The sequence below is a fragment of the Lepus europaeus genome, chromosome 11 (assembly GCF_033115175.1).
Source record: "Lepus europaeus isolate LE1 chromosome 11, mLepTim1.pri, whole genome shotgun sequence".
NCBI classification, from domain to species: Eukaryota; Metazoa; Chordata; class Mammalia; order Lagomorpha; family Leporidae; genus Lepus; species Lepus europaeus.
The window spans coordinates 105,598,376-105,732,501 of record NC_084837.1 but is presented as its reverse complement, the minus strand read 5'-3'; the positions used below and the strand labels follow the sequence as shown (position 1 = coordinate 105,732,501).

Below are 134,126 nucleotides of genomic sequence, written 5' to 3'. Positions count from 1 at the left end.
AGCTCCCTGCACACACACACACACAGCTGCACAGCCAGCGGCGGGACCCAGTTCCTACTCACATTTCCGCCGTGAACCGCTGTCTCGGGGAAGACAGAAGTGCAGGTTCCTCTGTTATAAGCTGAGTCCCACCTGCTGCCACCCAGCCTTATCTCCCCATTTCAGCAGAAGTTCCTGGGGCAGAGTCCACGGCTGGTGGCTGGCGTAGGCTGGGCCTCCCACCCGCTCTGTCCAGCTGTGTCAGGGCCACGGCCGGCTGGCACAGGGACCCCAACCCTGTCTCAGGAGTGGTGGGGTGTGGAGGAGCAGGCCTGCACTCTGCCTTACCCCCTGTCCCCAAACGGACCCCTTCCAGGCCTTGCTCCGGGTCGCCTCCTCCAGGAAGCCACCTTTGTTTCTCTCCCCTTTCCACGTGCCATCTTTGCGTTTCCTCTTTCACTTTGCATCGTGCGTTGATTGTAAGAGCAGCCTCCTTCCCCAAGCCCGGGGAGAAGGCCGGTGGCCTAGCAGTGATGCAGTCACAAAAACAAAACCAGATCACACCGCTCATCCACACCCCCTGTCCTTTGCAGCGTTGTGGGGTATTTTTTAGCTAATGCCTAAGCCACAGTGAGCAAAGTCAAGTGACAAATGCTGTCATTGTTCAGTCCTCAAAGTAAACATTAAACCTCCCTGCTTGATGGACAGTAGCCCTTTAATCATTAACGACTCACACTCAGGACAAAACCCTTCAAGCCCCCTGAGGACTTCCTGGTGGAAGAAATCAGCGAACCCTGATTTCTAAAGCCAGGCTGTGATGGGCTGGGTGTCATGGGGGTGGGGAACCCGGAGGTTGCCTTTGACTCTCAGCGTTAGGCTGGGCCGCACCTCTCCCGGGGCGGTGGGGAGGGTTAGGGAAGCAGGGGTCCCTGCTGCCCCAGGCCCCAGTGCTGGGCTGTTCTCCCACACTGCTCCCCTCCTCCGAGCCAGGCGACCCCTACCCCGTCCTAGCAAGGAGTGGGGAGGCCAGCAGGGACCCCAGCCCCGAGCAGCCAAACTTTCTCTCTTTCCAGATGGGCTGGGTGGAGGGGAGGCTGGCTCCTTGGAAAACAGGTCTTGTCCCAATCTTGTCCCCTCCCTAGGGGCCTCCCCTCTGGGGCTGGTCCACCCCAGGGTCAGCTGAGCAAGGCTTGGGATGGGCCAGGACTGCGTGAAGACAGGACCAAACAGAATTTCCCTATCGACCCAGAGAGCGAAGAAACAGCTTTGCTTTGAGGCCCTCCGCGTTGAAACACCTATAAGCTTTCCTGTGGGGACAGATCAGCCTGGGTCTTGGGGTGCAGCTGGGTGGCGAAGCCAGGGGCTCCCACCAGCCCAAGGCTGAAAGCTCCCGGACCGCGAGCAAGGCATGACCACTATGGGTCCCTGCTCCAGTCGGCCCCCAGAACCTTCCGCGCACTGGGCACACCCCAGTGAGAGGAGGAGCCCAGGGCCCAGCCCCTCGCAGCAGCAACACAGGCACAGCCCTGAGGGTTCAAGGCCACTGTGCCCCTGGGGGATTTTACCGAGCGGTTCAGACAGACCGGATTCCAGATACGCGACTGGTCGGAGCTTTGCCAAGCGGGGCTCCCTTGGCCCGTCCTGCTCTCCGTCGTGGCCTCAGTTTTTCCGTGAGACACCCAGGCGCTTCCTTTGCAGCCTGACCCTGGTGGAGACGGCTGCAAACCAAGGCAGGACTGAATTTCCCAGCATCCCGATGGGCTCCAGCATGGGGTCCTGGCTTGTGTGGATTTTGTCCCAAAAGCTGTATCCCCCTTCTTTTTCAAAAATAAAGGTTTTTTTGTTTTTGTTTTTCATTTTATTTGAAAGGCAGCAAGCAGGCAGAGAGAAAAGTCTCCCATCTGCTGGGGCACTCCCAAACGCCATGGAACAGCCAGGGCTGGGCCAGGCCGAAGTCAGGAGCTCCATCCGGGTCTCCCACGTGGGTGGCAGGGGCCCAAGCACTTGAGCCATCCTTTGCTGCCTCCCAAGAGCGCCCATTAACACGGAGCTGGATTGGAAGTTGAGAGGCTGAGATTGAACCGGGGGTGCTGATTCAGGATGTGGGCATCCGAAGGGGCTGTACTAAACAGCCAGCACTCTGAGGGGCGCCGCTGGCAGGGGCTGTGGGGCTCTTAGTGTGGTTATGTTATCGGAGTTATCAGAGACCTACTCCTTAATGAGCCCGAAGGCAATGCGCCTGAAGGTGCGGGGGGTGGGGGGCAGCAGGGGGAGCAGCAAGCGGGTCCAGGACAAAAGGAAAAAAGGAGCTGGGCCCACCGTGTCCGGGCCTTTAATCCAATTCCAAAGGGAAGTGTTTAATTAGCCTGATTGGCAGGTGGGCGCACAGGCATGGCCAGGTAGGGCATGAGGTCACACAGGGGGCGTGGTGAAGGCGTGGCCTTCCAGCTCACAAACCTGATCAATTTTATCAGTTTATCCTACATGCCTACCTACAACAGTTCCCCATCACCTCGAGTCCCAGTGGGGTGCTGATCAATCCTGCGGGCATTCCGTCTCCCCTCCCCACCATCCCCCATCAGAGGCGTGGTCTGCTGGGGCCACAGAGCAAAGCCAGACTTCTGTGTGGAAGCTGCCGTGGGAGCAGCAGGTGAAGTGAGTCTGCCAAAGCCCAGCGGGGTCCCTGGGGAGGCGCTGAGACGCGGGCATCACAGGCGAAAGCACAAAGGCGGACACCTGTGGGCGTCACCTCGGGCACTCGGACACCGAAGCTTCCTGGGCTTGTCGCGTCTCCCTGTGTGCAGGTGGGAGCTGGGCCTGCAGCTCAGAGGCCCAGCTGCACCTCGTTCCGTGGCGCTGTCACTAGTACCAGTGGTTCCACCTGCACGGACCTGCCCCTTGCACACCACGGCTCACCGTGAGTCACTCCGCCATGTCTGCACCCCCAACGTTGTCTCTGACTCCCTCAGGTCCAAGTCCACGCGCGTTTGTAGAATGCAGCCCTACCCTGGGAGCTAACCGCAGGCCAGCGTTGTGGGGTTCAGGAGCCTTGGACATGGCCTTGGCTGTTGGTTCCTGCCAGCGCTCCATTCCCAGGGCAGGGCCGACCGGCCAGAGCCCACAGGACTGAGAGGGGCAGGTGGCCAGGCAGGGGCTTAGTGCAGAGACCGTGGTCAGACGCCCCACTTTTAGGGACTGGAAGAACCTCAGGGCCCCACTAGGAGTGATTAGGAGGGGGGATGTCTCCCAGTGAGGTGGTATTCAGTGGGCTCAGGGCTGTGGGGCACTCCACGCAGGGCAGCAGCAGCGGCACCTCCAGGTGGGAACTGGTCACTTCTGTGGGCACCCAGGCTCCCGAGCTGCCAGCAGCAGGGTGTGAGCACCCAGGGGTGGGCCCGTGACAAGGCAGAGTCTGCCCTGCAGACCCCTCGGGGAGGACCCTGCTCTGCCCACTGACTGGAGCCAATAAGAATCTTCCATCAGGGTATTTTGCCAGAGCTGTCAGCTGGCTGAAGCCATGGGGATGTGTGCCATCCTGGGCTTGGACGCACCACCACTCTAACCATAGGAAAGCCAGTGGCCAGGGGCACAGACAATGAGCCTGATGCTTAAGACACTCGCTGGTTAAGGTGCCCATGTCCTACTTCGGGGTGCCTAGGTTTGGCACCCAACTGCTCCTGACCCCAGCTTCCTGCTAAAGCGGAGCCTGGGAGGCAGCAGATGGCTCAAGTCCTCGGTCCCTGCCACCCACAGGGGAGACCTGGATTGAGTTCTAGGCTCCAGATTTTGGCTTAGTCCAGCACTGGCTATTGTGGGCCCTTGGGGAGTGAACCAGAGGGGCTCTCTCTCTCTCTCTCTCTCTCTCTCTCTCTTCTCTCTCTGCCTCTTCAATACATTTCAGATTTAAAAAAATTAAAAGGCCAGAGGCATTGCCTGCGCCCAGAAGTCAATGGAATTGTGTCCTCGTGTAACAGGAGCCTGCCGGTATCAGCCTGAGAGACCCAGGGTGAGGCGCCTTCATCCTGGGGCACGGTGTGTCCCCTGAGGCTGCTCCTTGGACACAACCCTGTCCATTCAGCCCTGGAGGGTGGATCTGCACCAGGACCTCTGGCTGCCAGCAGGGGGCGCCCCTGCTCAGAGGTAGCTCCGGCAGTCATGCAGGGCCTCCTGGTGACAGACACGCGTCCGCCCCTGACAAGGAAGCCCACATTTGCTCTGGCGGAGTGGGCTATGATCTTTTCAGATGGCTTGGGAACAGAGGGAGATGGCAGGGGCTGGCACTGTGGCACAGCAGGTTAAGCCGCCACCTGTGACATGGGCATCCCGTATCAGAGCGCTGGTTCCAATCCCGTCCAGCTCCCTGCTGAGGCACCTGGGAAAGCAGCAGAGGACGGCCCGAGAACTTGGGTCCCTGACACCCATGCGGGAGACCCAGACTGTTGCAGCCATTTGGGGAGTGAGTCAGGGAAGAGATCTCCTTCTCTCTCTGTCTCACTGCCTTTCAAATAAATATAGGTCTTCTGTTTCAAGCAAGGTCCAAAGGAGTGACCAGTAAAGACCTGTAAGGGAGCTCACCGGTGGGCCGCCTCGGGAGAGCAGACCCGGAAGAGCCGAGACCAGCCCCATCGCCCCCATCCCCACCCCAAGCAACGGGGGCAGAGCCGGCTTCACGTCTGTTAGTAAGCTCTGTAAGTAAAATGGATGTCAGAGAGAAGCTGATGGCCGAAGATCTTGAAGTGACACCTCGACCCAAGTTGGGGCTCCATTTTAGAGCACCCGAGACTCCATCTTGAGAAAGTACCCCCTGCCGTGAGACGCTGGTCGGAAACTGTGATCTAAAACTCAGACTGTAACAGTCCACTGCGTGCTACCTGGCAGGGCACCGGAACTCCACAGCATGATCGCTCAAGCTTAAAACATGGGCTGCACCTGCCTTCGCGTTCTGACTGTAATTTGTCTACAGCCCACATGTGAGTTGGGTCAACACCTGGATTTAGGGCAATACCCGAGCTAATGTCAAGACTGTAATTGGTATTGTCAAGATTGTACTTAATATTAGTTCCCCATAGGTCTTAGGTCAGCTTGACCCTAGTAAGCTTGGATTCCCCCCTCCCCCTCCTTGTGGTTTTTTTGGTTTTGTTTTGTTTCGTTTTGTTTTTTTGCCTTTATAAACCCTGCTGCTTTGAGCTTCGGGGTCAAGAGTTCTTTAGGGCATGAGCCCGCTCTCCACCGCGGGCAATAAAGGACCTCTGTTTGCACTTGCTCAGGTATAACCATTTATTTTTGATTTTAGACATTGACTCTGCACTGTATACAATGAAGATGTAGCTCTTGGATTAAAATAAAATCTTAATTTTTTTCAGAGGTACAGAGCAGTTCGGAATGATCCCATCTGCTGGCCCAGGTTCCCAGCTGGAGCTGTGCTGGGCTGAAGCCAAGAGCCAGGAACTCCACCCAGGTCTCTCATGTAGGTGGCAGGGACCCAAAAGCCAGAGCCATCCCTGCTGCCTCCCGGGAGCTGCCTAGCAGGAAGCTGGAGCCAGGAGCCGGAGCCAGGAACTGAACTCTGGCACTCCGCTATGGGACATGGACATCCTAACAGCTAAGCCCAAAGCCTACCCCGTACTGTGTCTTTATCGCTATTTCAGACTGCCCTCCTACTCATAAAGACAGAAACCGACTAGACCGCGGTGTGCAGTCACGCCCCAGTGAATGACAGCCCCACCTGCTCCAAGTTCAAGTGTGCTCTGATGTTCAGACTGCAGCAACACAGCCCGGGGCCGTGTTTCTCAGCTCAGGACCTGCAGCGAATCCAGTGCAGAGCTGTGTCCAGGCCTGGGGCTCTGGCACCGTGCTGCCCTGCCTGCCATGCTCACCCCCCGCGCTGCCTCTGACCAACACCTTTCTGATCTCTGCTCAAACACCAAGCCTCAGAGGAGCCCCTGAGTCTGGACGAGCCCCACCCCACCCAGACCAGGTCTTCTCCCTGCCTCCTGCTTCCCACAATTTCACACTTAGGTGTTGGCCATGGGTGTGTGTATGTGTGTGTGTGTGGGGGGGGTGGTTATCAGCAACGGTTATCAATGGTTATCAATGTGCCTGAGTTAGTGTCTGTCTACTCCACTGACCGTGGGGGGAGAGGAGAGGATGAGCCTGTGTCCTGGTCACTATTAGAATTGTCAACATCAGAGGCAACCTAGAAATATGAGCGAAAGGGTGAAAAACACTAGATGAGGCATCTCTGTAGGAGCGGAGAGGCGACACATGCTCACGTCCACCGGCTGGGGAGGCGGGGCTTGAATGGAGGCTCAGCAAACTTTCTGAGAATGAGAATGGGTGGAAGGGGGGGGGAGCATGGGGGTCCCGGCAGCTGGACTCGAAAATCAGCACCACCGTTTGTTGTGTACACATTGTTTTTTTTTTTTTTTTTTAAGATTTATTTATTTTGAAAAGAGAGAGAGAAAAACTTCCAGCCGCTGGTTCACTCCGGACTGGCTACAACAACCAGGGCTGGGCCAGGCCAAAGCCAGGGGCCAAGAGCTCCCTCTGGGACCCCCAACGTGGGTGCAGGGGCCCAAGCACTTGGGCCATCTTCTGCGGCTTTTGCAGGCCACTAGCAAGGAGCTGGATCGGAAGTGGAGCACCCGGGACTCGAACTGGCGCCCATAAGGGATGCCGGCATCACAAGTGGTGGCTTTACCCGCTGTGCCACAGCGCCGGCCTGTGTGTGCAGACTCTTTCACTGATTCATTTATTTGGCCCATTATTGTAAGCTGCACCTCTCCCCCAGCGGCCCCACCCCAAGTCTGACCAGCTCGACTCAGGACATGGTGGCCCTGCTCCTGCCCTGGGATGGCGTCACCAAGTTAGCACCACTCATCCAGGCCACGTGGGGTCTGGCCGCAAGGCCTCCCCTGGGAGGACACTTGTGGTAAGAACCACCTTTCCCGTTTCCAGGCCCCCCCCCCCCCCCCCCCGTCTCAACTCTTTTTCTAGTAGGCTCCACCCTCTTTGGTGACAGTGGGCAGAAATCGCAGCTCCTCCTCCCCCCATCCCTCTGCTGCCCCTGGCCACACCCCTCGGGTCCCCTGTTTTTTTTTTTTTTTTTTTTTTTTTGACAGGCAGAGTGGATAGTGAGAGAGAGAGACAGAGAGAAAGGTATTCCTTTGCCGTTGGTTCACCCTCCAATGGCCGCTGCGGCCGGCGCACCACACTGATCCGAAGCCAGGAGCCAGGTGCTTCTCCCGGTCTCCCATGCAGGTGCAGGGACCCAAGGACTTGGGCCATCCTCCACTGCCTTCCCCGGGCCATAGCAGAGAGCTGGCCTGGAAGAGGGGCAACCGGGATAGAATCCGGCGCCCCAACCGGGACTAGAACCCGGTGTGCTGGCGCCGCAAGGCGGAGGATTAACCTGTTAAGCCACGGCGCCGGCCGGGCCCCTGTCTTGAGGGGAGACTCCCAGATGTGCTCAGGGCAGCGGGCAGTGAGCTCTGGAGGCCGTGGCCCTGGTTACCCCTTGCCCCAGGCTTGTGTCTCCCTCACAACGCCTTTGTCCCTGCTCACATCAGAGCCCTGGCCAGCGTGGGAATCTCACCACAGGATCACGCCAGTCTTCCTCCCACTGTGGGTGCGCTGGGATGGTACGAGTCGGGACCCAATATCGGCTCATGCTAAATTCCAGCCAAAGACCAAAACCCCAAGAAGGCAGGAGTGCAAAGGTTTCAGGGGAGAGATGCTTTATTGGGTCCCAGCATGCGTCCTGTGCCAAGGGGGTCCCCAGGCGGGCTCCCCCCTGGCTGTGCGGAGCACGTGGGGAGGCTCAGCCTGGAAGGGGTGCTGTGAGAACGAGCCCCGCTCTGATGCCAGCAGCCGAGGTGGAGCGAAGCGGACTCCGGGATGGGTGTCTGCCCTCCTGGACACAGCATGGACCAGACTGAGCTGTGGTCAACCGCTCACGGGGGCCCGGCAATGCGAAAGGCCAGATGGCTCCCCGGGGAGCACCTGGGAGTGACCGCAACTGGAGAATCCTGATTGACCCTCAGATGCCTATGGGGAACCTTCTGTGCAGCTTTCCGGGGAGGGCCCCGACCCGTATCTGTTTCTCTGGGGACAACAGAGGGATGGGAGACCTGCCGCTCCCCCACGTGCCCCGAGGAAGTTGTGCAAGATGGGGGGCGGGGGGGGGGCGCGGAGAAGTCACGTGAACAAGCAAAGGCCTACTCCTCCAGGCATATTTCCTTCAAAATGTGGGACAAACGGCTGCGTGGGAACCCTCACCACCAAGGCCTGGTTCCAGCCAACCCATTTGCGCACTGACAAAAGGCTGCCAGCTTCAGGTTGGGCCCAGAGCGTGTGAAGTCTCTCCGGCTTTACTGTAACCAGTCGGCCGCTGGCTGCAGGACACGGAGGTCCCTGCCTTCCCAGGGTGCACCGGGGAGGGGGCCCACGTGGATCCTGCAGGAAAAACACGGTGGGGGCACCAGGCTTTGGAGCCAGGGGAGGCTCTGGCCAACGAGCAGCCGCGATCCTCTGGGAAATGCCCCCTGCTTGTCACTGGGTTGGGGGAGCCGAAGGATCTGACCGCAGCACACCCAGTGGCCGCGCCGCACTCACGGCTGGTGTGGCCAGAGGCACGCTCTCATCAAGGGCACGGGGTCGCTGCCCCCCGCCCTGGTGCCTCCTCCTGCCGTCCGGTCCACGCCCTTGGCTCTGGGAGCAGCCAGACATTTCCCTTGTGCATCTTGTCAGACATTCGTCTCCGTTGACCTTGGCCGCCTCGCCTCTCCTGCCATCAGGCCCCGCGGGCTCATCAGATGCCTGGGGCAGCACGGTGCTGTCCCGCCGTATCCACGGACTCAACCAACTGGAATAACTATTCAGAAAAAGCTGGCATGTGCACCGAACGTGTGCAGACTTGCCTTGTGCCCTAACAAGACAGAGCAGCCATCCCTATGGTACTTAGGCTGTGCCGGGAACCGTTAGCCAGAGACGGCTGAACATCTACAGGGGGCTGTGTGCGGTTCCTATGCAGACCGGAGCATCTGTGGGTTTGACATCCTCGGGGGTGGAGGGTCCTGGGACCAAGCCCCTGCAGACAGCGAGGGAGGGCGCCAGTGGACCGATGTGTAGGGTATGCCCTCACCTGGTGGGGAGTCCCAGAGATGGCCCTGAAACACCATTAAGAGGCTGGCAGAAGGCGGAGCCAGCTCAGAACTGGCAGCCGATCCATGGCACCCTTCGTCCTGCAGGGCTGGGAGGCAGTGGGGAGACCGATGTCGCATCACCATACCTCACTGCCTTTCTCACACTGGAGGTCTGGGGCCAGGGGGGTGGTGAGATTTTAGGCGCCAAGGAAGACAAGAGTCCTCATGAAGACACAGAGACGGTTCACCTGACTTGGCAGCCCAGGCGGCCACCTCGTACCCCTGAGTGACGGAGAACTGGATGGGGAGCAGCTGGGCTGAAGAATCTGCCCAGAGGAATGGCTGTTGCTGTGTGAAGGGGGCGGGACCAGAGACGGGCAGCCGGGCATTCCGGGAGTGGCTCCTGGAATGTCCACGTCCGGGACTGAGTGCCTGGCACCCGGGCCCACTCCGAGGCTGGACCCCTCCCACAAGCCCCAAATCTCTGGTCACACATGAGGGCCTGGGACCAGTCCTAGCAGCTGAGCGGCTGCCTCCTCTCCTGCTGACTTCATCGTTTTGGTTGACTACGGCCCACTTTCCCCAGGTTATCATCAGGGATGGTGGACTTTGGAGAAGAGTGGCCGTCATCACCATTGCACTTCATTGAACAAGACGCTGAGCTGCCTGGGAGAGGAGTGTGTTCTGGGCTACGTGTGGGAGTCCTAACACCTGAGACGTGGGGAACAGGGTGCGTGTGTGTTTGCTGGTAGGTGAGGCAGTGGCTTCGGCATTCGCCCACCAAACCCTTTCTGCCCCTCCACTGGCCACCACTTCTCTGGCCAGGATCTCTAGCCTTTGGAAAATGGCTTCTGGCCATTGGTCCAGGTACATTTCTACTGCTTAAGACTCAAGCTCAGCCCAGCGGGCAGGTAACTCCCTCCCAAGACCGCCTCACATACTGTGGCTTCTCAGTGGCCGCCGGCCAGGGCGTCCAGTGTCGGTCTGCGGGGCTGACGGGAGGATGAATGAGTGGCACTCAGCTCAGCTCAGGGTCTGGATGTGTGGGCTGGGGAAGTTGGGGGCATGCTGGGGCGGGGTGGGGGAGTCACCGGAGCACAGGAGGAGGTAGAGAAGGGAGCGTCAGGCCAGGGAAGGCCCTGGGGCATGGGGCTGGGGAGAAGCAGGGGAGGCCGGTGTGGAGGCAGCCAGAGCCACGGGGAGTCCGCACAGAGCCCCTGGCTCTGCTCTTCCGGCCTGGGCTCCTTCCTTAGTGTCCGTCTCTTAGGGAAAGAGCAATGCCAAAGGCGTGAGGCCCAGAGACCTAACACCTGCCCAGTGTGTGCACAGCATGGAGTGTAGCTGTGGACGGAGAAGGCTGAGACTGAACTGCAGCCCAGGAGCCAAGGGACTTCCCGAGGGGCCCAGGGACTGTAGGACACCCACTGGGAGCCTGCCTGGGCAGGGGGAGGGCACCTCGACTCCACACACCTAAACCACACCGGAGGAGGAAGCAGATGCGCAGTCGCTGCTTTATTGCAGGATCGACCCCGCCCCAGGACTCCAGGGGTGTGCTTGGGACCCAGAGCAGAACTCCTTGGGAGCCCCTATCCGTGAAGGTTCAGAGCTGGGCCCCCAAGATCGAGAGCTGACAGCTGGGGGGGCACAGAGGGGGCCCGGCACCCTAGTGCACGGACAGGCTGCTCCCTCCAAGCACCCATACGCCCTGCCCATGGGGAGAGCCCCAGGCCTTCAGGCCCGGTTGAGAGGCATATGAATGTCCTGGGACCCCACCACCTCCAGTATGGGCACAGCCACCTCCCGGCTACAGCTGCCGATGTGAGCTTCAGGCCAGCTCTCAGCTGCCAAGCAGAGGGCCCAGAAGCGGGGCAAGAGTACGCTCAGATACGAGGAGAGGCCGGGGCTCTGTTCCTCACCTGGGTGGTGGTGGGTGGGGTCAGGGTCAGGGTCAGGGGAGGCCTTGGGCAAAAAGACAAGCAAAGAGCTGGTGAGGGCAGGTGGCAGGCTGCAGCTGGGGTCCGAGCTGTGTATGTGTGTGTGTGTGTGTGTGTTGGGGGGAGCGTGGGAAGCAGGCGAGCACGTGCCGCAGTGACGGGGAAGGAGGGGCAGGAACACACATCATCCAAGATCACGCGCCAGGGTCCTGAGGCCCACCTGGGCTGAGGGGCAGGTTAGTGCAGAAGCCAGAATGAATTAGACCAAGTAGCCATGAGGAGACACCCTGAGAGTCAGCGGGCCAGGCCCAGCAGCGGAGGCCTGGGCCCTGAGGACAGGGAGCGATCAGGGCAGCGCGGGGCCCGAGGGGCCGCGCCGGCTGCAGGGCTGGGCTGGGGGAGGGTGGGCTGAGCACTCATGCAGAGGACTCGGGAGCCTCCAGCAGTGGTGACTGTAAACTTAAACTTCAAGGAGGGCCCCGGCCACCAGGCACTTGGGGGTGGGGGGTGGGTGGCGCTTGAGGCCTGGGAGCCCTGAGTGACGATGGCACTGGCAGAGGCCAGGGGGCTGTGTGCCATGCACCGAAGTCGTCTGACGAGGAGCTGAGTGAGGAGCGGCTGCCCAGGGAGGCCCAGAGCGGGGCCTCCGCGGTGCTCCTGCTCTGGTTAGTTCCGTACTGAGAAAGTTTCCATCCGGTTCAAGCTGCTTCCTGGTTGGTCTGCTGCTGGGTGGAGGCCCCCAGCCTCCTGGTGGGGCTACCGCATGCCCTGGGCCTTGGAGCCCCCCTCTTGAGCGGGAGGCTCTCCCAATAACTGGACGGCAGCTGCCTCTGAGGCCTGCAGGGTGGCCTTGGAGCTTGGGGCACCCTTGCGGGCGCCCTGGGGACTAGGGGGGCCTTTCCTCTGGGGCTGAGGACTCAGCTGGGGGCCCTTCCTGCCAGCAGATGGACTCTTGGAGCCTTTGGCCTTGGCTTGAGGGTGGGCCTCGGGGCCCTTGAGGGCTTTGAGGCCGAGCGTCTCGCAGTAGGTGTTGCACTGGTGGGAGGAGGCAAACTGGTCCAGCAGGGCCGGGCAGCAGCTCTCCTTGAGGCCTTGGTATCTGCAGCCAAACACGAAGAGCGCAGTGGGGTCCCACCCTTGGGGGGCCGACTGGGCTGTCATGCCCAGGGTACCTCCCACCCCACCGGAGGGGGATGGAGTCTCTCCCAGATGCTACTGCAGGTGGCAGCATCCCCAACCTCAGTTTTAAAACGGAGTCTCGCTACACCCTGACACGTGGGGCTCCTCCTGAGGACACCTGCCGGTGTGAGCGTGGCTATCAAACGGCCACCGGAAGAGGCTCGGTCAGCAGCCCAGGCACAGGGCCTTGCTCGTCTGCACCTTGACAGCATTCCCCAGTGAGGAGGATGCTCAGAGCACTCGGAGGCGCCAGATCTCAGAGCACCCTGTGTGCGGGCATCAGCTGCAGCTTCCAGTCCCGACCTGGGGTCAAGGGTACGGCGGGGGCAATCACGGGCCTCCAGCATGTGAGCCCAGGACCATGGGTGTGACCAGGTGCCAGGCTAGCCCCTCCGGGCTGCAGAACCACGAGTCAGGACGTCTGACACCCAGAGACCCTTCAAGGACAGAAGACGCGCTCACTCACCCTCGCAGCTTCGTGGCGATCTGCACGTCAGTCATCTTCCAGTCCACGCCTGGAAAGACAGAGGGGTGGGGGCGACGTCAGCCTGGGCTGGTTCTAGGCCCCGCTGTCTCCGAAAGGAGCTTGGACCAGAACTCCCCAGGACCCAGGGAAGGCACATCTCACACCACCGCCGGTCTCACAGGCAGTGCACATCTCTGTCCTCTTAGTAGCAAGAATACTCCCAGCTTTACAGGCAAGGAGGAGGTTCAGAGCCAGGTGCCTGGCAGAGTCGCTGACTCCCTGCAACAACCACTGTGGATCCGAGTCAAAGTCGAGTTTTTCTGACTCCTGGAGCCAATCTCTCCCAGTCGTGCAAGGCTGCCTCCACTGGGGCAGACCAGGTCACACTGGATGGCCGCAGGCTTTGAGTTAAAAATCTCCCCTTCTTCTTAGCAGATTAACCGTCTGTCTGGGCAAGAGACAGGAGGAAGACAGGCGTGCGAGGATAAACCAGGCTGACTGCAGAAACGTGACGCTGATGAGACTGGCTTCCACGCTGACCGCACAGGCAGCGCGCAAGCACACCAAGGAGCCAGGACGGCCTTTAGCCTTGGAAGAAGAGCCAGGCTAAACAGTGAGGGAGCGGGAGGGAGGCTGCCCAGGTACCGGGCCGGCCCACCCAGGTACCTCAGCATCGGCGGGTCGGGGTGTGTGGTCGGAAGTGGAATCCTCTGCCCCCAAAGGCCCCCTGCCACCCGCCTGGCCAGCCGCCTGAGCTCGACTTCTAAGTCACCTTTTCTCTTGCCAACATTTGGCACAGGTTAGACTGCAGAAGATGAATTCATAAGTTCATACATGAATGACAGTGGCTTAGTGTGTCACTAGCTTCCCTGCCTCCCAAAATATGTGGCCGTAGACACAATAATTACTGCAGAACCTAGCTCCGATAAAAGGCCTACTACAGTCAGTTTTGCATCTCTAAGCCCTTGGTTTTCCCAATTCTTTAGCACAGGAACAAGATGGAATAACATAAAATATCCCAGTAACCTCTCCTCCCACTGTAGACATCATTTTATGTTTCCATTCCTGAGCGATGGTTAAACAAAGTAGGCCTGGGGCTGGCGCTGTGGCATAGCAGGTGAAGCCGACGCCTGCAGTGCCAGCATCCCATATGGGCTCCGGTTCAAGTCCTAGCAGCTCCACTTCTGATCCAGATCTCTGTTGTAGCCTGGGAAAGCAGTAGAAGATGGCCCAAGCGCTTGGGCCCATGCACCTGCGTGGGAAGACCTGAAGAAACTCCTGGCTCCTAGTTTCGGATTGGCCCAGCTCTGGCCGGGACCAGTGGATGGAAGATTCTCTCTCTCTCTCTTTCTCTCTCTCTCTCTCTGCCTCTGTTTCTCTATAACTCTGCCTTTCAAATAAATAAATAGATATTAAATAGAGAAAGCCTGGGGAGGACTAGTTCAGGGAGGAGGACTCAGGCTTGCTGGCTCCCTTTGCAGGACTTTCTGGGTGACAGGAACATTTCGGTAAAATAAAGAGAAATCAGATGAAGTTGTTAACCTAAAAAAGCTAGCCCAGGTGGAGGGGGAGGGGCGACCACAGAGCTCCCCAGCCAGGAGGGAGGAGAGGGCTGGAAGGCTGCCAGTGTGAGAAAGTCCAGGGCAGACTGAAAGGGGGGCGTGTGCGTTACGGAGTGGATGCCATGTAACATGTGAAATGAACGCCTTCTGAATTTTCAGCCGCCTGCAGCAGGCTCTTCTAAATGCGCTGCAGCAGACTGGGCTGCCCAGACCCTGGGCCGTGTCAGGACCACAGGCGAGACGGTCCCTGTCCAATACACCCTACGGGGCGACTGCACAAGGTAAAGGGGAGTCAGTGCAGAAGCCTTGCAGACTACAGACACGTCTCGTCGCCGTGCCCCTCCCGCCCTCGGCCCTCGTACCTGCCAGGTCTGTGACCAGGAAGCTGCCATTCGTCCACTGATACAGCCAGTGCTGGAAGGTCTGGCACTTCTGCACGGCCTCGGAGACGCTGGAGGCCGCGGGAGGCCCTGCGCAGCCCCATTCCCGGGAGCAGTAGGACTCCAGGGGCTTGCCCAAGTCCTCCTCCAGGGTGGCGTACGGGATGCTGTTTGCAGGCCGGTAGATCAGATACAGGGGGATGATCCTAAACACAGTTTCACCCTGCATGAGCACCAAGTGCGGCCGAGAGGGTGCTTCCCTCCAGCCCAAGTCTGTATTCTTGCATCTAAAACAAGTGCCCTTCCAAGAAGGGCTTCTCAGCCTGAACCCAAAAGACAGCAAGGAAGGCAGCTCCACGCTCCCCACCCCCGAGTTCAGGGTGGGAAATGGAGGCCGTCAGCTTCAGAGTCCTGTCTGTTCTCTGCGGTCAGTGGGCTGGGGAGCAAACACCGGGGTGGCCCAGGCACACTCCGAGTTTGGGTGAGGGCGGAGGCCAGTGGGTGTCACAGGAGCGATGCCTCTACAGAACCCGACCACAGCTCAGGGCCAGGCAGACTGGGGAATGGCAGAGGGAAAGGAGCACACGGCGCAGAGCCCACTCCTGCAGACCCACGCTGACCCTGCCTGTGCACAGAAACACCCTGAGCGGTCCGCCTGGCTCAGCCCCGGCCCCTGCCTCCACGGAGCCCGGAGACTGCGGCAGTCAGCAAAGGCTGAGCTGACGGGTGCGGGGTGTGGGGTGGGTGTGAGACCAAACCCACCAGGGACTTCTCTGAAGTGAGGAGTGAATCGTGCGGCCTCTGTCCCTCGATTGTGTGGGGCTGCCGAGCCTCCTTGCACACGGCCTCCTTACAGGAGGCCCTGGGAGCTGTGGGGTCACTGCCTCTACACCGCGTGTCCCCTCCCTGTGTACTTACTCGGGCACCTCTCCGAAGCCAGGCGCGGCCCGGGCTTCAGCTGCAAAGATCTTGCAGTACTCCCGGCTCATGTTCTGGATCTTGCACCCCTGTGGGTTAGAGGCCATCAAATCTGATTGGCGCAGGAGCTCTAAGGGGGAGGTCACCTGCTAGGGGACTGATGGCGGCTGCCAGCGGAGGATGCAGGGCTGACTCCCCCATGCCCTGCTCTGCCTCGCTTCTCTCTCTTGTACAAGAGAGCTATGAGCTTCTTTTCAGGCAGAAGCTCTCAGAGCGGCTTCGGAACTGCATTTTCTAGAGCTCTATTATCTATTAGTAGGGGCAGCGCCTCGGATGGCTCTGGGGAGAGCAGGGAAGACGACACTTCCATGAGAAAGCAGGTTGGAGATGGGGGAAGGTTGGAAAACCACGGCCCAGTGGCTTAGAAACGCTCAAGCTCTCGGAGGCCAAGTGCCTGGACTCTGGGCACGTGCCTGGCTCCCGCTAGGACCGTCCTGGGAGCCCGACAGGCCTGAGACCGACGTGGCTTCTGCCTCTGTAGTGGGTCTCCCAAAGGGATCCAGGCTGAGAAAGGAGAGGACTCGAGAGAGGACAGGGACAGAATACCTGGATGGTGACGTCGTAGTTTCTCCCCAGGAGAGAAGTCTCACTGCTGGGCCCAAACACAAGCAGACTGGACACCTTGATGATGCACGTGCGGCCCGACTCGAAGAGGGGGTCCAGCCCGTAGATGACCTTGGCCTGGGAGGCCTTCCGAAGGCCACCCCCACGTCCATGCCCTCGGAGCTCCTCGCTCACCAGTCTCCCAAAGAGCTTGTCCCCCCAGCAGCCGGAGTCAGCCAGACCCTTAGCAAACACCATGGGCGTCATCTCAATCTCCTCGCCAACTGAGGGGGAACAGGGGAAAGGTGGGAAACCAGAAACTCCTGCCTGGCCGCCCTGGGGTCCACAGAGAAGGAAGGTCGTGGCGGCCCCCTGCCCTGCCGACCGGCGGCTGCTCACCGGGTATGCACTCCGAGCACCCTGTCTCCTGGGGCCCCTTGGAGCAGAAACTGCCTCTGCTCCTGCCACAGCACTGCGTGGGACCCACCACACCGTCAGTGCTCGGCGAGCTTTTGGGAAGACAAGGGTTTTCTCTGGCAGTGGCAATCAATACAGGACGCCAGGATGATTCTGTTTTAGATTTGGGTGTTTTGACAAAGTGAATAGCTGATTCCATCCGAACCAACACATTGGACAGAAACACAGTTTGCAGGACAAATCCAGCAGCAGGGAGCACCCTCCTGATCGCTAAGTACCCTTTCCCACTAAAAGGATCCCTAAAGAAATGGCTGACTCCAGATCTCGGCAGGAGGTGCACAGGATGGGGCTGTGACATCTTGTGAGACCAGAAAGCATGGAAGTACGGCAAACATTCCTGGAGACAAAAGACACAGGAGCCAACAGGAGGGGCTCCTGTTGGCCAAACATGAGACAATCTTAGCAACAAAGAGGAAGTACTACAATGGAGTGCACGCATCAGATCCATGTGTTCAGACAGGCATCTGTAGAAAACCCAACCCCCCTCAAGCAAACCTCAAATCCAACTGGTCACCTCTGGACAGCGCTAGGGCCTCCAGTCCCTACTCTGAACTCCAGAAAGTAAGGGAGAAAAAGCAAGTAAGGAAGTGTTCACCCTGCCTTCTCTGTCAGAACCATACACACCAGAGAACCAAATAAGCAGTCATTTACAGAAAGAGGATAGAATAAATTAATAATGATAGAATTTTAGCGAAAGAAAGGAAGGAATTAAAATGGATGTCACCCTCAGTGAAGTAGTGGATTACACCACGAGTTGATTTAGGGGTTTCTAACCTTGGGAAAGGGTGGGTCGCGCAGAACACCTGAAATAAACACAGAGCTCAATCTTACCATCAACCAGAGGAACAACAGGTGCCTCAGACAGGATGCAGATGACATCCCCATCACACCTGTGAACTATTCTGGCCAAAGAGGAAGGGCAGCTGAGTCCGACCAAACCTCTACATCCGGTTACCAATGGTAGATGGGGATATAGCCCAGAAAATCCACAACATAGACATTCTACACATCAAGCGACTGCAACAAATAAACAGCGAAGAGAAAACTGGCAAGGGAGGAGGAACTGTTAACACCTACGAGAGACTTCGGACACACAGCAGGCCAAAGCAGTGAGCGGCTGCTGACTCAAATAAGCCAACGCACCTGGGGCAACTGGGGAGGCTTTAGACTGGATGTTTGATGATATTACAGAATTGTTACTAAGTTTTTAGGGGTGAGGTTATATTGGATATAGATTTAAGTTTTTATTTGGTAACTGAACAAAAGGTGGATGAACGAATGAGTGAATGAATGAGGGAATTAATGCATTTTTTAGCAAATGAAACTAAGAATATGTGTACTGCTGGCTGCCTCCCCCGGCCATGCCTCAGTGTGAGCCTTGCAGGCCCATGACAGACTTCCACTAACGGTGGGCTGAGCCATGCCGGGGATGCCCACGCCCCAAGCCGGAGTGCCTGGTTGAAGTCCTGCTGCTCTGATTCCAATTCAGCCTCCTTCTCCTCCCTGGCAGGCAGCGGGTGATAGCTCAGGACTCGGGGCCCTGTAACCCACATGGGTTCCTGGCTCCTGGCTTTGACCTGGCCCAGTCCTGACGTTGTAGCTGGGGGAGGGGGGACCAGCAAATAAAAGCTCTCTCTCTCTCTCACTCTCTCTCTCTGGCACTTGACCTTTTAAGTGGAAGAAAATAAACAAACATTTTTTAAAAATCGCTCAAAGTTTAAAACAAAATGCCAGGCACCTCACCATCACCAGGGAGCCTGCTAAAAACGCAGCATTCCTAGGCCCGACCTGGACGTCGCAGCCGTCTGCAGCAGGTGTTAAGAAAGCGCACACTCAGCGGTTCCTGTGTGAGTGCAGGGACCGGGGGCCCTGGGCAGGCTCGGCAGGGACGAGGGAAGAAGCACCGCCCCACCTCCCCGAGGGCACCCCCGTACCTTCACCTTCTTCTCGGGAGATGAATCCGGACAGCACTGCGAGAGAAGAGGAAAGAGGGCAGCTGCCCCGGCTGCCCTGCCCTGGGAGGGACCCTCCCTGCACGTGGCTGCTGCCCGCCCCGGGGGCCAGGCGGCGGCTGTGCACACTCACCCTCGGGGCTGAGGCAGAAGTCGGTGGAGGCCGAGCCGTGCTCATTGTGGATGGTGCATCGGTACACACCGCAGTCCACAGCGGACGCCTGCACGATGGCCAAGGCCGCCGGCCCCTCATCCCCGGCACTGCAGAGTGAGATCCGTCTGTAAGCCTGCAGGCGGCACGGGGCCACCCCTCAGGCCCAACAGTCCTCCCACCCTACTCTGGGGCTGCTCTGAACCCAGGCGCTTGGGGGCTCTGGGAGCAGTAGGAGCTGGTCTGGGATTATGCTGATCTGGTTTGTGGCCCTGACACTTGTTGGCTGTGAGACTTCCGGAAAGTGACCTAAGAGCTCTGGGCTTCAGCGTCCTCATCTCTCCCATGGGCAGAAGGGAGTCTCCCTCCTAGGGCTATTGTGAGGATTAAAGGAGGTGTGGCCTCCAAGTGCTAGGGCAATAACCCACACCATCACCGTAATAGGGAGCCCGGTCGGCCAGCCATTGTACCCACTCGGCTTACCTCCTGCCCACCTCACCCACTGGGCGCTGGTCCTTGGCCCATGTCAAGACCGAGTCACTGAGGATGTTGAAAAACTGGCACCAGAGCTTCAGGCTCCCGGAGGCATCAGGAAACTGCTCCACCCGGATCTTCCGGATCACCTGGGGGGCTGGGAGGAGCCAGAGCGGAGGTAAGAGGGAGGAGCCACGGCCCCCTCCTTGGGTCCACCCTGCTATATCCCTGCTTCCCCAGGGGTCCTTGGTGGCCAGGCCAAGTCTCACCCCATCACGTCATGGCCCCTCCCATGTCAAGCACGTTTTAGTTGGTCCTCGCTCACAGCGAGGTGCGTGCTCCTGGCCCACAGAAGCAGGGTAGTGAACCAAGTGCTCCAGTTGCCCCACGGCCCTGTAGCCGTGGGAGGAGTCCAATGAGAGGGCTGTGGCCACGACCCGGATGCTACTGAAGCCAGGCTTGCCCCAAGTTGTTGGCACCTTCCCTCCCATGCAACCCAACTCATTTTACAAAGTTGATGCATCACTGTCCCCCTTTCACAGGGTGGCAGAGCCAAGGCGAGACCCAGGCCCAGGCCCTTCTGATCCAGAGCTCATAGATGACAGCGAAGAATGTCTTCACCAGGTAGGCGTCCAGGCCCGCAGGGTGCCGATGGCCTGCTTCTTGGCAGCCCCCACCCCGAAGCGTGCCCTGCCCTCCCTGCGGCTCACCTTTGAGCTGGTCTTGGGCCTTCCTGGGCTTGGCCAGAGATTCCTGCCGGCCTTCATCCGGGCCCAGCTCTGTGTCCGCACCACTGGCCTTGGGGCCGGAGCCCAGAGCCGGATCCTCCTCTGCCCGTGGCACCTCCAGCATGGCCGCCCTTCTGCCCTGGGTAGGGGAGCGCCTCTCCCGCCCCGGAGTCCCCGGGGACCCGGGTGCCAGGCTCTTCCGGGATCCCCGTGGGGAAACTGTGGGGCTCTCTCTCTCTTCAGGCTTGGCTGCCTCCCCGTCTCCTGCTGCCCTGACCTTCGGGAGAAACCTCTTCCTCCGGGCCCCCAGCGCCAGCTCCTCAGGGGTAGCTGCAGGCAGGTCTGTCAGAGGCTCCCCTGGGACCTCGTCCTCTTGGAAGGGCTCCTGGGCCCCGCCCCCTGCTGAGAGCAGTCCCTGCCCAGAGGCTGCCTGCCCCAGGGGCCCACCAGGCCCCTCAGGGGAAAGCTCTCCCTCCCCCTCGCTGGGTCCTTCAGAGGCCAGCTGGGTGCCCTCCTCACCTACCACGATGGCGGGGACAGTGAGCGGGCTGGGGCCTGGGCCGCGGGAGCCCTGGGCCGCGGCCAGAGCCCGCTGGCCAGCCTGCACCTCGCGGTCCAGGAGGCCGGTGAGGCGGCGGGAGGTGCAGGGGCTCAGCAGCAGGGTCTGTGCGCTCTGCACCAGGTGGTTGTTCTCCACGCGCTCCAGGATGCGCCTTGATGTCCGCGGACTCAGCCCAGCCACCTCCACGGTGGGGGCCAGAGTGGATGGGGCGGCCAGACCGCCCACCGCAGTGCCCTCCTGAGCCTCTGCCCCGGCCCCGCTCGCCTCGGCGCTGGACAGCTTCAGCAGCAGAAGCAAGTAGTTCTTCAGGGAGTCGATGAGGCCAGGATCACAGCTGCGGGGCCCTGAGGTCCCCCCTTCCTCGGGTGGTGTCTTGGCACAGGCCCCCTCACTGCTGGCGGCCAGGGTTTCTGATGGGTGACCCTGGGAAGGGGGCCCCGGCCCCAGGTGCAGAGTGGGGGCAGAACTCAGCAAGGCCTGGTCTGCAGAGGGCTGGATGGCAGCTGTGCCACTGTGCTGAGCCGTAAGGGTGCTGGGCAGCCCCTCCCGTGGGCTGCTGGTGGGGCCCATCCCTGGAGGAGAAGGCACACTGGGCCTCTCCTGGCTCGGGCCAGCTGCAGGGCAGCCCCCCAGGTCCACACACAGCATGCCGCCTGGCTGCGCCTCCGTGGGGCACGGGAACAGCGGGTCCTCCTGCAGGGCCCTGACGGGGCCTGGCCACTCTGGCCCTGGCCCTCGTTCTCCTCCCTTCTGCTCCAAGCTCCCCCCGGGAGGCGGCTGGGCAGGGCGAGTAAGTGTTTCTCCATGGGTCTCTGGGGCTGCTACTGCTGCCTCCTCGGGTCTGAGCAGGAAACCAGGTTCCTCTGGGACACAAGACCCTTCTGGGGTCTGTGCAAAGCCTCCGGTGATCTGAGCAGGCCTCGGACCCTCCGGAGACGGGAGCTGAGAGGCTGCGGTCGGTGGGCTGAGGCTGGTCACGGACTGCGGCTCCAGCTGCCCCGTTGTGGCTGTGGCTGCACTCCCCCCTGACTGTGTCCCCTTTGCTTCCCACATCCATGTGCCTTCCTGAGTCTTCTTATCAGCCTGTGTCCTTTCTGCCTGTGTCACCACACCCCTCTGGGAGCTCTCGTCTGACTGCGGCCTCTCACTTTCTTGGGCTACAACTTCTACCTGCATCTCCCCCTCTGCCTGTGTCCTCCGGCTTCTCCGTGCCCCGTCGCCCCAAGGCCTCCCCTCCACCTGCGTCTCTCCCCTCAACTGCCGATCCTGCTCGCCTCCGGCTCTCTGGTCAGCAGATGACGGCCCTCCAGCCTGGGAGTCTGTGTCCATGGGCTCGATGACGTCATGGCTTCTGGAGGTGCCACCACCACCAACGGAGGCGACACCAGAGCTGCCGCCGGCCAGGGTGGCTGCACTTGTGGTGGCCTGGGACTCCGGGACCTGCAGACACAGGGACAAAAGCAAGAGCTGAACAACTCGCACGCTAGGATCTCGCCCAGCATGGCACCAGAACCATCCTGCTAGAGGCCTCGCGGGCCTACTGGGGTTAGGGCACAGGCACATGATGAAACCTCGGTTCCTCGCCCAAGTCTAGACTAGGGAACAGCCAGCACCCAGGCCCCACTCTGGCCCTTCCAGCCTTGCCCCAAAGACTCCTGCCTTTCCCGAAAGGCCCCACTCTTGGGCTCTCCCAGCTCCCAGCCCTCAGGAGCCTCTCCCCAGGGCTCCCAGAGCAGTCACTTTGTCCTTGTCCTTTTCCTGTGGCACCAACAGCCACAGAACTGGACAGAACTGCGGGCAACGTGGGGGAGTGCCAGAGCCCAGCCTCAGGGAGCACCTACTGGTTACGTGGGGGAGGGGCAGTAACAGGCTGCCTGCAAACAGAGGGTGAAGTAACCAGAACAGAAGCGCGAGAGCATCCCCCCGGCACCCTGGCGAAGACCTCCTACAGGCCAAGCCCAGGCTGGACCCCTAGCTATCACACGGCATACCTCACTGCTCACACACGTGACACATTCATGAGAGGTCAAAGAAGGGGAGGGATCTGTCTTATCAGGCAGTATGTGGCAGAGTTCAGAACAGAAGCTGGGGGGCACTGTGGCGCAGTGGGTTAAAGGCTCCGGCCTGCAACACCGGCATCCCACATGGGCACTGTTCGAGTCCCGGCTGCTCCTCTTCTGATCCGGCTCTCTGCTATGGCCTGGGAAGGCAGAAGAAGATGGTCCAACTCCTTGGGACCCTGCACCTGCATGGGAGACCCAGAGGAAGCTCCTGGTTCCTGGCTTCGGATCAGCTCAGCTCTGGCTGTGGCCGTCATCTGGGGAGTGGACCAGCAGAATGAAAGACCTCTCTCTGTCTCTGCCTCTCTCTGTAGCTCTGTCTTTCAAATAAATAAAATAATTCTTAAAAAAAAAAAAAAAAGAACAGAAGCTGGGTGCACCCGCTTCAAAGCCCATATTCTTTGCTATTACACTGTCATGTCACCAAGTCAAAGGACTTTCTGTCTAATCAAGACACTACTTTCTTTGCCTCTTCTATTCAATAGCATCAGAACAAGCAAACAACAAAGCAAACTTCATTGTTCGTGAAACTAGAGGTAAATAAGACAATCTCAAAAACCAAGCCACAGAGGACAAATGCTACCAAAAACAGACAGACGCAGACCCTGTGGGGCAGAGGAACCAAGCTGTTGTGGGGCTGGGCTGGAGGCAGGTGCCCGAGTATGCCAGCAGAAACAGTCAGTGTGGGGAAAGGCCTCCCCTGGAGGACCGGGTAGAAGCAGAAGACACAGGCATGGACCCAGCAGAGACAGGGAGAGGAGAACAGAACACCAACAAACCCTCCATGAGAAACCTCCCCAGCATCACTGCACTAAGAAGACTGGTGCTGAACATACAAGGACTCAACAAACACTGTTCCCACGAGCCCAGAGAACAAACTTCAGTCCAACAAAAGATGATTAAGGAAACCATAGCAAAAGAACAAATGGCAAGACTAACTATAAGTACATTCAGTTTCTATGGACACATTACACACACATTACATATGCATCATATATTAATACATATTACACACATTACATATTAATACATATGACCGTATATGACACATTAACACATATTAACATACACCTGTGGAGCCACGGCTGAACGCAAAAGGAGCTTGGAGTGGAGGTCAGGGTGCCAATCCCACGTGCCTTTATGACACAAACACAAGACAACTAGCACCAACGTGGAAGGAAAGACGTCAAGCAGAGAACATTCCTTGATTGTGTCATGTGTAAGACCCAGGAACCAAAGATGCTACCCAAAGCTGAACAATCAAGGGACAGAGACACAGGACATCCAATTACACAAATATAATCCCTCAGAAGTGAGACTTGGCTAATGGGAGGTGGAGGACAGCAGGGGACACGCAGGGAGGAAGTAGAAACACTACCCTTTCTCACTGTAAAGAACTGACAGGTAATGACAAAACAGATGAACATATGGAGAAAATTCAAATGATAAAATATAATAAAAATGATAAAGTATAAGAAAATTAAAACGATAAGATAATTTGCTATCTATAGATAATTCTAAACATAAGAACCACATACAGGGGCCGGTGTTGTGGCACAGCAAGTTAAGCCACCACCAGTGGCGCCAACATCCCGTACGGGTGCTGGTTCAAGTCCTGGCTGCTCCACTTCTGATCTAGCTCTCTGCTAATGCACCTGGGAAAGCAGTGGAAGATGGCCCAAGTGCTTGGGCCCCTGTACCCATGTGGGAGAGAGACCTGGAAGAAGCTCCTGGCTCCCTGGCTTCAGATTGGCCCAGCTCCTGTCACTGTGGCCATTTGGATTCCCATTGATGGAAGACCATTCTTTCTGTCTCTCCCTCTGTCTGTAACTCCACCTCTCAAATAAATAAAAAAATATTTTAAAAATGTTTCCTAATTGCCCTTACGATTTCCTTTGTGACCCATAAAACTATGTTTTTAAATCTAGAAGTGTTTAGAGAGTTTCCTATTGTATTTCTGTCATCAATTTTTAGCTTAATTCCATTTTAGCCAGAGCACATATCTTATATGATTTAAGTTTATTTTAGTTTTGTTCATTTTTGTCCCATGACCAGAATAGAATACAATCTATTTTTTTAAAAGATTTATTTATTTATTTGAAAGTCAGAGTTACACAGAAAGAGGAGAGTCAGAGAGAGAGAGAGAGAAAGGTCTTTCATCCACTGGTTCACTCCCCAGATGGCCACAACAGCTGGAGATGGGCTGATCCGAAGCCAGGAGCTTCTTCCAGTTCTCCCATGCAGTGCAGGGACCCAAGGACTTGGGCCATCCTTCACTGCTTTCCCAGGCCACAACAGAGAGTTGGATCGGAAGTGAAGCAGCCAGGACTAAAACTGGCACCCATATAGGATGCCGGCACAGCAGGCGGCCGCTTTACCTGCTACATCACAATACCAGCCCCTTTTAAGAGTCTTTTTATTGTCTTGACTTTTTTATTTTTTTAAAAGATTTATTTTATTTATTTGAAAGACAGAGTTACAGAAAGAGGTAGAGACAGAGAGAGTCTTCCATCCACTGGTTCACTCCCCAGATGACCACAACAGCCAGAGCTGTGCCAATCCGAAGCCAGGGGCCAGGAGTTTCTTCTGGGTCTCCCACATGGGTGTAGGGGCCCAAGGACTTGGGCCATCTTCTACTGCTTTCCCAGGCCATAGAGAGAGCTGTATCAGAAGAGGAGCAGCCGGGACTAAAACAGGTACCCATATGGGACGCCAGCACTTCAGGCCAGGGCTTTAACCCACTGCGTCACAGCGCTGGCCCCTGTCTTGACTTTTCAGCAGTTTGATTATGATTTTTTTGCAATGTGGAACTCTGTAGGATTCCTCTGCTTGGATTGAAGAACTTTTTGATCTGCAGGCTTACATCTTTTGCCAAATTGCAGATGTTTTCAGCCATTATTTCTTCAGATATTTCTTCCTGTACCACACTATTTCTCTTCTCCCAGTTACCCACTAACAAGAACATTAAATCTTTTGATATTGTACTCCAGGTGCTTGAAGCTCTGTTAATTTCATTTTTAAAAATATTTTATTTATTTATATGAGAGGCAGAGTTACAGATAGTGAGAGGGAGAGACACAGAGAGAAAGGTGTTCCATCTGCTGGTTCACTCCCCAAATGGCTACATCGGCAAGAGCTGTGCCAATCCAAAGCCAGGAGCCAGGAGCTTCTTCTGGGTCTCCCACATGAGTGCAGGGGCCCAGGGACTTGGGCCATCTTCCACTGCTTTTTCCAGGCCAAACCCTGGAAAGAGAGCTAGATTGGAAGAGGAGCTGCTGGGACTCAAATTGGTGCCCATATGGGATGCCAGCACTGCAGGCAGAGGATTAACCTACTGTGCCACAGCACCAGCCCCCATCTGTTAATTTCTTTTTTCTTTATTTTTTCGCCCTCTCTTGTTTAGACTGAATAATTTCTATTGATCTAACTTTAAGCTCACTGATGTCTTTCTGTTATCTATCATTCTGCTGTTGTGCTCAATCAGTGTTTCCATTTCAGTCACTGTATTTTTCAGTTCTAAGCTTAACATTTGGTCTTCTTTGAATCCTTTATTTCTTGACTGAGATTTCCTAAGTTTGCATTCATTTTTCAGAATTTGTCAACTTTTACAGTAGCTGCTTTAATTCAGATAATTCCAACATCTACATCATCTTGGCATTGTAATTCTTTGTCTTCCCTTCCAAGTTGAGATTTTTCCGACTTTTCATGTGTCATGTTTTTTTAAAAAAAATCTTTTTCCTTTTTTTTTTTTTTTTTTTTTTTTTGCTATATCCTGGACATTTTTAGCATTATGGGACTGTGGTTCTTATTTAAGTCCTATGGAGAATAACATTTTGTCTTAGCAGGCAATCTACTTGGTTGGGTTCAAATTACATTCCCTTTAGCTCTCTGAGGGTCATTTCAATACCAGTTCCTTTTTCTAAGGCTTTCCAGTATTACCTGCATCTGTACTCTGTATGTGCCATCCAGTGCCCAGTCCAGGACTTGGATGAGGTCTGAGAGCTCCGTTCTCAATTCTATTTAGAATTATACCCATGTATGAGCAGTATGGGGAAGAGCCCAGAAAGTTATAAGGAGTTTAAAAACTCAGAGATCACAAATAACTCTCAGAGGTCATTTTCCTTGAGAGGTCCTCCCTCTCCTAATCTCCCTAGTACTTTCTTAGTCCCCAGGGCTCCCTTTGTCACTCCTCTAGCCAGATAACTGGGAATTCATTTACCTCTCTTTGCCACTTACTTTCAGACACAAGCCTGTGCCCTGGACCAAGGAAGAGATCCAGGAGAGAAAAAAAGCAACAGGGGTTCATCCTACTCATGTAAGACCAGAGCGCCTATGAGTGAAAGGGAAGGTTCTCCTCCATCCAAATTTCAGGCACCTGTAGCATCTTTCCCACTCCTCAAGCCTGATCCAGAGGTCTTTCAGAGCTCTCTGTTCATGTGGATGCTTACTTCTGGGTTTCAGATTGCATTAAGACAAGGCCATGAAAAGACCAGAAGTGGTTTTTTGTTGTTTTTAAAAAGAGGTAGCACTGCTGTTTTGGTGGTACTTTGAATTCTAGTCTTCTTTCCCAAACTGTCTGCTATGATTTGCTCTTCAAGGTTGTCAAAAACACCATGCATTTTGTTTGTTTTCACTGCATTCAATAGGAGACACAGGTGGAGGTAGAAAAACTGGATTTGCCATAGTCATCACAACTAACTTAACATTAGTTGTTATATTTTTAAGTCCTGAAACTACATGGTTCATTTTGAAGTCTTTGGTACTTTTTATAGCTTCTAATTCTCTGCTGAAATCCCTAATCCTGTTTTTTTTAATTTCTTATTGATTTGAAAAGCAGAGAGACAGATAAACATAGGCAGAGCTGGTTCACTCCCCAAACACCCACAACAGCTGGGGCTGGGCCAGGCTGAAGCAAGGAGCCAGGAACTAAATCCAGGCCTCCCACACAGATAGCAGAGACCCAACTAATCAAGGAATCACCTGCTACCTCTCAGGATGCACACCAGCTGGAATCAGGAGCAGAGCTGGGGCTTAAACGTAGGCACCATGATATGGGATGTGGGTTTTTAACTGGTGTTTCAACCACTAGGCCAAACACTCACCCACTTTTTAACTTCTTAAATATGTAAGTATAAAGTTCCTATCTGATAATTCCAAAAGTTAGAAAACTGTGGGCCCATCTCTACTGTTTAATGCTCTTGCTGTTTCTTTTTTATGTTTTCTTGTCTTTTATGCCTACTTATCTTCACATTAGGTTTGAATATTAGGTTTGAACAGTTTTTCAAAAGTAATTTGAGGCTTAAGGTAATGCTGTCATCCTCTAGATGTGATTTTGTTGGCACCTACCAAGTGCTTGGGAGAAGTAGGTATCTGTCTTGAATTACCTTAATCTAATTTCAGCAACTGAAATCTCTCTTAGTCACCCTGGTTACCTCAGAGCTCATCAATATCTCAACACCCAAGAGGCAGTCTCAGAAGAGATCTTAGGTGAGGGCACAGGAAAGCAGCCCCTGAGGACACAGAGGCCAGTTTCCATCCACCAAGTGCCTTCACCAAGACTGCTTCTTCAGGGGGGACCGCGTGGCTGGACTGGACAGGAAGCTCTCACAGCATTCTGAAAACCCAAGAGGCCTCAGTCCTAGCGTCTGCTCCTCATTAATAACCGAGCAGGAAGTCTAATGCAAGCTCCCAGCACTGACCCTGACTCCCAGGGAAGGAATGCAAAGTGGGCAGAGGGAGGGAGCACTGGCACCAACGCCCAGGAACAGAGACGCTCGTAAGAATATGCTGGAGGGCTGGCACTGTGGCGTGGCGGGTAAAGCCGCTGCCTGCAGTGCCAGCATCCCATATGGGCACCAGTTCAAGTCCTGGCTGCTCCACTTCTGATCCCGCTCTCTGCTATGGCCTGGGGAAGCAGTGGAAGATAGCCCAAGTGCTTGGGCCTCTGTACCCATGTGGGAGACCCAGAAGAAGCTCCTGGCTCCTGGCTTCAGATCAATGCCACTGTGGCCATTGAGGCCATCTAGGGAGTGAACCAGCAGATGGAAGACCTCTCTCTCTGCCTCTGCCTCTCTGTAACTCTGCCTTTCAAATACGTAAATATTTAAAAAAAAAAAAAAAAGAGAGAGAGAGAGAGAGAGAGAGATATGCTGGGCCCACAGAAAGCAAATGACAGAACATAAAAAGAGATGAAAAAGTAAACTTGAAGTAATGGAAATAAATACCATGCCCCCAGGTGAGAAAGCTAAACATGAAGCTATTGGTTTTTCAAAACCAACTCTTCCACTTGAGGTAATTCTGATGTACACAGCAACAGTACAGAGACAGAAGGCAGACTAGCGGTTGCCTGGGCCGGGGACCAGGGCTGACCGCAGGGATCTTCTGTGGGAGACAGAAATGTCCTGAAGCTGGACTGGAATGGTGGCTGCTGGACTGTACACTTCAACTAGATTTTACAGAGTATACAGCATACCTCCACAAAGCTACTTACAGAGAGAGACGGGGGAGCGCGAGAGCAACTCTTACCAAAAGACTATTCAAAATGCAAACCTGCCTATAGTTATCCAGGAAAGGATTTAATAGGAATTATAATCTTACTGAAATTTATGACTTAAAAAATGGGTGGCCATAAAATACAAAGTTAAAAACACAATGGTATCTGGGAGTTTGAAGAATTTTAAGCAATGATTCTAAAAAGTTTTCCTAGAGAAATAAGCAAGAGATAATAGCAAAGAAAACATTTAAAAGGAGTTTAAGAGAAGAACTTTTACAGCCAGAAATTAAAGCTATAAAAAATAAAACAAGATTGTCTTATAAGAAGTAGATTAATGGATGATGATGGAGGTCCATGTAGGAAGTAAAATAGGTCCTCACGCACACAACAATTGGTACATAAAGACACAGGGAGGGCACTGGGGCATGCAGGTTAAGCTGCCACTTGTAATGACTGCATCTCATCACAGAGTACCTGGATTCAAGTTCTGTCTGCTCTGCTTCCAATCCAGCTTCTTCCTAATGCAGGCCCCAGGAAGCAGCAGGTGATGGCTCAAGTACCTGGGTTCCTGCCACCCATGGGAAAGACCCAGATGGAGTTCTGGGCTCCTGGCTTCAGCCCGGCCCAACCTTGGCTGTTGCAGGCATTTGGGGAGTGAACCAGCAGATATAAGATCTCTCTGCCTTTCAAGTAGATAAAAATAAATAACACACCTTTTAAAAAATAATAAATATTTACAAATAGATAAGGGCTGAATGTTCCTAAATGGTGTTGAGGAAGTCACCTATCAGTCAAAAGTCAAGCTAAGGGGCCAGCATTGTGGTGTAGCACGTAAAGCTGCTGCCTGTGACGCTGGCATCTTATATGGGTTCAAGTCTTAGCTGCTCTGTTTCCAGTCCAGCTCCCTGCTAATGACCCTGGAAGAGCAGTGGGAGACGGCTCAAGTGCTTGGGCCTCTGCACCCACGTGGGAGACCCAGAAGAGTCTCCAGCCCTTGGCTTCTGTCTGGCCCAGCCCTGGCATTTGGGGAGTGAACCAGCAGATGGAAGCGTGCTCTCTCTCTCTCTCTCTCTTGCTTTTTAAGATTTATTTATTTGAAATGCAGAGCTACAGAGAAAGAGAGACAGAGAGAGAGGTCTTCCTTCTGCTGGTTCACTCCCCAAGTGGCAGCAATGGCTGGAGCTGGGCTGATCTGAAGCCAGGATCTAGGAGCCTCTCCCAGGTCCTCCATGTGGGTGCAAGGACCCAAGGACTTGGGCCATCCTATACTGCTTTCCCAGACCATCAGCAGGGAATAGGATCAAAAGTGGAGAAGCCTTGAACTGGTACCCATATGGGATGCCCGCACTGCAGATGGCCAGTTTACTCGCTATGCCACAGCACTGGCCCCTCTCTGTCTCTCTCTCTTTCTGTGTCTCCCTTTCTCTCTCACTGTAACTCTGACTTTCAAATAACTGAAATAAATCTTTTTTTAAAAAATCAAGCTAAAAACTGATGCTATACTAAACACTTAAATTCCAGATTAACAGTCAAGTGAAAGAATCAAACAACAAAGATTAGAAAAAATATCGATGAATATTTAGTCTTCTAATAGGAAAGCATAAACCCTGTGGAAGAAATGGTTAAAATATTCATAATATTATGGCATCTTTCGTGGCCATTAAAATGAAGTTTTTCACAGGGCTTTTAGGAACCATGGGGAGACACTCTCACAATAATGAAAAGCAGGACATAAAACTGAATCAAAGCAACAGTGTAAATTAAATTTTAAAAATACTAAAATGATAAAACTACACACACCCATAAAAAAGAATGGTGGGTGCCCCAAGCCATCCCATCACCTCTCGGATGATAATTATCTCCGGATGGTGGGCTATAGAGAAATTTTTACTTTCTCCTTTGAATTTTACAGTCCCCTCCCCTTCATGTTTTCTAGTATGGCTACATGTTTCTTTTATAATAAGAAAAATAAGGCTGCTATTTAAAAAAAAAAAAAAAAGATTTGGCGGGATAAGAATACAAAAAGCAATCAAATTCATTGACTGCAAAAAAGCTTAAAATGTAGATAGGTGCTGAATTCACATTTCACGTGGAGACTGCTTCACAGATTCCTAGAGCTTAATAAAGTAGAAACCACACAAGATTTTGCAGGAGCCTGGGAACCAAGCACCATGCCGGGAGGCCGAAGGGGCGGGGCTGGCGCTTCCTCCCAGGCCAGCCAGCAGCCCAGCAGCCCGGCAGCCGTCCTGGTGTGGGGTTCCCACCCCGGCAGGCAGGCAGGCAGATGGAGAAGCCGCATTCCCAACAAACTTGGCTGCCAGCCCGGTCACTTCCTAGATGAGCTCCCTAGGGGCCTCCGAGGGCGTCTCCTGGGAGAGGCCCCGCTGCCCAGCCAGTGTGCTGTCGGGCACGCAGGGCAGCCCCACCGAGCTTCCCCTGGGCCACTGTGAACTCCCCACACCTGTGACCAAAGTCCAAGTGGGAGCAGCAAGGGCAGGCACAGATGACAGGGGCTGGTCTGAGTCCTTGGGGTATGCGCCACTCCAAAGCCCATTCAACTACCTGAGCACGCACTGATACAAACTGTCTCCGAGAGAGCCCCTCCAGTTCTCCACCAAGCTCCCTCTCCCCTGCCTCTCCAGTTTCTACCACTGTTCTAAGGGAACACTCATGAGAAACAGGGATTTCCAACCATCCCCCCCCCCCCACGGAGCCTCTACTTCCAGGACCAAGACTCCTGCACCCCCACCCCCCAGAAATAGTCTTAGTTCCCCATCAAACCAGAGGCCGTCTCCACGTAGTTCATAAAAAGAAACACAGGACACCCAAGTTAAGTTGGAATTGAAGTTAAGTTGGAATTGGAATTAACTGGGTGTTAAGTTGGAATTGAAGATATATAACCAATGATTTCTCAGTGTCAATATGCCCTATTTGATCCACCCCACCCCACCCCACACCACCCTTGAAACACTTTTAGCTTCTGTCACTCGTCAGAAACACTATCTGTTACAGGGGCTGGTGTTTGACCGGAGTGCTCCAGATTCCAGCTGCCTGCTAATATACACCCCGGGGGGCAGGGGATGGCTTAAGTGGTTGGGTCCCTGCCACCCACATGGGAGACGCAGGTGAAGGTCCAGGCACCTGGCTGCGGCTCTGGCCCAGAAGATCTCAGTCTGTCTCTATGTCCTTATATCTTTCAAATAGAAAATGAAGATTAATGTAGGCCGGCGCCGTGGCTTAACAGGCTAATCCTCCACCTTGCGGCACCGGCACACCGGGTTCTAGTCCCGGTTGGGGCGCCGGATTCTATCCCGCTTGCCCCTCTTCCAGGCCAGCTCTCTGCTGTGGCCAGGGAAGGCAGTGGAGGATGGCCCAAGTGCTTGGGCCCTGCACCCCATGGGAGACCAGGAGAAGCACCTGGCTCCTGGCTTCGGATCAGCGAGATGCGCCAGCCGCAGCGGCCATTGGAGGGTGAACCAACGGCAAAAAGGAAGACCTTTCTCTCTGTCTCTCTCTCTCACTATCCACTCTGCCTGTCAAATAAATAAATAAATAAATAAAAATTTTTAAAAATTATAAAAAAAATTAATGTAATAAATACTGTCCACTATAAAACACCATCCTCCTAAAACCTCCCATGAAGCACTGTCCTGCCTCAGCCCTGGCACAGGGGACGCGGCCACAGGACACATTATTTCCTCCTGTCGATTACTCTTACCCCTGGTTCACAATGCTGGCCTCCATCTCCTCTTTCCTGGATGAGTGGACACCCCGTGACCCGTCTCCACACGGAACATCATCTTCTCTGTGGACCCCCTGTCCCCAAGCGAAACGTGTGCCTCTCTCTCCTGCCAGTGAGATCTACACTGGCTTCCAGGCCTGGGCTAAGCACCCTGCGTCTCACAACAGCCCATGAAGACAGACCCTGGCAACTTTACTACCTGTCCAAGATCATACCACGTCAAGGGTCGTCAGACTTGCGCATAGACATAGCTGACTCCAAAACTTGGATAAACCCAGGGTAAACCAGCACCTGCCGCATACTTAGTGGTTTTCAAAATTCTTTTTTTCTAAAGTTAGAGTCACAGAGAGAGGGAGAAACAGATAGAGACAAAGACAGATGTCTTCCACCCACTGGTTCACGCCCCAGGTGGCTGCAACAGCCAGAACTGAGCCAGGCTGACGCCAGGAGCCAGGAGCTTCAGATCCCGGTCTCCCACGTGGGTGCAGGGGTCCCCACTCCTGGGCCATTTTCTGCTGCTTTTCCCAGGCCAGTGGCAGGGAGCTGGATTGGAAGTGGAGCGGCTGGGATACAAACAGCGCCCACACGAGACGCCGGCGTCACAGGCAGTTTTACCCGCTACACCATGGTGCTGGCCCCCAAAAGTCTTCTAACGAGTGTCCAGGCTGACTGCACGCTGCAGCCCACGCTGCCCCTCAGTGCCCCTGTCAAACGCTGTGGCCTCGGCACAGTTCCAGAACACTGGTCCCTTCCTCCACTCCCCTCCAGGACACAGTCCCCTCTGCCGTGGACCCGTAGGCTCTCAGAGACACGCTCAGTCAGGCCACGCTGCCCACACGCCTGGCATCTGGAGACTGGCTGGGTGAGGGCCATGCCTGTGGTCCCCTGCTCCTGGTGGGAACTGTGTGCCCTCCCCACCCCTTCTATAAATAGCCCACTGCTCCCTGGCTGCTGAGCAGTTGCAGCAAGAGTTTCCATGAGGTCAGCTTCCCAGGGCGGCCTCCAGGCACCCCACACCCTCACTCACCTCTCCCGGAGTCCTGTGGACAGCTCGCCCCTGCGAGGGGCTGTCGCGGGTGCTGTGTCTCCGCCGGGCAGGGGGTGTAGGCACCTGAGCAGAGCCCTGCGGGGGGGCCTTCCCTAAGCTCTGGGCCCCATGCTCTGGAGCTTGACTCAAGGGATCAACAGGCTTGCTGTCAGCAGTGGGCTCCACTCTGGGTTTCGGAGGGGCAAATCTCTTCCTGTTAACGGGTCTAGTTGGCTGTGGGGCCAAGGAGGGCAGGGACTGGCCAGGAGCAGCAGGCACCCTCTCCCCTCCAGCCTCAATGGACAGCTTCCCTGAGAGGTTCTCTCCAGGTACCCTGACACTTGGGGTCTGCGGCCCCTCCTCGCCCTGAGGCCTGGCTGCCCGGGTGCTTTCCATGTACATGTCCTTCAGGGAGAAATATACTTCCCGGGTAGGGCCTGGGGCAGAGGTATCCTGGGCCTTGTCGTTAGTCCCCATGGCAGAGGCTGGTTTTCCAGTGTTATCAACCCTGGAGGACCCAGGGCCCCGTGAGGCCCTGCCTCTGGGCTGCTCCACGTCCGTGGGCCCCTGTGTGCCCCGGGCATCAGGCTTGTTAGGACTCGGGGTGCTGCTCTCTGAAGAGCGGTGGCTTCGGACTGCCTTCTCTAACTCTGGCTTCCGCACACTTTGCTTAGATTCCTCCTCTTTCTTTTTCTTCTTGGCCCGAGACTCCTTCTTGGGGGCTCTGTGGGGCCCCAGCTCCATGGCCTCACAGATGTACGTCAGCAGGCCATGTTCTCCATCCTCCCCGTTCTCGGGGGCTGCCTCCCCGTTGGTGGGCATCTCTTCAGGAGCAAAGCTGGTGATCAGGCCCAAATCTGGGTGCTGAGCAGACTCTGTGTCTCCCTCCTGCCAAGTCCGGGACCCTTCTTCTGCCTCCCTGGTTGGAGCTGGGGGGACAGGTGCCTGCCCCCCGCTCAGCCGCCGCTTTCGCTGGAAGCGGTCAGGGCTGAGCTTGCGTAAGACGTCAGCTTCCCCTACGGCCTCCTTCCCATGCTTCCAGCTCTGCTCGATCTCGCGCATCTTTGCTGCAGCCTTGCGCTTCAGCTTGGCAAACCAGCGCTGGTGGATCTTGTACTCAGTCATGGTGCCCACCTCCAGGACCCCTGAGCAGGATACAATGCCCTTGGTGTTCCGGGCAGAGGCCTGGTAGATGGCCGCATCTTCTTCTCGACACCTAGAGGTAGGAGCGTGAGGTGCCACCTGGGCTCTCCCAGGAGGCCAGAGCCCTGCTCCCCACAGCCAGAGTCTTCCAGAGTTGAGCATGCTCCCCTCAACGCGGAAGTCCCGCCCCGAGTGCCACACCCACCTCAGACATCACCACGCACAGCACCTCGGGTACAGCTGAGGAAACTGAGGCCGAAAGGAGGGCGGCCACTGACCAAGGTCGTGCTGTCCCGGGGGGGATTAGCGTGGGGCCCAGGAGAGCTCCCTAGGAAGCAGGTGACCAGCACAGCCGTCCTGACGTAGTGGTGACACACTTGCTTTTCTCGGCAGCTGACCTCACGGAAAATAATTTCTGTGGATCAGGACCTCCTCTAGTTGCACTCAGCTCTGACTGTCCCCACCCTGGCCTCAGGGGATCCCAGACACCGGCAGGCAGACGTGGGGCCCTGGTGATTCAACTCAGCCACAGAACCCCGCCCTCTACCTCCAGATACTGCCCGGGTCGCTCCATCCAGCCAACACCGCTACTGAGGGTGGGCTGTGGGCCAGGCAGAGAGGGCGGGACAGGCCCCTGCTGCCCCTCACCTGTATAGCTGCAGTGTGTGGCGGTTGCCCTGGTGAGTGATCTCGTATTTTGGCAAGCCACAGTATCGGTCCAGCTCTGTGTCATCTTTGTACCAGGTCACCTCTGGCTCTGGGTATCCTGAGAAGGAAGCAAGAGATTAGGATGTAAGACGGTGAGTTCTGAAACAGTGGGAGGAGACAACAGGCAGCCACAGCTTCCCCAGACCGCCCAACAGGACCGGGCAGGGCCACCTGCCCCAGGCTTGCGGGAAGCACAGAGCCACTGACACTTGGCTCATTTTCAGACGCGAGGCCCTATCAAAGCTGAAAACATTTCCCTTTCAGCACCTGCAAGGGGAATGTGAAGGAGAAACTTCGTGGCTTCCCATCGAGAAGAGAAGCAAAGAGTTCCGGAAATCTTACCTGGCAGCAATGCTTCCTTTCCGCAGTGGCCCACTGTACACCTCCCTCTGTAGCAGGGACTCTGTCCTCGGATGCCACCTCTTCCCTGGCACCCCACCACCACCGTCAATGCTGACAGCCCCCTGCTTTCATTCCAGGTTCCTAAAGTGTTAGTGCTATCCATCTGTTCATCAGATGGACGGTCCATCTGTTCACCAATTCATTCACTCCTCCATCATCCATCTATCAATTCACCCACGCCTAACTACCCAGCCCATCGCTGTAGTGAGACCACCTGGAGTATCTGCCCAGTCCCGCTTCTCTGGGGACTTCCAGCCCACCCCCAAGGAAGAGCTTCCAATTGTCCAGCAGCAGGCACAAAATCGGTCAAGCCAGTCCAATTTGACCCAGGACTTGAGAATCAGGACCCGGAGACAGACTGGAAACAACACTTGGAGGGGCGGAGCTGCTGCTGCCACACAGACCAGGAAGCAGACAGGCCCAGTCTGCAGTGAGACCTGCAAAAGTGAAGCCGATGTCCACGCTGGAAGAAGAGACAGGAAGCACAGAGTCCCAACACGCTTCCAAGTACCAGGTGCACTCCTTTCTGAGCACAGCTGCCCTCCCATACCCAATTCTGTAACAAACCCCCAACTTACCAATGGATTCTGCCTCACTACTTAAGCTGACTCCAACAAGTGACATTACTAACTGTTGGGAATCAAAGACTCCTAACGTGCATTCATTCAAAGACATGCAAGCAAGCCAGACAGGCACTCTGTTCTCAGGAAACTCTGCGCAGTGGGAAAGAGAAGGCAGCCATGCAACAGCAAGCGCGCAGGCCTGGCCGTGCCCACGTCCACGGTTAAATGCACCCCTATGGAAAGCAGCCTTCACCGATCCGGTCTCCTCGTGTCCAGCCAAGGGCATCTTTCCCACAATTATTACTGTTCTCTGTACCACTGAGTTCTTCCTCTCTTCCCCTTGTTCCTGCCACCACCTGGGCCTGCTGTGTTGTCTCCCTTCTTTAGAAAGAACCTCTTTGGGGGCCAGCGTTGTGGCACAATGCTGCCTGCAATGCCAGCATCCCATATGAGCACTGATTCAAGTCCCAACTGCTCCATTTCCACTTCAACTCCCTGTTAATTCACCTGGGAAAGCAGCAGAAGATGGCCCAAAGGCCTGTGGGAGACCGGAATAGAGTCCCAAGCTCCTTGCTTTGGCCTGGCCCAGTCCCAGCCATTGTGGTCATTTTGGGAGTGAACCTGTAGATGGGAGATCTTTCCCTCTGTAGCTCTGCCTTTCAAATAAATGTCTTTAAAATACAATGGTTTTGTCAGCGCCATGGCTCAATAGGCTAATCCTCCGCCTGTGGCGCTGGCACACCGGCTTCTAGTCCCTGTCGGGGCACCGGATTCTGTCCCGGTTGCCCCTCTTCCAGGCCAGCTCTCTGCTGTGGCCCGGGAGTGCAGTGGAGGATGGCCCAAGTGCTTGGGCCCTGCACCCCATGGGAGACCAGGAGAAGCACCTGGCTCCTGCCTTCGGATCAGCGCGGTGCGCCGGCCACAGCGTGTCGGCCACAGTGGCCATTGGAGGGTGAACCAATGGTAAAGGAAGACCTTTCAGTCTGTCTGTCTCTCTCTCACTGTCCACTTTGCCTGTAAAAAAAAATAATAATAAAATAAAATAAAACGGTTAAAAAAAAAAACATACACACAAACTCTTTTGATTCTATATCCTCCTATATGTGTATCTCCTGCCCCAACTGCTCTGCTCTCTCCTTTTTTTTTTTTTTTTTAAGATTTATTTATTTATTTATTTGGAAGAGTTATACAGAGAGAGGAGAGGCAGAGAGAGAGAGAGCGAGGTCTTCCATCTGATGGTTCACTCCCTAAATGGCTGCAACAGCTGGAGCTGCACCAATCTGAAGCCAGGAGTCAGGAGTTTCTTCCTGGTCTCCCACGTGGGTGCAGGGGCCCAAGGACTTGGGCCATCTTCTACTGCTTTCCCAGGCCACAGCGGAGAGCTGGATAGGAAGTAGAGCAGCCAGGTCTCAAACCACCGCTCGTATGGGATGTGGCGCTTCAGGCTAGGGTGTTAACCTACTGTGCCACAGCATCGGCCCTGCTCTCTCCTTTATAGAAAAAGTCTTTTTTTAAAAAAATTATTTATTTATTTGAAAGGCAGAGTTACAGAGAGGCAGAGGGGGAGAGAGAGAGAGAGAGAGAGAGGGAGAATCTTCCACCCACTGGTTCATTCCCTAGATGGCCGTAATGGTTGGAGCTGGGCTGATCAAAAGCCAGGAGCCAGGAGCTTCTTCTGGATCTCCCAAGCAGGTGCACGGGCCCAAGCACTTGGGCCATCTTCTACTGCTTTCCCAGGCCATAGCAGGGAGCTAGATCAGCAGTGGAGCAGCTGGGATTCGAACTGGCGCCATATGGAATGCCAGCACCACAGGCAGCAGCTTTAGCCACTACGCCACAGCGCCGGCCCCAGAGGAGTCTCTGAAGATCTTTCTGCCCTGCCTGCACCTCCCTCCTGCAGTCAGACCTCTGCGCCCACCACTGCACCAGAACGCTCTTGCCAGGGTCACCCACGGTTCTGCCAAATCCAGCGGCCGACTCCCGCGGACATCTGGCCAGTGGATCAGTGGTGTGGACTCCACTTCCTGAAACCCCGTCCTCACCTGCTGCTGGGACCGCATTCACGCTGGCCATTCCTCCTGCTTCACAGGCACTTCCCCCAGGGCCCCCCCATACCTGCCCCAGGGCTCGGGGGCGGAGCATTCTCCCTTCTCTCCTCCACTCATAGCCCGCGGGAGCCAATCCTGCCACTGCACTCACAGCTCCAGATCTCCATCGGGGCTCAGACCTCTGCCCGAGCTACACCCCGACATCTGCACTTGCAGGTCTAAGAGTGACCGTACCCTAAGTCAACATCCTCTCTCTCCAAGCCAATACCCAAGTAGCTCAGGACAGGGCAACTCCAACCACCTAATCTGACCTGGAGGCAACCCCTGCACTCCTTTTGCCTCGAGCATCCACTCCCTCAGGCGCTCCTACGGGAAGGAATCTGCTGCCTTCTCATTCTCCACTGCCAGCGTGGCCCACACCACCACCACCTCACCTGAGCTCTCTAACAACGTCCTCGGGGGTCTCACTGCTCCTGTCCTGCCCTCTCTTCAGCCCACTCTTAGCCCAATGGCCAGAGCAAGCCTTTGAAAACAGGTCACGGTGCTCCACGGCCCCAAACGCCCAGAAAGCCCCCACGGCACACAGGCCCTCGTGATCCAGGCCCCTTACTGGGCTGGCCTCATCTCCCACCGCTGGCCCCTGACCGACTGCTCCCTAGCCACTTGGTGCTGCTGGCCTCACTGCGGGAGGGAGACATTTCAGCTCCGCCAGAGCTCTGGCCAGAGCTGCACCCTCCGAAAGGCCTCCCCTAAACCAGGGGGAGCACCACCTCCTCTCCCCAGCACCGCCCTCTCACTGGGCAGACCAGCAGACGCCCTCCTTCTCCAACAGCGGTAGAAGGACCAACTCTGGGACACAGGGACTCTCCTGGTGATCGCTGCTGTGAACCCAGTTCCTAAAACAGTGTCTGGTGTGGAATCAACACATATTTACAGAGGAACACAGACAGGGAAGGGGGCTATCACCTCTGGCTGCAGAGGCAGAAAAGGCTGCTGGGTGAGTGGCACCAGAGTTAGACCTGCAGGGCAGGCAGAATCCAGACGACGTGGGCTCAGTGCCCCCGCTCTCCTTCCCTCCCCTGAGCTCTAACTTCAGCGGTACCTCCTCCTCCTCGGCGCCAATCACAATGCTACCGTGGACTGTTTCCTGTCTCTCCTGCTACACTTGGGTCCCATGTGGCCAGGAATCCTCTCTTGTGCTGTTTTATCTCCACCACCTAACACAGTAACTGCACACAGCAGTTACTAAAAACAAATCCTCTGGCCGAGCCAGGAGACAAGGGCCAAACGCAGTGGGTGGAAGGGTGTGCCCGACAAAGGACCTGCATCAGCAGTGTGTGAGCAAAGGGCAGGGGGGAGCCGTGTGCAGGCCAGGAGCAAGGGAGGTGAAGCTGCAGCTGGCTCAGCCAGGGACCAACTCGGCAGCCACGGCTGTAAAGGGAGCCCCATGTTTCCACTGTGAGCTAAGGCTGCTGGTTACATCATTCTCTGTGTGGCCAGGGCCAGCACAGGTGGCCTCACCATCCTGTAGGATGATCTCACCCCAGCACAGCCTCCAGGGCACCCGAGTCCAGTCGGCCTAGGGTGAGGGGGAAGGAGTAGAGCAAGGGGATGTTTAACGGATCTCCAAGGCTGGGGTCTCATGCTGCCACGCCACCTACGGTGCCTCCCCACACAGTGGGGGCTGATGTAACACCTTAGGGCTTCCTGGCGACAAAGGGCCTTGGAGTAAAGTAATCTGGGTAATGCGAAGTGCATTCTAGAGCAGGGGCAGGTCCCTCAGAGCCTGCCCACCGTGCATGCCCACATACAGCCCCCACATAGGCTCGGGCCTGTGGCCTTCCCTCTGCCCCCTCACTCCCCGTGACCCCTGCTCCCAGCCAGCAGGCCCACCTCGGGATGCCAGCCCATTCCTTACCATTCCCCCAGTTCGAGACCCCAGCTCATCCCCGACTATTCCCTAATTGGAGAGGCTCAGGGACAGAAGAACGCACGGGGATTTCTTTCAAACAAAGTTCAGGTACAGACACCTGCTGCCTGAAGAGCCGCTGGGTGCAGACGCTGAGCCGGATACCCTTCCTCAGTAGCTCCTCTACTCCTCACAAAAGTCCTCTGTGCACTGTTCTGTTACTAATCCCACTTAAGGAAGAGGAAATCGAGGCTCATGAATTAAAGCTCTTCCCGAAGTCTCCTGGCCAGCAAGCAGAAGCAGCAGAACCCAGACCCCTCTCCTCTACCAAGCAGGCAGGTGCTCTCATTCCTACTCTGCACCAGGGGGAAATGAGGCTCAGAGGGGCTGAGTAGCTCACCCAGCGCCACACCGCTGGCTCGTGACAAAGCCCTGGTGTCCTTTCCCTTCCTCCAGTGCTCTTTCCACTGGGAGGTCTGGGATCAACATGCGGTTGCTCCTAGCAGTGACATTAGACTTAGTTCTTCAAGCAAATGTTTCTTCAGGTGCTTGGTTCTGTCCAGAGGCTCAGTCCCTTTGCACGACCTGCCTGCTGCTGCTGCTTCCTCCTCCCACCCCAACGTGCGTACATGCACCCAGAGTCCACACCAGAGCTCCAGGGAGTTGGGAGGGAGGTGCTGCACTGGACAGAGGCAGGCAGGCAGACTAAGGACAGCAGGAGCCAGAGGGCCCAGCTAAGGCCCACGATCTCCTGGGCCGGCTTCCAGCCGCCAGGAAAGCATCACCCGTGGCTGGGGGAGCCCCAGTGGCGCTGACTCGTCCCAGCCTGTTCAGGGGGGAGGTACGGGTGGTCACTGTCCCCAGCACAGCAGTCTCCCCAGGAGGCCAGGCATCGTCCAGTGTCCGCCTCTCCAGGCTGGAGAGATCCAGTTTCCAGCCCCGACTTCTTAGATCTGGGCACCTTCTGTATCACCCGCTCGCTGGTCTGACTGGAAAAGGCTTGCTGATGGTGAACTAAGTGATGAGAGACTTCTTTCCTAATTCGCTACAGAGAATTCAGGTAACCTGAGATTTTGGATGGATGTGGGGAGGTACAGGTACAGCAACGAACTACGGCATGACCATCAGAGCTAGCCGGAGCCCTGTGCACCTCACGGCCTCTGCTGGCAGCCCAGTGAGGGGTCCTGAGCAGGAGACCATGGCTCTGAGTGGCTGCAAGAGATGAGCATGGAAGTTTGCTCTTTTGAGTTGGGCACGAAACAGGGAAAAACCAGTTTCTACTCCAGTGATGCCAGGAGGAATGTCAGGAAGAGGCTCCAAGATCCCATAGGCCAGACTCGTGTGGGGCCTCCACACTGCACTCAGAGCCCACAGCTATAAAGGACAGACTGGAAGGAGAGAAGGGAGCCACCCACGAGCCACCTCTGACATCTGTACTTCTTGAGTGGACCCACGTCCCTCGGCAGCTGCTGTTTCCCGGGCACCAAAGGCGTTGTGCAAAGAGGAAAAGCCAGCGATTTCGTCATGAGCACAGCCAAGGTTCACTGTGGTCATCTGGTAAGTATGGACTGAGCGTCCCGTCTGCTCCAGCCCAGGGAGGCACGGCCTCGCGGGGGTGTGCCCTTTCCTCACAGATCTCATGATCTTACTGGACAGAGACGCGCACAGACACTGTGCCGAGGAGACTGGAGCCAGAGCTGTCCTGGAAGAGTGGGGTGACCTCCCAGAGAGGGGACACTTTGAGAGATGACAAGGAATTTTCCAGGCTAAGAAGGAGCCAGCTTCTAGGTGCAAAAGGAGAATGGTCGTGCCACCTTCTCTCCCATCCTCCCAACACCCACTCAAATCACACAGGAGAGAGTCCTTCATCGAAATATGAGGGGACTTGGAAAAGTCTGTGCAAAAATGGAATGAAAAGGTAAGTTTACTTTGGTGCAAAATTTTGAAATCCATGCACAGTGTTTTCATAACACACATCTTCCATGAGCCTTGTACACAGATTTCAACTTTTTTTTGCAACAAAATGAATTTACTTTTTAATTCCATTTTTCATGAACTTTTTGAAGTGCCCTGTGTGTAACACCACAAGGTTGAAGAGAAAGGCAAGGAGAGCAAGAGGAGCAGCAGGATTTCAAAGTTGGGAAGCACGTGGAAAAGCAGAAACCAACTCAGTCAAGCCCAGGCAGCTGAACTCCAAGCTGGCGGTAAGAGAAACAAAACTCCCCCTTTAAAAAAAATGTTTACTGGGGCCCACATTGTGACACAGTGGGTAAGGCTGCTGCCTGCGATGCTGGCATCCCACGTGGATGCTGGTTGGAGTCCTGGCTGTTCCACTTCCAATCCAGTTCCCTGCTGATTCACCTGAGAAGGCAGTAGAGGATGGCCCAAGTGCTTGGGCCCCGGCACCCACATGGGAGACCCTGAAGAAGCTCCTGGCTCCTGGCTTCAGATCAGCCCAGCTCTGGCTGTTGTGGCCATCTGGGGAGTGAAGCAGTGGATAGAAGAGCTCATTCTGTTTGTCTCTCTTTCTCTGTAACACTGCCTTTCAAATAAATCTTTAAAAATATATTTATGTGAGAGGCAGAGACGCAGAAAAAGGAAAAGGAAAGAGCTCCTAGCCACTGGTCTGCTTCCCACAATGTCCGGGACTGGTCTTGGGCCCAAGACAGGGGCTAGGAACTCAATCTGGATCTGCCCTATGGGTGCAGGATCCAGTTACTTAAGCCATCACCATTATCTTCCACAGCGCATGGTAGCAGGAAGCTGGAGTCAGAAGCCAGAGCTTGGCTATCAAGCCCAGGCACTCCAGTGTGGGATGTGGGTGTTTTAACTGCGAGGCTAAATGTCCACCCTGGAACTTTTCCTTTTATACCAAAGAAATCCCCAAACAGCAGAGGACCTGGCTAGCAGCACCTCTAGAACCGTGGAAACAAGGAAGGAGGAGGGGGAAGGCTCAGAGGTGCTTGAGAAGCAGGTGGATCTCGGGGCTCCTTCACCCACCTCCTACCACGGGAATGGCTCCGCCCCTCCACAGCCAGTGAGGTTTGGTCTCTGCAGGTGTAAGTCTGCCTTGAGGGGAAGCAGCATAGATGGGGGCGTGGCTGTTCTATGAAAAACAAGATAACAGCCATCTGTACAAAAATAAGTGCTCTATGCTGAGAGCCCACCAGCCCTCTAATCTGCAAAACTTCCAGAAAACTTTTCCCCAGGGAATCCAGCCAGTCCGAGAGGAAAAGAACTACAGAGACTTACTCGGAAGTCCCAACAGCGGTGACCAGGCCACCCCACAGGGAGACCCACGTCTCCAGGCTCTCCTACCTGCTCAGAACATCTGGTCAGCTCTTTAGTGCCTCACTCACGATCATTACGTGCCGGCCAGATTCTAACACAGCTGAGGAAAGCCTGTCATGCTAATTAAAGACCAAACAAAACAGAAAGCAAGTTGGGAGAAACACAGAACGATGCATGGAGGAGGAAACTTTAGAATAAAACTACCACTAACAGTCTCTGAGAGCAATGAGAAGCTGTACTCATGAGACGAGCAAAAGACGAGGAGAGAGGAACAGAAGCAGCTCCTGGGAAATTAAACCTCGATGGAAGGGCTGAACGACAAAACTGAGGAAGTCTCCCAGAGTGCAGAGCAAAAAGACAAATAGACGAAAGGGAAAGAAAATAAGGCAACAAGGCCAGAACGATCCAAACGAGTGCAGAAGGCAAGAGCAGAGAAAACAGGAGGAAGGAGTCAATGTCGGGGTATCAAGTTTCCCAGGACGAGACACTCAGTTTCCAGCTGAGGGCATCGGAGCGTGCGTGCTCTGGGAAGAGGAGACCCATATGAAAACACATCGCTATGAAACATTAGGACTCTCACATAAGCTGCCAGGGAGAAAGGCCAGTCACATGCAAAGAATGAGGATCCAAGTGTCTTACCGCTCCCGACAGCAGCATGGGAAGCATGAAGAAGGTGGTAGAGCAATGTCTTTTAAAATTCTGAATGGAGGAGCCGGTGTTGTGGCATAGCAGGTAAGGCACTGCCTGCGACATCGGCATCCCGTGTGGGCACCAGTCAAGTCCTGGCTGCTCCACTTCTGATCCCGTTCCCTGCTAAGGCACCTGGGAAAGCAGCAGAAGGTGGACCAAGTGCTTGGGCCCCTGCACACACGTGGGAGACCTGGAAGAAGTACCTGGCTCGTGGCTTTGGTCTGGCCCAGCCCTGGCCATTGCAGCTATTTGGGGAATGAACCAGTAGATGGAAGCTCGCTCTCTCACTCTCGCTCTCTCTCTCTCTCTCTGCTTCTCCCTCTCTCTCTCTCTGTAACTCTGCCTTTCAAATAAATAAATACATTTTAAAAAATAAAATTCTGAATGGAAATTATTTTCAACTTAGAATTCTATACCCAGCCAAACTCTCCATCAAAAGTTTAAAAAAAAAAAAAGGCATTTTCAGACACGTCATCCTATTTACTTCACGTGTAGTCTTCCTAGAAACCAGCAAAACAGGAGTGCAAGTCAAGAATGGGAAAACTGTGGAATAACAAAAGCGGGAAATCATCACCGGAGAGAGGTGAAGGGACAACTATAGGGCTCCAGGGTGACAACAGTGCATGGCGCAGACAACAGCTGAGTCAAACCGGAGCAGAGGGCCCAAAGGAAGACAGCTCCAGAACCTGCCGGCACAACACCCTTTGCTGCTGTGCCATCTTCAGGACCTGGCAAAGCACCTGGGGCAGGACTTCAACAAAGCCAGGGAATAAACCAAGAAAGGAAGACACAGATCCAGAAAGCCGAGGCAAACCCAGGAGAAAGGCAAAGTGGCAGGACCACCGCTGTGTCTCAGCCCTGAAAGGCCACCAGTTCAGACAAAAGAAAAATGCACATGTCCAAAGGGGAGGTCTCAAAGGAGGTAAGGGGATGGCCCTGACCTTGGGGAGCGTTATGTTAAGGGGCTATTAGAAGGTGTAAGAAACACAGGCAATAGACGCCCCAAAATAAAGAAAGAAGCAGTAAGGAAAGTACTAACCTTAGGGAAAACAGAAAAAAGAAATATAATCACATATTCAGATATATAAGCAGTAATACGGAGAAATAAGAAGGCAAACAGTAAATGCTGATTTAAGCAAAAATTATGACACAGCTACATGGAAAAGACATGTGGCAGGGAACAGAGAAAACGATGGTGCACAAGCACTAACAGCTCAGACACACGAACAGGAAGACAACCAAGCGCATCCGGGACTGGCTCGGGGCAGGCACCTGGCACAGTGACTACAAGGCTGCGTGCAGAGGGAGGCAAGGTAATATCACTTTATTCTTTTTTTTTTTTTTTTTTTTTGACAGGCAGAGTAGACAGTGAGAGAGAGAGAGAGAGAGAGAGAGAGAAAGGTCTTCCTTTGCCGTTGGTTCACCCTCTAATGGCCGCCATGGCCGGTGTGCTGTGGCTGGCGCACCGCGCTGATCCGAAGCCAGGAGCCAGGTGCTTCTCCTGGTCTCCCATGGGGTGCAGGGCCCAAGCACTTGGGCCATCCTCCACTGCCTTCCCGGGCTACAGCAGAGAGCTGGTCTGGAAGAGGGGCAACCGGGACAGAATCCGGCGCCCCAACCGGGACTAGAACCTGGTGTGCTGGCGCCGCAGGCAGAAGATTAGCCTATTGAGCTGCGGCGTCGGCCAACTTTATTCTTAAAACTGTATCTGTGGACTACATCGAATCTCTTCTCTTTAATATCACATTAACATGAGAATTGTGTTGTGGTAATTATTGTGCATTTGCAGTGACCCTGAGAATCTATTTACTAAATTCCTTAAAACACACACACACACACCCCCACACCCCCCGCCCCACATACACACAGTTTGGGACACCTGCATCCCATGTCAGGTGCCTGGTTCAAGGTCCATCTCCACCTCTGACTCCAGTTTCCTGTTACTGTGCATCGCGAGAGACCAGCAGTGATAGTTCAAGTAGTTGGGTCCTTGCCGCCCTCATGGGAGACCCTAGAATGAATCCCCAGACCCTGGCGTGGGTCTGGCCCAGTCCTGGCTGTTGAAGGCACTTAGGGAACAAACTAGTTGAGTGAAGATATCTCTCCCTTCTTCTTTTCAAATGAATAAATAAAATATGACAATAATATTAAATATCATAGGCTTAAAAGTTACAAGTATTCCTGTGCTCCTCAGCATTGTGGCAATGTACACCTGTCAGAAGAAGCAGCTGAAGCAAGGCACAAACACAGATAAGTAGGAGATACTGTGTTTTGATATGTGTCTTTCAGTAGAACTTGAATCTTAATAAACTATGTGCACTTATTAATTTTTCAAATAAAATTTAAATTTCCTTTAAAGTTAAGAATTAAGAACTTCCTAAATAGAGAAAACAGCATATGAGAAGCACGGTGTCAGGGCCAGCATTGTGACGCCGGAACACTGGCATCCTGTACTGAATGCTGGTCCGTGTGCTGGCTGCTCCCCTTCCTGCTAATGTCCCTCCAGAAAAGCAGAGAATGGCCCAAGCACTGGGTTCCTGCCACCCACGTGGGAGACCTGGATGGAGTCTCCCAGATCTGGCTGCTGCAGCCATCTGGGGAGTGACCCCGCAGACGGAAGACCTCCCTCTCTGTCTCTGTCTCTCTCGGTGTGTCCCTCCCTTTCTCTCTCCGTCCCTCTGCCTTTCCAGGAAGTAAATGAATGTAAGTAAATAAAAACAAAAAGCGTGGCACAGTGAAAAAAACCAGTCTGCTCTCAGAAATTGTCACAGAGGAGACCAGGGTGCAGACCCTGCGGACAGCGAAAGCCCATCACGCGCCCAGCCGGGTGGACGCTGGCAAGTCTCTACCCCCTCCCAGCTCTCTCCTCTGTAAATTCGACTAATAATAGCACTTACTTCACAGGGTTCTGTGAGGTTTCAACAACAATGGAAATGGAAAATTGCGAAATACATCACGCTGCTGTTCTAAGGTAGGGGACACAGGCAGGCACATCCTCAGCCTGGAGCTCACAGGGCCTTGGGTGAGAGTGAGATCCACCCAAGAGAACCCGGCCCCAGAGCAACTGCCTGTGGTGGACAAGTTCCCCGGGTCAGGACATGTCACAGCCGGAGACCATCGCTGCCCTTGCTTTTCCACAACAGTGGGTTCTGGACCTGGGACCCTTGAACTGCTGTGTAGTGGACGGTGGGTGCCCATCAGTGGGGGGCTCTGTGGGGCAGTCATTGCTTGAATCCCCCCAAGGAGCTCAGCAAAAGGCAAGAAGCCTTCGTTTCCAACCCTCATACAGTTCTTACTGTGTGCTACGTACTCTTCCAAATGTTTCGCAAGGATTAACTCGCTCAGCCTTACAACAGCCCTTGGAAGCTCATGCCATTATGATCCCATTCTACAGATGGGTGGCTGAGGGGCTACGCAGCCTGCTCAACACCATGGAACTGCAGGACGCCAAGCCAGGCTGTCCATCCCAGAGTCTGCAGTCGGAGTCCTTACACGTCCCTGACTCTCAGGCCTGAGACTCCCAAACCTCAAACTACCCAACTGGAAAAAGGGGATATTTGGAAAGATTGCCACAAAGATCTGTTTCAACTAGAGAACTTCTTGTCTTAGAACGAAGATTCATCCCTCGTGGATGTATGAAGAGCAGGGAGGAGAAGTGCAGGTATATTGTGGCTCCAGAACGGGAGGAGGCATGGACACCAGCCCACACAGGGAGCTTAAGCTAGAGAGGAAGCTTAAGAAAGCAAACATCAACCAGCACAGTGCTGCACACACAGCCCACCTTCCCCCCATGCTTGTCCCCATAGCCCCCTGGGACCCTGCTGTGGGCAAAGGTCCAGGTGTGGAGCACACAGACAGCCGCATTACCTGTGACAATGCAGGTGAACCTGACGTCGCTGTCCTCGGACACAGCCTTGGACTTGAGCGTGGTCTCGAATAGGGGCTGGGTCTCCTCTGTTAGCTGAGCAATGATGGAGCAGAAGGTGCTCCTAGGAGAGGCAAAGAGCTATTCAGAGCAGCCCTCCCTTGCAGGACAGAGCAGCCTGGCCTTGTCCCAGGCAGCTAAATCTTACCGTGTCTGCCCAGGGCCATCCTGGGGCCGTGGCTCCAGCATCTGGGCAAGTCTTTCTTCAAGGGAGGCCGGGCCTCTTGGCCAGACTGTGGGCAAGGATGCTACTAGGGGTCAGATATAATTCTGATCCAGTCCCATTACCACAGAGGTCTGTTGGCCCTGGGGCCAGCCTCTTGAGCATGCCCAACTACCAAATCAGGTATCCCTTCGGGTATGGGGTGGGGGCAGGTGGGGGCTGGCTTCTCCTTTTCCTCTCCAGGGAAGCAGGTACATGGGGGAGAGACAACATAGGTCAAGCTCGGAAATGGAGCCCCAGCAGAGAGAGCTTCCATTCATGCCAGAGAGGGAACAGCCAGCCAACCTGTTCAGAGCTGTGAGGCCCCAAAGAGGGGGAACTCATAGGGCCCAGGAGCCCAGAAGCTTGGGATCAGAAGGAAAGCTCCTGTGTGTGAGCTCAGACCCACAGTGGACCAAGAACGAGCTGGCGATGCCAGAGGTCCAGTTCCAAAAGTGGGCTCTCATTCCTAGGATTATCAGAAAAGAGAGACCTAAATGAATTCTGATCCCAAACAGAGCTAGGGAGCCGCAGTGCAAAACCAGCCACGGCTGCCCTGAGCCATCCCTGGAGACCACATGCTGAAGCGCACACAGCGCTGGCAGCTCAGGCCAACCAGCAGGACTGCCAAACCACAAACAGATCCACCCCCGCACAGCCGTAACCTTCAGTTCTCTCGGGGCAGTCCATCTCCCGGGACTCAGGGCTATCGTGGCTCACTGAGTCCAGCACAAACTCACCGTCCTCTCCCTCCTGGGTACAGGAAGCCGACCACTGCCCCAAGCCCTCCCCGGGGCCGGCAGACACGGTGCATCGTTCCCAGGCGTGAAGCACAACCACGCAGCCAGGCTGTGCGGTGCACAAGCCGTGCCCGCCCTCCTCCCCTGCCCTAGGCACGCACCCACCCTCTGTGAGCAGCAGGGATGTGGGGTAGAAGGGAACAGGAGGAGGAGGGGAGACAATCATCCGAAGGTGGGGTGGTCACCCAGGGCGGTGTTTGTGGGCAGCCTCTCCTCCAGGGCAGGGTGAGTGTGGTGCACAGGCAGACGGACCCGTAACCTTCCACGTCCGGGGGAGGAGCTCCATGGTCAGTGGAGGTTTTGTTTTGTAACTATCACTCTGGACTTGAATTTGAGGAGAAAGGCTGCACCCCAGGAGAATGTCTGGAATCAACTGAGACCTTTGGCCCAACAGGGCCACCTGTGGTTTCTCTGCAGGAAGCCAGATGCCTGGGTGGCTGGGGTTCACAGGAGCGAGCCCTCCACAAGAAGACTACTCAGAAAGAGGGTCCCAGCTCTCATGCTCCCAGACCCTATTCCCTTACCCTCCCTGCAAGGCTCTCTCTTTCACAATCTGCTGTGTGAGCTGCTTGTCCTGTCCCTCGTGAGCCACTCAGAAGGTCCCTGGGACCTCGGCCACCAGCTCCCTCGACACTCAAGAACTGGGACATCTGAAAACAGTTCTTGCTGTTCCCACACTGAGCAATGTCTGACTTTGGGAATTACCAAATCTCATCAACAGTTCCTAGAAACTGTCAGGCCAAATGCAATTCCAGTTCTACAGTTTAGTAATTCATCCCAACAGGCATAGTCCTCCTACATAACGGGAACACTACCTGGTCCATGAACTGAGCCTGGACCCAGGCTTCTGCATAGGCTTATGGGTGGGAAAGGTGCGTGTGCCAACCTAGGAAAATCACTTCAGATCCACAGGCATGAGACAAGGAAGCTATGACTCGAGCAAACTTGCAAAGGCAAGTGCTCAATGCGGGCCGTGATCGAATTTGCTACCCTTTTAGACAAGAGCACTTAACTCCTCCAACTTTCCACATTAGTCCCCAAGCTACATTATATTAAAAATGTCGACATGGGAAAACCCGAAGTGACTGCTGAAAGGTGTGGCGACACAACAGCCCTCCCTCCAGGGAAGTGGGTGTGGGTACATTTTGGGGAGGGAGAGTCCCTGTGGACGCTGTCTTCCTCCAATGAATGTCACACAGCTTTTCATTGCCATGAACTTTCTGGCCCCTAGAGCTTTCTGCCAAACTACTCAGACCTGGGATGGAACTGAGGGGGCGGCACCCAGCCCCGTGGAAAGCCAGGAAGTCGGGGCCGTCATCGTGGTGTAAAGCCGCCACCTGCTGCAATGCCAGCATCCCACAGGGGTGGTGGTTCAAGTCTCTGCTGCTCCACTTCTGGCTGCTCCCTGTACATCGTCTAGGAGAAGCAGAAGATGGCCCAATTACCTGGGTCCCTGCCACCCACATGGGAGACCCAGATGCGGCTCCTGGCTCCTGGTTTCAGCCTGGCCCAGCTCTGGCTGTCACAGCCATTTGAGAAGGGGACCAGCAGATGGAAGATCTCTCTGTTCCTCTTCTCAGTAATTCTTTCAAATAAATGAAAAAGAAAGCCTGGCAGTCCACCCACACATCTGGAGATGGTCTTGTCCAACCCTGACGCCACCAAGCCCTCCAGCTCCAGGACTTCAGGAGGACAGCACAGACCAACCAGGGGTCTGTAAAGAGCCCCGGAATCCCTGGGCTTCACAGCGTTAGAGGAACCTGACATCGGCCTTCCCTTGCTTTGACTGAACACACTACCCTCTACTTTGAATGAGTGATGGCCTCTCCTTCTCTCACCCGTGAGCCACTCAGAACAGGCTCCGCAATGTTCACCCCCATCCAGGTCACGGCCGTAGATAAGAGCAGCTCTTCAGACACCTGGCCACTCAGCCATCTTTGGGAACAGGAACTGCAGCCAATCTCCCCAAATCTACCAGAGTCCAGGATGAGGCCCAAGTGGTGGGGAGTAGCAAGGACGTGTTCCCACCCTGATCACAAAAGTCAGTTCAGCCAGGAGAGAGTGGTCCCCTGCTCAGGAGGCAAAAGGGCCGTCATTCAAGCAGCAAATCTCGACCACGGGCTCGCTCGGGCCTTGCCCTGGCTCTGCGGCACGTCATAAAATCCGCTCATGCAGGAACACGTGAACACGGGGTTCTCTGATCTCACACAGGACACTGTCTTTGGGGGCACAGAGCAGCTGGGGGAAGGCAATTTAAAGAACAAGGAGGTAAAAGGAGAACTGAAGGGACTCAGAATGAAATGGAAAGGCAGCAGCCAAAGTCGGGAGAGACACAGAAAGGTGTCAAACCTCCATACGGGGCTACGGAAACCACGAAATCCAGGAAGAGGACGGGTCACGTGACTGGCAGCTCCCTGTGCTAGTCCCAGGGCGTCTCTCCAGGGGGCAAAGAGATGTTATCGCAGGCCCCTAGGGACCACTGCCCACATTTCTATTCTTAAGTCCCTGTGCTCCTTTCAAATGACCCATGCAAGCTTCAGTCCTGGTCCCTGTGAGAGCCATGCTCACGTGAGACCTCCTCACCTCCCCACTCCTCCGCCCACCCCTCTCCCCATGCAGCCTCATTAGTGCACAAGCAGCCCCCCAGTGGCCCCTCAATGCCCAGACCCAAGAAAAGAGCAGTCCAAGGAGTGGAATGCAATGTGCGTTTACCTTCCAGAGCTTGGGTGAGGCAGCCGGTTGCTGGATAAGCTAAGCAAAAACAGCAAATGGAATCATTAGGCCCAAAAGCAAGGGGAGGAGGAGGCGAAATCAACAACAGTCGCAAAGTATTAATCGGCCACCATCTGGGGCCCGCAGGCCTTTCTATTAAAAGGGCCCAGCTGTCTTAGCTGGCCTGCTCCAGTTAGCAAGCGGCCTCACCACCGGACACCATCTGAAACCAAGAGCAGCAGAGTCCAAGAACGTGGTTAGCAGGAGGGGGCCCCCTCGGGGCTGTGCTCTGAGAAAGGTGTGTCCCAGCACGCGGGTCACTGCCCCCAGGACCGGAGCTTAGAGCTCCCTGGCACCTTGCCCAGCCCCGCAGCTCTCCAGGCCTTCTGGGAGAGAAGAGTCCAGTTCCTGGAAACCCCCTGACAGGCCGGGAAGGAGACAGGTGGCTTATACAACACCCACCATTAATATGTTAAAGTACAGTTAAAGAGGCCGCAAGGCAAACCAGCCGGGAGAGGGAAGAGGAGAGAAACAAAGCAGTTAATTCAGCAGGAGCCAGGCGTCCAGCTCCTCAGTCAGTCCAGCGCCAGGCCCATCCTGCCCGGAGGCTGGATCACCCCTCCCACCTGGGGCAGCTGGGAACAGACCGGGTGGGGACCCACACAGGGCTGCCCCGAGCACAGCTGGGCCCACTCGGTGTGAGTCAACTTCTACTCCCCCCCTCTTTCCCAGCACAAACATCTGCAGCTCTCGCCCTGGCTCCCTGGGGGATCTCTGGGCCCGCCCATCACACTCACTCCCTGCAGTGAAAATGCTTCCCCTGCTTCACCCGCACTCCTGGTCTGAAGCTCTCCGAAGATCCCATCTCTGTAATCTCAAAACCAAACTCAGTGTCTTCCCCTAAAGCTGGCTTCCCTCCAGGGCTCTTGGTTTGTGGGTTCCACTGGCGTTCTCCAAACTCCTGAGCTCAAAACCTGCCATGTCGGGGCTGGCACTGTGGCACAGCCGATTAAAGCTGCCGCCTGTGACGCGAGCCTCCCATAGGGATGCTGGTTTGAGTCTCACTGCTCCACTATTTTTTTGTTTGTTTGTTTTTTAGATTTATTTATTTTATTTGAAAGGTAGAGTTACAGAGAGGCAGAGGCAGAGAGAGAGAAAGAGAGCAGTCTTTCACCCACTGGTTTGCTCCCCAAATGGCCACGATGGCCGGAGCTGAGCAGATCCGAAGCCAGGAGCCAGGAGCCTCCTCCGGGTCTCTCATGCAGGTGCAGGGGCCCAATGATCCAGGCCATTCTCTACTGCTTTCCCAGGCCATAGCAGAGGGCTGGGTCAGAAGAGGAGCAGCCAGGACACAAACCGGCACCCATATGGGATGCCAGCACTGCAGGCGGCGGCTTTACCCGCTACCCTACAGCACTGCTCCTGCTCTACTTTTGAGCCAGCTCCCTGCTAATGTGCCTGGGAAAGCAGCATAAGATGGCCCAAGTGCTTGGGCCCCTGCCACCCATGGGGGAGACTGGATGAAGCTCCTGGCTCCTGGCTTTCCCCTGGCCCAGCCCTGGCCCTTGCGGCCATTTAGGGAGTGAACAGATGGAGGATCTGTCTGTCTCTCCTTCTCTCTGTAACTCTGCCTTTCAACTAAATCAATCAATCTTGAAACAGAAAACAAACCACCATATTGGACCCCCCGCCCCATTCCCCCAGATCCAGTAAGACAGTTCTGGGCCCTTCTTTCTCCCCTTCCCTCTACTCCTGTGTTCTGACTTAGACCCCCAACTCCAATTTCATGACCAGTTCTACCCGCTTCTCCTTAACCTCTCACATCAGCACCACTCGTCTGAACAAAACGCTGCAGTGCCGCCACTGGACGCTACATTGTGCCTCAACTCCTTGGCTGAGCTTTTAAGACCCCTGCTGATCTGCTCACACCCTCACCACCACCACGCCTCTCTTCTTCCCAGTACGCAGCGGGCATGGGTGCGGCCATGGCCTTCTGCTCGTAACGAAGTCCTGTGTTCTCAGCCTTCAAAGCTGGCCAGTTTTGTAGCTCTGTGGTTCTTCGCACAATGCTGGGCATACAATGGGTATTCAACCACTGTGGTGTGGAAGGAAGAGAGGAGGGACAGGGAAGGCAAAGGAGATGCGTTTTCAAACAAGAAGGCTTCTGCCCTGCACCCCACCCCCAACCGCCAAGGGAGCTGCTGCCCCAGGAAAGATGGACGAGCAGCAGGCAGCTGCCTTTGCTCCGAGCTTTAAAAAGCCTCTGGAGGCTGCGTGGGCAGAGCCTCCATGGTCCCAAGGCATCCTTTCCTGCCGGTACACTTCCTGTGCCCCTCTCCTCAGAGTGGAGACTTCTCCTTCGGGTCTGGGGAGGACAGGGGGCAGTTAGCTAACTCAGAAGGGTCAATGCCAGGGGCAACGACCGAGCTGGACTGTGCTCTCTCCCCGGCTCTCTCGGGGGCTGTCTGTGAGGCTCTGGTCCCTGGCCTCACTGTCCTGCTCCCTCTGGGCTTCACCCTTACAGCCTGGGCCTACGGGGGACTATAGGAGGCAGAAGTCCCACCAGCGTCCTGCTGGCTGGGCCAAAACCAGGTCAGGGCTCTCAGTGACACAGGGGAGCTTCCCCATCTATGGCCTCCGAGCAAGACAGGATCAGAAGTCTCACGTGCTGGGGCAGAAAGGCTTTAAAGAGATCTCCATGCGAAATGGGAACCCAGGGCCCTGGAAGGAAAAGGTTACTCCTTTAAGAGTAAAGTGGGCCCAGGGATTAGAGAGGGGAGCCAGGACTGGCTGTGGAAGCCAGGGCCACCCATCCTTCCTGGCTCTCATCTGCCCTGAGACATAAAAGGCCCTTGGAAAGTCCTGGCTGGCTTGATTGCTCCGCTTCTCTAAAAGCCTGACCTAAGCAGAACAGCAGAGGGTGTTTCGAAGCTGTCCGGAAAAACGTCGTAGGATACGCCGCTCCTCTAAGTCCCCTGGAACCAAGAAACAAGGGAGCCAGGGGTTTCTCAAGCTTCTCAGTGTCTGGCAAAAGCCAGTTAGTCACCCCTGCTTCCAACCGACTGCACAACCTTAACGTCCTCTAGCATCCCCACATGCCACCTTCCTGCAGGGGTGCAGGCCCTGGGGCTGGATGACCGAGGAGGCTGGGCCGAAAGGCTGGCTGGGCTATCTGTGTGCTGGGCCTCAGACCCCGGTGGGCACTGGAAATATCCTTCAGCTGGCCTTGGACTGGAAACAGTGTGCCTACGGGCCAGGGAGCGCTGATGTATGTGCAGAAGAGCAGTTCTGGATCCTAAACCAAGGCTCCTGGTGCCCCGGCCACCAGTCCAGCCAGCCAGCAGCTCCCAGGAGCAGCCCAGCCTCCTGACGGCTGTGACAATGCCTCCAGGGTTCCAGAGACACACAGGCAGGTAGACTCAGAAAACGCCAGAGACGAGAGCGAGGGGACAAACTCGAGTCTCACTCAGGGCTGGGCGGAGCTGGAGCCAGACACGGCAGGCAGAGCCCCGAAGGGGTCCTCCTTCTTTCTCCCTCTTGTGCTGGGCCCCCTCTGCACCCCCATGGTCAGCCAGGCTGTTCTGCGGGACAGCAGAATGCGTGGTTTTGCTAGAGAACTGGGACCCACCCCTCTTCCACTTCCCAATGCAGCCCCCGCTCACATTCTCCCCTCTTTGACCAAAGCCTTTCCCAGAAAATCTGGCTCCTTTATCCCTCAAAACCTGTGACCAACTGGCAGGAGCAGTGAAAAACTCCAAGGACAGAACAGAGCCTGGTCCACGGCTGGAAAACCCTCTCTTCCAACAGTCCAATCTACTCCCTCCACATTCTTAGAGAGACCTTTTCAGAGCACTCCCATGTAGGTCCAAGGGGACTTAAGCAGACAGCCCCTGGCTCTCGGGCTGGCACATGGCTTTGTACTCATCAGCTGTGCAGTAAGACATGGGCACCATACCACAGCAGCACCTGTTCACTCTCCAACCTTCTCCTCAAAGCCCAGGCCCTCTGTTCTGCCTGGTTCTCTGGTTCTCCATCCTTGTGCTCTCTCCAGGCTGCTGTCTCCAATAAGGACCCTACTTCCAGCCCATCCACTTGTCTCCTTGGTATTGATAAAGGCCACACCCAGGAGGCCAATCCCAGACAAGGCGCTGTATTGAATGTGAGGCTCCGACAGGAAGCCAGCTTCGCGAAGCACTGGAGTAAACGTTCCCATTTCCTTCTGGGTTTCCGTAGAGCCAGTACTCAGGAGGAGGGGGCATTCTTTCCTGGCAGCCAGGAAACCTACTGAATCTGACTCAGGCACTAAGACCAGTTCTGAGCCCTGCCCTAGACATGTGACACCATTTGACAAGTTTTATGCAGAAACCGGTTCCGGTTACAGTTGAACTTTTCCAACTCCAAGGTCAACAGGGCTCAGCCAATCCACGAGGAAGTGCCCAGGACTTTTCCTGAATGTCCTTGGCGCCTGTTTTTGTGTTCTTTTATGAACAGAAAACGGGAGGTCTGTGGACAGTGTCTGAGAGGAGTGGCTGTTCTCTGCAGGACTGACAACCAGCCAGATTCAGGGCACCAGGAACCCCTATCCCAACAGCCAAACCCTCACATTTCCCTTTAGAAAGGAGGCTCCGGGGTGAGGGAGCTGAGCGACAGGAAGTGTGTCTCCATGGCAATGCACCTGCCATGTCCTATCTGAGGGCCCCCCGCTTCTCAGTGTCCACCTGTCTTAACTGTCTACGCCAACCTCGCTCCTAAAACAACTCAACCTCCCCTCCTTAGCTCTTGGAAGTCCCCTGAAGGGCTCCTCACCGCCCCTCCCCCTGGCCGGGCAGGGCAAAGGGGGTACCCTCAGAGCTCCACACCCTCAATCGCCACATCCCCAGTCGGGCCAACCCATACCTCATGGCACCCCCCCCCCCATCTCACCAGCCCCCACGAAGATGCTGGAACCCCCCCCAAAGGCCTTCTCTCCCCACCTCCACTTCTTATCTCTCCCACCTCAGCAGAGCAGCCCCCACAGTCCCCTCCTGTCAGTCCGGAAGGAATGTCTGCCACTCGGGCCCTGCTTATCGCTGCCTGTGGAATCTGAGGCCAGGCAGCCAGGGCCCAGGCACGGGAGCGATAAGGAAGGCCTTCCGCCCTGGGAAATCAGTCCCAGAGGAGAGGGCCTCAATCCTGTCTTGACTCCCTGGGGCCTGGGGCCTGGGGCCCACGAGCCGCAAGGGGACAGAGGGAGCTCAAGGCCCGGGCCTTGGGCCTTCAGGCCCAGCGTTCGAGGGCGCGGCCGCCCGGGGCTGACCAGGCCTCCCGGAGGCCCCACCCGGCCCGCCCGGCCCCCGCGGCGCCACTCACCTGGTCTCGGGCCGCACGCTGAGCAGGTAGCTGCGGCTGGCAGGGCTGGGGGTCCACACGGGCCCATCGTCCTCGCCGTCGCCTCCCGCTCCCGACCGTCCCCCGGAGCCCCAGCCACGGCTGGGGAGCCTCCGCGACCCCATGGCGCCCGCCTCTCCGCCTGCCTTCCCTGAGGCCTTCCCCTCCGGCCCAGCCTCTAGGCCTCTGCCCGCTGGCCGCCGCTGTCGCCTGCGGCTGACGCGCGCCCCTATTTATAGCCCCGTGGCCCGGCCGTCACCTGCTGCTGTCCCTCCCCCGCGCGGCCCCGGGCGACGCAGCTCCAGGTCGCGGGGCCTCGCTGCCGGCCCTGGCCCGGCTCCCTGTGTCCGTCAGGCGCAGCCAGAGGCGGCTGGAGTCTCCCGGAGTGGGGTCTCTTGGGACAAGCTGCAGATGTGCCCCTCCCTGGAGTTCCTGGGACCCCGGCTTCCCGCTCCCTCAGGCTCTGCAGGCGAGGAAGCTTCTGGAAGCAGCCTGGGAGCCTGGGCCCGACCCAGTGGAGATGAGGATGCCTCCGGAGGACCGGCCTCCTCCTGGCCCGGTGCTTGGGGGTCCAGCACTTACATAGCCCCAGCCACCCCAGTTTGTGGCTCTACGGGGGGCTGGGGCTCGGCCCCTCCAGTCTTCGTGTTCTAGCGCCAGAGGGAGGTCGTGGGCTTAGTCCTGATACCCGGAAAAATGTAATTTAAATCATTCCACAGTTCCCCACAGCAAGGTGCTATGCATTGCCTGCACATGAACACATTGTGGATAGCCCCTGGAGCCACAGGGCGGAACTGTTGGAGAGTGGGACAACCACCCACATCCCTGCTCCTTGAAATGGCTTCCCGCACTCTACTGAGTAGCTCCAGTGGCAACTACCGGCTTCCTGCAGATCCTACTGTGGCAGGCGTTGACTGGCACCTGACTCAGCTCCAAGCTGTGCCAGTTCACATTCTTCACCAACGTTTTATGACTGGAATGGAGAAAGAAAACCAGTCCCCTTGTAGTGAGCACAAGCTCTCAGTAGCCACGGCTCCTGCTGGGTGGAGGTGGTTGGTCTACAGGGAGGAGGGGCCCAGAGTCCTGATGGCTGGTGTTATAGCTTGCGTAAGTGTAGGTGTCCCCCAAATGGCCATGTGTTGGAGGCTTGATCCTCAGAATTATGTTAAAGGATTAAGGGTAGCACTTAATCCAATAATAGTGTCTGAAGGTGCAGCCTTGGAAAATGACTGGATTAGGATTAAGTTGTTAGAGGGGAGCCCCTAAAAATCAAAGCATGGTGGCTTTTTAAGGACAGAAGATAATCGTCTCTCTCCCTGTGTCTCGACTTCCAGGCTCACCATGGGGTCCCTCCTCCACACATGCTCTGCCATTACGAGCCTCACCCTCATCAGACACTGGGACCATTGGGGCTGCTGGATCTTGGACTGTGAACCTCCAAAACTGTAAGCTGAAGTCAACCTTCTTCCTTCCTCAGTAGCTCCTCTTGGATATCTGAGTTGTAGTGCAGCCTTCCCGCAAGCTGGCCGCTCCCATTTGCCCTGGAATCTGCGTACCAGGGAAGTTCTGTCTATGCTCCTTGAGCTTAGGTTTCCAAGAGTCCTGAGCAGTCCTTGAGTGTGGTCCTCCAGTGAGCACCAGTCCATCTCCTGATCACACAACTCCATTTCTCTTTGTTCTTGGCTCTCTGGAGGTGCATGAATTTAAACATTTCTTCAGTCATCTACAGCGCAAATATTCTTCAGATATCTGCAAGCTCACTGAAGTTTTGGTTCCTTTGTTTAAATCATGTGAACACCCATATGGCAGGCTAGGGTGTATGAGCTAGAGGCCGGAATTCCATGATCTGGGCCTGCGTGATATTTATCGTATAACTGGGAGACAAACATAGAGGCAGAACACAATGTAGGCAGAAGCATACACTAATAAAACTATGTACAGAGGAGCATAAAAGTAGAGTACAGAGTGGTTCATTCTACCTGAGGATCTGGTTCGTACAGTTTTATTAGGAAGGAAGTAAAGCTCAAGGAGAATTTTGAAAATTACATGGTCAGTGACTGTGACACAGTGGGTTAAGCCACAGCCTGAGACAGTGGAATCTTGTGTTGGAGCACCAGTTCAAGTCCCAGCTGCCCTGCTTCTGACCCAGCTCCCTGAAAATGTGCCTGGGAAAGCAGTGGAAGGTGGCCCAAGTACCTGGGTCCTTGCCACCCACGTGGGAGACCCAGAGAGAGTTCCAGGACCCTGGCTTCAGCCTGGCCCAGCCCCAACTATAGTAGCCATTTGGGTAGTAAACCAATAAATGGAAGAGATCTCTCTCTCTCGCTCGCTCTGCCTTTTTTTTTTTTTTTTTTTAACAGGCAGAATGGATAGTGAGAGAGAGAGACAGAGAGAAAGGTCTTCCTTTGCCGTTGGTTCACCCTCCAATGGCCACTGCAGCTGGCACATCATGCTGATCCGAAGCCAGGAGCCAGGTGCTTCTCCTGGTCTCCCATGCGGGTGCAGGGCCCAAGGACTTGGGCCATCCTCCACTGCCTTCCCGGGCCACAGCAGAGAGCTGGCCTGGAAGATGGGCAACCGGGATAGAATCCGGTGCCCCAACCGGGACTAGAACCTGGTGTGCCGGCGCCGCAAGGCAGAGGATTAGCCTGTTAAGCCACGGCGCCGGCCTTTGCTCTGCCTTTCAAATAAATAAATAAATAAATACATAAATAAATGTTGGGAGAGGAGGCTAAAGTTCAGGGGCAAGTGGATACCACCCTGAACTTTAGCCTCCTCTTTTGTGAAGGGGAGTGTGCATGCCATTTATGTTCCTAAAGCTCACAGCCGTTCATTCCGCAAGTGTTTATTCAGTGACTACTAACCACTCCATGCCAGGCATTATGCCAGGTGCCGAGGGCACAGAGTGAATGAGTTATAATCTTTGCCCTAAGGAACCTCCCAAGCCTGAAGGCAAGCTGGAAACAGAGTCGCTATAAATCCTCTGCTGGGGGGTTTGTGCAGGGCGCTGAAAGGGCCCAGGGGAACACATGCTGTGGTTCTGCGCTGGGAAAGAACGTCGCACAAGGCACCAGTGTTTGCTGTGAAATACGAGGACCGATGAAGCTCTGTAGGAATTTGTTTTTGGTGCCAGGTTCCCATCTTCTGGTTGTTTTGAACTTCCCAGGACCCCAGAGTAAACAGAGTCCTTGCGGTAGGAAAATGTTGGGCTGCTGTGAAGGGACTCAGCGCAGCAGGGGAAGCTGCTCAGTGTTGGAGCACAGGGTCTCTCGGGACACCGCAGCCCAGCCACCCAGCCTCCTGTCACTGAACGTGACTTTGACTTGGTCCCACCTCTCCCCCTTCTGACTCGGCTCTCGCTCTTCCAATGCAAACAAAATTCAAAGGGGAAAACCCACCCTCCTTCACAGTGTACATTATCAACCTTTAACCCCAGCATTTATCAGCTATCGGGGCATCATCCACGTTTCTTGCCATCCGCCACCTGAATTTATTAAAAACAATGGCATGGCCGACTCACATCGAGTGTCACTGTGCCCCAGGTCATCCTGATGACTCAACCGGCATTCTGACGGCAGAGCTGTTGACCTCATCCTCCCCAAGACTTCCCTTAAGCAACCCACTCAAATGTCCACCACTTGAACCATGTCACCATGAATTCCTCCACCTTGCTATCCTTCCACCTCCCAAGCCTGCCCTCGACTTTAGGGCGACCCCCAAATCTCAGACCCTTCTCCACCCCCAACCTCTACACTCTCTCTCTCCACATTTCCCCCCCAAACTTTAGAGTATGTCTTTTGCTTTGAGGTACGAGAGACAGACACAGAGAGTGAACTCCCGTCTGTTGATTCACTCCCCCAGATGACTGCAACAGCCCTAGGCTGGGAACCCAATCCAAGTCTCCCTCACCAGTGGCAGGAACCCAACTACGTGAGCCGTTACTGCCGCCTCCCAGGATGCACAGCAGCAGGAAGCTGGGGTCAGGAGCATCAGGCACTCCGATGTTCGGTGCAGGCATCTCAATGGCAAAGCCAAACGCCCGCCCCCCCCCCCCCCATTCCTCCCTGGTTTCTCTTGTCTACCCTCCACTCCCCCATCTCCACATGCACACGGGCACAGTGTGGAATGGACAATAACATCAACTTCATTTTCCCCGGGGGATCTCATTTCACTTGCCCCCTGACCTTGTGCTCGGTCCCTTGCTGGTTCCCAGTCTGGCTGTGGGCTGCTTCTTGCTCCAGGGAGGGCCACCATTTCTGGTTTCTCACCCGAGTCCAGTCTCAGGCAACTCGGCAATCCTTTTACATTCTCCCAAGCTGACCCCTTCCTTCCACTATGGCAACGGCTCCAAACTGGATCCCAGCCTCTACCTCCATTGCCTCTTCACTTGCCATGGTCAACTGTTCTTTCACTATACAGGGAAAAGCAGGGGTGGGTATTTGGTCTAACAGTTAAAGCACGCATGTCGTGTACTGGAGTGCCTGGGTTTGAGTCCCAGCTCCAGCTCGTTTCCTGCTAATGCGCATCCTGGCAAGCAGCAGTGATGGCCAAAGTAATTGAGCCAGCGCCATGGCTCAACAGGCTAATCCTCCCCCTTGCGGCGCTGGCACACCGGGTTCTAGTCCCGGTCGGGGCACCGATCCTGTCCCGGTTGCCCCTCTTCCAGGCCAGCTCTCTGCTGTGGCCAGGGAGTGCAGTGGAGGATGGCCCATGTTCTTGGGCCCTGCACCCCATGGGAGACCAGAAGCACCTGGATCCTGGCTTCAGATCAGCGCGGTGCACCAGCCGCGGCGGCCATTGGAGGGTGAAACAACGGCAAAAGGAAGACCTTTCTCTCTGTCTCTCTCTCTCACTGTCCACTCTGCCTGTCAAAAAAAAAAAGTAATTGAGTCCCTGCTACCCAAGCGGGAGACATGGATTGAGCCCCTGGCTCCTGGCCTTGGCCCCAGTTCAGCACTGGCTACTGTGGGCATTTGGGGAATGAAGCAATGATGGGCGCTGTCTCTGTCTCTCTGATTTTCAATAATAAAACAGGTAAAGTGAGACCATCAGGCAAGACCATCACCTCTGAAAGACAGGCTGTCCATATAATCTCTGTTCTAACTTCTGCTTCCAAATGAATCACTGCTCTTTCTGGGACTCCCAAACTCAGGGCTTTCTCGCAGCCCTGCTCCGACAGCGCCCTGACCTCGCCTGCCGGCCTTCTTCCCCACAGCCCACAGATGTTTGCCCTTCCCTGAGACGTTTACCCTTCCCTTCACTACCAGACTTCTCAGAGGAACCCAAGGGGGACAGGGCAAATGATCAAGCAGTAACGGGTTACCAGCTTTGGGTTATAAAATGCGGACCCTGGCCTCCTGACCACAGCTCAACAGCTAGAGCTGAAGCCCAGGGCCCAAGCCAGCCCATCAACAAGCACAGCCAGATGCCACTTCCTGGGGGTTCACGTGGGGCTCGGGAGGCCAGAGTTGGCCCCCTGGCCTGGAGCAGGGCAAGGTGAGAAGTACGTATGGCTGTAACTGTGAAAAACAGGCAGAATGGGAACCCGGCCGTCACTAAGTACCCTGTCCACCTGTTTCTCCACCCTGCCATGGCAGGCCCTGCTGGGGCCCAGCCTGTACAGGGATGTCAGCCTCCTCCTCCAGGAAGCCCCTTTCACCTAGGTTTTCCTTCTGTCCTGAGTCAAATCCTGTGAGTCTGAACTCCTTTTCCATGGAGCAGCCTACACAGGTGCGGAGAGCGATCTCTTTTCTTGATGACACATCACAGTTCCCCAGTAGCCCCTTGTGTGACACGACCCCGAGAGCCTCATTCCGTGCAGGACGAGCCTCTCTGGAGGCCCTGGAGCTACTGGGCCGGTGACAGCCAGGCTCCGTGAGTGAGCTTTCTAGGGCAGAGTGGAGTCTAGCTCTGACCCTCCTTGTGGCCAGCAGACCTGCCTGATCCGGTTTTGCTTTTCTCAGCATCCGTGTGGACTCACGCTGAGGTGGCCTTTTCCACAAGCAGTGGCAGAGACCTGGGACAGGGGTCAGACGGAGGGGACTCATCAGCTCCCACAGCCAGTCCTCAGAGCTCTCCAGACCTGTGGCCCATCTCAGTGTGGGTTGTCACTGGCATGACAAATCAACCCAACACCTGTCCACTGTCTCCAGCTTCCTTTCTGTTTTCCTCTTGATTCTACTCATTCTAGTAAGGTCTTAGCTCTGAACCCAACAAAACCCAAAACTCTGCAGGCTCTGCCCTCCATGGAAACCTTCTGTCTCATGCTGCAAGCTGCCCCTGCCGGTGGCACCGCAGCCCCCTGGCGGCGTGTCTGCCCTCCCGTCCAGGAGGGTGGAGACTGGGCCCTGCTGTTCTGGCACCTCCCATCCAGGGACTGGAGATAGGGCCGCCGCTGTGCCTGAGTTAAGCGGACCCCAACTAAGGGGTTCCCGGTAACCAGAAGCCACACTGAGTCTGGTTAGACTGGAAGTGGAATTTGGAGCCCAAAGGTTGAGCTGCTTCAGGTGTTTGAGTCTACACCTGACCACCAGACATGGAGACACCATCCTTAGATGAGAGGGTGACTCTGTGGTCAGGCGGCAGCAAATCCCAGGACACAAATCCCATAGCAGCATTTGTCTGGGAAAGGCCCTAGCTGTCCGGGACTCTCCTGGTCTCCCTGCAGGTGAGCCGGTCTCTTCCCTCCCTTTCCAGACTTTTTCTCAGGAACTCTGTGTCTCAGCCTTCTCTTTCTTCAACATCTCTATCTTCTCATTATTTTATTTATTTATTTATTTATTTTTTAAAGTGATAGCTGCGCCATGACTGCTCACCCACGGGCTGACTGACAAACTGTGCTACTGCCTCCCCTCCTGAGCTCACTAGCGCCACCTCTGTCACTGTCCTGAGTCAGTTGTGTTGGTCTCAGGTTCCAATCCCTCCACTGGGTCATTCTCCTTTTCCCTGCCATCACCTCCCCTTCTTCTCTCCCCTCCCCATCGTCTCCTTTTCCCCATTTTCAAATCATAGCCAAGACCAGCCTGGGGAAGAAGGCAAAGAACTTCTCCGGAGGCAGCCCCCCACCCCAACCCAGATGCCCCAAGCCTGCAGCCTTCTGTGCACAGTGGATCTTGGTGGTGGGGTGGGAGCAGGGGCAGGGGCAGGGGCAGAGGCAGAGGGATTCCACTCAAATCAGTCTGTGGCCTAGAAAACCCCAAAGCTAAACAGGAATTGTGTGGACTAAGCTACAGTTGAAAAGGAAAGCCTGGAGACAGAGTGGGGCTTCCCATTTAAATGAATGCCATATTGAAGAGCCACCTACTTCCTCCGCCTTGCGGCGTCGGCACACCGGGTTCTAGTCCCGGTTGGGGCACCGGTCCTGTCCCGGTTGCCCCTCTTCCAGGCCAGCTCTCTGCTGTGGTCCGGGAGTGCAGTGGAGGATGGCCCAAGTGCTTGGGCCCTGCACCCCATGGGAGACCAGGATAAGTACCTGGCTCCTGCCATCGGATCAGCGCAGTGCGCCGGCCGCAGCGCGCCTACCATTGGAGGGTGAACCAACGGCAAAGGAAGACCTTTCTCTCTGTCTCTCTCTCACTGTCCACTCTGCCTGTCAAAAAGAAAAAAAAGAAAAAAAAAAAAAAAAAAAGAAGAGCCACCTACTCACTCTTCAAACACCAAAAGCATGTCAGCTGCCCCATTTTCATGGAGAATAGAGGCAGAGGCTATGGGATTCTGTGAGTCATGGTCTACACAACCGCATGTCTGCCCAGGAAGCAGGTGCCACAGACTGTCACTTGAGCACTCACTGTGGCATCGACTTACATGCCCGTATCACATCCTTTTGTGCCCCATTTTTCAAAGAATCAATTATATCTTTGTGGGTTTTTGATTTTTAATTGTCACGCATAAAAAACAATTTAAAACTGCAAACAGCAAAACAGGAGTTTTAATGAACTCACTTTACCCACTAAGTCCCAACTCTTCAACTCTGCAAATAGTGCATCGAAACTGACACAGATGCAAAGCGACCGTAAGCGGTCTCTTTATTGCTCCATTTAAGTTTTCATAGGTGTCCTCCATATGGGACGATGGGACATGATGGGTTAAGCATTCACTAGGACCTAGGTCCTTTATGAAAAAATGCCTGGGTGACAGAAGGATGTGAAGATGGCTGGGAACGATCATGTAGGCAGATAGTTCAAAACTTGGTAAGGCCTGCCTGCCCAAAGCCAAAATAGGTACTCCTACGAAAGCCAGAACTCTCTCTCTCTGCGAATGTAGAAATACATTTATATTTGTAAATTATATTTGTAAGTACAATGGAAGTTAAAACACAAGGCTGAGTGGGAGGGCGCTTTCCCATGTTCGTGTATGTCTAGGCTGAAAGGAAAAAAAGCAATTAAGCAAAAGAGGAAACACAGGAAGAGTTCTTGCCCTGGGAAGGTCTCCACTATTTTGACATGAACATACCCAGCAATGAGAAGATCAAATGTAGCCAGGTTCAGGATTCCCCCAAAAAACAAAGCTCCGCCCTCCCCCCCCCCCCCAACCCAGTTGACAGCTGAGAGAACCAAGACCAAGAGCAACCAGGATGCTTTGTTACAAACTGGAACTGAGGGCTTCCGTCTCTGGGGGCTAGCTTTCTCCACTGGAGCACACTGCCGGTGAGTCTACCAAGAAAAAAGAGGGGCAAATTCCTGAGGACATAATTCTGGCAGGATGAAAGTGATTACAGTTCCTCAGAAATTTTTGAGTCAGAGAGACAGAGGTCTCCCATATGCTGGTACACTCCCCAAATGCAGCCCCCCAACAGAAGGGGAGGACCAGGAACTCCCTCTGGGTCTCCCTTGTGCGTGGCAGGGACCCAGTACTCGAGCCACCACCTGCTGCCTCCCAGGGTGCACATTCGTAGGAAGCTGAAATCCCAGGCACTCTGATAAACTGCTGTGCCAAATGCCTGCCCCACGGTTATTGAAAATGATGACTTAAAGGCTGTGTAGCAACATGGCATACGCCCATTACATAATGTTAAGTTGGACCAAACAGGGTACAAAATCAGAGAGATTACCGTGGTGGTTATACCTGAGTGTAAATAGCAGTTCTGTGGCCTTAGGTTAGGTCACTCAACCACCCTGAACCCCAACTTTACTGTCTCCAAGGTTCCTATCTTGTAGAGGGCTGTTAGGAGGCTAAGAGAATGAGCGTGATGACGCCTGCATGTGGCCATGTGGTGAATTCTGAAGGTGCTACACGGGGACTGGAGAGCGACGTGCAGAAACCGCAGCAACTGCTGAGTGGAGATTGTCAACGTGTGCTTCAGTCTCCTCTGATGATGTTCAGTCATTTTCCAATAAGAAAAAGTCCCCGGCTCTTCACCTCCACGGTCTTCCCTCCAGGGGCTTCCTGTGGCCAGCTCCTAAGGCTGCCGTGGCATCTGTCAGTGGAGAGAGTGAACAGCAGCCTGGACTCCCAGAAAAGACGGGGGACGAAGAAGCACCCCAGAAGGGCCCATCTGGACCAGGTCAGACCCAGCGAGAACTCTGTAGCCACAGCTGCGATAGGGTCATTCATTCACGCACACATTCGCTCACTCATCTGTACATGTTTCCAAACCATTATTTTTACAAGGAACCTATGCTAAGAGCTTTTAAGGAACTACCCTGACCCAGGGCAACAGTATGAGATAATCTCCAAAATACTATGTAAGTGAAAAAAAAAGCAAGCTTCAGAACACTGTGTACAGAATGCTACCATTTGTATTAAAAATAGATATATAAATATACATATTTATAAACTTGTAAATGCATAGAATCGCTCTGGAAGGATACACAAGATAGGGATAACAGTGATGAACTCTGACGAGGGACTGGAGATGACTTTTGAACTGCTGAGTGTCTTACCAGGTATAGGCTGTGAGTTTTCCAAAAACAAACAAACAAAAAGTAAAGGAAACTGCCTGGTGCTGAAGACACCTGAACAGGGCACAAGTTCCCCAGGCTCGGGGAGGGCCAAGTGTGGAACTTGCTGAGCCGCAACTGTGAGGTTTTTTAAAAAAAATGAGACTGTTTACAGAAGGGGAAAGTTCTCCCTACAACAGTTAGCATTAGTAATTCAGCGTATCACTTTACAAAGATAAAGCAGTCAGAAAATAAATACTAGTCATTCGTGAAGCCTTCGAGCGTATTAAACTGTAGTTTTTACAAGGGCAGGGATCTTATCTGGTTAACTTCATCAGTGGAGCCTTCACGGCAGCATAACGTGCGGGCAAGTGCTTGTTCCAGCAAGCACCGTCTGAGGACGCCAAATAACACAACCGTTAAACAACACCTCGAAAAAGAAACCTGGACACACTGGGCTCTGAGGGAGCCGTGTGCTCCTGCGCAGGTTAGGCAGCCTTGGCCGGATGGTCTTCCCGTGTCAAGATGAACCCCAATGAGAAAGAAAGGGTGCAGAGATGCTGTCCTACGCTTCAGGGGCCTCCCCTGGGGTGATGAGGCACGGATGGACCCCAGGGAGGATCTGGCCCTTGTGCGGTACCCGGTGTGGGAAGAAGAGCAGCCAGGCCGGTGGCCAGCCTTGCTCACTAAGGCAGCATAGTGGGGGACGGGCTTGGCGCAGTGAGGTCCCTTGGTTTTCTTCTCTGTAAGACAGAGGGCAACTGTGAACTTTTGAGGACCAAATGAAAGAATCATTAAGGAAGCATTCAGCAAGATGCTGGGCACATGAGCAGGGTTTCAAATGCTGTAACCATCGCTAGTACAAAGTAATGGGCAGGGGTGCCAGGCCAACCCAGCAGGCATTGGGCACCACGCTCCATGCATGCCCTGTGGCCCAGTAAAGGACCCCCACGTCCCCCATGTCAGGCGGGTTGCAAAGACTAGTTCCATTTTGAAGGGAAGGGCTGGTGAGGTCAATGGGTTTGCTCAGAGCTGGCCCAGGGCAGACCCCAGGCCGTGAGCCAGGTTTCCCAGGAAGCAGCTCAGTCTCCTTCACCCCACACCACTCCGGGAAGGAGAGATGTGGTCAGACCTGCAGTGCTGCCCACCACAGCCCAGCTCCAGCTACCACTGGTTCTGAGCAGGAAGGAGTGCAGCTGTCTGTTTCAAACCCTCCCATCAGCTTCACTAGAGCCTGTTCTTGTGAAGAGACCCAGGGTCAGGGCTGACCCCCTGCAACTGGAATTGGGGCAGGGACAACAGCTAAGTCGGGGCTGGCTCCGGCTTTCCAGGCAGCTGCAAGTCGGCCTGGCATGCCCCGTCCATGTGGGGAGCAAGGCGGCGGCAGCCTTGCCAGGAAGAGCAATCCCTAAAACGATGCAGCCAGCCGGCCAGAATCGCTCTGAAACCAAGGCAAGCACTCACCTTTCCCCACTAGCATTTCCATTAGCATTTCTATTAAAAATCTGGCATTTGATAGAGGGAAAAATGTAATTTTTTTCCCAACTGTGAAAAGGTCATGCATATTTACCTGGCTTAATTTTTAATTGACATTCGGTGCTTCCCTTGAAAGAGCACCTCTAAGACCCCAGCCAGCACCCAGTCCTCTCCCCAGCGCTGGATCCTGCTGGGCCCAGCACCATGCACATGGGTCTGAGGTCAGAGGACAGGACAGCCCCAGCCTGCTCCTCGAGCCTGGGCAGGCCCTAACTCTGCCATCAGTGACAAGACACCCGGCTTCCCGACTCTAACCCCAGTTCTGAGGTCCCCATGGCAGTGGCAATACCAAAGCCTCATGAAAGTTGCGAGAAAATTACAGAATCCTTCCTCTCCCTCCCTCACCAGTAAAGGTTCTTCCAGTCGGAAAATCCATTTGTAAAGAAGATGCAGGTGCTGAGAACACTTCAATAGGCCCTAAAGCCGCTATCCCGGGGACCTCGCGGGTGGCTTAACTAGCACTGAGACACTCCCTAAGCCCTTCACCAGGCCTCTGGAGAACCAAGAAGCATGGGGCTCCTGCTCTGTTACCCACAAGCTCAGGAGGTGGAGAGGACCTTCCACGGACAGGAGGAGGCACTGTCCTCCTCCGAGGCGGTGCAAACAAGTCTGGGGAGGGCCAGGCTCACTGGGAGAGGAATACAAGAGCCTACCTGCACGGTAAGAAGATGTTTTTATTTGAAATATAGTCTGAGCAACATGAGTGTAGCCAAGAGGACGAGGGGCTGACCTGCCTGGGATGGCAGCCCCTCTAATGGCACAGGAGCAAGAATACAAATATCCCACGGTCTGTGTGCCCCAAACCCCACTTGTCAGGAAAAGGCCGAACAGCAGCAGAACGAGGCCCACCCACAGCTCCTGCTGGCGGTTCTGCCTCCCAGGGCCTGCCGTGGCCACACCTCCTGCTCTCCCCATTCCAGACAGGTGTGCTACACAAGCTTCTCCCCCGCCGAGACAGGATGCGCCAAGGTGACAATCCGTTCTCAGGACTACTTGTGGAGAGAAGAATTGGAGAGGACAAGAAGGAAGGACAGGGCGACCAAGGACCCTTGCCAAGCCAGGCTGGGCAGAGCTTTCCCAGAGAGACTGGAGCAGCAGCCCTCGTTCCCCTGCTCGGGGTAGGAGGAAGGAGGGCTGGTGTCTGCAGGCACAGAGCAGGGAACCTCCCAAGAGAGCACAGCGGCTGAGGGGTTTCCGAGCCAAGTTGACAGCACTGGGGTGGGGCCACGCAAGCGGCCTGGGGCTGGAAGGACACAGACAAGAGTCGGGATTCCAAGAAGCAGCACAAAGCCATAAATAACCGAAGCGAATTCAGAGCCGAGAGGGTCCCCAGCAACCCCACATTTTGTGGGGCTGGAGACACCCAGCACCTGCAGCTCAGGGCACAGCCGGCCACACTCACACTGGGGCCAGAGCCTTTTACTCCCCACGGTCTACACGGCAGGTGGAGGCGCACACACTGCAGGGCCTCTGGTCACACCTGAGGGGAGAGCGCAGGGCTGTCGCGGTCCTGAGAGGCCTGGGGTTGGCTCTGAGCATCTTGGGTAGCGTCCTCTTCTGGGGCCGGGCCCACGGGTCTCCTTGCCTCTGTGTCCACCAACAAAGGCTCACCAGCACCCTCCGCCAGTCCATTCTCTCGCGTCTCCACAGACACTTCCTCCCCGGAGCCCTCTTCTGGCTCTGCGGCCTCCACCTTCACCTCGGCCGCGGCCGCCTCCTCCTCCTCTTCTTCCTCCTGGTCTCTCACCTTGTGGACAATGAAGAGGTGGCGGCTGAGGGAGGTGGCGGAGGTGTAGCACAGGCCGCAGAGGAGACACTGGGCTGTGGAGCTGTCCACCTGGTGCTGAGGTATGTGGCTCTGGAACTCGAGCCCCGAGTCTGTGGCAAAGCTACATTTTGCACACTGGAAAAGGGACTTGTGCCTTTTGGTAGAAGAGACAGTAACGCCATTGCTGGTGCCTGGAGCGTCCCCGGCTCCACCGAGCGGTCTTTTCAGATGGTTCACCTGAAAGGAAAGACAGTGTAGGCAGAGGCCAGGCCACGCCCTGGACACAGCCAGGGTAGCTGAGGGATCAAGGCTGGTGTCACCCAGGCCAGATGCGCCCCAGCCCAGAACACTGGCTTCGGTTTCAGCCGCTTCGGTTCATTGCTCTCTAACGGAATACATGCATGTGGTGCAACATTCCAAAGGCATGGGAAGGTACAGAGAGGACTAGGTCCTTCCTCCCCACCCCGATCTCCAGAGGACATACTAGGCCGTGGCTCCTGAGAGATCCTATGTGCACACAAAACCGAATCCACTGTCTTCTGAGAACAGTGTCCCATGCACACTTTGAGCTGCTGTCTTCCGGCACATTTCCCGGAGCTCATCCCCACCAGCACCACAGGCAGCCAGCGGCGCACAAACCCACTGTGGGCGTGGCAGTGCCCACTGGCGGGCATTGCTAAGTTCTGTCCTTGTCCCTGCACACTGCACTGCGGCGAATGCCCTCAGGCACACTTCTTTGTGCCCCAGGCCAAAGCTGTCTGATATGTAACCCTAGGGGCAAGACTGCTGCTTCGTCGAAGGGTGTGCACGCTTCAGGCAGAGGGGAGGGTGCACACTTCACTGTGGACAGGGGTCACCAGAGGTCAGCTGATACCCCCACCCACATGTGAACGGGCCTTCACTGCCGGCCAGGCAAATCTCAGGGCTTCCCAGACCTGCTGGACTGCTCTGTGCAGCACACGCATGGGGAGCCACAGTGAGGGGAAACAAGGCTGCTCCAGTTCATCAGAATGGGAACGGGCACGGAACGCGGATGAGGACATGGGACTGGCTTGTCCCGTAACTAGCCTGGGGGACAGGGGGTGACTAGGCCATGATCCCCCCCAGCAACGCAATCCTGCCACCCCTGCCTCTCTCACTGTGGGGCAGAAAGAGGATGGTGGTGAGCACGTGCCCACATCTGCAGAGCACGCACACAGGTGCCGGGAACTAGTCACGAAGGCCGACGTGTTGTCTCTGTCCCGCCCTCTACGAGGCTGACCCACATGGCGGGACAGCATGGCTCTTGCTGCCCTGTGGCCACAGCTACTATGCGCTCCCTGGAGCCCCCACTGACACTCTTCCAGCTCCAGGCCACCCCCACTCACCTGAGGGGAATGTCCACCCGGGGGTCTGACTTGGGATGTCTGGCTCAAATCAGGGTTTCGGATACCGTGCATAAGGCTGATGTGGCTCTCCAGGAGCGAGGGTCGGGGAAAGCTGGGGCTATCCTCTGCGCAGTACCTGCAAAAGCACGGTCGCCCAGGTCAGCCAGGCCTGGACCCCAGGCTCCCACAGGGCTCTCCACATGCAGCGGTGGGAGTCTGGCGTGGGCAGAAAGTGGGCCCTCAGGCTGGCCAAGGCCAGCTGCTGTTCCACCGAGGCGGCTGCCAACCACCAATCAGGACACACATCTGCTAGGCACCTGGCCCACAGCATGATCTCGGCCCAGAAGCCCCAGTACGGGGCGAGTGGTCAGTGTGAAAAGGCCAGGGCACATCCTAGGCGCAGGCGGATGTCACCAGAGAGGTGCACGGCCACATCACTGCTGCCCCTCTTGAGCCTCAGGGCCTTCCCCACCACGCAGCCCAGGCCCAGAGGAGGCTCAGGCACTACCGGGTCCTGACCGAAGCCGCCCTGCTTGTCCAGTCAGAACTCATCTCGCAGCAGAGAGGGGCCCCAGGGCCACAGGCCGCCTGGCTCCGGGCTCAGCAGCGCCCGGGACTCACCCGCACGTGTAGACCTTCTTCACAGTGTCGTGGCTGTTGCGAATGTGCTTGCGCAGGCTGTTGGGGGTGTGGAAGGACTGCTCACATTGCCGACACGGGTACCGCTTCATCGTCTGCGGGGAGGAGGAGACGGCGCGTCAGCACCGGACGGAGTCCGGGGGCGTCTTTCTCAGCCGCAGTGTCCACCCCGTCCAGGTCGCCCGGAAGCCTGCTGTGTGTGACCAGGGGACTGCGCTTACCCGACCATGGCTCTTTTTCATGTGGGAAACGTAGCTCTCCCGATCGGGAACCCACTCCTGGCACTCCTGGCAGGTCCAGCCGGTGCTCCTTAGCCGGGGTCTGGCCTCAGCCCTGCGATAGGCGTCTGGCCTGCCCCAGCGGCCCGAGGGCAGGGAGCTGCCCCTGGCAGCCACGCTAGCAGCTGGGGACTCGGAGGTGGGGACGCGGGAGCTGGAGCGGCCCGAGGACGTGTCCGCTGAAGACTGGAGGCTCGACAGCTCGTCCACATTCCGGGGAACACCGTGGGTGCTCTGGGGATGGGGAGAGCGATTACTGACTGGGCAGGGAAAGACGCAGAGTCAGACCCTCGGCCTGAAGCGGGCGCCCGCCCCAGCCTCCTCGCCCGGCCTCCCACCTTGACGTGCTGCATTAACTCCGGCTTCTGCAGGAACAGAAGTGGGCACTCAGGGCACTTGAAGACGCTCGCCTGTGCCTCCCTGACGTCCTGGTAGAAATGCTGCTGAATGTGCCTCTTCTTGTTGAAGACCGTTTCACAGGAGCACTTATAAATGAGCCTGACGAGACAAGCCCAGGACACAAGGTGGCCTGGGCCCTGCCGGCAGAGCCACCCAGCCTCCACCCCACTCTGAACCCGGGCCGGTTCTGGGAAAGCTCTACTGCCCCCCGCCTCAGGATGTCCTTAGCAGGCTCCAGCACCTCTACTGCTAGCCCTGGCTCCCTGGTCCAGCCCGAGCCTACTGCTCCTGGAGGGCACTCACTGGGAGGGCTTGTGGGGCTGGCTGGGGTGCTGGGAGGCGGTGTGTTCCGCAGTGCTGCCGGCAGTCTTGAAGGCCATGGGGCAAAATGCACACTTGTGGAAGATCTGGCAGTGCCGCTCCTGGATGTGGCTTTTCAGCAAGGCCAAGGTCAGGTGGACGACACCACAGTGGATGCACCTGTACAACAGACAGGGTAGTATGGGGGGTCGGCAGGGCTGTGGTGGTGTGAAGACCCAGAGGGGGATGGAAGGCAGGGACAGAGCCAGCCCAGGGCTCCTCCCTGCTCCCAAGCATTCAGTCTCCCTTCTTCTGCGTATACATTGAGAGCCTCCTGGCTGCGACACGGCCCAACCTGGCCAGCAGAGCCTGCTAGAGAGGGGGAGACACACACACCCCCATCCACCCGGGTCCACTGGCCACAGGATATTTTCCTGCAAGATACAAGCTCAAAGCCCACGTAAGAGAAGTCGGCGGGAGCTGAGAGCGAGGAAAGTGGTTTAACAGCCTCCATTTAAGCCAAGCGGCTGCACAAGTCCAAAAGCCAGTTCAGAGGGAGGCTGCAAGAGCCTGTGCCTTCCCACAGACTGGCACTGAACAGGCAGGGACAGTCCCTAACAAAACATTCAGCCAGGAAGCGCTACGCTCCCTGTAACGAAATTCCCATGAAAACAAGCAGCCCTCAAGTCCAGGAAGAGACGCTCCAGGGCCGCGCCGTGCACCAGAACTCGGTGACGAGGGCTGCGCTCTACTGCTGCGCTGTCCGTGGGGCTACCTAAATGTGAACCAATCAGACCAACAGAAGAGGGTCAGCTCCTCAGCTGCACTGGCCACACCTCTAGTGCCCCAAACCCACACACAACTGGCACCGCTCTGGCTGTGCAACTCAGCGCCAGGTCTCCTGGGTGAATGAGGGATCATTTTTTTCTTTTTATCCCTACCAATCTGTATTTTCCAGGTTTGGCTTCATAGATATATATTTTTATCACGTATGAGTAAATGAAGTAAAAAATTGTCTTTGAAGAATTTTTTTGAAATTGAGGCTATTTGGGACTCTTCTTTTTTTTTTGACAGGCAGAGTGGACAGTGAGAGAGAGAGACAGAGAGAAAGGTCTTCCTTCCGTTGATTCACCCCACAAATGGCCGCTACGGCTGGCGCACTGCGCTGATCCGAAGCCAGGAGCCAGGTGCTTCCTCCTGGTCTCCCATGGGGTGCAGGGCCCAAACACTTGGGCCATCCTCCACTGCCTTCCCGGGCCAGAGCAGAGAGCTGGACTGGAAGAGGAGCAACCGGGACAGAACTGGCGCTCCAACCGGGACTAGAACCCGGGGTGCCGGCGCCGCAGGTGGAGGATTAGCCAAGTGAGCCGTGGCGCTGGCCTGGAACTCTTCTTTCAACTTCAAAATATCTCAGTAAATGCTGCCTTTCCTTTTTTCCAATGTCAGAGAAACATACGGCCGTCCTCCATGCCAGCCTAAATCCTTCAAGTCCCTAGCCCCTCCTGTTCAGTGTTTCTGCCTGCCCATAACCCTGTGCAAGACTCCCCTCCAGAAGGAGATACCTTCCCTGCTCCCTACTGGCCCCTTTTCCTTCCTTCTGCTGCAGTATTGCCAGTGCTTGTGACCTTGACATCCCAGTGGGCACTAGAAGCCTGCTGCTTTACCGAAAGGACGTGGTTTCCCTTAAGAATTCTTTGAGGTATGGGCACTGTGGCACAGTGCGATAAGCCACCACTTAAGACACCCATATCCCATAGAAGAGTGCAGGTTCAAATTTCAACTGTTTTGTGCTTTCAACCTAACTTTCTGCTAATGTACCTGGGAGGCAGCAGATGATAGAACAAGTGCTTGGGTTCCTGCCACCACACGGGAGACCAGGCTGGAGTTCCTGGCTCCCGGCTTCAGCCTGGCCCGGCCCTGGCTGTTGTGGGCATTGAGGGTGTCTACCCAGTATATGATATCTCAGTCTCTTTGCACACCTTTCATATAAATACATCTAAGAAAAAACGACTTGGTTTGGGGGCATGTATTGTGGTACAGCAAGTTAAGCTGCGGCTTGTCATGCCTGCATCCCATATTGAGTTCCAGATACTCTGTGCTTCCAAAGCAGCTTCCTGCTAACATGCCTGGAAGGCAGCAGATGGCCCATGGACTTGAATTCCCTGGGTATTGTGGCCATCTGGGGAGTGAACCAGAGGATGGAATATTTCTTTCTCCCCGCTCTGTTACTCTGCCTTTCATATAGATAAATAATGAAAGAAAAATCCCTTAAGTGGGTATCTGACAAAACTCCTGCCGAAACCACGTAAATACACTCTTCTCAATGTCACTGAAAAGCCATTCCATTTATCCAGCAGATGTTCTCTGAAAAGCTTAATTAAAAGTAAGAACATATGGGGCCGGCGCCGTGGCTCAACAGGCTAATCCTCTGCCTTGTGGCGCCGGCACACCGAGTTCTAGTCCCGGTCGGGGCACCGGATTCTGTCCCGGTTGCCCCTCTTCCAGGCCAGCTCTCTGCTATGGCCCAGGAGTGCAGTGGAGGATGGCCCAAGTCCTTGGGCCCTGCACCCCATGGGAGACCAGGAGAAGCACCTGGATCCTGCCTTCGGATCAGCGTGGTGCACTGGCCGCGGCAGCCATTGGAGGGTGAACCAACGGCAAAAGGAAAACCTTTCTCTCTGTCTCTCTCTCACCGTCCACTCTGCCTGTCAAAGAAAAAAAAAAAAAGTAAGAACATATGGAGCTAGCGCTGTGGCCTAGTGGGTAAAGCTGCAGCTGCCTCCTGGACTGCCGGCATCCCATACGGGCAGCAGTTCAAGTCCCGGCTGCTCCACTTCCAATCCAGCTCTCTGCTATGGCCTGGGAAAGCAGTAAAGGATGGCCCAAGTCCTTGGGCCCCTACACACACATGGGAGACCCGGAAGAAGCTTCACGCTCCTCCTAGCTTCAGATTGGCCCAGCTCTGGCTGTTGCAGCCATTTGAGGACATACAAAATAACCCCAGTGCAGGACTCAGTCCAGGAAACTAATGAAAAAGTGTGAAGAGATATAAAATATTTAATATTTGCCAATTAATCACAAATAACAAAACAACATGAACAGTCTTCCAAAAGTTAATGGAAATGCATATTATGAAAAAGCTATGCATGAAAATCTATGTACCAAAATGAACTCGTCTTTTAATTCCACTTTTCGTGAATTTTTGAAGTATCCTCATATTTATTAAAATAGTTTAAACTCATTTCCTTTTGATATCACTGGCTACTTTCCAAATCATCGACAAAGAGCAATAAATATATAAATATATATAAAAATATAAAAAGTATATACATACCTTTTACATAAGATACATATAAATTACGTACATATACATTGTACAGGCTGTTTATAACTGTCTTCAAGAAAAAGCAAAAACAATACAAAAACTAAAGTACTGATTGTAAAACTCTGCAGTCCAGCACAGTGAAATGGACAAGGGTATCTTTTGAGAATTTACTAAGAGACAGGGGTGTATACCTACAACATATAAAGAACTCTTACAACTCAAAAAATAAGACAACTAATACTCCAATTAGAGCAATGTACAGAGGATGTGAACAGATATTTCTCCAAAGAAGAGAGGCAACTGGGCAATAAGCACATGAAGACGCTCGACACCGTTACCTGCCAGGGAAATGGAAATCAAAGCCACAGTAGGACAGCGCTTGTCATCTCCAAGGCTGGCGACAATCTGAAAGCCGGACAACACACTGCTGGCAAAGATGTGGAGAAGACACCCAGGCCTTCACACACTGCCGTGGGGGCACAGAAACGGGAGAGCTGTGCTGCAGCCCAGTCTAGCAGTTCTTCAAAATGTCACACTCACAGTCACACCTGACACAGACTCCGCTCCCAGGTGTACAGCCCAAGAACCGGAAACCACACCCACAGGGAAACTTCAGCCGTGAAAGGGAATGAAATACCGAGAGAGGCGACAACACGGAGAAGCCCTGAGAACATCACGCTAGGGCCACAAACTGTTATCATTCCATTCAGGTGGGATGTACGGAAGAGGCAAATCTAGGGGACAGAAAGTAGTTAGTTGTCTAGGGCTGGGAGGATGAGAGTCGTGGTAGACACAAGATTTCTCTTACAGCAAGACAGAAACCTGGGTTGGTCAGGTTTTTTTTCTAAGCTCCCCCTATTCCTCACGCCCTCACTTCCTACACCCCTCTGACATCTACCTTTTCTCCATGCCCAAGGCCTCGCTCTGTGGAAGTCCTCCGCATCGCCCCTGCACCATCGCCTGCCTGTGGGGCAGCCCCCAGTCTCACCCTTCACTAATGCGCACGTCAGCCCCAGGACGATCCTGCTGAAGCTCCCAGTGCACACCTTTCTACAGCTCCTTACTGCTGGCTGGACAGAGTCAAGACGTCCGCCAAGTGTGCAAGGTCTCACGTGGCCTGCACTCCGCCAGCTAACACACCGCTCCCCTAACCCCTCGGTGCTTCCTGGGATCCCTGCCCGTGCCACTGCCAGATGCGCTCTCCCCTCTCTGCCCGGAAACCTCCGGCAGCTCCCTGATGACGCCCTAGGCCTTCACCTGAGTTGCCATGACCACCATACTGAGGTCCCCGCGAGGGCAAGCTCATCTAGGCACTCTGGATGTCCAGGGGGATGCGAAAGACAGTGGTGCACACAAAAGCCAGAGGAACTCAATCAAAAACATCTTGATGCCAATATTTGGTCAGAAATAATTGTCAGAAGTGAAAATGATAAAGCAGGAACTCCCAGGTGTAGTAAATCAGTTTCAGGAGCCCTAACTGGGTCAAGGTAGAAGTTACAGATCAATGAGCTTTGCAGGGAGTTTTCTCCGCCACTTTGATCTTTTTCCTGAAATCAACCACTTCTTGTGCATATCTGACGCAATGGAGAAGACACAGGGTCAAATCAGTTTGGTTGGGTTTGCTACGAGGCTGATCGCTTTTTCCATTCTCGGGTTTTTTACCGTTTCTCACAAACTGACAAAAAGAACCACAATGAAGACAGGAGAGCTCTTTTGAGTTGCACATTAGACAGCCCCATTTGCCAACAAAACTGAGAGCATGCAAAGGTACTTTAATTATTAAACTGATTGCTGAATAGTACTTTAATAAGCCAAACATGACTGTGAGCAATTCAAATTTATGCACCTCAAGAAATTAACACAGTGTTATAAATATGCTAATCTCCTCAAAACTTTTCCCTTAAAAGGTACTCTTTAAATATCTAATTCTTTCCTTCCTCTCCCCTCTGCTCTTCCTGTCCTCTGCAAAGTGAGCAGTGTCTGTCCCAACCTATCGGGCTGGCGCCCTGGCCTCTGAAGACCAAACCTCAGTCTGAGATGAGGTCTGGCCTAGGACAAGGACCAGCCCCTTGGGCAACACCAGGACAGTGAGCCAGACAGCACCCACCTGTAGCCCACCTTGCGGGCATAGTGCAGGCAATTCTCCTTTACGTGGGTCTGGAAGTAGGCAGAGCGACAGAGGACCCCACACTCCGGGCAGCAGTAGGGGGACTTGTGTGCATGAATCCGCTGATGGGCACAGAAACTGCACTGGTTGGGCAGCAGCATCTGGCACACCTGGCAAGTCTAGGAAAGAACACCGAGAAAGCAGATCACACAGGTGCTGCAGGCCCTGGCTCCTGTTAGGACACTGTCAGGACGGCCCCTCCCCAACCACTGTCTCCTCCAACTCTCCAGGGACCCCATGATCCCCCCCCACAACCCTCACTCAAGTGTGGCACTGGCTCGCAGGCAGGTGGTGCCTGCTCTGTTATTCTTCAGGGACGTACCTGACTCTACTTTCCCTCTTCACCCCCAGGGCTGCACACTTCCCCTTCCTCTGGCTTAAAAGAAGCCCAGTCCTGCCCCTCAAGGGCCACAGCACTTCCAACTCTAAGACCTCACTGCACTGCCAGACACCCCTGGGCCTGGGCCTGGGCCTGAGCTCAGCAATGGCCTAGTGAGGGGGACCTGCCCAGTGCCTCTCACAGGGGGACTCGAAACTTCCAGAATGGACTTGAGCCTCCCTGGGGGCACTCAGAAAGCCCTGGCTCAGACCAAGTGGCTTGCCAGTTTCCATTCCCCCAACGTGTTGGGCCCCCTCTGTGGGGCACAGTGAGCCATAGCTAAGTATACCCCCAGACCTCAGGCCAGGGCAGGTTAGGCAGCACTGATGCACAAACAGGCAGAGCCCAGACAGCCCACAGGGGGACAGCAAGAGACTACACCTACAGCCTGGACAGGCCCCTTCCAAGTTCTCAGTAAAGGGGGACACCTGCATAGCCCTCCCTGAGATGGGGTCATATGAGTTGCTCAGAGGGACAGACTGTTAGGGCAGGACGGAAAAAGATTTCTGCCTGAATCAGCAAATTCCAGAACGTGGGGACAAACAATCCAATTTTTTCAGTAAGTAGCAAGGGGGAAAAAAGGGCACAAAGAAAAAGGGAACTTACAGATGAAAAGAGATTTAAGAGATATTTTTAACCAGTTGCAATTTGCAGCCCATATTCAGATCCTGATTCAAACAAGCCACGAATAAAAAGAAATGAGATGACCCAGAGAAAACTGACCATTAAATTAATGACAATATTAGGACATTTGACATTTGATATCAAAATCTGATCATAAGAAATTATAATTAATGTTTAGATGTAATACAATGTTTACATGTTCTGAAGAAAACCCGTTCATCTTTTTTTTTTTTTTTTTTTTAGATTTTATTTATTTACGAGGCAGAGATACAGAGAGAGGGAGAGACAGAGAGAAAGGTCTTCCGTCACTCTCCAAATGGCTGTAACAGCCAGAGCTGGGCCGATCTAAAACCAGGAGCCAGGAGCTTCTTCCAGGTCCCCCATGTGGGTGCAGGGGCCCACGTACTTGGGCCATCTTCTACTGCTTTCCTGGGCCATAAGCAGAGAGCTGGATCAGAAGAGGGGCAGCCAGGACCCACTGGTGCCCATGTGGGATGCCGGCATGGCAGACAGAGGCTTAGCCCACTACACAGACCACAGCGCCGGCCCAACCCCTTCATTTTGTAGAGCAGGGGTGGGGAGCGTCTACCTGAGGGCCATACGAGGCCCGCTAAATCTGGCCCTGCCAAGGCAACTGCGGGCAGGACTTGAAATTCAATAAATCCAAAGCCAGTTAATTTTTACGTCAATAATTTGTATGACCTGTGAATGAGGTTATAAATATCCAAATAAATGGACCTCGACAGAAAAAAAGGCTCTGCACCCCTGCTTTAGAGACACAGACGGAAACACACATGGGGCTGCCGGGACTTGTTCAGAAATACTCCACCCACCAGAGAAGAGCAGAACAGAAACACCTGAAGCCAGACGGCCCACGGATGGCTCGCTAGCACAGGGGGTTCACTGTACTGACCTTTCCACTTTCACATACGCCTGGGACACTGCACAATAAAAAATTCTGGTTTTTCTTTTAAGTGTCTATTTTAGTTGCAGCATGTTATGTCTTGTGTAACAGACACACACGCGCGCACACACACACACACAGGGATAAATAAAAAATGAGTGTGGGCAGGAGGAACGGCCGGGTGGGAAGAATCACTGTGTTCCTAATTTTTTTTTTTTTTTTGACAGGCAGAGTGGACAGTGAGAAAGGTCTTCCTTGTCCGTTGGTTCACCCTCCAATGGCTGCCGCGGCCAGTGCACCGCACTGATCCGAAGGCAGGAGCCAGGTGCTTCTCCTGGTCTCCCATGGGGTGCAGGGCCCAAGCACTTGGGCCTTCCTCCACTGCACTCCCAGGCCACAGCAGAGAGCTGGACTGGAAGAGGGGCAACCGGGACAGAATCCGGCGCCCTGACTGGGACTAGAACCCGGGGTGCCGGCACCGCAAGACAGAGGATTAGCCTGTTGAGCCACGGCGCCGGCCTGTGTTCCTAAATTTGTATAATGTGAAAGTATGAAGTTTGTATACCTTAAATAAAAGGTTTCTAGGTTAAAAAAATGTTTTGAGAGCAACTCCATTCAATCATATCTCACATTATTTTGTAAAGCCATCCTTCTACTTGTAACTGAAGAAAGAAAAATTCACTCATGCATAACTAATTTGTAGTCATTTGTGGATTACTGACAGAGTGTGTGGAGTTACTTGTTATCTTATCACTGTTTTTTCTTTTGTTCCTTTGATTTCCTGCCACTGATTATTAGCATGATTCTAACCCACACCACTGCCTGATCTGGGGCAGTCACGGGTTCTGTAGCACAAGTCTGTCTTTACTATCTTCTAGCAGTTCTCCAAAGGGGGATGCTGGAGGTGGAGGGGTCAAAACAACGAACTCAAGTGGAATTTGCTTCTCTTTCACTTAAATAAATTATGTCATTTAAATGTGAAGAAAATTAAAAATGTGTAACAATGGCGACCTGCGGGGGAAGGAAGATTCACTGAATGCACCTGTCATACTTGTAACTATGAAAGTAAATACTACGGACAAAAGATTACCTAGAATTTGAAAACAGAGGGCCAGCACCATGGCTCAGTGGCTTAAGCCAGCACCCACAAAGCCAGTTTCCCCATGAGTGCCAGTTTGAGTCCCATTTGCTCCACTTCTGATCCAGCTCCCTGCTAATGCGCCTGGGAAAGCAGCTGAAGATGGCCCAAGTGCTTGGGCCCCTGTAACACAAGTGGGAGATTCAGATGGATCTTCTGGCTCCTGGCTTTGGCCTGACCCAGCCCTGGCCATTGTGGCCATCTGGAGAATGAACCAGCGGGTGGAAGGTATCTCTGTCTCTCCCTTTCTTTAACTGCCTTTCAAATAAATAAAAACAAATTTAAAAACAGGTCATCTAAATATATATCAAGTTGGTGACATAACTATATAGAAGAAAAAAAAATGATCCCCAGGGACTTACACACACACACACACACACATATCCTTAGTGGGCCAAGCTGAAACCAGGAGCCAGGAACTCCATCTGAGTCTCCCAGGTGGGTGGCAAGGACTCAGGTACTTGAGCCACCACCTGCTGCCTCCCAAGGTGTCCATTAGCAGAAAGTTAGAATCAGATATACACTGGAACTCAAACCCAAGCACCCTGATGTTTATCTGTGCACCAAAAATGCCCACCACTCAGTGTGATATATTGTAAGGGTAAAAAGAACTGGGAATACGCTAAACATTACACAGCTATCCTAATGTTAGGAATAATGTTGGTTTTGAAATGTATGTGTATATGTATGCTTGTGTGTGTGTAAATATAACTTTGAAATACATGTATGTAGTAGAAAAATCTTAGGAGCCAAGATTTTCAGTATAAAATCAGTTACATAACAATTCTACCATCTTAAACTTGAGCATCAGAATAACTCAAGCATTTCCTAGCTCTGACCACTGAAAAGACCCAGAAACAAAGATAAGCCCAAGAGCAAGGAGCACACTTAGTGTCCAGATTGTGGCCTCCAAACACTTCTCCTCAACAAAAGGAAGCTGGCTCCCTGGAAAAGTGACTGACTGTAGGCTTAGCAAAGAAACAGGCCGGCGCCGTGGCTCAACAGGCTAATCCTCCGCCTTGCGGCGCCGGCATACCGGGTTCTAGTCCCGGTCGGGGCACCGATCCTGTCCCGGTTGCCCCTCTTCCAGGCCAGCTCTCTGCTGTGGCCAGGGAGTGCAGTGGAGGATGGCCCAAGTGCTTGGGCCCTGCACCCCATGGGAGACCAGGATAAGCACCTGGCTCCTGCCATCGGAACAGCGCGGTGCGCCGGCTGCAGCGCGCTACCGCGGCGGCCATTGGAGGGTGAACCAACGGCAAAAGGAAGACATTTCTCTCTGTCTCTCTCTCACTGTCCACTCTGCCTGTCAAAAAAAAAAAAAAAAAAAAAAAAAGAAACAGGCCCAGTACATCTTGTTGGTCCTAAAAGATAAGCTTTCTTCCTGAGAATTACTGAGTTTTGTCAAAAAGACATGGGCACCAGCTTGAAGGGGCTCCCACTGAACAAAGATGGGATAAGCTGGGCGTCAAAAAGAATGACAAATAACAAAACACAGTGTATTCATGACATGGTATGCTCAGTGTGCTCATCACGATACCAACACTAAAAATAGCAGAGGGTCTCTTCATACCATTGGTCAGAATTACAGAGCAAGAAAGAGAGGCAGAGAGAGAGAGAGAGGTCTTCCATCCACTGGTTCACTCCCCAATTGGCCACAATGGATGGAGCTGCGCCAATCTGAAGCCAGGAGCCAGGAGCTTCCTCCGGGTCATCCCACGCAAGGGCAGAGCCATCTTCTACTGCTTTCCCAGGCCACAGCAGAGAGTTGGATCGGAAGTGGAGCAGCCGGGACTTGAACCGGTGCCCATGTGGGATACCGGCACTGCAGGTGGCAGCTTTACCTGCTGTGCCACAGTGCTGGCCCCTAGGATGGCTACTATTAAATAAATAAATAAATAAATAGTAAGTGCTAGTGAGGAGGTAAAGAAACGAATCCTTGTGCACTGCTGATGGAAAATAAAATGATGTAATTTCTATAAAAAACCATATGGCGTTGGCTCAGAAAATTAATGACAGAATTACCACGTGAGAGCAGGCATTCGGTGCAGCAGTTAAGTTGCTACTTGGGATGCCCACGTTCCGTATCAGAGCACGTGGGTTCAGTCTGAGCTCCACTCCTGATTCAAGATTCCTGATACTGCAGACTCTGGGAAATAGGTGATGGTTCAAGTGTCTGGGTCCCTGCCACCCCTGTGGGAGGCCTGGACTGAGTTCCCAGCTCTTTGCTTTGGCCTGACCCCCACCCTCTGGCTGTCATGGGCACTTGGGGAGTAAGTAGATGAGATACCTTACCCCCCCAATCTTGCTCTGCCTTTCAAATGAAGTTTAAAAAAAAAAGTGACTCAGCCACTTCTCAATATATACCCAAACAACTGAAAGCAAGATTCCAAAGATACCTGTACACCTGTGTTCTTAGCATTATCCACAATAGCTAAAAGAGAGAAGCAAGCCAAGTATCCATCCACAGATGAACCGAGGAACAAAATGTGCAAACGCTGTACATACACACTATGGAATCTTCTCTAGCCTGAACAAGGAAGGAAGTCCCGACACCTGCTACAACGTGGACGGGAGCATGTGGCATGAGATAAGCCAGTCACAACACCAGAGATGCTGTAGATGTTTGCATAAGGTACCTGCAGTGGTCAGATTCAGAGACAGAAGACAGAACGTGGCTGCCATGGGCTGCAGGGAGGAGAACGGGGCGGTCAGTGTTGCGCGGGCACAGGGTGCCAGCGGTACAAGATGAGAAGTGCTCTGCAGATGGCTGCACTGCGGTGTGAACGCCCGGGACACTGCTCAATTGTGTACTGAGAACGGGCTGCAAAGTAGGGAAACCTCAGGCCATGTGTATGTCACATCTGAGAACATCTTTGGAATTGTCAGAGCATCAGCTCACTTCTCTGAAAACTGTTAAGTAAAGGAAACAAATGACTATTTGCTCCATTTTCCAACATAAACTATATTTCAGAGTAAGGTATTTTATATACAATTCTACCTAATAAATGAGAAATAATGAAATTAGAAACACACCCTTTTGGGGCTGGTGCTGTGTCACAGCGGGTAAAGCCGTCACCTACAGTGCCAGCATCCCATGTGGGCGCCGGTTCCAGTCCCAGCTGCTCCACTTGCAATCCAGCTCCCTATTAATGTGCCTGGGAAAGCAGAGAAAGATGGCTCAGGTATTTGGGTCCCTGCACCCACAGAGGAGACCTGGAAGAAGCTTCTGGCTCCAAATCACCCAGCTCCAGCCACTGTGGCCATTTGGGAAGTGAACTAGCAGATGGAAGATCTCTCTTGCCTCTCTGTAACTCTGCCTTTCAAATAAATAAATAAATCTTAAAAAAAAAAAATTAAAGAAAACACACCCTTTTGCACTCTTAGTGAAATTGGAGCCAAGCAGTGACTACTGACTGATGACCAGAATCATGAGGTAAAGGTGGGGGAACTACAAGGAAGAGACAAGGCATCACCGCACATACTGGTCAAGTTCAGCACTCTGCAAGTGAGACAGCCAGGGACTCAGGCCTCCTGATATAACTGCAAAGGAGGACCACCACACCCTACACCCCCAGCAAAACTGAACCTGAGTCCAGCCAAATCCTTATCACTGTCTTCCAGCCCACAGAAAAACCAAAGGATGGAAGGGAAACGACTTGTGTGAGGAATCCATCAATGAAACCCAGAAGTGTCCCCAGCACTCCAGTGTATCCAGTTTCTTCAACAAGTCAACAGCACGTGGAAAAGGGGGTCTGGGAGCCAGCGTGGTGGGGCAGCGGTCAGGCTGCTGCTTGTGACATTGGTACCCCACACTGGAGCACCAGTTTGAGTCCCAGTTTTTCTACTTCTGATCCAGCTCCCTGCTAATGTGCCTGAGAAAGCAGCAGATGACCCAAGCGCAGGGGCCCCTGCTGCCCCAGGGGGAGACCTGGATGAAGCTCTTGGCTCCTGGCTTCAGTCTGGCCCAGCCCTGGCTGTTGTGGCCACTTAGGGAGGGAACCAGCAGATGGAGGATCTCTCTTCCACGCTCTCTAAGTCTGCCTTTCAAACAAATAAACATTTTAAAGGGATGTTCTGGTGGGGTCCAGTGGGAACAGGTACTGTTCTAGACAGCAACTTAAGAGACATAACAAATGGAATGTGTGGTGTAAGTGTGGATACAGACTCAAATTGAACTCCATTGTAAAAAGACATTTTTTACATAACTGGGATAATGTGAACATAGACTTGTATTAGGTGATATTAAGGAATTTCTCTTAACTTTAATCTTGTTTGCTGTGCTAATGACCATATAGTCAAATAAAAACTTTAACAACAAGAAAAATACAACCCATCTGTGTTGACATCCTGCCCCAGCAAAGTGGGGGAAATGCAGGGGAGAGGAAGAAAGGCTTCAGTTGCCACAGGAAGACCGCATTCACTTCAGGGCAAAGTCCTGGGACACAGAGTCCCGGGACACAGACAGAAGGCCCAAGCCCGCCGTCCCGCCGTCGCTGCTCCGGAGAGGAACCCAGCCCCTGCCATGGATGCGTGGCCTGAAGTCTGGGCACTGCCACGGCGAAACCCAGGCCAACTGCCATCCAGACTGGCTTCTGACGCACAGCTCGAGCCCCACCGTCCCCTGACACTCAGAGCTACACTCCGTGCAGGGTTCTGCGAGGGACTGAGCTCAGTGAGGAGCCCGGCGGCCTTCTCGGGCACTCTCCCTCCCTGTCTGGGGCGCGCTGGTCCCGCTCCACATGGGCGAGAACGAAGGATGGAAAGAAAGGGCGTCAGCCTGGGATCCCACACCCTGCCCTCTGCCGCTCAGATTTTAGAAGATGGAACACTGTGCCAAAGACACACGAGCCCCGGCCTCGGATTTCCACTGCCAAGGGTCCTGGTCACGTGACTGAGAAAAAGTGCTCCTGGCCCAAGCCAAGCATGCTGGTCAAGCAGGAACACGGAGGCCCCAGGGGAATGGGCTGGGCCACAATCACTCTGAGGCATCCAAAGGAAAACACACACTGAAAAGGAAAGAAGGTGGACTGAGTGGCCACAGAGGGGCTCTGCAGGCCTGCCAGGCTCTCCCTCCTGCTTCCACCACAACTCCCCCAAGGCCAGCCTCACAGCCAGCAACTCCCTGCTCCTCAAACCCCCTCTGCACCCCACAGGCCTCTGGCCCTCTGCCCTCCTCCTTGCAGGCCCAGCTTACGTGTCACCTGACTGCAGTCACTGTGAATCAGCTCCTCTGTGGCACTGCGACGAGGCTCACAGCCTTCTGGGCAGTGGCCCTGCACTTGCTAAGCCACCATGCACTCCTGGAGGAAGGCGAGACTCCCCGGTGTTAGCACCCCCACTCGGCAGAGCACAGAGCCCCATACACGCTGGGCACTGGGCAAATGTGTGCAAAGCCCAATGGCCACCAGCATGCGCCTGGGCCCCTGGCTGGACCAGAGTCAAAACTGCTGTCTTGCTTTCCCCACAGGGCTCTGTGGCCCTGGCCCAGGGAGGGGGTGGGCTTGGCTGCATGGTGAGGAAAACCAAAGATCCCTGCCCAGAAAACAGATCCTCCTCTTCCTCCGCTGGCGCTGTGACATAGCGGGTAGAGCCTCAACCTGCAGCGCCCACATCCCATACAGGCAACAGTTCGAGTCCCAGTTGCTCTACTTCAGATCCAGCTCCCTGCTAATGAGCTTGGGAAAGCAGTGGAAGATGGCCCAAGTGCTTGGGCCACCGCACCCATGTGGAAGACCCAGATGAATCTCCTGGCTCCTGGCTTTGGCCTGGCCCAGCTCTGGCTGTTGCAACCACTTGGAGAGTGAACCAGCAGACGGAAGATCACTCTCTCTCTCTGTCTCTCCTTCTCTCTGTGTAACTCTGTCTTTCAAATAAATAAAATGAACCTTTAATAATGAAAGAACAAAAGCCCCCCTCAAGCTTCACCAAGCGTCAGACAAGCAGCATGGGCCAACTGCTTGCCTGGGGCAGCGAGAACACAGAGGGAAGGAGGCCTGCAAGGCTTCCACTGGGACCCCCAGGTCCTGCTGCTGGCCTGCTGCACCTTCCCCAGAGGGACTCATCCACAGCAGGGAAGACAAGATCTCACCAAGGGCACGATTCCTGGAGAACAGACAGGCACAGGGGCAGGGACTCACCCATCTGGGCTGCCAGCTCTTGGTGCACACGCCAAGACCAGGCCCACACCTGCCAGAGACCCGAGGACTGTCCCCTAGAGGCCTACCCAAGCCCCATATTGCACCCTGACAGCCCCTGGAGGAGGAGCTGAGCGACTGTGGGTATGTCTGTAAACACGCTTGGCCCAGGCTCTGCCTCAGCTATGGGCAGGACACCCTCTCCAGCACACCAAGCATTGCCGATTCAGGCAGGTCACTAACCACGGAGCCAGACATCCTCTCCTCAGACTCTGGCGCTGCCCCCACGTCAATGAACACTTCTCTCTGTGCCCAAGCATGGCAGGGCCCCTTCCCATCACGGGGAGGGTCTGCTTACCAGCCCCTCGGCTTCTTCTGTCCTCTGGAAATGTGCAGCCAAGACCATGTAGTCTCGCATCTGCTTGTGACATTCAGGACACTTGATTCCGTACCGGATGAGCCTCACGGGGTCTGGGTAGAGTGGCAAGGCTGGAGGAGGGGGGCTGGCACTGCCAGCAGTGGGGCCAGGCTTAGGGGAGGGAGCGGGGGCCGGGGCTGCTGGTGCTGCGGAGTTTGCAGGGGGCGGCACGAACATTTGGTCCGCAGAGATGGGCTTCACAAGCAGCTGAGAGCACTGCATGACCAAACCCTTGCTCTTGTGGTCACGGGCGTGCCGGAGCAGGCTGCACTTGTTGAAGAAGAGCAGCGTCTTGGAGCACAGCGTGCACAGCACCTCGATGTGGACGCTCCGCCGGCCGTAGTGCTGGCTCAGGCTCTTCTCTAAGGCAAACGCATCCCCACACTCCAGGCAGCAGTACCCACTGGCCGGCACGTGGATCCTGCTGTCTGCAGGGGGGCTGAGATTTGGCGCGTAGAGGGGCACGGGGTTGGAGCTGTGGAGGACCCTGTTGAAGACCTCCACCACGAGCGGGGCAGCCTTTTTCACCTGGTGGACCAGGGGCACCGACATCTGCGTGAGCTGCGTCTGGTTCCGTCTCTGTGCCGAGGATTTGGCTGTCACGGATGCGGCAACGCTGTGGGGGACCAGGTTCAGGTTGGCCAGGTGCACGGCTTTGGGCAGGAGGTTGGCTGGGCCCAGGGCAGACGCCTGCAGCGCTGTGCTCTGTTGCTTCTTGCCCAGCTGTGAGCCCACGGCAGCCCCCTTAGGGACCCGGGGCCCAGAGCAGGGAGATGAAGAGTCACTGGCCTTTGTCATGCTTTCGTCCCCTTTCTTGTCACCCTGGGGGCTCCCTGAATTTGTGCCAGGCTCAGGAAAGTGCTCCTCCACAGGCAGGGCCGTGACTTCATCCCCTGGCACCTCGCTTGGGACCTCGGCAACAGTGCTCCCTAGAGGTGACCCAACAGGGGACTTACTTGGATCATCGGGGTCTGGCAGGATCCTCGTGACGGTCCGTTTGATTTCCCCCGAGGATGTCTTAATGGTTTTGATCCTGACTTTGGGAATTGCTGGTGGGGAGCTGGCAGCCACTGAGGGGGAGCCTTTGCTGCTGCTGTCACTGCAAATGCTCCGAGGGCTGTCTGATGGCTTGACGCTTTTCCTAGTGGCCTCCAGAGGGCTTCGGGGACTCTTTGGTGACTTGGGCATTTTGGGGCTGCCTTTGGGACCCTCTTTAGTAGGCCCTGAGGAATCCTTTGTGTGGCCAGGCGAATCCTCCTTGGTGACACTGGCCACTCTTTTGGCCTGCAGGGCCACCAAGGCTGCAACACAAGAGGACAGCTTGGAATGAGCCGGCTTGAGGCGCTGCCTGGGGGGGACTGAGGAGCATGTCCCAAGCTCTGGGGCAAGCTGCTTAGGCTCTGTAATGCTGTTGCTAGGGTGGCTGTTGAACTCCAAAGCTTCCCCAAAGAGTCGCCGGGCATCCAGCTCTTTGTGAGGATCCACTGCCTTCTGCTCACCTCTATCCTGCTCTTGCTGGGATCCCAAGGACAGGGGTTCTGGCTTGGGTTCTTTCTTACAAAAGTGATCGAACATATGCAACTCTGGGACTGGAAACTTGGCCAGAGCCTCCAGGACTGGGCCCCCCACAGCCCCGCACCCAGGAGGGGGTGAGAAGTAACTGTCAGAGTGCTTGGGCTTTGTCCCAAACCCGTTATCTTTGATGGGATCCTCAGGCTCTGGGCTGGAGATTGGACTAAACTGGTTGAAGGTGGGCAATGGCTCTGACTTGGAGGGCTCCAGCTTGCCAGGAAAACTCCTGGCACTGCCTCCATTCATGAAAGTGGACTCAAACTTCCCGCAGTTGTGGGAGTCAGGAGGCAGGTCTGAGCCCCGGAACCCATTGTGCAGGAGGCTGGGGGCAATGGGGTCTTTCTCCGCTTCAAACGACTCCTGGCGGCTGGTGTTCTTGACAATGACACTGACGGCCGGCACGTCTGGGGCTGACCCCGAGTGAGACAAGGACAGACTCTCATCCATACACATGCCTGGGGCTTTAAGAGGACTCTCATTCTCCTCGCTGGGTGTGTGGATGGCCTCCTTGGCATCAAGGCTGGTGGGGTCTGGGATGTCAAAGGCAGCCAGAAGATCATCAAAATCTGGGGTTTTCATATCCCCCATGGCTGGACAGTGGCAAGAGCTGTAACAGAAACAGAACAGACCTGTGACCACCAGGACCCACTCGGCTCCATCTTTAACCGTGCTCATCTCACACCATTAGAGCACCATATACATCAGACACCCCCATGCAGGGCCCCACACACTATGACAGGAAGTCCCATACCTGAGTCTTACCCCAGCAGATTTCTAAAACATAGATGGACACACCTGACGCAGCAGTTTAAGTCAGGAATTGGGATGCCCACATCCCATGTTGGAGTGCCCGGTTCAAGTCCTGGCTATCTGCACTTCCAATCATCTTCCTGCTAATGTGCCTGGGAGGCAGCGGAGGAGGCCCAAGTACTTGGGTTCTGCCACCCATGTGGGAGAACCAGATGGAGTTCCTGGCTCCTGGATTCACCCTGGCCCAGCTCTGGCTATTGCAGGCATTTAGAGAGTGAACTAGTAGGTGAAAAATACCTCTCTCTGACATAAAAAATGAAAATAAATTTTAAAACTTTAAATATACAGGGCCAGCACTGTGCCATAGTATGTTAAGCCTCCACCTGGAGCGCTGGCATCCCCTATGGGTGCCAGTTCAAGTCCTGGCTGCTCCTCTTCCGATTCAGCTCTCTAATGTACCTGGGAAAGCAGTGGAAGATGGCCCAGGTGCTTGGGTCCTTGCACCCACATGGGAGACCCAGAAGAAGTTCCTGCTCCTGGCTTTGAATTGGCCCAGCCCCCAGCCATTGTGGCCATCTAGGGAGTGAACCAGCGGATGGAAGACCTCTCTCTCTGTCTCTCTGCAACTCTGCCTCCCAAAGAAATAATTAAGTCTTTTTAAAAACATTTTTTAAATGCTCTATAGATAGGGGAAACATGGGAGGAAAATGCATATGTAGTGACAGGCATGAGTAGCAGGTCTTAAACCCCAATACCTGGAGACCCCAGGCTGCTGCACAGTCAGAAAGAGAGCGTACTCCCGGTATGCTCTCCTGATCTCTCAGGGAACATCACTCACCCGCGATCCTGTACACTGGAGAACAGCCCACCACTCCGTCTTTTTATTTATTTATTTTTTAAGAATTGTTCAGCTCTTCTTTCCTTTAGAAAACTTCTGATTCATACGTGAGACATGACTACAACATCCTTTGCCAATTTACTCCCAGTAAGTAATCACCAACTTTATATAACGTTGTTTTCTTTTTTTTTTTTTTTGGGGGGGGGGAGGGTGGGGGAGTGGGTGTTGGGAGTCACAGAAATTCAATCAAAACCAAAACAATTTGCTTCTGTCAGAATCTGTCCGCCTCATAAATAAACTCTAGAAAATCCTATCATCCCCTAGGTAGTTTTGCCCTCTATTCAACAGACGTACTTCATTCCCTTATTTCTCACCCTAAAATTGTTATTGACTGGTGAATTAAACCTAAGGAACAGGGTGATTCGCAAGGCACTGCACAGGTAACAAAGCAGTCAGGGGACGGTTCCAGGGAAGCCTAAGCTCTGTTTTAACTTAACATACAAAGAGAAGCCTACATTCTATTTTAACTTAATGCTCCGGTTCCCTTATGATCTGGGGAAGCAGAGTTACAGAGCTAGTGTGACAGAGGAAACCTAAGGCCAAAGGGAAAGGCTTCCCATCAGGAAATCATGACAATTCTCACACTTGGACGAAATACAAAAGTGACTGGAGGAAGGACGCAACTTCACCGTCCAGAAATCCCTCCTCTGCTCCAGCCCCAGGGCCTTACTGGCTGGCACAGTTCTTGCACCAGGTCCACGCAGAAGCCCTCTCTGGATGCAGACTGGCACCACTCTTCAGAAAGCAGTGTGGCAGCTGCACAAAGTCAGGTAAGTGGCAAACCCCTGGGTCCAGGCACCCATTTCACAAATTCATCCAAGAACAGAACTTCTCAAAAGTTACATGCAAAACTGTAATGCTACAGCATTATTAAAGCATCACTAAAGAGAAACATGGGCCAGCACTGTGGTGTAGCAGGTAGAGCCGCTGTCTGCAGCGCCAGAATCCCAGATGGCTGCCATTTGGGGTCCCAGCTGCTCCATTTCCAATCCAGCTCCCTGCTAACATGCCAGAGAGGGCAGCAGAGAATGGCCCAGGTCCTTGGGCCCCTGCACCCATGTGGGAGGCCCAGAAGAAGCTCCTAGCTCCTGGCTTCAGATCAGCCCAGCTCCAGCCATTGCAGCCACCTGGGGAGTGACCCAGCGGATGGAAGATCTCATGCTAGCTTGCTCTCTCTCTGTACCTCTTTCAAATAAATGGGGGGGGGGGGGGGCAAACACACAGAAACAATCTAAATGCCCAAGAACAGGGAATGGTTAAATACCTAATGAGCTATTATGCTGTCAATAAAAACTGTAATTGTGAAATATACTCATTGGACACATGGAACTCTTTCTTAAAAGTTGAATTTAAAAAATCTAATATATGCACTTGAGCCAAGAAAAAGGAAAAACAATTGTGCATGGTGGTGGGATTACTGGTAGGTTATCTTTATTCCAAAGTTTTTGGGCTGACAGATTGATGTCACAGTTTTTTTCAAAATGTTTATTTATCTATTTTCATCCATTTGAAAGGCAGAAAGAAAAAAAGGAAAGAGTCATCTTCTACCTGCTGGTTTACTCTCCAAATGTCTACAACAGCCAGGTCTGTGCCAGGCCAAAGCTAGGAGCCTGGAACCCCATCCTGGCCTCCCACATGGGTGGCAAGGGCCCAAGCATCTGGGCCATCCTCTACTGCCTCCCAGGATGCGTTAGAAGGGAGCTGGATCAGAAACAGAGTGGCTGGTACTCCAACTGAACAAATGATTGTCTCCTGCATTAAGAAGTGTTGAAACCCACAAACAAGAGGAGTCTCCTGGAGATCAGCAAAAGCACTGGGCAGCCCGATGCCAATGGATCACTATAAGGAAACACCTGCATGATGCTCACTTTGTAAACTTATCCCCTTCCCTCCCTCCCTTCTTTCCACCTAGAGAGAAGGACAGAGGAGAATGGTCCCCTGAGGAGGTAGGAAATCGTGTAAGAGAGGGGAGATGGAAGTAGTGTGTGCGAGGAGGAGCTGGGAGTCTGCTACTGCCTCACAGAAAGTGGTTGGAGCTTGCAGCAGAGATATGACGTTAGATGAAAGTAATGCTGTCCTCACAGAGAAATCTCCGCGATGGCTGAGCACAGTCACAGGTGAACTGAGTATACTGTGAATGGTGTGGCAGCTCAACAGCAGCAGCAGAAATAACCTTTCTTATGATTGTAAACACCAAAGCCAGCAGCAGGAATAACCTTTCTTAGCAACTGTAAACACCAAAGCTGAAGCTTTTGAAAGCCAAAGATCAGGACCTGTTTCTATTTAGTCCTGGTGAGGAAAATAAGACCACAGCCATCTGTAACAGTGGACAAGGCATGTACCAAGTATATTGTTGTATTCCTTTGTGTTTTTTTTTTTTTTTTTTTACTTTTTGACAGGCAGAGTGGACAGTGAGAGAGAGAGCAGAGAGAAAGGTCTTCCTTTGCCGTTGGTTCACCCTCCAATGGCCGCCGCGCTTTTCCGAAGGCAGGAGCCAGTTGCTTATCCTGGTCTCCCATGGGGTGCAGGACCCAAGCACTTGGGCCATCCTCCACTGCACTCCCGGGCCACAGCAGAGAGCTGGCCTGGAAGAAGGGCAACCGGGACAGAATCCGGCGCCCTGACCGGGACTAGAACCCGGTGTGCCGGCGCCGCTAGGCGGAGGATTAGCCTGTTGAGCCACGGCGCCAGCCTGCTGTATTCCTTTGAACCTTGCTCTAAAGTATCAGTTTACAAGGAGATGACAGGAATTAATGAAAATACCCTTTTATAAAAACAAAATATTCAAAAAAGAAAAAGAAGAAAGAAAAGATAAGCAATTAAAAGTTGTATTCATCAAAACCTTTGCCAGCATAAGGTTAAAAGGGAAACAAGAGAGAGTTTGGCACCACTTGGGACAACCACATCCCACACTGGGCTATCTGAGTCCTGGCTCTGTTTCAGAATCTGGCTTCCTACAAATGCACCCTGAGAGGTGGCAGGTGGTGGCCCGAGCACTGGGTCCCAGACTCCTGGCTTCAGCCTGGCCCAGTTCATGCTGCTGCAGGTATTTAGGGAATGTACCTGAACACTGATCTCAGTCTGTCTCTATCTCTCTACTTTTCAAATAAATAATTTTTTTTTTTTTAAGTTTAGAAACAAGGGTGAATAGAGGGAGGACGGCAAATAACAAACCAAAAGGAATAACTGGAACCCACAGTTACTGTCATTAACATGTTAATAGAAAGGTACTTCAAACGGGCAGGCTTCCACCGCACTGCTTGAGAAGCCCACATCCCGTATGGAATCTGATGGCTTGGGTTCAAGAGCTTGGGCTCCGCTCCCAATTCTAGCTTCTTGCTAATGCACACCCTTGAAGGCAAGTGGGTCCCTCCCACCCACATGGGAGACCTGGATGAAATCTCCAGCACCCACCCAGCCTCAGCTTTATCCAGCCTCAGCTGTTGCAGGATTTGGGAAGTGACCTAGTCTGTCTTTCTCACTCTCTGTCAAGTAAGTGTAACTTTGAAAAATCAATTAATTTTAAAAAATGAGGATCCAGTGTTGTGGCACAGCAGATGAAGCTATCACCTACAGTGCCAGCATCCCATATGTGTGCCTGTTCGAGTCCCAGCTGCTCTACTTCCAATCCAACTCGCTGCTACAGCCTGGAAAAGCAGCAGAAGATAGCCCAACTCCTTGGGCCCCTGCACCCACGTGGAAGTCCTGGAAGAAGCTCCAGGCTTCAGATTGGTACAGCTCCAGCCGCTGCAGCCGTCTCGGGAGTGAAGCAGCAGGTGAAAGATTTCCTCTCTCTCTCTCTTTGTAGCTCTGCCTTTCAAATACATAAATAAATCATGGGGGGAAAAAGCAAAACTGTGGCTCAACTGGATAAGCCACTGTCTGCAATGCCAGCATTCTATATGGACACTGGTTCAAGTCCAGGCTGCTCTGCTTCTAATCCTACTCCCTGCTAATCACTTGGGAAACCAGTGGAAGATGCCCTAAATCCCTGGAACCCCACATCCACGTGAGAGGCCCGGGTGGAGTTCTAGGCTTCTGGCTTCAGCCTGGTCCAACCCTGGCCATTGTGGACATCTGGGGAGTGAACCAGTGGGCGGAAGACCTCTCCTTCTCCCTCCCTCTCTCTCTCTGCCCTCCCCCATCCCCCACCCCCCGTAACTCTGCCATTCAAATAAACAAAGAAATCTTAAAAAAAAAATCTGACCAAGGTTTTCCAAAAGTACTAGTCGTGTCCGCCCAGCAGCACACTAACGGCAGTGTCGCTGATCTGACCTGTCGCAGGGGTGATGAGCAATGCCTGCCGAAAGCCTGACATTCACCCTGAGGAATGCAGAGGCACAGGACAAGAACAAGTGTGACAGGATCACTGGTAATGGGAAGAGGGGTACAATCTAGTCGCTCAACAATAAGAAACTGGTTCAAGATTGCTGAAAGACAGGGGCCGGGACTGGGGTAGTGGGTAAAGCCACCACCTGCAGTGCCAGCATCCCTTATGGGTGCCAGTTCAAGTCCAGGCTGCTCCACTTCCGATCTAGCTCTCTGCTATGGCCTGGGAAAACAGCAGAAGATGGCCCAAGTTAAGGCCGGGAAGAAGCTCCTGGCTTTGGATTGGCCCAGCTCTGGCCATTGCAACCATTTAGGGAGTGAACCAGCAGACAAAAGATCTCTCTCTCTCTCTCTCATTCACTCACTCACTCTCCCACTCTTTCTGTCTCTGCCTCTCTGTCACTCTGCCTTTCAAATAAATAAATAAATCTTTAAAAAATGTTGAAAGGCCAAAAATTTGACTAATATGGTTTTCTACCTCAATAACCTTTGATGTTTGACCTTTCCATCTCTATCAGAGAGACAGTGAAATTGGTATAGTAATCGAAGTGCCTGAAATACAATACTAATAAGTATATGTCCTTAGTCATAAAAGGCAAATAAATCTTTAAGATCAGCAGTACTGGGGCCAGCACTGTGGTGCAGCAGGTTAATGCCCTGGCCTGAAGTGCCGGCATCTTATATGGGCACCGGTTCTAGTCCCGGCTGCTCCACTTCCAATCCAGCTCTCTGCTATGGCCTGGGATAGTAGTAGAAGATGGCCCAAGTCCTTAGGCCCCTGCACCCACATGGGAGACCCAGAAGAAGCTCCTGGCTCCTGGTTTCAGATCGGCACAGCTCCAGCCGTTGTGGCCATCTGGGGAGTGAACCAGCGGATGGAAGACCTTTCTTTCTGTCTCTACCTTTCTCTGTAACTCTTTCAAATAAATAAAACAAATCTTAAAAAAAAAAAAAAAAAAAAAAAAAGATCAGCAGCAGTATTCTGTAATATAGCTAAAACATATTTACAAAAAAGTGTACATTGATATCCTTCTTTATGACTACATCCAACTCAGAAATCTAAGCTGTAAAATTATGTTTTGTTTGACAATTGTTTTACATGCATGTTTCATTTTTTCAACTGGCTAGCATGATACAAGGCAGGCAATGTGAACTTAAAAAACTGACATTTAACTGATACAAAAAAAAAGAAACTGGTACAGTAAGCTACAATATTACATACATTCAAATATGTAAGGGGCCAGCACTGTGGCACAGCAGGTTAACTCCCTAGCCTGAAGCACTGGCATCCCATATGGGCGCCAGTTCGAGTCCCGACTGCTCCACTTCCCATCCAGCCCTCTGCTATGGCCTGGGAAAGCAGCAGAAGATGGCCAAAATCCTTGGGTCCCTGAACCCACGTGGGAGACCTGGAAGAAGTTTCCTGGCTCCTGGCTTCAGTTTGGCGCAGCTCCAGCCGTTGCAGCCAACTGGGGAGTGAACCATCAGATGGAAGACCTCTCTCTCTCTCTCTCTGTGTAACTCTGACTTTCAAATAAATAAATCTTTAAAAAAATGTAAACAATTATCAGTACAACACTAGTCATCAACATAAATCATACACTAGGTTAATACTTAAGGCAATTAGCAGTGCTCCTGATATTGGAAGAGAGGAGCCTGAAGTGTATACACAGAACAAACTCTATTTCAAGTAGACTTAAAAACTTTTTAAATACATATTGTTAATGAAAAAGGCTAGAATACACCAAAATATTAAAAGTATCCACAGATGATAAAATGATCTTATTTATTTTCAGATTCTAATTTATTAAAATCATTATTACTCATGTAATTTTATTAAATTATATACACATTTTTAAAATAATTATTTATTTGAAAGTCAGAGTTACAGATAGAGTAGGAGAGACAGAGATCTTCTATCCTCTGATTCACTCCCCAGATAGCCACAATGGCCACAGCTGAGCCAGGAGCCAGGACCTTCTGGGTCTCCCATTTGGGTGGCAGGGGCCCAAGCACTTTGGGTGATCCTCTGCTGCTTTTTCCAGGCCATTAGCAGGGAGCTGGATCAGAAGTGGAGCAGCAGGGACACAAACCAGTGCCCACATGGGTTGCTGGCATCACAGGCTGTGGCTTTACCCATTACGCCACAATGCTGGCCCCTAAATTATATTTTTAATATACAAAAAGAAAAAAAATTGAGGTGCTCCTTAAACAGGAGTCTAAACATCATTAATATCAACTTCTTTTTCTTCCCAAGATTTATTTATTTATTTAAAAGAGTTACACAGAGAGAGGAGAGGCAGAGAGAGAAGGGGGGGGGTGTCTTCCATCCAATGGTTCACTCCCCAAATGGCCGCAGCAGCTGGAGCTGTGAAGATCCAAAGCCAGGAGCCAGGAGCTTCCTCCGGGTCTCCCACACGGGTGCAGGGGCCCAAGGACTTTGGCCATCTTCTACTGCTTTTCCAGGCCATAGCAGAGAGCTGGATCAGAAGTAGAGCAGCCGGTCTTAAACCGGTGCCCAGATGGGATGCTGTTGCTTCAGGCCACAGCATTAACCTGCTGCGCCACAGTGCCGGCCCCAATATCAACTTCTTAAAGCTCATGTGGCATGACTCAGCAGGGGAATGCTAGCTAGAAAATCAATGGTATAACTTAATTAAAATAAAAGATGTAGTCAAAATAAAAAGCATTGGCATTCACCAGCGTCTGCAACCTGTGAAAGTGGCAAGCCGAAGTTGGGAGGAGCAAACCACAGGCAGGCAGTAGCCCGTCCTGCCTGGGACAGCCACTTGGGGTCCAGAGCTGAGTTCAGAAACACCAGCCTAGGCACGACAGCCCACCCCGCAGAGCCTTTGGCAGAGGCTCACTCCGGTCTGATGGGTCTGGATCCAGGCCTGATCCACAGGAAAGGCCTAAGCCCAGAGCAAATTTCACTTGAAGGTCAGATGGTGGAATTCTGCAACAACATGTGCAAGCCCTCGAGGCAAAAAACCAGGCGAGGCCCACAGCCTGACACTGCACCCTCTGGGGCAATTTCCTTCTCCATGGCCATCTGGAACAAAAGGGTGGGGGAATAAACCCCACAGTTGATTACTGTCTACTAGTTTGCCTAGGGAATTTTACCAAACACTTAAGTAAACCTATTGTTTGGGTAGGGGAAGGGGCATCTTCAATTTAGAAGGGCTCATCAGGCCCAATCAGCCCAGTAGGATTCTTTGGGGAGGCAGAACCAGTAGGAATGCATGATTATGGCAAAACCACTAGGTCTATCGACTTCAAATGCCAAAATCCCACCACAAACAAAAACAAACCAACAGAACTTATGTTGCCTGTGTGTATGGATCTTTGTGACTGCCACTTACGGGAACTGTGACCACTTCTGCATGGAGGCTTAGCACTTCCACGACCTCCCTAGCACGGGGGTTCCCAAGTCGTAAAAGGCACACCCACGGTCATGGGTGTGCTCCCAATGATCGGCCAATAGGAACGCCACTGCTGAGTAAGGACTTGTGAAATGATTATTTTTGAGAGGAAGTCTCATACTGAAACACTTCGGGAACCAATGGTCCAGCTGAAGAAAGCTAGGCTACGTGCTTCGCGAAGGAAAAGGCTTCCCTCTATTCAGCGCTGCATCCCCGCTAGCTACTCAGTACATACTTGTTGAAGCAATAAAGTGAAACCTTCATGCTTGCAAATGGCCTGTTTAACGCTGTTCCAAATCAAAAAGTAAAATTGAACAACAAGTCCTCCCAAGACTGTGTAAGTAAGAAAAGCCCAGCAAAGGAGCATCCGTGAGGGCAAACATGAAGAGACGGTCTGGGAAAAGCGGCCCCAATGACACTGTTAGAACAGCGGGTTCCAAGGTAAACCACTCAATAAAGGGGCCTGGGCGTCAGCTCACAGGGATCCCTAACACACACAGTCACTTGATTCAGCAAAGGGGGCCCCCAAAATACTGGACATTATCAGAGAGGACACTGGAAGCAAATTACAGCTTGTGATCCTGCCCTACTCAGACCACCCCGTGTCCACAGCTACTCGTGCTGGGCAGTTTGGTTCCCTAACCTTGGGAAAAAGCGGTGGGAGAGGCTTGAGAAATGAGACTGAAGTTGTGCCGGAGATGGGAGGGCTTCCTAAGGACAGCCTAAAACTGGAACTCTGTTCTCTTCGAGGAGGCAGGGAGCAGCACAGCTGAGGGGTGTGTGTGTTCATCAAACCTCAGTACTACGGAAAGGGTAGAATTTTGAAGCTTGATGGTGTAGACAAATAAAAGATGACATTATTCACTAGTCAGAAAATATACTGAGGCTGTTTAGGTAATACATATCTATAAATGTACAAATGTCCATACATTCAAATCTAGAAGTTAAATAAAAAATGGTGCAGAAGAAGTAGGACTGGCCGGCACCGTGGCTCAACAGGCTAATCCTCCGCCTTGCGGTGCCGGCACACCGGGTTCTAGTCCTAGTCAGGGCACTGGATTCTGTCCCGGTTGCCCCTCTTCCAGGCCAGCTCTCTGCTGTGGCCAGGGAGTGCAGAGGAGGATGGCCCAAGTGCTTGGGCCCTGCACCCCATGGGAGACCAGGAGAAGCACCTGGCTCCTGCCTTCGGATCAGCACGGTGCGCCAGCCACAGTGCGCTGGCCACAGCGGCCATTGGAGGGTGAACCAACGGCAAAGGAAGACCTTTCTCTCTGTCTGTCTCTCTCACTGTCCACTCTGCCTGTCAAAAAAAAAGAAGAAGTAGGACCAAGGACTAGTCACGAAGCTCGTGAGCTTTTCCCCTCAACATCAAAACTTTCAAACTGCCAGCAGCATTAAACTCCATAGGCAGTTCTTGGTAATGCCAAGTGCAGTAATGGTAGAACAATAAAAGTTCAGTAATAGGCCAGTAAGTTGGTGGAGACATTCTTACAAGACAAGGACACAAATAACACGTTTCAGATTTACAAAGTGAAAGTGAAAGGCAACATAACTGAAGAAACACTGGACTGTGAGATGGTAAAATGAAGTTTGCTGGAGTCTGCTGTTGTTTATGGAAGGAAGGATGTAAGGAAGGGAGGCAGAGAGGGAAACGGAGGGGGGGAGGAAGCTAGCTTCACAAGCAGTGGGTGAACTCTTCACCCCCCACAATGGCTTACATACTGATACCATCTGAGTCCGATCATAATTAATAAAGGCTAAGAACTTTTTTATTTTTATTTATTTATTAGAGAGACAGACACAAGGACAGCTCCCATCCACCTGTTTACTCTCCAAATGATCTGAAAGGCAGCTGGGAACTCCATCCCGTTCTCCCACCTGGGAGTCACCGACCCAAGGCTCGAGCCATTACCTGCGGCTTCCCAGGCTGCCCATTAGCAGGAAGGCGGAATTGGGAGGAGACCGGAACGTGAACTCGGGCATGCTGACAGGAGGGCATTCCAACAACTGACTTAACCTTGGGCAAAATGCCCACCCTATAATGGTCACAAAATGTTAAATAGGCAAATGACAGTCACCCTCAGCTGTCTGTTTTAGGAAAAGGAGCATCTTGGGAGACGACAGGGCAGAGCATAACAAGCTGGGATGCCAAGGGTGGTGCTGCCTCGGCTGCAAGGCAGAACTTCTCCACCAGGAAGGGGAGCTGCACCAGAGGGAAAGGGAACAAGTAACCAGGCTCCCAAAGGCTGCAGGGTGCCAGCCTGGACACTAGCAAGCACCGACCAAGACAGCTGCAGTTCCCAGCGGTGGCACCGAAGGCCAAACCCCAGTAGGATCAACGACATGGAAAAAAGAGGTCCACATTCCTGAACACAGAACAGAGCCTCAAGCTAGGAATGGTAGAGCTAAAATAATAAGGAATTGTAAACCACAGGGAACTGGCTTTCACTCCTATGCTGTCACTAATTACCTGTGGGAAGACCCCAGGCAGGCCTTAAAAAACAACTATAGGGGCAGGTGTTTGGCCTAGTGGTTACGATGTCACTTGGACAGCCATATTGGAGTGCTCTACCCCTCTCTCCACATTCTTGCTCATGTGCACCCTGAGAGGCAATGGTGATAGCTTAAGTAGTTAGGTCCCTGCCACCCACCCGAGCTTTGGTCCTTCCACTACAGGCATTCAGGGAGTGAACCTCCTGTCAATCTTTGCCTTTCAAATAAATAAAATAAATAAAAAATTTTAAAACAAATAACTTTAAGGATTGGCTAGGCTAGGCCAGGCTGTAAAAGCTGAGTAAATTAAAATAGAACAGATTTCTACATAAAAGTAACTCCCTACCATATGAATGCACGTATCCATGCCCTCCAGTGTGCCAGCCCGAGGCCTGCTTATAGATCTAAGCAACTCCAAGTCACAGATGCTCTGAGTTGGTCAGTGGCCACTGTTTCATTTCACCTGACATTCAAATCATTAGCAAAAAAAAAGTCTCAAAGTGCTTCTCAGCAATGCAGAAGGAAACAGCTGCCCAGTGCCCCAGGAAACATCACCAGATCAGCCCTCGAAGGCACACGCCACACTCCACGGACGCTGCCGCGCAGCAGAGACACCCTGCTCAGTTCCCAGGAGGACAGAGACAGGCAGGGCCGTTCTCTGCAGCCGCTGCCAAGGCTCTTTCCTTCTAAACTTTACTGTGCCTCTCTGGGACCCTCGCATGCCTCCATGCTGCCTCCCCGACTAGAAAAGAATACCCAGGATCCGACCTCGGCCCCAAGCAAACCTGCCAAAGCTTCTGCTCCAGGGCCCTCCTGCCGGATGCTTCCCTGAGTGCTGGGAACCAAGGCCCTGCCTGCTCCCCACGTTCTCCAACACAGGGGCTCCTTTCTCTTTCTGGAATCGTGAGCTCTCCCCTCAGCTCTTCCCAGCACTCTGTGGGCCGTCCAAAGCTGAGATCCTCCTCCACCTCCAGGAACTAACACACCTGCCCCTCTGACTGGGGGGACAGAGAGGCTGTCACTGCTCCCAACACTCCCAGAACCATTCCTTCACTTCCTTCATGCCTCTCAAACCCCTGGCTGATGTCCCTGGCCGCCCCGCCCAAGACGGCCTTCACGGAGCTGCAGCTTCTCTGCTCCATGCCTTGTCTGCCACAACCAAAGATCCTATCGCTCAAGAACAGAATTCCATTGCAAACACTGTGACAAGATTCGTAGACAACTGCACTTTGGGGAATCTCAGAAATGATCTGCTGCCATGGCTTCCAAATAGCCGACCGCTACTGCTTACTGTACTGATGCAAAAAAACCCAGAGGGTGACTTAAAATATAGACGCCTGGTACAAGGCAGTTAGGACTGTGTTCAGAACACCCCTGGGGCCAGCACTGTGGGTTAAGCTGCTGCCTGCAGTGCCAGTATTCTATATGGTCAGTGTTTCAAGTACCAGCTGCTCCACTTCCAATCCAGCTCCCTGCTAATGGCCTGGGAAAAGCAGTAGAGGATCGTCCAAGTGCTTGGGCCCCTTCACCCACAAGGGAGACTTGGAAGAAGCTCCTGGCTTCTGGCTTCAGCCTGGCTTAGCCCCAGCCAGTCTTTATAGCCACCTGTAGAGTGAGCTGGCAGATGGAAGCTTTCTCTCTCAATTTCTCCCTCCCTCCCTTCCCCCTTCCCCTCTACATTAACACTCCCTTCCAAATAAATAAACTTTATTTTTTAAAATTTATTTATTTATTTTTGACAGGCAGAGTGGACAGTGAGAGAGAGACAGAGAGAAAGGTCTTCCTTTTGCCGTTGGTTCACCCTCCAGTGGCCGCCGCGGCTGGCGTACTGCGGCCAGCACACCGTGCTGATCCGAAGGCAGGAGCCAGGTGCATCTCCTGGTCTCCCATGGGGTGCAGGGCCCAGCACTTGGGCCATCCTCCACTGCACTCCTGGGCCACAGCAGAGAGCTGGCCTGGAAGAGGAGCAACCGGGACAGAATCCGGTGCCCTGACTGGGACTAGAACCTGGGGTGCCGGCGCCGCAAGGCGGAGGATTAGCCTAGTGAGCCGCAACGCCGGCCAAATAAATAAACTTTAAAGAAGAAAAAAAAAAGCCTCTCTCCCATGTCCAAGCAGTTGGGTCTGAGTCCCAGTTCCAGCTCTTGACTCCAAGTCACTGCTAATGTGCACCCTGGGAAAGAGCTGATGGCTCATGTTCTTAGATTCTTGCCACCTATGTGGGAGACTTAGATTGAATTCCTAGCTCTTGGCTTCACAGCCCCAGGTGCTGTGGGCATTTGGGGAGTGAAACAGCAGATGGGGGCTTGCTTTCTGTTTCTGAAATAAAAACCACTAAAATTTTAAAAATAAAATTCAGACGCCTATACTGTGGCACAGAGAGTAAAGCCACTGCCTGAAGTGCCGGCATCCCATATGGGCACCAGTTCAAGTCCCAGCTGCTCCACTTCCAATCCAGCTCCCTAATGTACCTGGGACAGAAGCAGAAGAAGATGGCCCAAGTGCTTGGGCCCCTGCTACCACGTGGAAGACACAGAGGAAGCTCCTTGCTCCTGGCTTTGGATCAGTTCTGACCATTACGGCCATTTGGGAAATGAACCAGTAGATGGAAGATCTCCCCCCAACACACCCATAACTGCCTTTCAAATAAATACTTAATAATAAAATAAAACAACAGATGTCCAGGCTCCAGTCGTGGAAACCCCAACTCAGCAGGGCTGGGATGGGCCTCAGCTTTTTGTTGCTTCCCAGTTGACTCCAGTGTACCGATCCTGTCCAACCTCTTCCTTTCCTTCCTGGAGAACAGAGGCTCAGAGAGGTAACGATCATCCGATAGTCACCAAAGGCCACAACACAGCTGACAGGGAGGACCCAACGCTGGAGGCCCAGACTCAGCTCTTGAGCGCTGCCCCTGAACCCATGCAAGCCACTGAAAGTTTGCTGAGGGCACAGGATCCCTTTAGGGTCCCCACAGCCAACCTCATATTCCCCTTTGTTCCACCACTTCTCCCCCACCACATAATCTACTTTTACCATGGTTATTCCCTCTTGCTATTTTATTCATTTATTTGAAAAGTAGAGTTGGGGCCAGCACTGTGGTGCAGTGGGTTAATGCCTTGGCCTGAAGCGCCCGCATCCCATATGGGCGCCGGTTCAAGACCCGGATGCTCCACTTCTGATCTAGCTCTCTGCTATGGCCTTGGAAAACAGTGGTAGATGGCCCAAGTCCTTGGGCCCCTGCACCTGCGTGGGAGACTCAGAGGAAGCTCCTGGCTCCAGATTGGCACAGCTCCGGCCACTGCAGCCAGTTGAGGAGTGAATCATCGGATGGAAGACTTTCTCTCTCTCTCTGCCTCTCCTCTCTCTCTGTGCAACTCTGACTTTCAAACAAACAAATAAATATTAAGAAAGAGAGAGAGAGAGAGAAAGGAAGAAAGGAAGGAAGGAAGGAAGGAAGGAAGGAAGAAAGAAAGAGAGAGAGAGAGAGAGAGAGAGAGAGGAAGGAAGGAAGGAAGGAAGGAAGGAAGGTAGGTAGGTAGAAAGGTAGAGTTACAGACAGAAAGAGGGAGAGACAGAAAGAAAGGTCTTCCTTCCTCCAGTGGTTCACTCCCCAAATGGCTACAATGACTGGAGCTGGGCTGATCCAAAGCCAGGAGCCAGGAGCCAGGAGCTTCTTCCTGGTCTCCCATGCAGATGCAGGGGCCCAACCAAGCACTTGGGCCATCTTCTACTGCTTTCCCAGGTCGTAGTAGAGAGCTACTTAGGAAAAGGAGCAGCCGGGACACGAACCAGTGCCCAAATGGGATGTCAGCACCTTAGGCAAAGGCTTAGCCAACTACCCGACCTGCTATTTTTAAGCCCCTCCCTCAACAGGCACTCACCAAGTTATTAACTGGTATTTCTAGGGTTGGAGCTCAACCTGGAAGTCTAACTGTCATCTAACCCCTAAGCACCCTGTGTCTAACTCAACTTCCTCCAACAGTCTTCCCCATTTCACTAGACGACAATCCTTCCTTCCAGCCACCTATGCCAAAACATCCCTTTCCCTCAGACCTTTCACCTACCAACAAGCAAACCCTGCCAACTTCCCATTCAAAACATATCCAAGTCCAACCATCATCCTCCGTCTCCTGGATTCCCACAAAAACCTCCGCTGGCTCCCTTTGCTCCCCTCCTCCCGCAATGCAGTGGTGAAAGCAGAAGTCATACCACAGCCCTTCTCTCCTCAAAACTCAAGGTCAAGCCAAGCCTTTTCCCATGGCCTGCACAGGCCAAAGAGCTTGCCTCGTCTCCTGAGTCCCTGCTCTCACCCGGTGCACCCTGCCCCGCAGGCCTGCGTACCGTCTTCAAGTGCAGGGGCCCATGCACTTGGGCCATCCTCCACCGCTTTCCCAGCCTGGCGCCCACCTCTGCCTGCAGCCTATCTGCGCGCCCACTGCCCTGCATCCTACAGGTCTCTGGCCCATGTCACTTGGCAGGACCCTTCTGTGACCAGCCCATGGGAAGCCCCCCTCCCCTGCTTTGTCTTCACAGAGCTCCCCAGCACCTGACACACAGATCAGAGTGGTTCATTTCCTCACTGTCTGGTTATGTGCTCCGAAGTGCCTGCTGGAAGGTGATCCACTGTGAGAAAGGGGAAGAGTTTGCTAACTCAGCTGTCTAGACTGAGGCTGTCCAAAGACAGTCACAGATTCCCAAGCAGGTTTATTCCCAGTCAAGCATTTGGCAAATATGCAATGTCTTTTGTGCCTAGCATTTAGAACTTCAACGAGCCCTTGAGCCCTTCGGCAGGGATGGGAGCTCGTCAGTAGGAAGGACCTACTTATCTACAGCCCTTGTCTATGAATCCTGGACCCCTATCAGCATGACTAAATTAAATGTTTTATCAGCAGGGAGTGCCTGCTAGCCAATGTCCCCATTACAAGGTCGTCTGTCTTGATGGCATCAGTGTCACACTGATGGAAATGGGATGGCCAGCCCTGAGACCCACAGGAAGAGGAGGCCACAGGTGCTCTCGAGTCTTAGAAAGGAGGTGCAACCCTGCAAATGAACTGAAATCATTGCATGACACTTATTTTTAAGATTTATTTATTTATTTGAGAGGCAGAGTTACAGAGAGGGAGGAAGGGAAGGAGGGAGGGAGGGAAGGAAGGAAGAGAAGGAGAGAGAAGGAGAGAGAGGGAGAGAGAGGGGGAGAGAGAGAGAGAGAGGGAGAGAGAGGGAGGGAGAGAGAGAGAGCCATCTACTGGCTCACTCCCCAAATGGCCGCAACAGCCGGAGCTGGGCTGATTCGTAGCCAGGAGCCAGGAGCCTCTTCCAGGTCTCCCATGTGGGTGCAGGGGCCCATGTACTTGGGCCATCCTCCACTGCTTTCCCAGGCTATTAGCAGGGAGCTGGAGTGGAAGTGGAGCAGCTGGGACTCAAACTGGTGCCCATGTGGGATGCCGGCACTGCACCGCTGTGCCACAGTGCCAGTCCCTGAATGTTCTTTAAATGGGCAAACTGTATGACATGTGAATTACACCTCAGTGTAACCATTATGTTTCCTAAAAAGATACACAGAAAAGGGGCTGTCACTGGAGGGAGCTGCGATTTTGCAGGCACAGAGGCAAAGTGACACAGAGCTGAGAACCGGACGAAAGCTGACCCCTGACCCTGGACCCCCTCCCTTCCCTTGCTTGAGATAGATCGCTGCACGTTAGAGGGGAGCAATCCAAAGACCTGAGAGGAGAGCGGGCAGGAGCCCTCCTGTTCATACCAGTCTGGCTGAGTCCTTCCCACTGAATTGTGTAAAAGCATCACCTCACGCGCGCAGGCACTCAAGCCTCCACTCCCTGAGCAAAGGGCACCAGGAAAGCGCCCACTCTCTCTCCATCCCTGCAGCCCACGTAGCACGGATCTGAGGGTTCTACCAATCTCATCCAACAAGGCAAGCTACAGTCCCAAAGATTCCAAAACTGAGAGGAGCACACTGTTAATCTTGGGGTATCGCCACGGTTGTCTTAGGTCAGTGCAGGAGCTGAGGGGCCAAGGGGTTTGTCAACAGTCTCCCCCCAGTGCCCTGCTCTCATTGCCCCTCTCTTGCCCACCCCACCCCACCCACATGCAGACACACCCCAGCTTACCACTGGGTTACATCCCCTTAAGCCCACTGTAAAATGTAAACGTCCTAAAAGCAGAAAATGCACTGGATACACTTAGCCTACTGCCACAGCTGACAGCCCATTCCAGGACCCCCAGTGAAATTTAACCACCCCCACTGCAAGGTGGGGTCTCTGAGAGGCAAGCAGACCATGAGGCTACGCCCCCATGAACACACTCACAACTGCACGCGTGATTTCTGACAAGGAATGAGTTTGGCTCCATTCTTCCCCCTACAGGCTCACCTGGCCTCTGCCGCTTCAGCAGATGCAGCTCCTCGATGCTGGACTAGCCAGCCTCCAGAGCTGTGAGCCAAACAAGCGTCCATCGCTGAGAACCTCCCGTCTGTGGTACTGCGGGACAGCAGCACAAAGTGGACTGCCTGGCCCGCACTGACCAATGCGCCGCAGGGACGCTGCACACTGAGGACAGAGCTGCCGACCCTGCGACCCTGGGGCGGCCCAGGAGCCTCAGGCCCTGCTGCTGCCCAGCCTCAAGAGAGCCGTACCCTAGACAACAGATCCAAATTCAAACCCAAGGACAGTTTCTACTGAGTGCCTATCGCTTCCACACCACTGGACAGGCAAAAATCTTCAAAGCGCAGACCTGTCAGCTGGTCTGCTCTTCTTATCCTTATCTTCTCGCCCTGAGTCTGCTCCCTCGGGGCACATTTTTCTCTCACTTGCTCCTAGTGCTCTTCCTTATCCCCACCTGCTCCCTTGTCTCTCCTTCCCTCTCAGAGATCTGGGTGAGCTCGGCTGCCAAGGCAGTCGGCCCTCTGCAGGAAAGCAGGGGTCAGTCAACCCAGCCTGGCAGGCATCGTGGGGTGACCATGGGCGCCTCTGCACGTGTCCCTGGTGTTCCGAGGGGATGACGGAGATGTGTCCTAGGAGAAATCCCTATGTGCTTCTCCACCATCAGACAAGAAGGGCTATTAAGAGCCCTGACCCTTTAAGAAGCACTCTAAAATGTCTACAGATGAAATGGCATTTATGTTTGGGGATTGATTCAAAATAACACAGGCAAAAAAGAGCAGGAAGGGGGTATGTAAATGAAAGGAGACTGGCCAGGAATTGGTAACTGCTGAACACGCATGAGGAGCAAATGGAGGTTCATCACGGTATTTCTTCTGCTCTAACAGAAACCCAGAAATTCTCTAGTGGACTTCATAGGTTCCTACTGAACAGCCACCAAAGTGATACCCGTTAGGACGACTACTGTCTTTAAAAAGGAAAGAAGGGAGCAAAAAGCATTATCGAAATAAGAAACTGGAGTAATTGTGTACTGCTGGTGGCAATACAAAACAATGCAGCTACTCTGGAAAACAGCGTGGCAGGGGCCGGTGCAGTGGTGTAGAAGGTTAAGCCTCTACCTGCAGTGCCGACATCCCATATGGGCACTGGTTCAAGTCCCATCTGTTCCACTTTCAATCTAGCTCCCTGCTAATGTGCCTGGAAAAGCAGCGGAGGATGGTCCAAGTGCTTGGGCCCCTGCACCCACATGAGAGGCCCAGAGGAAGCTCCTGGCTTTGGCCTAGCCCAGCCCCAGCCCTTGCACCAGTGGATGGATGATCTCAATCTCTCTCTCTCTCCTTTCTGTATCTCTGCCTTTCAAATAAAAATTGGAAAACAGTATGGCAGCTCCTCAACAAATTAAACACAGAGGGGTAGGTGTTGCAGACAGTGGGCTAAGGCACCACCTGTGACGTCAGCATTCTGTATCAGAGCACTGGCTGGAGTCCTCACTGCTCTGCTTCTAAGCCAGTTCCCTGCTAAGTTCGTGGCCACCGCTCCCCACATGGAAGACCTGGGTGGAAGTCCAGGCTCCTGACTTCAGCCTGGCCCAGTCCTGGCTGTTGTGGCCACTCACTTGAGGAGTGAACCAACGGAAGGAACATCTCTTCCTCTGTCTCTTCCTCTCTGTCACTCTGCCTTTCAATTAAGTAAAATAAATCTTTCTTAAAAAATTAAACACAGGCCGGCACCGCGGCTCACTTGGCTAATCTTCTGCCTGCAGCGCCGGCACCCCGGGTTCTAGTTCCAGTTGGGGCACCAGATCCTGTCCCGGTTGCTCCTCTTCCAGTCCAGCTCTCTGCTGTGGCCCGGGAAGGCAGTGGAGGATGGCTCAAGTGCTTGGGCCCTGCACCTGCATGGGAGACCAGAAGGAAGCACCTGGCTCCTGGCTTCGGATCGGCGTAGTGCACTGGCCGTAGCGGCCATTTGGGAGGTGAACCAACGGAAAAAAGGAAGACCTTTCTCTCTGCCTCTCTCTCTCTCTCTCACTGTCTAACTCTGCCTTTCCAAAAAAAAAAAAAAAAAAATTAAACACAAGAGTACCCATTATGTCCAATAATTCCAATGCTGGGAATATAATCAAAAGAATTAAGACTAGAACATAGAGAAATGTGCACACCCATGCATGTGCAGCAATAACCACAACACCCAAAAGGAGGAAGAAACCCAAGTGTCCATCAGTGGATGAGTAGATAAATAGAATATTTTTCAGCCTTAAAACGAAAGAAATTCTGACCCATGCTACGCATGGATGAACACTGAAGACATTATGCTAAGTGAAATAAACTGTATACAAAGGGGCAAATGTTGAATGATTCCACCTGCACGGCATCACTAGAGTAGGCAAATTCCTAACAGACAGAAAGAAGAAGGGTGGCTGCAGGGTCTGGGGGCAGGGAGAGAGGCAGCTATTGTTCAGTGGGTAGAGTTTTAGTACCAGGTGTGCAGGGTGTGGAGATGGTGGTATGGACTCCATGCCACTGAACAGGATGTATGCTGAAAATGCTAAGTTTTGTGAAGTGTATTTCACCACCAACCCAACCCAACCCAACCCAAGGAACAGAAAAAGACCTCTGTATCCAAACTCTCAACTCTTGGAGGCCAGCTCAGGTCAGCCTGGACGTCGTACCTTCGTGAGGTTCTCAAAACAAGGGCGTGGTGAGCGTTGCTGGGGAAGCAGAGCTGCGGAGAAAGCAAAAACTACCTAGGCACATGGTCTAGTGTCCACACACCACCTAAGGGAAGAAAAAAACAGAATGCCTTTTTAATGAAGTTGCAGGTCAACATGAAAATAAGGAAAGACAGTCTTAAAAACTAAAGCCATACACAGCATGGGTGCAGCCCTGAGAGAAGCCTCTAGGCATAAATTCAAAGCAGATCCCAAATGAAGCCCCAGACAAACCCTCCCCAGCCCCAGCCCCGGCCCCAGCCCTGCTCCCTTCCTGTCTCAGAGCCCTGCCACTCCCTGGCTCATGACCGGGGCAGGATTCTTCACCTCCGGGCCTGTTTCTTCAGAGTAAAATGTGGCTATTACAGAGATTAAGTGAGTTAATATCTGTAAAGCTCTCCCAACGCCGCCTTTCACAATCCCGTCACGTGTTTGAAGTCCTCTGCCCATCCATCTCAGGGACCAGCCAGTCTCCCTCGCTGGTTTCAAGGCGCCCGCCAACTGCTGAGGGCAGCTTGGTGAGAGAAGGGCTGCAGCCCGGCCCAGCCTTCACACAGCTCCTCCTCCAGGGCTCAAGGTGCCACTGGGGCTGAGGAGCAGGGGGCTCGCGAGTGGGAAGAGGAGGGGAGGGGCAAGCAGAAGCAGTGACAAGGACGAGAGGAACTGGGGAGAGCTGGCAGACTCAGGTTTCACTGCTACTGCTCAGGGAGACTGGGTAGGTTCAGGCAGTGCTTGCCCCACAGCTGATGAGTTCTTACTTCTGCCCACTCTCCTGCTAGTCCCGCATTCCTTCACCTGACTGCATTTTCATCTGAACTCTGACGGACCAGCATTAGTGGGGATTCCAAACAGGAACAGAGACAGCATTAATGGAAAACTAGAAGTGAACAAAGGAAACCAATGATCCCAACTCCACAGAGGCGAACAGGGAAGCCTTCCCTGGGACTCCTCCTTCTCTTACTTGGACCTCGCTGTTTCAAACATCAACCAGCAGGCAGGCTCTGTACCGTATAAATGAGGATAAAAGTCAGAGTCGGGGTCAGGGGGTGCTGAGGCCTGCCATCCAGCAAGAACACACTCCAGGGTGCTCTGGTGAGTGTACCTGGTTATTTCTCCCAGTGAACCTCGGTTCCTCCAGGCGTGGGACCCTATGGGTTGCAGTAACACAGGTTGGTTGCAGAGGGGCGAACACACCTGAGCACTAGGCTTCACTGGCCCCGGCCAGGTCACTCTCATCACGTGCTCACGGGCACATCTCACGGCTGTACAGGAGCTGGACAGTTTCCGACTCATGAGTGAGCGGGACTAGTGCTCAGCATCCCCCCTGCTCCCAAGGACCAGGCTGGCCCTGATTCAGAGCTCCAACCTGGGCGGTCAGCTTTCACATTCCCATTTCCCAATACCCTCATCTTCCCAAGGAGCTGCTGTGTATGGCACAAATGTTCCTTCAATTTGGTATTGAGCCATTTACTACAGCCCTTGGCACAATTATGACACACCTTAGGGTGTTGCAAGAACGGGATTAGAAAACACTGTTCTAGATTATTCTAGATTAGAGGTTCCTCCAGCACCAGAAAGATGAAGGGCTCTCAGAGCCAGACAAATGGTAGGAAACCACTAAATGTAAGCTGCTTACTCTACAGGCAAGGCAACTGAGGCTGGGGGAAGTGAGGTGCTTAAATGAGGAAGACGCACATTCCCGCAATTCCGACCTCAGTCTTCCCACTCGGTTACCAGGCACTTCTCTGTCAGATGCAAAAGACAGGTCTACCCAAGCCTCAGATCACTGACTCTCAGTCCTGGGTGCACATTATCAACACCTGCGGAGCAATCCTAGCCTCAGCCTCAGCTCAGACCAGTGAAATCACATCCTGGGGGAGTCCCTCCCACCTTCCCAAGCAGCCCACCCTCCACCCCCCACTGCTCCTTGTTCTCCTCCAGCATCTTCTGCCTTAGTGGCTTCTCTCCATCCTCACTGCTCTTCCCTGTGGTACCCACACGGCACACTCTCTCCTCTGCTCAAACACTTCTCTGACTTCCCCACTTAAAATAGAAAATCTGCTTCCTCACCTGCCACCCCTTCATTTTTCTCCATATCACTTTCTGTATCTCTCATACTTTGCGTTTTCCTTGTTTATCGTCTATGAACCAACATGTACTAGAGTATGAGCTCAGGAGGGAAGGATTTTGTTTGTTTTGTTCCCAGCTCTATTCCCAGTGCCTAGAACAGTGCCTAGCACATAGCTGGCCCTTGAGGATTTATTCTAGGAATTAATGAACACACCAGAAACACGAATCTCAAACATGACTCACACTGGAAGATCACAGAGAATCCGATCACACCAAAACCACTTTCTACATCGATTTCATCTCAGCCAAAGCCTTTTTCTTTTTTCTTTTTCTTTTCTTTTCTTTTTTTTTTTTTTTTTTTTTTTTTTTTTTTTTTTTGACAGGCAGAGTAACAGTGAGAGAGAGAGAGACAGAGAAAAAGGTCTTCCTTTGCCATTGGTTCACCCTCCAATGGCAGCTGCGGCCAGCGCACCGCGCTGATCTGAAGCCAGGAGCCAGGTGCCTCTCCTGGTCTCCCATGGGGTGCAGGGCCCAAGCACTTGGGGCATCCTCCACTGCCTTCCCGGGCCAGAGCAGAGAGCTGGCCTGGAAAAGGGGCAACCGGGACAGAATCCGGCGCCCCGACCAGGACTAGAACCCAGTGTGCCGGCGCCGCAGGCAGAAGATTAGCCTATTGAGCTGCGGCGCCGGCCTGCCTTTTTCAAAATAGGCTAGAAGCCTAATGAAATAGAAACCATTGAAAAATAAGTTTTTCCAGTCAATGAATCCAATCCAAATGGGTTTGTAAGTCGAAGACAATGGAGACTGTGGAGACAGAAAATAAAGTTGAAAGAAAGTGATGGGACAAACAGATTTCAGATATCATCCTGGGTTATGCAGGCTCACAAGAAATCCAAGAGCAGGCGTGGCTGCACCCAGACAGGAAACGGTTTGCAGCAGCCCAGAGCAGACAGACGCCTTTCCTGGGTAACAGTCCGTGTCCCTGCCTGCACCACCACCCCGACCTGACACACACTGGCCACATGTCGAAGAGGACACCCTTTCTTCAGCTCCGTTTCAGATCCCACTTCCATAACTCAATGAAACCACTGGAAAGACTTGAAGCTTTTCCAAAGTGGGGTGCACTGAAAACCTGTGTCAAGGCAGTCACTCAGCAGCTGGGGAGTGTCCTGCCACCACCAAGTCCCACTGATGCCACCTGCTCCATTCCATGCCTGCCGAGCCTTTGGCTGTACTCTCTCCCTCGCCACCTTGGCCTCTCCCCACGCCACCCTCAGTCACCCTGCACGTCCAAGTCTGTCTGATCTTCCCTGAAACACCCTTCTCATCGGGTCACCATCTCTGCTCTGAAACCTAAAACCAACAGCCTACTCATCAGACCCCACCCTCAGGCCTGGCTTCCATGAACGTCCACTCCAGACCTAGCCCAGGGCTAGGATTGTGTATTCCAGCAGCTGCTCCTTCATCTGCCTCACAGAATCAAATCACTGTAAGAGATGAGATTGTGGAGGCTGGAACAGACTGGACCACGTCTCCCACCTCCAATCCCGTCATGAGCACCTTCACTCTCTTCCACACCGTCCACACTCATTCTCTCCAACCCCAGTTTCTACACTGCCCTTTCCCACCCCCTCTCTGGAAGCTGCACACACGTGAGCATGTACATCCATCCACTCAGTGACACTCTGTGGGTACCAGGGAGAACAGAACAGACTGGGTTCCTGCCCGGGTGGCACTGACAGTCCACTGGAGGGAGTCAGCTAGTCACAGAGCCTGTCTCAACTGGGCTTCCTCCCTGAAAGAATTGGGAATGAAGATATTCTCAATTCTGAAGCAAGGGAAACAGCAGCCAACGAACACCGGAAAGAGGTCTGGGCAAAGGGAAGAGCAGGTGGGTTGGTCTGAAGCAGCAGGGGAAGGGGTGGGTGAGCAGGTGAGCGAGGCCACTGCAGGGCTGTGGCTCTCACTCTGGGGTGGAAGGCAACAGGAGGTGATGATCTCTGAGAGTTTAAAGTTTTTTATTTATTTGAAAGGCAGAGAGACAGAGAAGGAGACACAGGAAGAAACATAGGCAGAGAGAGAGCTCTTTTACCCACCAGTTCAGTCCCCCCCCCCCAAATACCCACAACAGCCAGGAGCCAGGAACTCCATCTGGGACTCCCATGTGGGTAGCAGGACTCAGGACGTGGGCTATTACCTGCTGTCTCTCAGGGTGCACATTAGCAGGAAGAAGAAGCAGAAGCAGAGGCAAAGCAGGACTCGATGTCAGGCGCACCAATATGGCATATGGATCCCTCAAGTGGTATCTTACCTGCTGTGCCACAACACCCACCCCACTTCTATTTAAAATGATGTTTCCCTGGGTAAGCACTTGGCATAGGAGTTAAGACACCCACTTCCCATATCGCTTCAGTTCCCAGCTCTGGCTCCTGACTCCAGCTTCCTGCTAACGCAGACCCTAGGAGGCAGCACAGATGACTCGAGACACTGGGTTCTGGTTACCCACAGGAGACCTGCGTTAAGTTCCAGGCTCCCAGCTTTGACCTGGTCCAGCTCTGGCTGTTGTGGGCATTTGAGGAATGAACAAACAAATGGGGGCTCTTTCACCCTCTCTGATTCTCTTTCTGCCCTTCAAATGAATAATTAAGATATTATTAAAATGATCTTTCCCCACTGACTATACATCTCTGCCATTTATGATTAAGAACAATTGAGGGATCTCCTTTTCTTGTGAACATCCCCAAATTTTCTAAACTGAGCATATGTTATTTCTTAAATGAGGGGGAAAATGATCTGTCCAACTCTTAAAGCTCAAATTCTACCTCAGCGGGGCTGGCACTATGGTGTAGTGGGTAACGCCACCACCTGCAGTGTCGGCATCCCACACGTGCCTCTGTTCAAGACCCAGCTGCTCCACTTCCGGTCCAGCTCACTGCTGTGGCCTGGGAAAGCAGTAGAAGATGGCCCAAGTCCTTAGACCCCTGAACCTGTGTGGGAGGCCTGGAAGAAGCGCCTGGCTCCTCGTTTTTGATCAACCCAGCTCCAGCCATTGTGGCCATTTGGAAAGTGAACCAGTAGGCGCAAGAGCTCTCTTTCTCTGTCTGTCTTTCTCTAACTCTGCCTTTCAAATAAATAAATAAATCTAAAAAAAAAAAAAATTTTTTACCGCAGCCCCGAAGCCCCTCCCCCCACATTCGCCAGGGCTGCACCTCACAACCCAGCCAGCAGGCCACCAGGACGGATAAAGCCAGCAAGAAGTAGCTCAGCTGCCCCGGCCGCAACAACAGACACTCAGGGAGCCCTCTCGCTGCCCTCACTCCTTGAGGGCCTGTTGCTTAGCATGTCCCTTCGGGTGCTCTTCCCCTCAGGGCCTGTGTAGGTCCCAGTCTTACTCTCAGTTGGCTTAATTAATTCCTGGTAATTAAAGCTACTGTTTGGTGATGAACTACTAAGAGTATGACCTCTCCCAGGGGTGTAAATATTTTAAAAGAGGACTCTAAGATCCAAGTGCAGACGCCTTCAGACGGTGGAATGACAGGCACTAGGGTTCATACTGCATGAATGGGGGCTCTCTGCTCCTAAAGGGGGCAGGTGTCTCAGGAGACAAGCAAAACACTCAGAGGTGAGAAGATGCCACCGCCCCTCCCCCACATGCCCATGCCACCCATTCTGGGAACTAGAGAATGCTCCCCATGGAATGCCACCTTACAGGGTGACCTGAGCAACAGTAACCACCAACCCTAAAAGAAAGACTCCTGAAGACACTTCTGGTCTGGCAGCAATTGTTCTCCAGCTGCTTGCAGCAAGAAGACTCCTAGAGGGCAAAAGTCATCTCACATGCTTCTCTCATGCTCCAGAGCTCTGGGCCCAGCCCAGCAGCCCTTGCACCTGCACCTGCACCTGCACCTGCACCTGCGGATGTTGGAGCAAGCAGGGCTCTGCTGCAGAAAGGCCTTGTGGGACTGTAAAGAAAACACTCACTAAGGGTAACGGTGGTACTGGCCACACATCCACTATTTTTAAGGCCTAATGAAGTGCTAGACAGTGAAGCAGCCTTTACAACCTTGACCAGTTCAGTTCTGGTCTGGAAAGGTGAGAGCAGCCCTTCCCCACCCAGAACAGAGTACAGCCGGGCCAAGCCCAAGAGAGTCTACACAGCTGCTCAGTGCCCAGCCCTGGGCTCCCTTCTCTGAAAAACGCAAAAACGGCCACAGACATGTCTTCAGTCCCCGCTGGCCCCATGCTACCTCGTGGCCATGCTGGACACCTGCCTCCAGAACCTGTCCCTGTGGCCCCACTCTGCCCTTCGCCTTGCTAAAGAGACACCTTCAACTTTCGAACCGAATTGGCAGAAGGCATGGAATGTTGTAAACCACAGCAAATCAAGGGAGTAAGAGTGGAGCCAGAGTCCACGCCACTGGTTTACACTCAGCTCCAGCCTGCCAAGGCCAGTGTGGGTAAAATGTTCCAATATCCAGTACTGGATGTGAGCAAGGAGCAGTCCTCGCCTCACCCCCAGGACTGGCTGAGCCCCACGAGAGGGGCAACCTCAGCAGGGCACGTGAGGCCCACAGGGGAACTCTACAGGCCCTTCCTGTGCCTCAGACCCAAGCCTCCAGCACCCAGTGTCAGCATGTGGGTCACACCAGAGAGCAAGCGACTTCTTCAGAGGCACCTGACTAACAGAGAAAGAAAATACACAAGCCAAGCTAAAAAGGCAGTTTACTGCTTGTCTCCAAAATGCAAACTGGTTCACTGGTTGGTTTGTAAAGAAGGAATGTAACCCTGTATAAAAATTCAAGTGGTAGGAAGAAAATATAAAGTATACACCAGCCCCTTTCACCACACAACAGCAAAGACCTTGCATTAGGCCCTTCTGAGTCAGACCCCGCTGCAGTAGGTCTCGAGTTCTCTGGACGAACTGTGCAGCTGTTTGCAGAAGAACCTCAAAACCACCTCTGGGCCACTTCAAAAGTTTCAGTTAAAAATTTTTTCAAATGTTCAAAAAAAAAAGTTGTAGATTTCAGGATCTCCCAGTGGTCCCAATAACCTGGCGCCCTCCAGACAGACATAAACTGAAGCCCCACAGACCCCAGGCCAGCACACGCTGATCAGAGACCGGGAGTTAATGTGGCCAGCAGACACTCCTTTCCCTCACTCAATCCTGCAGCAGTCTCTCCATGCCAGCCACACCTGCAGCAGCACACCCCGCACATCCCCGGGCGCGGAGAGGAAGGGGCTGCTCGCACCTCTCAGCGCATCACCTTCAGAACCTGCCTGCAGTGACGAGGCAGGGACTAAGGAAATTCACACAGGGAGCGGACGTCAGCCTGTAAGTGCGGTCAGCCAAGGAAAGGCTCTGGCGACACCGAATGTGAAGGGTGTTCCTTAACTCCTCTCCTGGAAGGGGCCGGCTGTGTCATTTCTACGCACACATGCACGCACTGCAAATGCCTGGCTGAAACAGTGCTTCGGTCCTCTGAAAAGCCTCCAAATGTTTAGCTAATGGATATCTCAGCCTACACCCCTAGAGGAAGTGAAGGCAAGCACGGGACAGATGGAAACAGACAGACCGCGCAGGTGCATCTGATTGCTTCAACTCAGCCATCCACAACTCTCTCCTACCCAGAATGCTCCTATTTTTTTAAGAACAGAAGAAGTCACCCCATGGGAGACCAGGAGAAGCACCTGGCTCCTGCCTTCAGATCAGTGCGGTGCGCCAGCTGCAGCGCGCCGGCCATGGCAGCCATTGGAGGGTGAACCAACGGCAAAAGGAAGACCTTTCTCTCTCTCTCTCTCTCACTGTCCACTCTGCCTGTCAAAAAAAAAAAAAAAAGAACAGAAGAAGTAAAAAACTCACATACAGAAACGACCTAATACAAACACCAAAACAGTAGTTCTAGGTTATAAGATTTACTGGTGAGTTGTACTTCCTGGGTATGCCTATGTGTAGACTCTAAGTTTTTTCTGTTTTGCTTTTTTTCAGATTTATTTTTATTTATTTGAAATAGAGTTACAGAAAGAGGTAGAGACATAGAGAGAAAGGTCTTCCATCCACTGGTTCACTCCCCAAATGGCTCCAACAGCTGGAGCTGCACCGATCTAAAGCCAGAAGCCAGGAGCCAGGGACTTCTTCCGGGTCTCCCATGTGGGTCCAGGGGCCCAAGGACTTGAGCCATCTCCTGCTGTTTCCCCAGGTGCATTAGCAGGGAGCCGGATCTGAAGTGGAGCAGCCAGGACTCGAACAGGTGCCCATACAGGATGCTGGTGCTGCAGGCCGGGGCTTTAGCCTGCTGTGCCACAGCGCCAGCCCCGACCCTAAGTTTTCTACCTCTGTATGTATTTCTTGTGAAATTACTCCTAGAATTTTAATTTTTTAAAGATTTATCTGTTTGAAAGGCAGAGTGCCAGAAAAAAGAGAGCTCTTCCACTTGCTCGTTCATGCCCCAAATGACTACGACAGCAGTAGTAGGCCAGGCTAAAGCCAGGAGCCAGGAACCACATCCTGGCTCCCACAAGGATAGCAGGAACCAAGCATTTGGGCTATCTTCTTACCTTCTCTGGCACAGCAGCAGGAAGCTGAACTGGGAAGTGGAGAAGCTGGGGCCCCAACTGGCACTCCAATACAGGAAGTGGGTGTTAACCCACTGTGCCATAATTTAAGAACCCTAGAGTTTTGGGGCTGGCACTGTGGCATAGCAATAAAGCTACCACCTGCAATGCCAGCATCCCATATAGGCACCGGTTCATGTCCTGGCTGCTTCCTTTCTGATCCAGCTCCCTGCTGACGGTCTGGGAAAAGCAGCAGAAGATGGCCCAAGTGCCTGGCTCCTGCCACACACATGGGAGACCTGGATAAACTCCTGGCTTCTGGTTTCGACCTGGCCCAGCCCTAGCCATTGCAACCATCTGGGGAGTGAATCAGTGGACAGAAGATCATTCCCCTTCTCTCTGTGTAACTCTGACTTTCAAATGAATAAATACATCTTTTTTTAAAAGAAAAATAATAGAATAAAAACTGTAGTTTTTACAGAAAGACAATTAACCTCCAATCTAGATTAGTCTATTTGCATTTATTTTTCACTGTAGAAAGATACAGATTCAAAACTCCAGCGGGTTTACCATTCTTCCCAATGCTACAGAAGCAGGAAGAAGCACAGGAGGCAGCGCTGTGGTACAGCAGGTAAAGCCAGCACCTGGGGCACCCACACCCCATGTCAGGGGCCAGTTCAAGTCTCAGCTACTCTGCTTCCCATCAGCTTCCTGTTTCTGTGCTTGAGAAAGTGGCAGAAGATGGCCCACAAGCTGGATGGAGTTCCTGGCTCCTGGTTTCAGCCTGGCCCAACCTGGTTGTTATGAGCATTCAGGGATTGAACCAGCTGATAAGCTACAGCTTTCTCTGTCTCTCTCTGTCTCTCTGTCTCTCTCTGTCTCTCTCCGTCTCTCTGTCTCTCTGTCTCTCTGTCTCTCTCTCTCTCACACACACACACACACATCTTACATTTAAAAAGAAAGAAAGAAAGATAGGATGAAGCTCTAATCTCATGGGGATCCCAATCCAGTAAGAAAGTTCACCACGCAGGCAGGCGTTCTGGCACCGTGTTAGGCACACACACACTGGCCCCGTGCGATGTCAGCATGGGCATCCCTATCAGAGTGCCAATCCAAGTCCAGGTTACTCCACTTCTGATCCAGCTCCCTGATAATTGGCCTAAGACACAGAAGATGATGCTCAGGTCCCTGCCTCCCATCTTGGAGACTGGTATGGAGTCGTCTCTGGCTCCCAGCTTCTGTCTAGCCCAACCCTGGTCATTGCAGCTATTTGGGGAGTGAACCAGTAGATGGTGTGTGTGTGTGAGACTCTGTCTTTCAAATAAATAATAAATCTTTTTTAAAAAGATAAAGAAAGCTTGTCATTACCTACTGAGTCTAGGGAAGGGATCATTATTATACACCTTTTTTTTTTTTTTAAAGATTTATTTTATCTATTTGAAAGAGTTACAGAGAGAAGTAGAGACAGAGAGAATCTTCCATCCACTGCTCCACTCCACAAATGGCCAGAACTTGGACAATCTGATGTCAGGAGCCTAGAGATTCTTCTAGGTCTCCCACATAGGTGCAGGAGTCCAAACATTTGGACCATCTTCTGCTGCTTTCCCAGGCACATCAGCAGGGAGCTGGATTGGAACTGGAGCAGGCAGGACTTGACCCAGTGCCCATATGGGATGTAGATCCAGGTTTTAACTTGCCACGCCACAGGGCTAGCCCCATTATATTCTTTTAAGACTTACTGATTTACTTATTTGAAAGGCATAGGATCAGAAAGAGAGAGAGGAAGAGACAGAGAGAGATTTTCCATCTGTTGGTTCACTCCCCAAATGGCCACAAAAGCCATACGTGGGCCAGGCCAAAACCAGGAGCCAGGAACTCCATCCAGGTCTCCCACGTGGGTGGCAGAGACCTAAGCGCTGGAGCCATCTTCTGATACCTTCCCAGGTGCATTAGCAGGGAAGAGGAGCAGCCCAGACTTCTACTGGCACTCTGATATGTGATGCTGGCATCGTGAGTAGTGGCTTAATCCACTGTAGCACAACACAGGCCACAACTTCCGTCTCCAATGTGTAGGGAATGCAAAGCTTCTAAACCAATCTCTCCTTCGAGTGCAGCGCGAAAGCTCCCTAGGAGCTCCCAGAGTTCAGAGACCACTGTTTAGCCACAGAACCAACCACACCTCTCAGAATCTGCATACCTTCTCCATTAACCCAATTCTAGGGAAACCCCTTTTCTGATATTTTATTTCTCAAAAAAGATACTCTTTCTTAAGTTTCATAAACACGGGATCCCATCCAAATGATATAGAATTACTCATTCCATCAATTAGTAATCATTGTTGACTACACTGAGCAGTGTTTGAGGAAAGATGATGTTAACAGAAAGGGTTGGTTTTCAGGGAGCCTGAGAAAAACAAACAGCAGTTGAGGCCAGAGTCAGGGAGTCTCAACCCTTGGCTAAGGGGGCGGCAGCAATGGCCAAACTGAAACATCTGTCATTCTGCAGTTTCAGTCCTCACGGTCAGCTAATACCCTCATTTATTCATCAGTCTCTTCCAAGTCTGGTTGGTGAGTCAGCCTCCCTGGAGCCAATCAGGTCGCAGTACCCTGCAAAACTGAACTTCTGGTCTCCGCCGCCCCGCCCACTCTAACCGCAACACTCACCTCGGGATGCATCTAACTGATCGAACACTCTCTGGTAGCTCTGGCTTACAGAACAAAATTTAAACTCCTTGGCCTATCTTTCACAGCCACAACCCAGCTTTCCAGTCTCTCCCAGACAACAAGAGCTCTGCAGCTCTGTGTGTTCACATCACGGCTCTCTACCCAGGCTGTCCTGTGCCCAATCTTACCTACCTGCAAAACTCCTACTCTCCCTCCAAAGCCCAGCTCCAAAGCCACCTCCTCACAGAAGCCTTCTCCACACACTCAGACGTTGAGTTCCTGATGCTCCCAGCCGCTCTTCAGCCATAAATACACTGGGAATTTAAGTATACATTGTAGCTCATTCTTTAAAATACTCTAGTGGATACTCCGAGCTCCTGGAGGGAAGGAACTCACTTTGTATCCACAAGTGTCAGGCATGAAAAGGGAACTCCCAGCCCAATGACAGATCATATGGAACAGGCCATTAAATGAAAAGAAAAATCACACAAAATTCAAGAATTACATTATATACTTAATTGCATCCAAAATGACAACATGGCTGAGGGGCAACGAATTTTTTAATTAAATAATAATAGCAACTAACTGTTCAACTGTTAGGCTGTTTACATGACTGAATTTGATCTGTACAACCCTATGAAGTAGGCCCCTTTATCTGCATTTAAGATGAGGAGACCCGTGCACCAGCGAGGTTGGGTAACTTAAGATCACTGAGCTAACAAGCGGCAGAAGTGGAATCAGGCTGACCTGGGTTTGAATCCAGACCATGTGACAAACGTGACTCTGGATAAGTCACCCATCCCCTCTGGGCCTATTTCCTTGTAAAATGGGTTTGATAAGCAGGATGTGAGGATTAAGTTAAACAGATGCAGGCAAAAGTGCTTAAAATTGGTTTTGTCACCTGGCAGGCACTTCATAAATACAAATTCATTGTCCAGTCCCTTCCTAAAAGCCACGTGAAGCAGAGGAAAAGATTCTCCCCTAAACCACTAGAGGCTTTTCCAAATCCATCAGGCAGCTAAGGACACTCCATACAGAAACCCTCAACTCACCAGCTTATCTCAAAATCCATTCCCAACACAGGGGCCAGAGACCTTTTAAAATGCAAATATGTCACTCCCAGTAAACCTTTTAAAGGCTCCTAATCACCGTGGAGACACAACCTAAAGCAAGGAGCACAGGAGTTGGTGCCCTCGGCGGCTGAGATCCGACCCGGCCAGCTCTCCAGTCTCTCCCCACTCCCTTTCCCCTCCAGCCCAGCCGGCCTCCTTTCACTTCCTCCAACCTGCCAAGCTCTGCTCTGCTCCACACATGGTTAACTCTCAACCCCGCTCAGGGTCAAGGCCTCAACGTCACTTCCTCAGGGAAGCCTGCCCTGAGCCCCCAACTCCACTCAATCTCTCATCCCTCCCTCCACCTCTTTCCTTGTGCAGTTATTTACCACTTCCTTCTAAGTTTTATTACCAAAGACACCTTGGTCAAGTCAACCCCCGCCTGACAACTCAGGTTCCCCTTCCCTGTTTTCCTTTTTGTCCTGAGCACTGAGCACTTTGCAACAGACTACATTTCTTTATTACATATTTTGCTTATTGCCTTCCCTCCCCCACACACTAGAATGAAAGCTGCAGGGGGGCAGTTTTTTTTAATTTTTTTTTTTTTTTGCTGGCTGTGTTTGCTGCAAGCAGAACAATGCCTGGTACATATTTGTTAACAAATATTTGGTGCTCATCATTCCTTATTCCTGGACTTTCCCACCAGGCCACAAACAAAACACACGGTGTCCTGGTTGACCAGTGTGCTTGCCAACATCTAACTCCCTTGCCCCACACCATGATATGTGCTTAAAAAAAAAAAAAAAAAAAAAATCACCCAATGACTCAAAGCCACAACTAGTGGGAAAACTGGAAAGTGGTCAAAATGCGTGCACCAGCACTCTGCTTCCTCCTCGCTCTCCACCGTGAAGTGCACCAGTGGGGCTAGGGAACAGACCCCTGAAATCCCACCCAGCGGGCGCCTGTCATCCCAACGACGGGCCCTACCCCAACACAGGGCTGGATTCAGCAAGCGGGCAAAGCCCAGGCCAAACACCTTTTACCGCCACCACCCCCAGGTCCCGTCCTCCCGCGGCCAGTCCCTTCTAGCCTAGCCCCGGAGGCCGAGCATGCTGCCCCGGGTGGGCCTGTGGGCTTATCGCAAGCCAAGACTTTCAATGCCACCTCTGGCCTACAAAAAAAAAAAAAGCTAAAATCTTAACAGCTCCGGCCAGCCCGGGGCTCCCAGGCGCAGGCACACCTCGGGTCACGCGGACCCCTCCCCCTCACGGCGCTGGTCCCGGGCCAGGAGGCCATCTGTCCGGCCAGGCGCTCCCCCGGCCCCGGCCACACGCGCTCTCCACCCTGGCCAGCAGGCCCGGCCACCCCCGGGCGCCCCAACTCCGGAGAGCGACGCTGGGCGCGCGGGCGAGCAGGCGTCCCCGGGGCCAGAACTCGGGCGCAGGGAGCGGTCGGCGGAGGCACGCCCGGGAGGCTCGCTCCCTGCCCGCGGCGCCCGCTCCCCGACGGCGCGGCCTCTCGGGGCGGCCGCGCTGACAGGGCGCCCGGCGGGGCACGGCGGCACCGTTATCCGCGCCGGGGCGGGGGGCCGCGGCGGGCGCCCGTCCCGCGCGGGAGCACAGCGGCGCGCCCGGCCGACCGGGAGAGGCGGGTCGCGGCGGCCGGGGGCGGAGTGGGGTGGCGGCCGTGGCCCGCCAGGCGGCGGTCGGGGGAAGTGGCTGCCGCCCGGGGCGGCGGGCAGGTCCGCCAGGCTCGCAGGGCCGGGCCGCGGCGCGGGCGTGGGCTCGGCCACGGGCGGCTCTCGGCCCCGGCCCGGCGAGGGCCGCCCCGGCGACGGCCTCGGCCCGCCGCCCCACCCGACCCGGCCGCGGGGGGCGCTTACCTGGCGGCGGCGGCGGCGGCGGCGGCGGCTGCAGGCCCCGGGCTCGGCCGCGCGCGTCCCCGGCGCCGGCTGCGGGAGCCACAACATGGCGACGGCGGTGGCGGGCGGGGCTGCGGCTCCGGGGGCGGAGCGGGGGCGGGAGCCGGCCTGGCGGCGGGACCCGGCTGGGGCGGCGGGCGGCGTGGGGGGCGGGGAGGGAGGCGGCGGGCGGAAGGCGGCTCGGACCTGGGCACGGGCCCAGGGCGGTGCGGCGGAGGGGCTGCCGGGCCTGGGCCTGGCCGCCCGGGGCGGGCTGCGCGGCGCGGGTCTGACAGCGGCGGGGCTGGGACCCCGACCCCGCGGCCGCTGCCAGAGACCCGGCGCGGCGGGCTCCGGGCGCCCCGCGGCGCGCCTCAGGGCCGAGGCCTCGGGTAGGGCTGAGATTGCCCGCCAGAGGGGCGCGATCTGCCTCCGCCGACGGCGAGCGGCTGCGAGCCTGGACGGCGGCCTCCTCGCTGAGGGCCGGCAGGGGCGGCGCGGGCGTCGGTAGAGGCCGGAGCTGCGCGCGGCCTCCGGGCTGACCCGGGGACGCGTGGCAGGCGGAGGGCTGGCGGGGGCGGCCCGGGGGGCGCTCGGGGAGGCGGGCCCCGCGCTCTCCAAGAGGCCCGGGGTGTGCGGCGCCGAGGCGGCCGCGCGGCCTCCCTGGTGACGGCGGGGAGCGCCCAGTGCCCCCCGCCAGGGAGCGTCCTGAAGAGGCAGGAGAGAGGTGCTGTTTGCAAGGCGGCCTGCGGCGCACCAGGCTCGGGGGTGAGGAGGCTGCGGGTGCTGCAGCGGAGAGGGGAGCAGAGGGCGGCCGCTCTTCCCAGAAGTGTGGCAGCGGGAGGCTGAGACGGGCGATGTTTTCTGTTTTGCAACTTGAGAAGGCCTCTGATAAACTAGCTGGGAGGCGGGTGGGAGATGAAGAGATAGTTGATGGTGCAAGATCCTTAAAGGGAGGAGGAGAGAGAGGGGAAGGGGAGGGAGGAGTCAGAGGAGGTTGCTTAAAAATAGGAAAATCCGAGGTGGGGAGGCACACTTGGGTCTATAGGCCCGCTGCAGGCTAGCTGTGGGTTGTGCGTTAAAACCTAGGTCTGGGTGATTGAATCCCCTGACCACTTCAGACTGAAAGCGCAGGTGCCTGGCGGTATCTCCAGAGACTCCCGGAGAACTTCACTTCTCTCCTGGTTGTCTGTGGCCTCGGCGTCTTGCTGCCACGGAACACTATTGTGTGCTCTCTCAAGACATGTGTCACTACCATGGATACCATTCCGTACGCCTCCAAAATACCGCACAGTGCACATGCACAAGCAAAGTGCGCAGTGTCTACATGACTGCTGAATCAACTAGGGGTCATTTGTAGCCATTAAAAATCAGGCTGAAGGAAAAGCTTTAATGACATGGGAAACATAGTCACTGGAAAGCACATCGTTGTAATATGTAAATGTACATAAATATGTATCATGCATTATAGATTTTTTAAATGATATTTATTTTCTTCTGTGAATTCTATATATTTTCTTATTTTTACAATGCATTTCTATTTTCCTTGGAAGCAGGAAAAATGAAATTTCTAAATAGGATTCAGAAATGTTTTACAGGCTGGCGTTGTGGCTTAGCAGGTTAAGCTACTGCTTGCAATGCCAGCATCCCATATGGGTGCCAATTCTTGTCCCAGCTGCTCTACTTCCCATCAAGCCCTCTGCTAATGGTTGGGGAAAAGTACCAGAGGATGGCCCAAGTGCTTGGGCCCCTGCACCCACGTGGGAGACCTGGAGGAAGCTCCTGGCTCCTGCTTCGACCTGGACCAGCCCTGGCTACTGTGGCCATCTAAGGAGTGAACCTGCGGATGTAAGACCTCTGTTTCTCTCTCTGTAACTCCAACTTTGAAATAAATTTAAAAATATATATTTTAAAGAAAGACTTTTTTTCCAAAGATTTATTTGGAAAGCAGAGTGACAGAGAGAGACAGTTTCTATCATTGGTTCACACCCCAAATGGCTGGTATGGTTGGGACTAGGCCAGGTGCAAGCCAGGAGCCAGGAACTCGATCTGGGTCTCCCATGTAGGTACAGGGGTCCAAGTACTGGGCCATCTTCTGTTACTTACCCAGACGCATTTGCAGGGAACTGGGTAGAAAACAGAGCCGGCCCAAGAAAGGCATTTCTAAAAAAGATATTTATGGAGTTCAAAAGAAAAAGATACCAGAATTTGAGAAAGGAAATTGGAAATGATGTTCAAAGTATTCATGGGACTTAGGCAAGCAGAGATGGGCTGGCTGAGGGCACTGTCCCAAGCACACGGAAGGATTCGCTCAAGACCCAGAGAAAGAAGTGGATGGAATGTTCAGGAAACACCAAGAAGCCCATTTGGGTGGCGCTCCAGATCCATGTAGGAGAAGAGCTAGGCTAGAGGACTCAGTCTACAGAGGTGAGGTAGGGTTATATCAAAACCAGCCCTGAGCCTTCTGTGCCTTGCAATCGGGAAGAGCCACTGGAGCTTGACCTGGGCAGGTGTTGAGGTTGTAGGTCTCAGCCCCTCTGTGCTAACATTTGGACATTGTAAGATTCAGAGCCATGAAGTAGGGGGCAATAGTCTCCCACTGACAGAGGGAGAGTTGAGTCTAGCTTTTCTGGTTATTAGTTACTATCATTGTTACTCACTGTGCAACAGTTTCACAGAGAGAACAAATTAGAGAGGAGTGAAAATGAAAAAAACAAATTCACCTTCAACCAGTACTTTGAACATTTTTTTGGCTGTGAGTAGATTCTGTGTCTCAGCCCAGCACATACACCTGTGCACACACGCTTCTAAGAAGGGCTTGTGAACTGTTACCCTCGTTTTATACAACACATGCCGATATTTTTGAACCTTCATATTTTTATTCCTTTTAAAATACTGGCTGGGATCTCCCACACCGATCTGTGACCATGATGGAATCAGTGTGCCTCAGAACACCGAGAAGAGGCTAGACTACTCACTGCTATCTTAGCAGGCCTCATGTTTTGAACAACCATATCACTCTGCTGTAACCTTCCCATGTTTATATGTCCCAGAAACCAAGAGGACAGATGACCTTCCCAGGATGCTTTGGGGGAAGGGAGGTTGGCACAAGCCCTGTTTGGGTCCTGTTCCCTTCTCTGTAAATATTTCCTAATATCATTATTCCTCAGGGGATATAAATATTTTGTTGTTCAGCTTGAGGTAATGATTGGACTTCAAACATGGCAGACTACTGCCTGCAAAGCAGAGGTAATGTTTCTTTTGAGTGCACAGAACTGTGAAGTACAATAAAAGGAAAGGTCCTATATCTTGTTATTGTAGTTGTGGCAATACATAGACGTTGTCTTATCCAACACTGTTAGAGAGGCAGTAAATATCACCCCTTGTAAGTTTGGAACCAATAAAAAGGTGAAAATATCAACCTTATTACCAATAAAACTGAATTAAAGAACACCTCTTAGATTGTGACCAATAGACTTTTAATCTTCCTCACCCCTGCTGCCCAAACAAATTGGATCTTGCCCAATAAATTGTCAGTTATTTGGATAAGTAGATTAAAGCAAATAATTTTTAAAATAGCAAATGTACATCCTAATATTTAACTTTAACTTAAAAACAATAAGGAACAACCATGTTCCAGTCTTCAGATGGGGGGGGGGGGGAGCAAACCTCTCAAGATGGTTCTTTAAAAAAAGAAAGGTTTATTTCTTTGAAAATCAGAGTTACAGAGAGAGCGGGAGAGACAGAGAAAGAGATCTTTCTGCTGGTTTGTTCCCCAGATGTTCACAATGGCCAGGGCTGGACCATGCCAAAGCCAGGAGCCAAAAGCTTCTTCCAGGTCTCCCACATGGGTACAGGCACCCAAGCACTTGAGCCATCCTCTATTGCTTTCCCAGGCCATGTCAGAGAGCTGGAGTGGAAGTGGAACAGCTGGGACTCGAACCGGCACCCATATGGGATGCCAGCACTGCAGGAGGTGGCTTTTCCCACTATGCCACAGTGCCAGCCTCTTAAAGATTTATTTATTTATTTACTTATTTGTAAGCTAGAGAGAGAGAGAGAGGTCTTCCATCCCCTGGTTCATTCCTCAAATGGCCACAATGGCTGGAGTTGCACCACTCTGAAGCCAGGAGCCAGAAGCTTCCTCCAGGTCTTCTTACATGGGTGCAGGGGCCCAAGGACTTGGGTCATCTTCTACTGCTTCCCCAGGCCATAGCAGAGAGCTGGATTGGAAGTGGAACAGCTGGGACTCGAACCGGCACCCATATGGGATGCCAGCACTGCAGGCGGCAGCCTTACCTGCTATGCCACAGTGCCAGCCCCTTAAAGATTTATTTACTTGCTTACTTACTTACTTATTTGTAAGCTAGAGTTACAGAGAGAGAGAGAGGTCTTCCATCCCCTGGTTCATTCCTCAAATGGCCACAATGGCTGGAATTGCACCACTCTGAAGCCAGGAGCCAGGAGCTTCCTCCAGGTCTTCTTACACGGGTGCAGGGGCCCAAGGACTTGGGTCATCTTCTACTGCTTCCCCAGGCCATAGCAGAGAGCTGCATCAGAAGTGGAGCAGTCAGGACTTGACCCCATATGGGGTGCCGGCACTGCAGGCAGCAGCTTTACCCGCTATGCCAAAGCACTGGCCCCTCATACATTTTTTATGCTTCCTGGTTTTTTTCTTTAAGGATGCTGAGAGGGTGGGTATTTGATGTAACAGTTAAGATGCTGCTTGGATGCCTTCATCCCATGTTGGAGTGCCTGATTTCTTGTCCCAGCTCTGCTTCTGATTCTAGCTTCCTGCTAATGTGCACCCTGTATGCCAACAGGTGATGGCTCAAGTACTTGAGTCTCTGCCACCCACATGGGCAACCTGGATTAAGTTCCAGGCTCCTGGCTTCAACCTGGCACATCCCTAGTTGTTGCCAGCATTTGGGAGTGAATCAGTGGATGGAAGAAGTCTTTGTGTCTCTGCCTTTCAAATAAATGAAAATTTAAAGATGACTGAGAACTCACAACCTCTTGCAAAGCGATATAAGTAGATGCTCCTTCTTAAAAAGAAAAAAAGTCTTTTATAATTGTCTCACATCTGGTTCAACATTAATGTTCGACTGGTCTTTAATCTTTCCAAGGCATTCATCAGACAGGTCGTAGAAACAGCTTTCTTCTCATGCTTGTGATTCATCAGTTTATGTCGTTTTAATTAAATTAATTACACTCTGGCATACTGTTGCCATGAACGAGTTTAGGACCAAGTTAGGAAATCTAACTCCATGGATAGGAAAAAGTGCTCGGGCATTCCAGAGGGTAACTCACTAATCAAAGCCATCAGCAGGCCGTGGTAGTGGCGAGACATTAATTTGGAGGGATTAGAAAGTGTTGATTCCAGTTAATCCTCAGGGACTAGTATGACCGATGCTGGGTACATCTTCCTCCATCCTTTGTCCATCTTAGAAATGTTTGCTGACGTTCAGGACGTGGCCAGACACGCTGTTAGGTGCTGAAGAAGCAAAGCTCACTGAGGCGAGGAGCCCGACAGTAATTAAGTAAAGAGGCTGGGAGAAGGCGGCCTGCTGGAGAGCACCCCTTCAAAATCTCTGTCCCTTCTGTCCTGATTAGCTTAAAAAATCACTAAAAATGTGGACACGAAAGAACAGCTGTCAGTGACTCGGGATTGATCTGGCTGCAAAGAAGTTCAAATGCTAAGACAATCTACTCCATTAACAAAATACAAAATGTGATCACTTCAAAAAGTTCACAGAAGGTGCAGGCACGTGTGGCACTGGCATCCCCTGTGGGCACTGCTTCCTATCCAGCTGTTCCTCTTCTGATCCAGCTCTCTGGTATGGCCTGGGAAAGCAGTGGAAGGTGGCCCAAGTGCTTGGGCCCCTGCACACATGTGGGAGATGGGGAAGAAGCTCCTGGCTCCCAGCTTCGAATCAGCTGTTTCGACCATTGCAGCCATCTGGGGAGTGAACCAGCAGATAGAAGACCTCTCTTTGTCTCTGCCTCTCAAATAAATAAATAAAAATCTTTTTTAAAAATGTCATGGAAAAATGAAAGGTTTTTTTTTTTTGGTGCCAAAAAATCCATGCACAATTTTTTCACAATGTATATTAATGAACTTTTAAAAAAGATTTATTTATTTGAAAGGCAGAGCTACAGAGAGGTAGAGGCAGAGAGAGAGAGAAAGAGAGCTCTTCCATCTGCTGGTTCACGCCCCAAATGGCTACAACAGCCAGAGCTGAGCTGATCTGAAGCCAGGAGCTTCTTCCAGGTCTCTCAAGGACTTGGGCCATCTTCTGCTGCTTTCCTAGGCCATAGCAGAGAGCTGGATCAGAAGAGGAGCAGTCAGGACTAGAACCAATGCCCATATGGGATGCCGTTGCTGCAGGCAGAGGATTAACCTACTGCACCACAGCACCGGCCCCAACTTATTTTTTAAATTCCACTTTCCACTTCTAAAGTGCCCTCACCCTATATGTGATTTCCCAGTGCTAATGAGATGATGCAACTGATACATTCAGAAAAGCCATAGCAGTGTAATTGGAATAATCCTTTTAAAAGGTAATTTGACAATACTCTGAAGAGCCTTAGGAGACAAGTGACTCCCTTTTGACTCATCAGTACCACCCCTGGAAACTTTTCCTTGAGAAATAATCCTCCCCAAAAGGGAAAGGCCACATGTGCAACAGTGTTTAGTCTTGTTTGTGGTCATGGAAATTCAGAAGCATAATAAATGGTTAAGTAACAGAAGGTGCGCAACACTGTGTAACTTAAAAGTGCAGTACAAAGACACCAGGGTAACTTGGACAACATTTGATTATCTAGTAAATGAAAAAAGAAACAATTTGCTTCAGTGTATTAAGAACCCCTGACCACTCTAAATGGGTGTGTTTTGTGAACCTCATCTCAATTTTGCTAAAAAGATACAATTTTACATTTTTGCTTTTGCTGTAGCCACCATCTGGCAGGGAACAGATGGACCACTGGAAACGGGACACCGAAGAGGGTCAGGGAAGGGACTGCTTACAGAGATGTGGGCAGGGCTGAAGGAAACCCAGGGTGGAGAGTGAAGCCCCAGAGGCTGGCATCTGCTGGGAAGCCATCAGCCAATGTGTCGAGGTGAGGGGCAGAGAGGTGGAACAGCCACCAGTCCAGAAGTGCAAGAAAGAAGACCTAAGCCCTCCCTCTCTTCCTCTCCGACCTCCTGTGCTACCTGCTACTGGCTGGCCCCAACAGGAAGCCTAAGGACGAGGGAGCCCAGGTGTGGGTGTCCCTCAGGGTCAGCCTCTGGAGGCCCAGAGCAGAGGGGAGCAGGGTAGGAAGTGGATCGGGAAGCCAGGGAGTATGTGATCATCCATGTGATGACTATGGAAGCTCGGGGCTGAGATCTTAGGGGTACCTGGAAGAAAACAAGATTTATTTATTTATTTTATTTTTGACAGGCAGAGTGGACAGTGAGAAAGAGACAGAGAGAAAGGTCTTCCTTTTTGCCATTGGTTCACCCTCCAATGGCTGCCGTGGTAGGTGCACCGCGGCCGGCGCACCGCGCTGATCCAATGGCAGGAGCCAGGTGCTTATCCTGGTCTTCCATGGGGTGCAGGGCCCAAGGACTTGGGCCATCCTCCACTGCACTCATGGGCCACAGCAGAGAGCTGGCCTGGAAGAGGGGCAACCGGGACAGGATCGGTGCCCAGACTGGGACTAGAACCCGGTGTGCCAGCGCCGCAAGGCGGAGGATTAGCCTAGTGAGCCGCGGCGCCGGCAGAAAACAAGGTTTCTAGATATAAAATGCAATGTTAGCCAGAGAGCAGGGAAGATAGCTAGATGGAGCAGGAAAGAGTCACTCACGCTGAGACAAGGATGAGGTCAGAAGTGGGACCCTTTTATTGTCTGATTAAATATTGCACTGGTGTCTGAGCTAGGAAAAGAATTAACAGGAGATGTGTCTCAGTTACATTTACCTGGAGTGTTACAAATTCTTCCCCGGCTGGGCAGTTGGCACAGGGGTTAAGACGCCACTTGGGACACCTGCATCTGATATTGGAGTACCAGGGTTCGAGTCCAGCTCCACTTCCAATTCCAACTTCCTGGCAATGTGCACCCTGGGAGGCAGCAGCTGATGGCTCAGGCACTTGGGTCCCTGCCACCCACATGGAAAACCAGATTGAGATCCAAGATGGTGGCTTCTGCTTGGCTGCTGTGGGCATTTGGGGAGGGAACCAACAGATGGAAGATTGTGTGTGTGTATACCTTTCAAATAAATAGAGGGAAAAAATTTTAATCCAGTAGAAATCCTTCACCCATTGGCTATTAGCCTGTCTTTGTTCCTTCCTAGCTAAACTTTGGTACTCCACAAAAAATTATGTACTTGTAACCTATGATGTGCCAGAAATGTGAGGCCTTAGAATTTAGGAGGGAATAAAATGAACCTGCTTGCTCTGTGAGTGCTTACAAGCTGGTGGGGGTGGGCAGACAACAG

At 53.4% G+C, this 134,126-nt stretch overlaps 2 protein-coding genes across 4 annotated transcripts; both read right to left on the bottom strand.

Moving 5' to 3' along the window:
* Window positions 1-10,646: 10,646 nt before the first annotated feature.
* ALPK3 (alpha kinase 3) lies at window positions 10,647-57,766 on the bottom strand. 2 transcript variants are annotated; one of them, XM_062206302.1, is made up of 14 exons: window positions 57,573-57,766; window positions 52,224-52,262; window positions 48,452-48,573; window positions 35,622-35,739; window positions 33,831-35,046; window positions 19,929-21,948; window positions 19,228-19,375; window positions 18,727-18,854; window positions 18,576-18,611; window positions 16,168-16,448; window positions 15,562-15,650; window positions 14,626-14,849; window positions 12,702-12,750; window positions 10,647-12,155 (listed from the first exon to the last, which is right to left on the bottom strand). In XM_062206302.1, the coding sequence occupies exons 1-14, from the start codon at window positions 57,713-57,715 to the stop codon at window positions 11,813-11,815; spliced, it is 4,956 nt and encodes a 1,651-aa protein (XP_062062286.1). In that variant the 5' UTR covers window positions 57,716-57,766; the 3' UTR covers window positions 10,647-11,812. The 2 variants fall into 2 exon arrangements, with proteins under 2 accessions (XP_062062286.1, XP_062062285.1); XM_062206301.1 differs by lacking the exon at window positions 52,224-52,262 and having other exon boundaries at window positions 57,573-57,764.
* Window positions 57,767-67,309: 9,543 nt separating this feature from the next.
* On the bottom strand, window positions 67,310-125,683 carry ZNF592 (zinc finger protein 592). 2 transcript variants are annotated; one of them, XM_062206300.1, is made up of 10 exons: window positions 125,630-125,683; window positions 111,314-111,477; window positions 88,785-91,023; window positions 79,188-79,366; window positions 73,759-73,935; window positions 73,395-73,554; window positions 73,000-73,290; window positions 72,761-72,873; window positions 72,140-72,275; window positions 67,310-71,009 (listed from the first exon to the last, which is right to left on the bottom strand). In XM_062206300.1, the coding sequence occupies exons 3-10, from the start codon at window positions 91,002-91,004 to the stop codon at window positions 70,479-70,481; spliced, it is 3,807 nt and encodes a 1,268-aa protein (XP_062062284.1). In that variant the 5' UTR covers window positions 91,005-91,023; window positions 111,314-111,477; window positions 125,630-125,683; the 3' UTR covers window positions 67,310-70,478. The 2 variants fall into 2 exon arrangements, with proteins under 2 accessions (XP_062062284.1, XP_062062282.1); XM_062206298.1 differs by having other exon boundaries at window positions 111,372-111,477.
* Between the last annotated feature and the right edge of the window lie 8,443 nt (window positions 125,684-134,126).

Excerpts from the sequence above, each read along its gene's own strand:
- ALPK3 (XM_062206302.1), bottom strand. The coding sequence starts at position 57,715 with ATGGGGTCGCGGAGGCTCCCCAGCCGTGGCTGGGGCTCCGGGGGACGG. Across the intron at positions 21,949-33,830 it reads TCCACAGGACTCCGGGAGAG|GTCCCGGAGTCCCAGGCCAC; the intron begins GTGAGTGAGGGT and ends CTGTGTCTGCAG. Across the intron at positions 19,376-19,928 it reads GGCCCAAGACCAGCTCAAAG|CCCCCCAGGTGATCCGGAAG; the intron begins GTGAGCCGCAGG and ends GGCTCCTCCCAG.
- ZNF592 (XM_062206300.1), bottom strand. The coding sequence starts at position 91,004 with ATGGGGGATATGAAAACCCCAGATTTTGATGATCTTCTGGCTGCCTTT. Across the intron at positions 73,936-79,187 it reads GCCCGCAAGGTGGGCTACAG|GTGCATCCACTGTGGTGTCG; the intron begins GTGGGTGCTGTC and ends TCTGTTGTACAG. Across the intron at positions 72,276-72,760 it reads AAGAAGGTCTACACGTGCGG|GTACTGCGCAGAGGATAGCC; the intron begins GTGAGTCCCGGG and ends GTGCTTTTGCAG.